Genomic DNA, 144,179 nt, shown 5'->3' with positions numbered 1-144,179 from the left:
AATGAATCCTGATCTGCCTCATGTAAAATTTGTTATAATGTATTCAAATAATATAATGACAAAACCTGTTGAAAATGTATCTTAAAATGGCTTCCTACACACAATTCCTACCTAGTTATTAATCTCAGGAAATAAAATCAAGAATTGAAATGATTCTCTTTTTCGACTTTCCAACCTGAATTGTCCTTATTTCTAAACATTGAAGTCTGGCCTAATGCTCCATATTAATACATTTGAGTATCTTCGGAGTAGTGTGCAACGTTACCCTGGGATCATTTTCAAGATGGCGGCGCCCATAGGGCGCGGCCATCTTGGATCAGTCACTTCCGGTCAGGGGAGATCACTCGGGTTCCGGTTCCGGTGCTTCCGGTTCCGGTGGGTGCGCACGCATCGCGATGACGTCACGTCCGGTTCCGGTGGTTGCGCGCGCATGACGATGACGTCACCTCCGGGCCAAGATGGTGGACGCGTTTCAAGATGGCGTCCCATCCGGTGGGATCGGGTGAGATCTCGCGAGATCTCGTGGATTCTCGCGGGATCTCGCGAGCGTAGACGCCTTTCAAGATGGCGGAACGGACGAGCGGCGGACGGGACGGGACGGAGAGGGAAGGGAAGGGAAGGAGAGGAAAAGGAGAGGGAAGGGAGGGAGAGAGGGGGGTGAGGCGGACACGATGGCGTGGCTAGACAAGTGTTAGTGTGTGTGTGTGTGGTTAAAACAACATTGGATGGAGCATTCTTTCGAGCCAGGTGGGTGGCCCTGAAAAGGGCCGTTATGATGGTATGGACGGGAAGGTGAGACCTCACTTTGTGGTGGCGATGGTACATAGACAGAGCAGGTCGAGGCCCCGGAAAATAAATTTCCCGGGGCAGACTTCGTCGTGGAGATGGTTAGCCCCTTTGCGGACGCCTCCCCCGCAGTAGGTACACACGTAGTACGGTGCACCTGGGGTGACATCGAATTGGTTGGACGGCAAGGCTTTCCAACACGTTTGGCATATAATGAACTTCCAATTGGGTGGTAGACATTGCCATGCCGGTGGCGGAGGTGGTACTGCCGTGGATGGTGGGGCTGCCGCTGCTTCTGTCTCTTCCCTTTTGATGTCAGCCTTCTCTTGTAAGGTAGGGCTGCATCGTAGGCATTGCCTCCTACCACAATTTTTCCTGTAAGGCGTCGGTCGCATGACTTCTACTTTTCTTGTATTCATGTTGCATGAAGATAGCTCTCACTGACCCATGCTGGAGTTTATATATGGGCGACCAGACAGCGATGACGTGGTATCGATGACGTCATGGTCGCGCGTGAGGGTAATGACGTGGTATCGATGACGTCATGGTCGCGCGTGAGGGTCATGACGTGGCACCGCTGACGTCATGATCGTGAGCTCTCACTATATAGGATGAGCGGAATGACCGAAGCAGTGTTACAATCAGCAATCATGGCTGAAGAAAACTGGGATTTAGAGTTAATACCCTTGGACACAACATCGCCACCCCCCTTGCCGGCATGGCAGTGTCAACAATGTCATGGCTGCCTGCCTGTTTACGCTAATGGGACTGATGACTATCGTGGTACCTTCCAATGTGTGTACTGTGGCACTGTCTTGAAGGACACGTACATCCGCCGATTGACCCATGGGAGCAAGTGCCCCGTCAAGACAAAGATGACCATCCATCCCTGCCAATGTATGACCCTACTGTGGTCCCTGGAGTGAAGTACACTCCGAAAAAACGGCCCTTTTCAGGGCCATCCATCTCTCTCAAAAGAAAGGTTCGCTTCAATGCCAGCAACAATAATAACAACACTAGGTTGACATTTTCAAACGTTTTATTTCCCCGCTAACAAGAACACTTTGACAAAAAGAGACAGGATTAGGGGCGTCCCTGATCTTTTTGTTTACAAACGGTATGAACTGTAACATTAGAACTGTAACATCAGAACTGTAACATCATCACATCAGAACGATAAGGTTGTGTCCTTTGGCAGGGTGTGGATCATGGTTAGCGTTGTTGTTGTTGTCTGTCAGGCGTCATGGGTTGAAACCAACGCCTTACACGTTCTTCATTGACGAGGGTATCGTGAGGGATCAAACTGTTCCATCACTTCGTCAAAAGACCATCCACGGGCACGATGAGCCAGTACATACAAACAGTACATTCCACAAGAGGCACTGAACCAGGGTTGAAGTGATTGGCCATTCCACTGTTGTTGGAGCCATCCGCCGAAGGTCATGACATTTCGAAAGTCTGGATGCTGTTGATAGGGATGAAGTCCATAACTGTCAAAGTAGTCCATGGCACCTGGTACTGGACGATACACGCTACACCCAGTGTTGTCCTGGGAGATGGCTGGGGTCCGTGTTGACAATGTAGGCTTTAGGATAATGTCCCTCCTGCTGTTCACACAGCACGGTGGTGGCAAAGTGATCTCGGCAAAGGTACCTTGGTAGAGGGGTCGCAGCAGGATCCTGTTGGTGCGTAGGCGTTCAAGTGCCTGGTCGTCAAGCCACTGTCGTCGTCGTCCCATCCTTAGACCATCAGAGCGCTATGAACCGATCAATTTCCAAAACGCTTCAGATTCCTCGTAGCAGACGAGCGTGGCGGGCGCGGTAGGGTTCTGCAAACTGAAGTTCAAGTCCCAACTTGCCCGTCTGTCGGTAGGTAGTTATACCCTTCATCTGCTTCAGATCCGCCGCCAGATCCACCACCCACACGGTGAATCCGCTCCTGAATTCGTCCAGGGTGAGGTTGCAGGGATGTTCTTGCCACAGGTGTCCCGTGTTTATGGAACAGGTTCATGTACAACTGTTTGAGCGAGGCACTGTTGTCCTGAAAGTCGCTTTTTGATTTCGGTGCCATGCACTTCTTGCCCATTGAGTTTCAGCTTGAGACTGGTCACGTTGTTGTGCTTGAAATGGTAGGGGTTCTTTCCTTGCTGCCGGCAAAGCATCATTGTCCACTAATCCCAACACTACTCGTTTGGGCAGTTGGCCTCCAATCAGTTGATCTTTGTGGAAATCGCCCTCCTCCTGAGATGTCGTGGGCTGTGACTTGGACTCGGGTCAAAGGATATTTGGCCGTGACTCCTGGTGACATGTGTTTCACGTGTTGTTCCCGTATGGCAGGATCAATGTTGACTTGGCGCACGTGAAACTTCGGCTTTGGTCAGTTCAAATCGGCACTCGCCGTCTCAGCACTCATCAGGTAGAAATCACTTTCGGGCTGCGAATCAGTTCTAGTTTCATGGGGACTCCATCCACCAGGCACCGGTCTTGGAGAAACAGGTCACAGTGGAGACGCCCTGTCAGTTCCATCGCCTCGGTGGGTAGAATGACCCTCGTCGTGCGACAAAGTCCGGCGTTGGCATTCTGGCCAGCATTAAAGCTGATCCATTTTTCCAGCTTCATCGGTTGTACCATCCTGGACACTGGAGATGGGTCCCTTTGGCTGCCTTCCCATAACTCAGCAACGTTTCCAACAGGCTCGGTAGGGATAGGTACCCATGGAAGGAGTAATTTCCAGTTGGTTGTGTCCCACTTGTACACGCACTTCACCTAAAGAGGGAATGCATCATGTTGTTCACCGTGGACACGGCGAGTGCCCCATCGCCCTCACGCGAACTGCATTCGTACCATCTGCATTCTTGATTTTGAGGCAGATGCGAGGTAACACTGGCTCAAATCGATGTAGGCATTGACAGGGTTAGCAATGTTAAATTGAGGGGCCCGCCGACGAAGGGGTGCCAGAGGGCTGTATCGAATCCACTGACCTTCTTGGACGGACGCCACCACAGGGGGCACAGAAAGAGATCCAGTTGGGCCTTGGAGCATTCACAGGCATCTCGGCGCATCATCTTGACAGCTGATCTGGACCACAGGTCTACAATAACAGGTCTTGACCCTACGGTGTCTGGTGTTGAACTGAACTCCTTTCCCATCGGGGTGGGTCTTTATCTCTTTCTCTCAAAACAAGGGTTTACGCTTGGTGGATCCCACAGGCTGCTTCCGTTTTTGCTTATGCGGCCGGTGATCCTGGTGGGGTGCTGTCGCTTAAGGTGGCGAGTAAGGCTTGTTTTCCATGATGTTTCAAACTGTCCCCACACTTCGGTGTCCTGAACGGATATCTTGCACCAATCCGGCAACATCTTGACGCTTGATTTGAGCCGGATTTTCCCACCGCCTTGAGGATGGAGAGCTGAACGTCCCAAGTTACCCAAGATGTTACGAAACCTCTCCCTCGTTGATGAATGCCCTCGGTACACTGGCTAAGCCGCCTCCTCCTCGCTGCTGTCCACCCAAGCGCTGCCGCTGCGGAGTCTGATACACTGATGTCCTACCATGCTGATTCTCAGTACGCACTCCAGACGACGAGGACGGAAATGAAGTGTCAATGATGGTCTTCCCAGTCTGGAATGGCACGAAGACGTCCTACGCCATCCGTTAAATAGATTCGAATGGCATCCGTGGTTCCTGGCGCAATCCCATGTAGCGTAGGGTGCTGAGGGTTTTGATCAATGACGCTGTCTTCCATCATCTGGCGCGACACGGGACATACATCAGTAAGGGGAGCCATGGTATCCCCACGCATTTGATCTTCCACTGCATCCGGAAAGTAGACGCATACGGTATCAAAACCAGCCAGATGGTGTGCTTCCTGTTCACCCACGACGAGAGGTCGGTCAAACGCAGCCACCTGCACAGGCTGAGCAGAGACTTGGCTTATTTCTTCTGCTTCGTCCACCATGGGGAGCTGTATGAATCCCAGCATACGTGATTCTAAAGGAGCAGGCAGCACCAATCGGGTGGTGTAGGCAGACCCTGGTGGCATCGTTGGCTAGGTTGACTTAGCGGTTCTGCAGGAGGAACCCGTGATGGCTCTGCACATGTCTTTTCGGGTGGGAGCATAAAAGTTGACATGCGTTTTGCCACGCATTTCAAATCGGAGGTCTTCTTTGGGGTAGTTCACGGTGACGGTGAAACGACCTTCTGGCATCCTGTTGGTAAACATCTTGGCGATGCTTGTCCAACAGCCGTGCACAGGTGTGTTGAAGCAGGATGTTCAGTCTCTGGACCAGTTGGCGACAGGAATACACTCCTTCTGGAATAATGACCTTTTTCGCTGACGGCTCTGATGAGGCCTGGGTTCTCTTCTATCACGATGCGCCATCGCTCTGCTGAACTGTAAGTCCGGTCATGCGTTCCAAGTTCACATGAAGGACAAACCAGTTGAAGGGGTATGACACATTGTACCATGTAATGGGGAAATGAAGTTCACTGACGCCGACTTCCCACTCCTGACGATTCACTTGAATGGGAAAGGGTAGTTTGACTTCGTAATGATTCACTCTGTTGTCGGGATGAACATCCATGGACGATCGCTGGGTAAGGTCACGCAAAAGTCCCGCTTGGAAAACACAGACACCGACATCTTTCTCTCTCTCTCTCTTAGGGAACCAGACTGGATACAGAGGGGGTTGGAGATGTAGCCGAGGAAGGTGGCAACGGATGATGATGACGACGACGCACGACACCAACGCGGGTTGTGGGAGCAAGTACCCCAAGCTACTGGCCAACAAAGCTGTCCACAACTGTTTCTCACCGTTGTCCAATGCCAACTGAACCATGCTCATGATGACCACGCCATATATCAGAAACACTTGGGAGAAAAACACCACTTCACTGCGGGCAAGTCCATGCCAAAGCAACACCAGCGTGGGGATGACTTGCCGCCTCTCCTCTACACCTTGAGATCGGTTCACTCTGCATGATGGTGGAGGCTCCACTGACGGTGGGAGACTGGAGGCCACGCTATTTAAAGACCAGATGAGCCGCAGGGATCCATGAATCAAAGCTGGCAGGGTATCCTGACCATCTCACCAACACTTCATCCTTTTTTTGATCGGCGCTCGCTGCGTTTCAGGACCTGATCCACTGTGTACACGCCATCCGCTTTTCTGAATGGGTTGCAGTTCTTGCGGGTAAAAGGTGCCTTGCAGCACTTCTCCATGATCATCTTTCACTTGGTAGACAGGAGGAACATCCTTTCACCACCGATCCACGGTGAACAGTTCGGTGGTCCAGTTGGGAAGGAGCCCTTTGTCAAACGTGCCCTTGGTCTTGTTCAAACGGACACGGGTCCGGGTAACAAGAGAGGGTACTTCTTCTTCTTCTTCTTCTTCTTTGTCTTGAGTTGGCGCTTGCTTCTGCTTCTTCTGCCGCTCCATGTGATCCAACACCGAATTTCATCAGTAGGGAGCGTTAGGACGCATCCACGGGCGTTGTCAATGGTATCGATGGACACGATGATTGTAGGAATGCATCAGCGGGGTAAGGCCTTCAGGTAGTGGCGTGTCCTTTGTTGGGTGAAGTAGCGCCACATACGGTTTTTCAACGTCCTTTGAAAACGCTCCACCACAGAGGCTTTGGTTTCTGGGTTTTGACTGGTGTAGAAATGAATACCCCGCTTTCTTGAGGAAGGCTTGAAAAGGAGCATTGACAAATTCAGTCCCTTTGTCTCTCTGTAACTGGGATGGCACACGTCCTTTGGCTTGTTTCAGGATCCGTTGAAAGGCCTCTATCAAAGTGGCACCGGGTCTTGGCTTTCATGGCCTGCACCCAAGCCATTTTGGAGAAAAACATCGATGACACACAGCAAATAACGGTTGCCTTGGTTCTCTTTCTGATAATGCTAGGAGATCGCCAGATCGCTTGCCACAATTCATCCACGCCACCCACACGGTAATGATCCCTGGGAAACGAGCGTCGGGCTGGTTTGTGCAAGGTGTACGCGGTCCTGGGTTTTCAACCATTGCACGCACCTGGCGCGGGCCTGGGCCTTTGGCTTCCCCCCTTCTTGGGTCCTGCTTTTTGACTTGATGTCTTGCTTTCTTGATGTCCTGCTGCTTACCACAAGGCAAGCCACCCTCCATAGCCTGCTGGGTGTTTGGGATCGTAATAGGTGTGGTGGAGCCATCGTGTCCATGCAGGTGACAAAGACGATGATGATGATGCTTTGCTGATGTTGTTTCTCTTTGACGTCTCATGATGACACTGTCGTTGACATCCCCTCTGCTCCCTTTTATTAAAAGTGAATCCACTGACGTACCCGGTTGAGAGGGAGGAGGGGTCTCTACAGCTTTTTTCTTCTTCTGGGGTTCCAGAGGAAGGTTGGATGCAGGGGTGTCAAAACAAGTCAGCGGGTGGAGGGTGTGGACGCTTCACGGGGTGTCAGGAGGAGGCTGGGTGGATGACCCTTGGTTTTCATCATCCAGGACCAACGTGAGGGTTACCAATCAGTTCATGGGGTACGCTGCTGGAAGCGCAGATACTGACCCAGAATATTCCAACCCCGCGGAGGGCCTAATTTGGCACGTTGTCGAACAAGATCATTGATGAGATCCACCATGTGCGCCCCAGGCATGGGTTCCCCTTCCACCACGAATTGACCCGCCTCATTCCAATCCAAGTCGGGATGAGCACCTAATACGGGCCATCAACTGCCTGGCCTTGGTCTGTAGCGCTTTGGGAACCGCTTGCACCCACTTCATTCAGAATGGCTTCGCATCATCGGGTTCTGAAACAAAAGGAACAAACAAACCATGAGCCACTGTTTCTCGACCGCTTTCGCGGACTCCTTCTTAGGAAGGCGACCTCTACGCGAGGACATGTAGATACACGACTCAGTAAGTCAACCGCATTTCTACGGTGAGGAGATCCAGTCCTGGGTGCCAACCCTGGGAGTGCCAACCCTGGGGTGCCGGTGGCCTCTAAAGGTCGTGGTTTGACAGCCGCTTGGTCTTGAAACGCCAAGGTGTGTTGCAACAAGGTGTTATACTGCTGCTCTCGGTCCCTAAAAGGAACCGTGTCATCACGGACGAGGGTATCCATATCGCGGAAGCGTGTGCACGCTTTCTGTTCCAACAGGTTGGACTTGAGCAAATGTCGCTGACGTTTTTCTTCCTTGCAGACTTTGCCATACCTCTTCTGGGACCATCACCATCTTCCGTGCATGCTTCATCTTGGTGGTAGGACGGTGCAGATGCAACTAACGTCAATCTAGGATGTGTCCTCATTTATGATCTTCCTTGAGGATCTTCCTTGAGGATCTTCCTTGAGGATCATCTACCCAACAGGCCAGACACCAGGGGACCCACCACCGAGGCCAAGGCAGACAAGAGGCCTAATCCTTCCTTTCTGCTGTAAAAGTTGACGCTTCTTGGACACAGACACCTTCTTTTTCATCAACGTATGCATCAGTGACCCATGCTTTTGTAAACGTTGACGTTGTTGTGCTGTCATAGGAATGTTGCCTCCATACAAATTCACCACGATTCACAGATGGCTTGAATCAGTTCCGATGGGGCCTGTTTCAAAATAGCCTGTCGCATGGCTGGTGTCGCAGAAGGACTACACACATGACAGAGCTTTTTTGACGCTTCAAACGTGCCGACATGATGATGATGGTGTCGTCCCTGCAGCTGCTACCATTGAACTGACCAGGATGGGGGTGGGAGGTCTCTATTTATGGTAATGTCGCTGGAGGGAGTGGGGTAATGCCGCTGTCGTGGTCTTCTTCTTCTTTTGACTTCAGAACACCATCCGGCCAAGGCTGCACCTGGGGCTGAGGGTGAAGTGACCCTTTTCTTCTTCTTCTTCTTGTTCTCTTTGTCGGTGGGTGACTTGCGACGCCCCTGGGGTTGCTTAGGGCACGGCGGCGACGGCGAGGTGCTGAGGGCTTCTGCTGTTTTTCCTGTAGGTAGGACTGCCAGTTCAGCAAGATACGGGTCAACACACCAGCCAACGTACCACTTCCACCGCGCTTTCATCAGGTAACTCGAGGCGTTCATCCAAAGGTAGTGCGTGGATTCGCAATCTTGGTCAGCATGTCTTGGTGTCTCAACAGCCAGGTCTTGTGCTGCGTCTTCAAAGGAACACGTCCTGCTCGCAGATTTCTCCGCGGCAATGACAAACCATTGCAACAGTCGATGACGTCCTTTGACAGCCACGCTCTCTGCCGAAGGGAGTCGCTTTCTTCCGCGATGATGGGTTTGACTTTTCTGCGGGCGGGCATGCTTCTGTGGCTTCGCTTTGGCGTGGGGTGCCCGGCCAGGCGTTTAGCACCGTGACGCTTGCCGGGTAGCTTTGGTGCTGGTGGTACGCCAAGTTGGGTCAATGGTTGAAAGGGTTGAATCATGGTGGGAGAGAGGGGAGACGATGGGAATGAAGGGGGAGAGGCCGGAAAAGAAGAAGGGGGAGAGAAGGCAGCAGGAGAGGCACGATACGTACTGACAGGGACAAACGTGTTGTTCATGGTGGGTGCTGTGGGGTACAACTGCTTTAAGGAACGTCTTTGTTTGGAGGAGGAGGAAGCAGAGGGAGGAGGAGCACTTAGACTTTCGTACAACCGTTGCACACCTGACCGATGTTGTTCGGTGGGATCACGACCCAAGGTGGTCAGGAGTGTTTTATGGATCGGTTTAAATAACCCTGTGGCAACAGCACGTTTGCGGGCTGGGTCTGTTTCCGTCTGTCTCCCATGGCAGCTCTGGGTCAACTGGCCGTAGGGTAGACGCTCATCTCTATTTATCACGACTTGGGAATGTAAAGGGTGGTGGGGTTACGAAAGAGATGGGACCGTACACGGTGCTCTTTGGCCGTGGTCGGTTTCAAGTCCAGAAACAAATAGGAATAAGGAGCCAAAGTGGCATCCTCATAGGCTTCCCGAAGGAAGGCCGTCTGTCCTGGAAAGATTTGTCTGGCCAAGTGATCCATTTGCGAGGCGTCCCTCGGGTTTTTAAACAGCACCATGTAGTGCATTTAAACTAATGGTGCGATGATGAGGCGATGAAGCAAAGAGGTTTTGCGTCAAGTACAACACGGACGTGTTGCGATGATGACTTTCTTGGTAAACCATCGCAGAACTTCGGCTTCTTCCTCTTTGGTATTGTCGCCCAGCAAATCATCAATGATCAACCAATGGGGCGTAGGCAAACCCTTCTCGGTCTTAGCCCCAGACCCTGCAGGTAACTGCGTGTTGGCTTCCCCCATCGTTTGCACAAACGTCAGGGGTATCCCTAACCTCGAAGTCAGAACTTCCAAGTCCTCATGCATGGGTTGCCATTCACTGTACACCCACACGATGCCCTGAGGTGGAAGATCAAGGATCCCCGGTTGAAACACATGTTCCATGAAGGCTTTGACAAACGATGTTTTACCTGACCCTGTAGGGCCTGCAATTAACATGGTAAAGGGATGACGTAACGTGAGTGGGGTGACCATGGCCTCCACCAGGTCTGAGTCTAACACTGTCCCTGATAGTGTCCCTGACATACTGACACATCGCCTTACCACCCTGCGGGTTGCACCGGAAATGACCTCTAAGAGCTAAGATCCCTGAAGATATAGAAGACACAACCCTTTGAAAATGGAATTCACATTTTATTGAGGAACAACATCAACATGGCAAACAGATCAACAATAATAATGATGCATTAACAGATCAACAACAACAGGTCATCCACAGATCACCACCAGTTCAGGTGATCATTGGGATTGCAAGTCGAACACCGTAAAAGTCCATTTGACCGGGATGAAAATGGTTTTCATCGTTAAACATGGGAATGTCGGCAAAGTCTCTGGCTCCTCCTCTGAGCCGCCACTGAAGCCATCACCAGATCCGTCTCTGGAGCCGCCACTGAAGTCATCACCAGATCTGTCTCTGGAGCCGTCACTGAAGTCGTCTCTGGAGCCCTCTCTGCTCTCACTCTCTGCTCTGCCCTTGTCTGCTCTGCTTCCATGGTGATAGCCATCGGGAGTAGATCATACAAGTCTTGCAGATCTGGAGGTAACTCTCCCCCTCTGATAGCCCCAGGACTGATCCCTTGACCTTCTCGCTCTCCCACAAGTCAGTCATCTCCAACTGTTTCTTCTGGAGTCTGGGGTGCTTTGAGACTCTTAGGCTTGGGGGTGCCTTCTTGTGAGTGTCTTGGGAGGGACGTCTTCTTGGTGACTGTCTTGGTGGGGCCTCCTCCTTCTTCTTCTGTTTCTTTGGAGAAGTCGTGGCCAGGGTCCCCTGGGGAGGTGACGTCATCTTGGTGGGTGCCTTGGGAAGGGCGGGTGGAGACCTTCTTCTTCTTCTTCTTTGGAGAAGTCTTGGCAGGCGTGGTCTTGGGAGGTATTCTTTTCGAGGCACGGGCTTGGCGTCCATGTCGGTGACCTCTGGATCATTGGAGAACAAAGGTAGAGTGCAGGTGGCATATCGAAGATCATAGCTGGGTGGGTGAGGCCAGAGTTTCACCTGGAGTTTGGCCAACAGCTTGCTGTACAGCACACCATGGTCATAGGTCATAGGACGTCCATTCCTCAACTTGAACACGATGTGGAACAGCTTGTTGAGGAAGGTTTCCCTGCATTTTCCTTGGCATAAGCATCGCTGATACCGATGAGGATCAAGCGAGGACACGATCTGTTGGCGCTGTCGGAGAGGATACGCAAGTGGTCTTGGTGATACGCCATCCAGTAATAGTCTTCCTCAGTCAACTCACAGAAGCGACCCATCATGCCATACAGTGTTTCTCTTTTCGCTGAATATCTGCCAGCTTGCGGATGATCGACGGCAACTTTTGTTCCATCACACGCAGCCGGTCCTGGAGATCCATGTAGTTGGTCTTGTATAACTGGCTTTGAGTCATCATGGTGTTGTGGAGATGGGCCATGTCAGAAGCGAGGTCCTTTGCCTCGCGGCCAAGTTGACGAAGGAAGAAGGAGGTTGCCTGGAGATGCCATCTTCAACGACTGAACTGATGCAACTGATGACCCGCCTCGATCGATCCTGCGTTTTTATAGGCAGCACCAGCAGCGCTGAGCTATGACGCCACTTCAAAATGACGCCACTTCAAATGGCGCCACGATCGTGTTGTTTCTGGATGGCCTCTTGCACGGCTTTTCTGAACTGTTCTATAAAGTGTCTCTCTTCTAGATAGGTGGCAAGCACAAAGAGCAGCGTGAACAGCATGATGACGAATCACGATGGGGTCAGAGTCTTTTTATAGAGATACACAGGATGACGTCACGTGGCGCGTGCATGGATGACGTCACGTGGCTCGTGCATGAATGACGTCATTGGAGTTGACCCATGGATGACGCCACTCACAACAACAACAGCGTGTCACGAAGATGCATGAGCTTTTTCCCAACTTGTTTTTCCCCGACCATGTCCAGGGTTTGTCAATATTCGGATGAGATACACCCATTCCTATTCCCCATCGTTGATCGTAGGGGCTAGCTTCAGCTAACGACTTTGGGTAGGATTGAATCAATCTCTGTTTCAAGTCCTTGTTCTGGGAAAATTTAGCCGTGATCGCCTTGGTCATCACTTCCAGACTGACCGTGTCCCACACTGTTTGAGTGAAACCTTTCACACATCGCCCCAGACGTTTTGCTTTGCTGGAACAGCCTCGCAGAATACGCGTCGCCGCACTGTCGCCATCTCCAAAGTACATGGCTCTAGAGTACATGTAACACTGTTCAACACAATTAAATGTAACACCATCCAAGGTAAACACAGCTGGATGAAAGTTGCTGAACGGTGACTGGATTCCATAGAAGAATAGCCAGGGGAGTGTCACTTGTGACTGTGCCTTGTCCGTGGGAGTCTTGAGACCCAGCAAGGTCATGGCTTCTGTTTCTCCACATTCCTCCAAAGCTTTGCAGAAGAGGGAGTAAGCTTGGGGTCCACGTCGGGGAAGCATGTCTAACAATTCTCTGACACGGTCAAAGGAGGTCCGAGGTTTTTCGATAATCTCTGCCTTCATGAGGATGGTCAGGACTTTAAACGCCATCAGTTTGTCGACTACTGCTTCGACTCTGCTTGATAGCGAGCACGAGACCACAACGATTCTCCCTAAGCCTATCGCAGTGAACGGATTCCATCCTTCTTTTTCTTAGACAACAGAATCTGTAATGACTCTGACAGAAACGTCTCTTTATATATACACACAGGGTCGTGATGACGTCATAGGGTGTGTGACGTCAACGTGACCGTGGTCTCCACCAGGTCTGAGTCTAAGAACAGGGTACAACAGGATTGAGGGTGACCATGGACTCCACCAGGTCTGGCCCTGAAGAGAGAGACGACATAACACAAGAGTACAATACAATTACAATTTATTGAATGATAGAACAACAAATGAACAAGGCAATCACATTTTATGGGTTAAACATCAATACATCAGAGCATGTCTACATCAAAGTCCATGGAGGGATGGGTTCACTCTTTATAGCCATAGGGGAGAGTTTCCCTGGGGACGCCTTTGGGGTCGTACTGCACTCGGCGTTTGGTGTAGACCAAGCGATAAGTTTTGGTGGTGTCCTTGGACAACAACACGTTGCCCTGACAAAGTCCTCCGCTGAATGATGCGTGTGGAGTAATGGACCGTGATGTTGGCTTGATCCTCTGACAGACGAGGTTCTTCATGCTGTCAAAGTGGACATGTTGATCTCGCCCTGTGATTTAAAAGTAAATCCCGGACCTTGCTGATGCCCACACTGCCGTCAGATTGAGGATGGCGCAGCTTGTAGCCATAATTTTGGGTCCTGCCGAGACAAAGGTTTGAATGCTGTTGCCCCTCCCAGTTCATCAGTCAGCTCTCCCAAGGTATCTCCCAGTGGTGGGTTGTAACTTCGTGGACGGTGAATGTAAAATGATACTGTCCGTGATCAAAATAGAGGACACGTCGATCCAACGGTTGCAAATAAGAATACAACTTGAGACGGCTTGTGCTGTCACCCAGGCTGCAATGGCCACATTGTGGGCTGGATGAGGGTCGTGAAAGTCTGCCTGAGGTTCATGAGTGACACAGATGAGGTCTTCATTGATGATGTTAATGTCTTCACCACACGGCCCATCCCCGAGGAGGGCAAAGTACCTCTCAGGGGAACTGATATATTCCGCCTTGCCAAATCCAACGCGTTGACCAAACTTGCCCCAGTGGTTGTTCAGGCAGGCCTTGGCTAAGGCACGTAGTCCTGGGTTTTTGTGAATGCGAGCAGGATCCAAGGTGACTCCCTCTTTCTGCTGTATCTCGTGGATGTAGGCATTTGGGTCTGGACAACCTTCGGGTAGCCACTGGCCTCTTGTTTGATCTTGAAGAAATTGTTGACATACTTGGCAAACAGTCCTCCCTCTTGGGTGTCAGGGTCGTAGGTGGCAAGCGTGTCAAAGTGCCAAGCCTCAAAGATGTGAAGCACTTGATAGCCGCACTTTTCAACAGCAAACTGAAGTTCTTTGCTGACGTAGGTACCGATCCATGCCCGGTCTTCATCCCCGTGGGGCAGGAGCATCCAACTGCTCTTCAGCACACGTGCGGCACAGCGAAAGAGCAGTTTGCCTTGACACTTGTAAGGAAGAACAGGATGATAGAGGTCGGTGGGTGGCAAGACTCGACACTGATCAGGCCGCGGAGCTCAAACAAGTCAGACACGGGAGGATGATCTTTGATCTCGGGTGTCCCACGGAAAAGTCCCATACTTGCAGATGTAAGGGTACAGCGAGCAAACGTCCACATATTTGATTTCTTCATCTTCTTTGCTTTCAGAGTACAGTTTGGTGGCGTTGGTACGACCTCCAAAGAAAGCATCTCTAGGATTCAACGGGTCAGGCATGTAGGCATGGGGTCCTTGCAGGGTAGTCAGGAAGGCTCTCAGATCACCGTTGTCTTTCTGTTGTTTCAGAAAATCACATTCCCAGAGGGTCACCACTTGGCCGATGTCGGATGTTGGCGTAACACACCCAGTCGGTACATGGTATGATGGTATCGTTCCCAAGGGTGGTACCCAAGCTAGTATGGCGTTCACATCGGTCCGTCTTGTAACAGCGAAAGTACAACCATGCCAGAAACAGCCCAAGTATTCGCATTACGGTGCGTGTCTTGGCGTCGTAGCCATCTGCCATGTAACGACTTCTGTCAGCACAGTCAAAGCCTACTTCTCCACCATTCCGAGCATGTTGGATGTGAACCCCAGGGTGTTGATGCATGACCCAGTTGAGCCAGTGGAGACACTGAAGCGAGTAGCGACGCTGGGGACGATAACCTTGAGTAGGTAGGATGGCGATGGTGCGGGTTCCAAAACTGTTTTCGAAGGTGAGCATGCAAGCCATGGGTAGCGTCACTGCTTCATAGAAAGGGTCCACGTTGTTCTGTTGGATGAATATGTTGCGGAATGCAGCACAACCTCGACGCAAAATGTCCACATCACTCTGACAGTAAGTCAACAATTCTTCATCCAGATCAAAGACAGTCCCTTCAGCCACTCGTGCATCGTACCAGGCCAAGAAAGCTTTGCGTTCGGCAGAAAACATGCTGTCAGGATCGTAAGTAGACACGGGAGGATAAGGACCCACATAGCCTTGGTGAGCTTCGTGTTGAAGAAGTGAGGAAAGTAGCCTTTCTTGAGTTCCGTCAAGGCAAACGTTTTTGGAAACTGCTTCAGAGCCATCGTGAGGAAGTTGAGGGAATCCTTGAAAACCAGACGTCCCACGGTCATCTGCAAGATGTGATTCCCACGAAGTGTGACCTGGGGTGCTTTCACGAGATGTTGATGGAAGTACTGTTGGAGCAAGTGTCCATCATACCCACGGTAGTTGTGAGCAATGACCAACACGCCAGCCATCATCGAGGGTAGGGAAATGTCATCTTCGTCATGCCTTGTTCTTTGTCGTCGTTGTCTTGTTCTACATCATCATCATCATCGGGTTCTGGTGATACCAGTTTGGGTTGTTTGGAGGCACGGCCTGACGACTGCTGCTGGGATGCCTTACGTTTCTTCTTCTGCTTCTCTTCTTTCCACCAGGGACATCAACCAGTCGCCCATGTCCTTCAAGGTCGTCGATCCTCGAAACACTTTGATGCGGCTAGGCCCTTCTCCTTCCTTACGCCAGGGCACTTGTCACACAACTGATCCGAAGCCTCGGAAATACATTTTCCACATCCTAGATGCACCACACACAAGTTGGGAACATGAGTCCCTTGATCTTGGGTACATTCAAAGTCGTAGAAGATGAACTGACGCTGTTGCCGTTCTTTGTCTTCATCCATTTTTTCACCGTCTTCATTTAGTTTTCGGTGGTTCGATGACGGACATGTAACACTGGTGGTTGGGTTTCAAGGGTTCTTTGCAGATCTTGCAGTCCCAATTCGTGCCACACTGGTGGTTGACCATGCCCTGGATTTTTCTCACGTTGACTTTGGCATAGCAACGATGACAGGTGTGGATGGTGGAGCAGGTGCTGGGATGCTTGGCGGAGGCCGATCCGATGGCTGAAAGCAGTATGAGTTTTGAACCATCCGCCACATTGGAGACAGGAGAGTCCTCCCCTGACCACGTCGCCACAGTATCCAAGACATTGGCACCAGTAACATCGAAAAGTCTCGGGTGCAGCGATGATCTTCAGCGTGGGCATAGCCTTGGTCACACGTTTCACAATAGTAGGGATACCCTGTGAAAGCAGGCATGGAGGTAATGACATCGTAATGGTGATGGTGATGATACAAGTGAAGGGATCTTGGTGGGTTGAGGCACTTCACTCTTGTACAGGAGGCGATTCATCACCTCTTGGGAGTAGACTTTGAGCTGATAGTAAGGGGCCAAACGTTGACTGAACAGTTCCCCGCGTCATGTCCTGTACAAGGACCTTCGGGGATCTTGAGTTGGCGACACAAGCCCTTGGCAGCCTTCAGTTGAACGGGGCTGCGACTATCATGTAGCCGCTTCCATTCCTTGGTCCATTCCTTGGTCACAGGTTCGCGTTGGTGGGCGTGGTGACTGGCCACGACCAGGGCACGGGCAAAGCAGAGCTGATCCTCATTCTTGATTTGAACGATGCATTGTTTCTTTTCCAGGAAAGCGCTTAAGCCAACGAGGTGTGTTGCCCGGCCGTTCCCTCACCGATACGATCAGGATCCTCTACATGTAATAAGAAAATGTCCATGGTGTCATCGATATGTAAGTCGTGGTTGCTTTGTTGTACTTTTTCCACTTCGCCCCATGATGTGTTCCCCTGGAGGTCACCCATCCGCCGAAACGTGATTCGAATGTCTGTATCCAGGGCGGGTGTTCCAGGGCCAATCCACGCGACACCATCCTGGCCACCCACATCGCTCTCTCAAATCTGCTAACACGGGCATCAAACTGTTCTCTGAGAACGACGGAAGGTCTTCAGGCTGTTGACGCTGCAGCCAAACAGGGTTGAACTTCAGGTGGTAGCGCTGGGTACCAGTCCGAATTTCTTGGTGGTTTTGAGGCTCGTCCGCTCCAACTGGTAGGGCACAGAAGCGCCTCTTCAAGTTCATCTTCGTTCATTCGTGGTGACGACATGGTGAGAACTGGTCAGAGCCACGCTGAGCCTGGTTTATATACATCACGCCACCCTATGACGTCACAATAGGTCGTGCCAGTGCGCACTATGAGCTCATGTGTTATTTATAGGAATGATGTCATACCCCATGACGTCACACTAGCCTGTTGAGTCAGGAGGAGAGTGGTGCGAACCGGATGCAGCCGTGCGAACCAGATGCGTCAAAGTGACGTCATCAACCCACAGCTATATAAATTCGAGGTTTTCCAGCTCTCCTCATCAGTTGCTCACTGAAACTGGAAGCATGCAGTCGTCTCCCGCCTCCGCCTCCGCCTCCTTCCGTTGCCGCCTGTGCGAAACAGATGACCACAGTTATCTACACTGTCCCAAGGTGACCTGTGCCGAGTGTGGTGCTCAAGGTCATCGCTATTACGTATGTCCCAAGAAGACCAAGGACAACAACAAGCACGAAAACAACACCTGCTACAACTGTGGAAAAAACGAAGGTCATCTCAGTTACGCCTGTCCACATCCCTGTCGTCACTGTGGTGAAGAGGACCATAAGAGTATGAACTGCTCTAACAAGGGCCAGAAACGTCCGGCATCCGCCCACCAGCCAAGTGAACCGCCAAAGAAAGTGAGTAAACGTGAAAGCCATCATTTACTGGCTCTACTCCATGACAAGGTCCTCCTCGTTCAAGATCGCATAGACACCATGTACTCTCTACTTCAACGCATCTTGGAGTTTGTCGAACCCATGGACGATTCCAGTAGCAGTGCCTCCAGTGCACCACCATCACCACGATAGATACCACGGTGATCTCTCACCCACTCATACCAACGGCCCTTTTTCAGGGCCACCCACCTGACTCGAAAGAATGCTACATCCAATGTTGTTTTAACCACACCACACACACACACACACACACTACCACTTGTCTAGCCACGCCATCGTGTCCGCCTCACCCCCTCTCTCCCTCCTTCCCTCTCCTTTTCCTCTCCTTCCCTTCCCTTCCCTCTCCGTCCCGTCCCGTCCGCCGCTCGTCCGTTCCGCCATCTTGAAAGGCGTCTACGCTCGCGAGATCCCGCGAGAGTCCACGAGATCCCGCGAGATCTCACGCGATCCCACCGGATGGGACGCCATCTTGAAACGCGTCCGCCATCTTGGCCCGGAGGTGACGTCATCGTCATGCGCACGCACCCACCGGAACCGGTCGTGACGTCATCGCGATGCGTGCGCACCCGCCGGAACCGGAAGCACCGGAACCGGAACACGAGTGATCTCCCCCTGATGGCGGCACATCCGGTCCCCGTGGGTCGCCATCTTGATCCAAGATGGCGGCGCCCATGGGGACCGGATGTGCCGCCATCTTGAAAATCCCGCCAGGGAGACGTTACACACTACTTGCGTAGTGTAAGTTCATCCCATGCATTGTGTTTAGGGGTGGTGATAAACAGAAATGGTGGTGCGTTCATACGATCTCTGTCTTTGAAACGTTTGTTAACGCTTATACTTCCTATCCAAAGTGAAAGTTCAGGTTCCCGTGTATATTTAAGAGTATATTATACTACCTCAAAACTAAACTGTTAACAAATGCAGTTTAGCGAACTTAACCCAGCATTTCCGATTGTAATACAAGGGAGATAACACTAGGTGGAGGTATATTATTAGGCTGGTTTGTCTGTCGTAGAGCGCATGCACCTTACCGCTGCTGGGACTTTAGGTCACACAACACCAAATGTTTTCCCATAGACTTCTATAGTAAAGTTATATATTTTTTTTTAAAAATCATCCAGGCTGTCAACAGCCATTCCATGTACGTATGTGTACAGTCTGGACTTTAAACTACAGTACAAAATCCACAAATCCCGGCTAACTTATCGTGCTAATTTTCCCAGCACAGGAAGCTGAACACATCAACCCCATTTCTGCACCAAATGTCGCCTACATGAAAATGTCTGTACACACAATAAACATAAGTCGTGATGACAAAAATGACAGTACTAAATACTTAATATTATTATCGGTTTCTGTTGCTGGATGTAAGTGCTTTTAAAAACCATAAAAAATCGTACACTATTTCATCCAACCACAGCTCTCACATGTCTCTATCTCTTCAAATGTTTACATACGGTACTCGCTCAGGGCGAATGTCCTTCTAATTTAGTGTAGTGGAACCTTTAAGGACAGGGTACAGGTCTAGCTATGTCGTCTGCTGTCAACATATCCGTGAAGTCTGCTGTGACTATATCCGTGAAACTGTTAGGGAACGATACTGAAGACAACATTATTTTCACGGACCACCCTGTATACATGTGACCGTGACCGCATGTCTGTTTGCACGGGTTAAACCTGAACTTCAGTCACTGTCTTCCACAGTACGTATACGTTACACACACATGCCCCATTCATTCTTAAAGAGAGACACTAAACTGAAGATGAAGAAAACATTGTAAGTCTTTAATGCTTCATTAGGCTAACACCTTCATAGTATATCGCATGTTTACACCTTGTCAAACGATGATCCGTGAAGCATGAGGCCATGTTTACAATTTACGGAACTGAAAGTCTCTGAATGGCTTTGACATTACTTTACATTATATGATAACAAACCTGTGACAAATACAAAAGTAGTCCCCTTTGTCGTTTTGAGTGTCTGAAGTGTGTTTGGGGATGTTCAATACGTTCAACTACAGCGTTCAGACAAACTCTCTGCAACCCCAGAATCCGGAAAGTGTGTCAATATTTGGAAAAAGGTCCACGGAACAGTCCACGGATCAGTAATAAATAGCATTACAATGTTAAGGTGTTTCTAGTTTCGTTTGCAAGTGATTATAACAATAGATCCGCCGATTCAACAATCCGTTCTACCCTACATAACGTAGAGATATATCAGAGTTTGCCAGTTTATCTATCGTTGTGGAAGAGAGCGCACTTCGAGGTGCTGTGCTCATGGCAGGTCGAAGATGGAACAAGTTGGCAACCTTCAGAGGAATATGTCACAGCATGAAGAAGAAGCTGTGCTGCTGTGCCTGGCCAGGTTATCAGGTAGGTGTCTCCAACTGCCGCTCATATATACTTAATCTACCATGGTCCTACTTGCTTCCTTCCTTCCTTTCTCCCTACTCTCCTCTCTCCTTAGGGGCGGTGGGATAGTCCAGTGGTTAAAGCGTTGGCTCGTTACGCCGAAGACCCGGGTTCGATTCCCCACATGGGCACAATGTGTTAAGCCCATTTCTGGTGTCCCCTTCCGTGATATTGCTGGAATATTGCTAAAGCGGCGTAAAACTAAACTCAGTCTGTCAGTCCTCTCTCCTTAAGTCCTCTATCACATTAGCATCCTCAAATTGAGTTGATTCATTCATAATATTCATAGTAAAGAGTTGATGAATATGAATATGATATATTTGCGTAAATTACACAATTCGTTGTACTCGTCGTGTCATATGTTGAAGATGCTGTTTTTCCCTGTCCTCAGTTGGTGCCACCAGACGAGGACTGGGAGGACGAAGACCGCCTGACAGAAGATGAAAGAAGGTCGTGTGTGTCAGAGAGGACCCTGTTCCTGGTGTCTCAACATGTGGGCGGGGGTTTCCAGATGCTGGGTCTGAGACTGGGGCTTCCGTACGTCAGTGTGGAGAGGTGCACGCTGTCACAGTCATCGCCCCAGATGCAGATATTCGCCATGCTGAACACGTGGAGACAGCGGACGGGAAGACGGGCAACTGTTGAAGTCCTGGTTCAGGCCCTGTCTGACAGCATGTTGGTCTGCACGGTGGACATGCCTCATGTTTACAGGGTGATCCGTGAAATGTAACATTGTGTGTCACCATATACATCCACGTACAGCAAGCAGCTCTCTGGTACTCATGACATACTTAAATTTATTTCAAGTTCACTGCAGTTTTGCGAGATGTTGTTGAGAAGTATCAGTAATATTTCAGTAATGTCGATGTGTCCCTCCCATGATGTCTTGGACTCCGTGTAAGCGTGGGATATGTTATGAAGGTGTTCACCTAATAAAGTCTTACAATGTTCTGTTTTGTGTCTATTCTTTAAGTGAGTGAGTGAGCATGGTTTTAGGTCGCATTTATCAACACTCCAGCAATATCACGGTGGAGGACACCAGAAATGGGCTTCACATATTGTACCCATGTGGGGAATCGAGCCCCGCATTTCGAGCCAACACTATAACCAGGAGGCTAAACCATCGCCCTTTCTCTTTAAGAATGAATAAAGCATGTGGGTTTAACGCACTGTTGAAGACAGTAAATAAAGTTTAGGTTTAACCCGTACAAACAGATATGCAGTCACATGCCGCATGTACACAGGTTGATCCGTGAAATGTAACATTACTAGAGACAGACACTACCACATATGACTTCCTGAATGTATAATTACATGTATGAACGACAAGTTTCCTTAATGTTGACCTCATTTGTACGTTACTTTGGTGAGAAAGATTACCCAAATCATTACTTTCTTCGATTGTAAACAGTGTTCATCTATCCCTGCTATGATTCAAAACCTTTACACTTTGGTTTTGTGTATCCACTGGATGTTTGTGAATATATTTCCTGATAAAACTTAAGACTCCTGCCAGATGCACTTTTTCTTCATTTTTGTGTAACCGTTGTGGAGAGAATGATCCGTGCAAGGTAACGCAGCTAAAGACAGTGAATAAGTGCGGGTTCCCGCCCTGTCTGATAGCATGGCTGTGTTCACTGTAGACTGGCCTCATGTATACAGGTATATCAGATACACAGGGCTACTGAGAATCTGGATACCTAGAACATGATGATGTAGTGAATATGCCGTCATACTTCACGACCGGTTGTAATTACTCCATTGTTGTCATTCAACTGTTACAAAAGGAGCTTACAGTTGTTTTTTAATTCTGTAGTTAAGTAAGTGTAAACTTTCTTGTTATACATATTTTTTAGTAACTCTACTTTGAAATTTCGAAATGCGGATAACAACACTGTTATGAACGTTTCATTTTGAAGCAGCAGTCGTGGGCTTCTGGTAGACATTACAGACACAGTTGTGGACAGACACACCCACAGACCCCCCACCCCTCCGAATATAGAAATCACACACACGCACACGCTCACGCACAGCGCAGAGACTGGAACGCCATGTTGTATGGCCTATTTACGTACCATGAACACTGTTCATTGCTATTTGGCGGAATGGGAGGCTATCCGTGAAATGTAGCACACGTAACCAGGAAGCTGTTTAAGTCACACCAGTTTTCATTGTGACTGTGTATTAGAGACCGTTCGTCATGGTGAACATTATGACTCATTTGTCTGGAAGTCTACCCGTGAAGATCCGGGTTAGAATTGTTCTGTAGTAACCCATACTTGTCGTAAGATGCGACTAACAGGATCGGGTGATCAGTCTCGCTGACTTGGTTGACACGCCATCGTATCCCAAAGGAGTAGATCGATTCTCATGCTATTGACCCCTATATGTCTTTCTCCCACTCTCTGTTGCATCTGGTGCATTTACTCTGATACTCTATTTCAAAATGCTCTCTTGAGTAAATACAAGATTTGGTTTGTTTTTTATTTAACGCTAGTCTCAGCAATATTCCAGCTGTAGTTAATAAAGTCTGGACCAGACAAACCAGTGTTCAACAGGATGAGAATAGATCTACGCAATTCGGATTCGACTTCAAGTATCAGCCAAATAAGTGAGCCTCACCACCCGATCCCGTTAGTTTCCTCTTACGACAAACATGGATTACTGAAGACCAATTCTAACCCTGATCTTCACGGGGGGACAAGCATGCGTTACTGAAGATCAATTCTGACCCGGATCCACGTCTCCGGTAAACTTCATGTATTCTTTTCTAGTCAGGCAATATGTAAGTTAAGAAATTTCTTTAAATTGTAACAACCATATACATATAGTAAACAGCGTTAATGTCATCACTGTCTAAATCGATCCATTCGCGGTTTAGAAAAGAAAACTGAAATTACAATTTGCGGATTACAAAGCACGGACCCATTCAGTGTCAACGATACGGCGGGTGTATTTTAATGCGAATTTACTTGCGTCATATCAGATCAATGAGCAGTCTACGAAAATGTATTGGCTGTTCAAGTCACGTGATCATTTCAGTGGCAGTATAGATAACGCCTTGAGCGCGCATCGAGCACACAAAGTGGAACGTAACGCACCTGTTCAAGTGAGTCCCGGAGTCTGATCATGAAGGTAGGTGACTTTAGGCATCGTTCCACATTGACGTTAGCGACGCGACTATCAACCTCTATGAAAAAGTTAATCGGCTTAAGGTCAATTGATGATAGCACTGTTGATTACTTCCTTGACAGTATTTGGAAATTGAAGCATTTGATTGTGAGATAAGTACGTCTGGTACTACTCTATTTACTCTGGTTATAAATGTGTTGGTGTCTAGTTAAAAGAGTTTCTAATCAATTCTTTTCTTCACTGCACCTCTACAAAAAAATATAAAGCATGACGGGGTCCTATTTATAGATGGGAATTTCCAAGCGCTTGATCAATGGATATTTTTAACACATGGGATTTCCGGGACATGTTTGTGTTGCTACAATGAGAAGACTAGCGTTAAACAACCAATTGCATTTGAATTGTCAAGATCCTCAGTACTGACGATGCCTGAACCTTTGGGAATATATACTTAATACTTCCTTTAGGACTTTAGCATTGGAGAAAGATTTGGTTTGGTTATTGTTTAACGCCGCACTCAGCGATAGTCCTGCTATGAGCATCGATCTACGCAACTGGGATACGATGACGTGTGAAGTCGGTGAGCCTGGCCTCTCGATCCAGTTAGTCGCCTCTGAATACCAATTCTAACCCTGATTTTCATGAGTATTTATGAAATAGCTGGGCGAAGAGAAACTGGACTTTGGGAGAAATTAAGCTACAAGCAATGAGTGGAAGGTTAGATCCAGTGTGTAACTCAATAGGGTAACCAAAGGTTCTAGTAATAAAACTACTATCACTGTTATGTATACCCAGACAGTATATTGTTTTGCTCATAACATCAACCACCAGTTTGCCTACTCCAGACTGGTTAGAATAAGTGTAGTATTGCTGTCTGTGGCGTTGAAATCAAACAAATCAAAGTTATATGAGAAATCCGTGAAATGTAATAAATCCTACTAAATTTGACCATGCAGGTTGACAAACTGTACTATTGTACAGTATTAGTAACCATGGTAACCCTCATCTAGCTTTCCTGTAAACAACTTTGTAACTATGGTCCTTGCCATCATAACAGAATCGCAAAACGATGAAATTAATAACTGACGAAGACAGCTGCATGTGACCCAATACTTCAACAGTGAAACAAGTTATTCCGGCAATGAATGTTACCTACAGCAGCCATTAAACGTGTGCAAAGTGTGCTTTACAGTAGAATTATCACTTTTAAAATCATTATTGAGTTCGACTCAGGTTGTTACATTGCGAGTATGGATTGACAGACTGGTGACTTGGAGTGCAGTAAGAAGTCGTGCGTTCATATCAAAGTAGGTCAATGGCGGTTTTAATTCTATGCCTTCTCGGATTTCTTTAAGTTTCGGTTCACGTTGGTAATTCGCATACCTTGTACGCATGCACAGCCATTCGCAGTCACATATCGTCACTGCCGATCCACACCCGACATTCACACTATGCTTTAAATAGCGCCGGAAAGGCTCGTTCAGACTGTACAATGTGAACAGGTTGACCTATGTACCAACTTCAACAACAAAGTCTTTCACAGGCACGGGTGCCACAGCTACGGAGGACTACCGTAAATACACAAATAAACACCACGCGTTAATCTATGTCCGAAGGTCCCCTGGGCAGTTGATATACATTTACAACGCAGGCGTTTTTCAAGGTAGAACGTCGTTGAACACGACGTATCTTTCGGAGCTCAGGGTAATCGCTGACATATGAAAGGATCATTCATGGGCGGATCTCGGGGTGGGGGAGAGAAGAGATAAGGGCGTCTGAGTGTTCAACCTTTGGAAATTCCTTGGATCTGCCCATGTCTTTTATATTGTAATAGGGTTGAGCCTATGTATCCAGCGTTTCTAACGGTATTTCTAAGCAAGACACGAACCTATGATTGCTGACATACTCATATAATGCCAGACCTCTGAAACACTTTCAGGAACCCATGCTTGTCCTAAGAGGCGACTAACGGGATCGGGTGGTCAGGCTCGCTGACTTGGTTGACACATGTCTTCGTATCCCAATTGCGTAGATCGATGCTGATGATATTGATTACTGGATTGTTTGGTCCAGACTCGATAATAAACAGACAACCTCCACATAGCTGTAATATATATGCCACACTTGTCTTTCAAACTGATTTTCATTTGCTGTTTACAGAACATTGTATGAAACTTGGCACGATGCCCTACCATTACAGCGTGACGTCCTTCACTTCTCGCGAGGTGCTCGACATACTCCAAAACCCTGACTGGTCGAGGGTGATCGAGAACCCCGCCAGACCGAGGGCGGGGAGGTGTTCTTTTCCACTACACGGATGACTGCAAGAAAGGTAAAACTTCAACTAATATAACTACCACTAAATGGCTTTCGAACAATGGTGTATTTAATTTAATAAATGGAGCCAGTAAGTAGTACATATATACAACTTTGCTAATCCGGGGACATCCATCCGCATAGAAATATCGTTTTACGGGTACATGTTAGTTTTAAGTCTAAATCTGTGATGGTCTTGTTATTTGACCGTCCCGACAGGTATTTATATTGCCTAACTTTGCTTTTATTAATATTCAACTCTCATAGTCATAATATGGCTGAAATACTGCCGAAGTAACTTTATTTTACCTGACTAACTCACTCTCACAACCGGTTTGAAGGCCTGCTTGTTTGAGCTGAGTGAGTCAGATTGCTGAATTGGAGTGCTGGCGATATGGTGCCTCTCAGCGTGAGTTGAAATCTCTGATGTACTAGAACATGTAATTTAATGAGCATGTGCAATCCGCAATCCGCATTGTAACGTTGGTACATTTGACACCTTTCTGACAAGCATTGTGAATTCATGCAGGGCAAAGCCAATCACAGTGAAAAGAGTCTCACATGAAAGTAATGTGACATAAAGCGTTCAGAGCTGAAATTGTATAACCACATTACTATGAATGTTTATTGAAGACAATATGGTCACATCCACATGTTAATGCACAGTTTGAGGACATGCTACAGGAATATTCACACATGTATTTCCCTCAGTTTTGATATGGCAGCGACCTTCCATTAATTGTGACATACAGCGATCTACCAGTGTTATATAATGCAGCCAGGTTTATACTGCAGTTATACTCTCTTTATGGATCATTGATTTAATGCTTTCATTAAGGTTTATGGAATCCTGGTTTTGTTTATATTTTTCTTTAATATATGAAGCTAGGGACAGTATTTCAAGCATGCTGATATTATGACATGGCGGGGTATTGGTGACAGTGCATGTGGCTTTGAAGTGTTTAGATTTCACAGAGTACCTTCTTTTATGATGTATTTCCTTTTTTCCAGATGACTGGAGATGTGATCAGTATCACTTTCAACACGACGGCCTACGTAAGCAGCCTAGAACTAATCCTAAATTTTACAAAAATTTCTTTGTGCTGAGAACCAGTCGAGGTAAAGACAAAAGATTCAAGAAACATGCTTACGTTTTGCTGGAAAATCATAACAACTTGGTCCTGTTTCAATATCTCGGGGATGAAAGTGTTGCTGTGGACCTTCCACATGGTAATGCAAAAGACACCTCCAAGTCTTATACACGCCTCTGTCCTTCGGTCATCCAGGCATTGAAGGACACGAGAATCAAACCTAGAGACATACAGCAACAGCTGCAGGAACAGGCACAGACATCTGCTGTTCCTGGGGTAATGATTCCTCGATCATTGTCTCATATCAGCAACACCAGGTGTCGAGAAAAGAGGATACACAAGAAAGTTAAGAAGAAAACAAGAAAGAGAAAGAAGAAGAGGGCTTGTCGACAGACTGAACACGAAATTCCTACTGATCTCGCTCAGGATCATCTAGTTCCTGCAAGTCATTGCACAGAAGATGACATTCCTCAGGCAACAGATACCACAGGCGTAATGTCACCACAAACAAGATTGAATAAACTTGCTGAACTGTGTGAAACTATTTACCAAGAAAACATGGCAGGGGTATCTCACAGGGAGGACGGTTGTGATAGTAGGATCAATGCCTCAGTTGTTGAGAATCTTTCAGATAATACTGTGCAGTCTGTGCAGTCAAACACAGACCGTATGTATCCTAGCAGCAGTCAACAGACATCTCCGGTGACAGCTACAAGTTCTGGAAATGCTGTAAACTTGAATATGTCAAGCCTTGGTCCTGTGTATGAACTGGGACCACCACAAACTATTTGTCTGATCATTCCAGATGATGGAGTGTCTTCAACTGGTGTTCAAGTCACGGATTCTGTTGTAACACTTGATAACAATGCTGAAACTGTGCCAAACCTGGACAGAGATGGGCATGCAACCAGTTCTCATTCTGATACTCTTCAACAACATAATGTTACATCTGAAACTGTAACAGCTCCTGGTGCTCTGGAATGCTTCTTTGAATCTCAAAACAGCTCAGGGCAGCTCACTTGTGTCATTGCACTGATGAAAGAAACCTTGAGGACAGAAGTTGAGCGCGAATCGAAGGAGTCAGATTCTTTGTTAACCTCAGGATCTGTCTGTTCTCAAACTTTACCTGTAAGGTGTATTGGGGAGTCAGCCTCAAACGACAAGCCACCTGTACCACAAACTGCTGTTTCTCTTGTTGCTCAAGTATCCAGACTGTGGGCAGGAGACTTCAGAAGGGCACAGCAGTTAATACTAAGGTCACATTTCGCAGGACAAGACATTCAGAATGATACTCCACTGTTGGAAGTGCTGTCAGCAGTTATTGTTGGAGCCTTTGAAGCTAAATTGGATTGTCTGGCATTTCTAGAAACCTTGAAGATTTACCCGCATCATTTACAGACAGCATGGAGTGAACAGAAAACGATAGCTGTTGATCCTGCCGCTTCATACCGGATTGGAACCTACACAGTCTCCGGAAGCGACATCCTCAGGTTAGAAGGCACATCCTGGCTGGATGACAGTGTGAGTATCATGGACACAAATACTGGCACAGGTACTGGATCACATGTTTTCATTCATTCATGTTTGCAGGTTGGTGACACTTATGGAATTTCGGAATAATGTCAGGATATTTTACAGATAACAGGAGCAATGTTTTCTTTAAATAGAGACTGAAATGCTCTGAATGTGCAGCCATAAATTAGAGGCTAATCCAACACCATTACCTGAGATGTCACTCATTTTTTCTTTTGAAATGTACTAGCAATTCGTAAGCAGGTAAATCACAGTCTTTGTTATACTTACAATTGGCAGTAGGAATCAGGTGTTACTAATGCTTCGTTAGTGTCACATTTAAGCCATAAGAGTTTCAGTGGGGGACTCTATTTACATTTTGAATGGCTTTTCCGTGCCAGTTTTATGGAAGATGAAAGGAATCCATTATGCATGTGTTACACCTTTACCGCTTTAGTGAAATAATAGGGCATGGATATGGTGCTGGCAAACGAAAAATCAATATCACTGTTTATCTTGGGTTTCAACGACAACTGGAACGCTACACAGAGAATTAAGACTTCTTAGAGAACAGGGTCTCCTGTGCCTCAGAATTAATATAATTTTATGCATAAACAGCCATGTTTCTGTTGATATTTTAATATCAAATTACATCACATATTGTAGTTTGTTGATTTCCATTTAGGATCAGTTCATTTCAAATGTTTTGTTTTACAAGGACTTGTGTTTTTTGCTGTTGCAGGTCGTCCATGCCTATCTGTCCCTGGTCCAGAAGCAACACACTGATGCCAGATCACAAGCTGTCTGGATAATGGAATGTTTCCAGTATAAACTGTGGGAAAAGCACAACTACTCTCAGTGGTTACATGAACAGGTATATATTATTAGACACAAAACAAAACATAGTGAAAAGAAATGCAGTAATCATGGGTTGATATCCGAACATAAATTATATCACTTTACATGGTAGTATCAACCTCATCATCACATTTGTCATCGTCATCGTCATCATCATCATCATTGTCATCAACATCAACATCATCATCATCATCATTATCGTCGTCATCATCATCATTGTCATCGTCGTCGTCTTCATCATCATCAGCATCATCATTGTCATCATCATCATCGTCATCATCGTCATCTTCATCATCATAATTGTCTTCATCATCATCATTATCGTCATCGTCGTCATCGTCATCATCATCATCATCATTGATATCGTCATCTATTATTGTGATTTAGATGTGTTAGATCAAATTCCTTCACAACACATTGTTAGATGTTGATTTCCAAATCGAAACATTAAGTTATCTGTAAAAAATCGAACACTAGACAGCAACGAAATGTGATACAATTAACAATTGTCAAAAAAACTTCACATGGTTCACAAATTATTACAAATCAGTACAAAGGAATTACTATGGCAGTACAAAATGAAGTAGCTGTACACATTCTGTGGAGGTATGTCTGTCACATATTAAAGCAGTGATTATAGGAGGAAAGACAGTGATGGTAATAACTTCACGTCACTGCAACAGTGGTCAAGTCTGCAGAATGGGCCAAAGCTGAGTAGCCAGGGAGAAAATTGATCTTCACACAACTGCTGGTCTTGTACTGTGAAATGACTGTAGCAAGATCATGCCCATCTTATATATGAATTAGCCTCCAGAACTTTCTCTAACTTTCTAGGTCAACCTCCACTAGAATATTACGTAATATTCCAAGACATTTCCACACCGGTCTTGCTCCACAGCACTTCCCTGAGCTGAATCTTAAATGAAACAATGCACTGTAAATACTGCACTGTTTTAAATACTTGTAAACACTATCACAACAGTTGACATAAACAATGTCTGCTCGTTACAGACTGAGTTCAAGAAGTACGACCTGCTGCTGATGCCCATCTGTGTCAACAGTCACTGGCTTCTGCTTGCAGCCAATGTCCGGGACAGAACAGTGTGTGTTATTAACTCTCGACCTTCAAAAGATCTGGAAACAGAAGTTTCCCAGCACTGGATGTAAGTTGATACATTATCGAATTTACCTGTGAAGGTCCGGGTTAGAATATTGATCTTCAGTAACCCATGCTTGTCGTAAGAGGCGACTAATGGGATTGGGTGGTCAGGCTCACTGACTTGGTTGACACATGTCATCGGTTCCCAATTGCGCAGATCAATGCTCATGCTGTCGATCACTGAATTGTCTGGTCTAGACTTGATTAGTTACAGACCGCCACCATATAGCTGGAATATTGCTGAGTGCGGCGTAAAATCAAACTCACTCACTCACTCATTATCTGGAATCTCCTCCTGGGGGTGGTCACTCACATGACATGTGTCGGTCACTCACATGAGAATCATGGTAACTTGTTTTCAACATCATCCTTGTTATCAGGTCAAATTTTGAAAAATACTAAATGTGTATGATGAAAGTTCATACATACTTTCCACACAAGAATTATATTGTGTATCTTAGAATGTTCGTGCTTGCAGGTATTACACTTCGAGGCAGACAGACTGACTGATAACATTTCCTTTTGCCTTTTATGCAGGAAGTATATGGAGTGCCGGAGCAGGGTCATGGAAGAAGAACTCAGGTCCTGGAGTCTGGTGCAGTGCCCAGTGTTCCCACAGACAGATGGCAGCAGCTGTGGAGTCTTCGTTCTCATGGTGAGAAGATCCTTATAAATCATGTAATTTCCTTTGGGACAGTATACACACCATGTCAGCGGGGACAGTATACTCACCATGTTAGTGATGAGAGTACACTCACCATGTCAGTGATGACAGTATACTCAATGTCAGTGGTGACAGTATACTCACAATGTCATTAATGAGAGTACACTCACTATGTCAGTGATGAGAGTATACTCACCATGTCAGTGATGACAGTAGACTCACTTTGTCAGTGATGACAGTATACTCACCATGTCAGTGATGAGCGAATACTCACCATGTCAGTGATGACAGTATACTCAATGTCAGTGGTGACAGTATACTCACAATGTCAATAATGAGAGTACACTCACTATGTCAGTGATGAGAGTATACTCACCATGTCAGTGATGATAGTATACTCACCATGTCAGTGTTGACAGTATACTCACTATGTCAGTAATGAGAGTACACTCACTATGTCAGTGTTGAGAGTACACTCACCATGTCAGTGATGACAGTATACTCACCATGTCAGTGATGACAGTATACTCACCATGTCAGTGATGACAGTATACTCACCATGTCAGTGATGAGTCTTTACTCAACCCTTGTCTCACCATTATCTGACTTCTATCAGGTAAATGTGTGGTAAGCAGACCAGTTGTGACGCCTGTGTAATCCTGAGTTATCTCCCTTCAATCAGATGAAGTCTATAATGTGTACTTTCAAAGTGTCTGTCAAAGCTGTAGCCAAGTAATCCTGTCTGTTGAGATATTTTCACTTGCTGGGAAATAATTTCTGTGTTCAGCTGCCATACACTTATATGACACAGTATCATTTTGAGATGAGTTAATTATAACAAGTGTTCACAGCTATTTGTTTCTGGTTTAGTTGTGGACAAATAGTAAATAGAAATGGCTGACCAACCCAAAACTGTCATTTTCCTGACCATGATTTCTGTGTACTTGTTATGCCCTTGTATTGAAAAGGGGGATAAAGAGATCAACATGTGCTTCCATCCATCTGCCCATCCCCGTTTTCGAGTAGAACTTCCAAACTGCAGAGTAAATTCATGATGACACTTATTATAATGAGGAGGCGATGAACCCCTAAGCCTTTTTTGATGATTTGGGATATTTTGTATTCTATAACATTTATGTTTTCACTATGACAAAAGGTATTTGTATTGTAAATAAGAGTAGAGCAGAACTCCTAATACTTTGAATATTTCAAGATGAAATTTTTAAATTCACTGATCGGTCTTGTGGTGAACAGGTGTCTTTTGATGCTTTGGGGTTTAGCAAATACTGAACATTGTTAATTGTGTACTCAAAAACTTGGAACTATCTAATTACAGACCGCTAAATGTGGGGCAGAAGCAGCCAAACTCCTTTAGTAACTTCTCTGCCTCATTCTCTGCCTCACCTATCAGTCTTTCTACAACTCAGGACCTTCCTACCTTCAAGACCTTCTGACACATTACTCTCCAGAAAGAACTCTGCGCTCATCACAACCACTGTTACTTGCTGTCCCGAACTACAATCTCAAATCATTTGGCTCAAGAACCTTTTCATAAGCAGCGGCTTCTCTCTGGAACTCTCTCCCTATCGAGTTAAAATCATCTCCTTCCCTAAGTAGATTCAAAACACGACTAAAGACTCATCTATTTCTCCGCTACAAGTGACTTCTAATCATCTGTACCTGCCATCTGTATATAGTTTTTACTTGAGCTCAGGAAGCGCTTTGAGCATATCCCAGTGACGTGGTAAGGTGCTACATAAATGTCCTATTATTATTTTTTACTGATTTAGATGTAAAATGCAGCAGAGAGGGTTCATTATTATTAACTTCACCAGATCGGGTGATGTGTCATCTCTTGATGACTCTTGTTTCAGGCTGCAGAAGCCCTTGCTGCAAGAGTCTCCCCATGCTTGATGAGGAACTGCCATGTGGCTGCGTATCGACAGTATGTGAAACAGAGGCTGATGTCCGCTGTGGTGCTGGCTGTTGATGAGCAAGCAGAAACTGTGATGTCAATGGAATTTGCCCAGGAAGAGATCCAAGTAACTGATGTGTCTGGCAGTGAATCGACACCTGACGTGTCGAACAGTAATCTGACACCTGGTGTTTCAGGCAGTGAACTGACACCTGATGTGTCAGGCTGTAGGCCGACACCTATGGATTGTGAAATGAATGAAACTGAAAATGTAAACGTTTCAGCGAAAACTCTATTATCCAAGGAGGAGAGTACAGGTTCTTCCATGGCTGAAATAGATCATGTTCATTCAGATGCCACTTCCCTTGGCCATGTAGAGACAACTAGAGACAGAAACTACAGTGTTAGAAGTAGCATCCCATATGAATGTAATGGGTCTCAGACAAACGAGGAAGATATGAAGATTGAAGTTGCAAAGGATTCTGTACAGGATCACTCAGGGCAGATGGAATCAGGGTCTTGTGTAAACACTCTTGGTAAGCTCTTTTTTAGTAAAGTATTTTTAGTACACAGAATACATCTTTTCAATCAGACATAAGTTTGATTGTTTGAAAGAGTGGTATGGTGGGTGCTACAGGTAGGGCAGGAAATGCTTACCACTGACCACTGAACACCTGGTGTCAACACTGAGTTTTAGTGATCCATTCAGAACAAATTTCAGAGGACAGTCAAGACTGGATACACTATACTATTGTCCTTGAGTTTCATATAAATACTTCATAACGATAAGTGACTAACTTCACTTTTTAACAAAGTTCATGACCAACCTCAATGAAACTGATTGCCATCCCAACTGAACATGTTCTGATACCATTTGTTCCAGATAAATCCCCTTATTACCTCATTCTGGTACAAAACGGGGGTACTGGCCTGTTCCTTTTGACACTGTCTTACTCCAATTATGTACCCAATTTCATAAAACGGGGTTGTTTTTAAACATGCTCTGTCATAAGTAACCCTTTCTCAGAAAAAAGGTCAACTCTGGTCAATCAGAAAGCAGCTTTCACATGTAAGCATTATGGATCTTGTTACAAACAGCAACTTTCATTCCAGACTATACTTTGAAAAGTACTTGACAAATGTCTCGTTTCAAAAGTAAAAACCTGGACGAAAGAAGATTCTCGAATGTCTAATACTTTACGATAATTTTCAGGGACTATTGAAAGAATATGTTGTGTCAATTGAATTTGGACAGAATCAGTGGTAACCCTTTTGTAGATCTATGATTAGAAATACATTCCAAATGTCACTTTACAGATCTGGTAAGCAACACTCTGATTGGTCTGAGGTAACTTGTTCTGACAATAACCCGAATACGATATCCTCCATCATGATTCATCATGTTTAGTGGTAGCAAGAACTGGGATAGTATTTTAACGAGATTGTTCATGATCTACCAACATGATCTAAAAGGTTGCCTAATAAGATAAAATATATGTCTGTTGAAAAGAAATTACAAATACCAGTAGCTTCTATGAATTCAATTTTTGACATTTCTTTAGAACCCTCAGTTTGTAGTTTGCGACTACCTATTTTCAAACAGGATATGAAAATCTATTTCCTGCTCGGTCCTAAAACTAAATTACCCCAATATTGATGTATTGTCGCGGTAATATGATTCACGTTTTTTTTAACCATCGTCTCTTGCAGATCATGTTTCAACACGGTCACAGTGTGAGGCTTTATTTGAAAGCCAGAAGCCAAACTTTTCAGCTCTGATGCTACTTTGTTTGGAGAAAGGAAAACTGATGACTTCAAACCCGGATGATGCAGCAGAAGAGTGCCCTCTACAGGGGCACATGAGGTGGTCCTGTCAATTGACCAGAATTGACGAAATGAGTAAAGATCAGTTTAGACAGTGCTTACATGGCCTGACTGGGTCATTGCTCACATCACAGGATACAGTAGTACAGTTCAGGTATAAAGATACACAATTTCATGTAGAAGCAATCATCAAGGCTGCTGCTGTTGAATATATCTGTGAACTAGATCCTTTGTTTATATACAGACACGTGAAGGTGCTCTGGGCGTCTTTGAAGAATGACCCAGGATTTACCATTTACTTGGATAAGAGCAGACAGAAGGATTTGGCATTACACTTTGCAACAGAGATAGAAAAACACAACTTTGCTTTTACTTTGACTCATCAAGCTTGTGGAAAGCATACTTTTGCTTCAACATTAGTACGATCCATTGGAATGGGTACCTCAGTACACAGAAATGTAAGAGAACTTTTTAAAACATGTGATAAAACTCATGGTGGTACCTTCCTGAACTGGATATGTTTTGGAAGAAATGCTGAATTATACAAAGTGCTTTCAAGTTACATGACTGAAGAGGAGAGGAAGGAATGTGTCATACCGTGTTGTGTGAGTGGCAATTCAGAAATACTGCATCTACTTCTAGAAGATATGGAACTGGATGTAATTCTATCCTTGTCACCCGGCTTACAAGTAGTCTATGGCATTGACATTTGTAAGGGGCAAACTGAATGTCTCCAAACTCATCATCTTCCCCACTACATCTCTGCCTCCTATTACGGACATGCAGACATCGTTCAGCTGCTGCTTCAGTATGGATGTGATGTAAATGCCCAGCTGGAGCCCCAGCTGGTGAGGCAGGACACGTCGCTGCCAGATCAACACCAGCTGCTGTAGCAGCACCGCGGAGACATACAGAAGTATTAACGTGTCTGATGGAAAGCAGGCTGATCTCAGTCTGGTGGAGCTGCAACTTTAACACTCCCCTCCACTTAGCTTGTAAAGCCGGCCATAAAAGGAGTGTTTTGATAGTAGCAAAAATGTGTAAGATCTCTCCCAGGAATAAAGATGGAAACACACCTGTTCATCTAGCCTGCCAAGAGGGAAGAATAGATGTTGTTGATATTCTGCTTAAAAGAAATGCAGATCTCACCATACTAAACTTTGACAACTGTTCACCATTACATGTTGTATGTAGTAAAGGTTATTCCAATGTTTTACAGCTATTGCTGGATAGAATAGCATATCCATTGCCAGTTGATGGCTCACAAACTCCCTTGCATGTAGCATGTCAGAATGGACACTCAGAGATTGTGAGGACACTTTTACAACACAACGCTGGTAGGTCCGTTTCAGCTGGTAAAACCACACCTCTTGGAATAGGTGTGAGAGAAAGACATACTGGTGTTGCCAAACTCTTTATAGAAAAAAGGGCTAATGTATCTGCTGCTGGTTGTTATGGTGACACACCTCTGTCATGTGCCTGTAAGAATGGTCATATTGATACAGTCAAACTGTTGATAGAGAAAGGGGCTGATGTATCTGCTGCTGATGGTGGTGGTGACACACCTCTGTCATGTGCCTGTAAGAATGTTCATATTGATATTGTCAAACTGTTGATAGAGAAAGAGGCTGATGTATCTGCTGCTGATGGTGATGGTTACACACCTCTGTCATGGGCCTGTAAGAATGGTCATATTGATACAGTCAAACTGTTGATAGAGAAAGGAGCTGATGTATCTGCTGCTGATGGTCATGGTAACACACCTCTGTCATGGGTCTGTGTGACTGGTCATATTGATATTGTCAAACTGTTGATAGAGAAAGGGGCTGATGTATCTACTGCTCGTGGTTATCGTTACACACCTCTGTCATGGGCCTGTAAGAATGGTCATATTGATATAGTCAAACTGTTGATAGAGAAAGGGGCTGATGTATCTGCTGCTGATGGTAATGGTGACACACCTCTGTCATGGGCCTGTGAGAATGGTCATATTGATATTGTCAAACTGTTGATAGAGAAAGGGGCTGATGTATCTACTGCTCGTGGTTATCGTGACACACCTCTGTCATGGGCCTGTGAGAATGGTCATATTGATATTGTCAAACTGTTGATAGAGAAAGGGGCTGATGTATCTACTGCTCGTGGTTATCGTGACACACCTCTGTCATGGGCCTGTAAGAATGGTCGTATTGATATTGTCAAACTGTTGATAGAGAAAGGGGCTGATGTATCTGCTGCTCGTGGTTATGGTTACACACCTCTGTCATGGGCCTGTGAGAATGGTCATATTGATATAGTCAAACTGTTGATAGAGAAAGGGGCTGATGTATCTGCTGCTGGTGTTTATGGCTACACACCTCTGTCATGGGCCTGTGAGAATGGTCATATTGATATAGTCAAACTGTTGATAGAGAAAGGGGCTGATGTATCTGCTGCTGATGGTTATCGTTACACACCTCTGTCATGGGCCTGTAAGAATGGTCACATTGATATTGTCAAACTGTTGATAGAGAAAGGGGCTGATGTATCTGCTGCTGATGGTAATCGTTACACACCTCTGTCATGGGCCTGTGGGAATTGTCATATTGATATTGTCAAACTGTTGATAGAGAAAGGGGCTGATGTATCTGCTTCTGATGGTGATGGTTACACACCTCTGTCATTGACCTGTGAGAACGGTCATATTGATACAGTCAAACTGTTGATAGAGAAAGGGGCTGATGTATCTGCTGCTGATGGTGGTGGTGACACACCTCTGTCATGTGCCTGTAAGAATGTTCATATTGATATTGTCAAACTGTTGATAGAGAAAGAGGCTGATGTATCTGCTGCTGATGGTGATGGTTACACACCTCTGTCATGGGCCTGTAAGAATGGTCATATTGATACATTCAAACTGTTGATAGAGAAAGGGGCTGATGTATCTGCTGCTGATTGTAATGGTGACACACCTCTGTCATGGGCCTGTAAGAATGGTCATATTGATACAGTCAAACTGTTGATAGAGAAAGGAGCTGATGTATCTGCTGCTGATGGTCATGGTAACACACCTCTGTCATGGGTCTGTGTGACTGGTCATATTGATATAGTCAAACTGTTGATAGAGAAAGGGGCTGATGTATCTGCTGCTGCTGGTGTCACACCTCTGTCATGGGCCTGTGAGAATGGTCATATTGATACAGTCAAACTGTTGATAGAGAAAGGGGCTGATGTATCTGCTGCTGATTGTGATGGTGACACACCTCTGTCATGGGCCTGTAAGAATGGTCATATTGATACAGTCAAACTGTTGATAGAGAAAGGAGCTGATGTATCTGCTGCTGATGGTCATGGTAACACACCTCTGTCATGGGTCTGTGTGACTGGTCATATTGATATTGTCAAACTGTTGATAGAGAAAGGGGCTGATGTATCTGCTGCTAATGGTCATGGTAACACACCTCTGTCATGTGCCTGTAAGAATGGTCATATTGATATAGTCAAACTGTTGATAGAGAAAGGGGCTGATGTATCTGCTGCTGATGGTCATGGTAACACACCTCTGTCATGGGCCTGTAAGAATGGTCATATTGATACAGTCAAACTGTTGATAGAGAAAGGGACTGATGTATCTGCTGCTGCTGGTGACACACCTCTGTCATGGGCCTGTAAGAATGGTCATATTGATATAGTCAAGCTGTTGATAGAGAAAGGGGTGGATGTATCTGCTTTAGGATATAATATGAACATATCGGCAGGTTGGTTTACCAAAGGAGAAAGAGAAGTTGTCTCTTTGTTGCTGAAAGAAGTGTTACCTAAACATGTAACATCGTTGTCCGACTATTGTCACAGATCATTGATTGATTGGGTCTTTTCTTCTGAAAGTCAAGATATAGTAAAACATGTTTGTGATAGATCTGATCAGAAATCTTTCCCAGGCAGGCTATGTCAGTCTTCACTGGAGAAAGCTGTTGTGAAGGGTGATGCATATGGCGTTTGGTTGATCACAGAATACGCGACGCCAGTGTTCTCCAATGATCTTCTCTTGAGTCTCATGTCAGCAGCTATAGAGAAGCGTCACATTGCAGTTTTTCAAATGCTGCACTGCATCCCGCATGTTCATGATTCCAGTGACACATTAGTTCAGAAAGCATGTCATTATGGATTGGTAGAAGTCTGTAATGTCCTGCTAAGATGTGGATCTAATCACTCTGGAGTATGTTTCACGAAGCACTCAAAGTGAAAAATGTTGTTCTTGCCGAGCTGCTACTTAGCCATGGTGTGGATGTCAATGCACGCATGATTATGATGACAACACTTCACTGCACTTAGCATGTGAAGTAGGGGAATGTAGTTTAGTGGAGGTCATTGCCAAAAACATTGGTGTGTCACAAACCAACAAGCGATCGAAACACCTTTGTTTGTTGCATGTAAATTCTACGGATATGTCAATGTTGCCAAACTGTTGTTAAGCTTAGGTGCAGACATAACAACAAAGGATGTCAATGGAAAAACACCTTTGTTTGTTGCATGTATAGATTCTGAGGATATGTCAATGTTGCCAAACTGTTGTTAAGCTTAGGTGCAGACATAACAACAAAGGATGTCAATGGAAATACAGTTCTGCACTCTGTGTGTCAGTCTGATCAAGAGAAATTACTTCAGCTGTTTCTTCATTATATTTGGGTGGAAACAGACAATGGATATCATGATCAAGCACAGGAACACTTTTGTAATCGTAGGTATGCTGGTGATGTTCTTCATCTTCTTAACAATGATGTGAAACACCCCTTCATGTTGCATGTAGAAATAAACGTGCAGAAGTTGTTAAATTACTGCTTCAGTACAAGGCTTCTGTATTCATGACTGATAAAAATGGACACACACCTCTCTATCATGCAGTGAAACTAAAAACATTATTCAGTGTTCTTTGTTCAGTGACATGGGACATAAATGGGATGGATTCTGACGGAAATACCATTCTGCATATGGCATGCATGAAAGGCTGTTTGGAAAGTGTTGGTGTACTTTGTAGCAGAGGAGCAAGTGTGGTTGTTTGCAACAAGAACCACGAATATGCACTTCATAAGTCAGCAGAGAATGGAAATGCAGAAATTATGAACATTCTTTTAGCTCACCAAGCTGATGTAAATGTGACTGACAGGGACAAGCAGACCCCACTACATATTGCATGTGCTGAGGGCCATTTGAAAATAGTTGAAGTCTTGATTAAAAGTGAAGTCAATGTAAATGTGCCTGATACACATTTACTCGTTCCACTGCATCTCGCATGTAGAGACGGACACAGAGATATTGCTGATGCTTTGATGAAGTCATCAGCGGACATTGAACCATTTTCTGGGGAAGCGATACACACCGCTAATCTATGCTTCTGAAGCCGGGCATTTTGACTGTGTTGCACTCTTGCTAGAGAATGGTGCTTGTGTCAATGTTGCAGGATTTCGGGGCAATACTCCTTTACACCGAGCATCTGCTGGGGGTCATGTGAAGGTTGTGAAGTTGTTGCTTTCTTGTGGAGCTGACCCAATACGGAGAAATGACAATGGAAGCTTCCATTACACCATGCAGTTCTGTGGGGCCACCTTGCTATTGTTAACATGTTATTAGACAAAACAAGATCGTTCCTTCATGAAATGGAAAAACGTCATGTCATTGCTTGAAAGGGCATGTTCAAGGGACATGCTGAGATAGTGAAGAGGTTGATCCGATTTCATTCCAGGCAGTTCTATGTCATCCCTTCCACGTGACTTCTCTTGTCGCAAGTGTCATCAGCGCCAAACCACATTAAACTTTTACCTGTACTTTCGGATACAGGGCTGGACATCAAACTGCAAGATGAATTTGGAAGGAGCATTGCAAATGTTATGTGAAATGGAAGACTGTGAAATAGACACGTTAGAGAAAGTTTTAGAGTTAGGATTTGATTTATCAAAGACAACTGGACTAGGGGAATCAATGCTTCATGTTGTCTGCAAAGTAGGAAATATTGAACTGATGAATAACTTGATTGGTAAAGGAATAGATATCCAGACAAAAGACACCAATGGAAATACAGCTCTCCATGCAGCATGTGCTCGTGGTCAGTTTGAAATAGCTAAAGTCCTGATTGAGAAGGGACTTAGTTTGAATGAAAAGAACACAAGAGCAATGAGTCCACTTGATCTTGCAATCATCAATACGCACTATGGAGTAACATGTGTATATGACCACTGGTGTGCTGTGTCAAAGTGTCGTCCACGAATAAGCATGACATCTCTCCATCACATTTGCCGGGACAACAAAATACAGTTACTTTACAATTCGGAGATTGTTTTTGCTGAAAAAGACAGTGATGGAAATTCTGCTCTTCATATTGCCTGTATGGAAGGATCGGAAGAGATAGTACAGTTATTGATAATAGCTGAAGCCTGGTTGCATGTATTAAATAATCATGGAGAGGCACCAGTGCATATTGCTTGCCATGGATCATGTCTTAAAGCTATGATGGATGCAATTCACAACAAGGACAAGGTCAAGGTTTTGTCACTGCGTGACAAAAATGGAAATACTCCACTTCACCTTGTAACATGTGAACGGAATCTAGGAAACTTGTGCATTCTTTTGGATAACGATGTTGATGTTGAAATGGTAAACAGCTTTCATCAAACTGCTCTGCACATTGCATGCTATGGTGGGAATGTGAACGTAGTTGAAAAACTCTTAGGAGCTGGAGCTAGTGCTTTAGCTGTTGACAAAAGTGGTAATACTCCTCTTCATATAGTATGCAAGGAGGGGAATCTACCATTGTTAAAGCTAATAAACAACACAGATGATGTGATTACTTCAAAGAATTATGAAGGAAGAACACCTTTCCACGAAGCAGTCAGCCATGAAAACTATGACATGATCCATTACATAATGACAGAATACTGTTACTTTTCTGCCATGGATCTGTCCGTGCCGCATCTACAGCAGTTTATCAGACAAGCAGGCAGAGAAGACTTCATGAGACTGATGATGGCTGAAGAGATTGATATTGGCTCCCATGGTAACACACCCTTACACATTGCAGCAGAAACCGAGACCCTTGAAATGGTGAGAACTTTGATCAGACGAGGATACAGCTGCGATGCTAGAAATAAGCAAGGAAAGACACCCTTGTATAATGCATGTTCAAGTGGAAGTGCAAACATAGTCAAACTGATTTTGCAAGAATCGTCATCATCTACTGTCAGTGATTCTAACAATATGACACCTTTGCATGTAGCCAGTTGGAAGGGCCACGTGGATGTTGTGAAGCTTCTGCTGGAATCTGACCCTGATCTCCAGGCAAAAACCAATGACGGACAAACAGCACTTCATTTGTCTTGTCTGGAAGGACACAGGGATGTTGCTGAAGTTTTATTGAAGGCTGGATCAGATATCAATGCATTAGACAGTGCTCTTGATACACCTCTGCATGTAGCTGCCAGAGCTGGTGTGTGTGATGTGGTGGTTCTCCAGGCTAAGTGGGGAGCGAGGGACACACAGTGTAACAAGCACGGTGATACTGCTCTTCATGTAGCATGTCATGAAGGACATGCTGATGCTGTCAAAGCACTTCTCAACATGGGGAGTGATATTCTAGCAGCAAACAATTCAGAAAAGACCCCTCTGATGTTAGCCTGTGATCGACAACATGAGTCCATTGTGGAGTTGTTGCTTCATCGGTCATGGCTGCAAATACAAGTTCAGTGTTCACAGAACCAAAATCAGGGCTTCTTACGGAAGAAAACATTCATGAACAATCTAAACTACTGCCTCCTTGTGGCTTGTACGTACAATTACATTAACACAGTGAAACTGTTACTTAAGTATGATGTTGATATTAATCACAGACGTAGTGATTCCGATATAGGAAACATACGTAGAGACAGGACTGAGGGCAGTTGTGCAAGTGACATGGACAAGGACAAGATGGAGGGTGGTTGTACAAGTCATGAGAACAGAGTTCAGATGGACAGTGGGGCCGAACTTGAGACCCCGTTACATAGCTGCTGCTATGAAGGACATTCTGAATGTGTTGAGCTTCTCATACAAGCTGGGGCACTGCTGGAACCAAGAACTGCTTTCGTAGGGGACGCCACTTCATGTGGCTTGCAAACAAGGACATCTTGGCGTATTGTTGGATCTGCTGATAGCACATGGGGTCTCGCTATCGCCTGTGAATTCTGATAATAGTACTCCGCTACACTATGCCAGTGAAGGAGGATATGAAGGCCTTGTGTCGAGACTGTTGGAAGCAGGTGCAGATGCTGACGTCAGAGACGTTTACGGGAAATCCCCACTTGAAGTATGCAGCAGCCGAGGGGTGAAAAACATCCTCCATAAAAGGTAAGTTGGTTGTTGTTTAATGCCGCTCTCGGCAATATTCCAGCTATATTGCAGCGGTCTGTAAATGATCGGGTCTCAGCAGCATGATCATCGTTCTACCTTAAAAGGTAAGAGTGAGTGAGTGAGTTGAGTTTTACGCCGCACTCGGCAATATTCCAGCTATATGGCAGCGGTCTGTAAATGATCGGGTCTCAACAGCATGATCATCGATCTACCTTAAAAGGTAAGAAGACAATGATGCAAAAAAATGCTACTGTTAGTAATAATATTCATTATTCAAATTCTTTAAACTCTCTTCATGATCACCTTGATGCCAGAAATATTATGAGTCTTTTAGTAGCAGAATCCTGTTTAAATGATTCACAATAACCAGCTCTAGAATTCTTCAATATGTGTTATGGGGAGAGGATATGATGTTATGAAAAGTATTTTCTGAAACTGCCATAACGCTAGGATGCGCAGAGCATTATGTGAAACAGCACTGCAAATACCTCATTCCTGTTTAAACGTTCAGCCATAACTGGTCACCAGTACTTTCTGTGATCATCAGTAAGAGGTGAATTGATGGATCCAGTGGTCAGACTTGGTGACGTGGTTGTTTGTTGATTGTTGCTCATGATATCAATCACTAGATTACCTTGTCCAGATAATATATTTACAGGCTGAATATCTAATTCTCTCTCTGTCTCTCTATCTATATCTAACTCTATCAATCTATCTAACTCTCTCTCTATCTGTCTATATCTGTCTCTATCTAACTCTCTCTAATCTACCTACCTACCTATCTATATATCTATATCTGTATCTATCTATTTATGTATATCCAACTCTCTCTCTATATATATATATCTAACTATATATCTATCTATCTAACTATCTATCTATCTCTATCGATCTATCTCTCTCTCTCTCTCTATCTATATCTCTCTATCTCTAGCTATCTAACTCTATCTATCTAATCTACCTACCTATCTTATCTATCTAATCTACCTACCTAATCTATCTACCTACCTATCTATATATCTCTATCGACCTAACTCTCTCTCTATCTATATCTCTCTCTGTAGCTATCTAACTCTAGCTATCTAATCTACCTACCTATCTTATCTATCTAATCTACATACCTAATCTATCTACCTACCTATCTATATATCTCTCTCGACCTAACTCTCTATCTATATCTCTCTCTCTAGCTATCTAACTCTATCTATATATCTATATAATCTACCTACCTATCTTATTTATCTTATCTACCTACCTACCTAATCTATCTACCTACCTATCTATATATCTGTATCGACCTATCTATCTAACTATCTTTCTATATCTCTCTATCTAACTCTATCTATCTACCTACTTACCTACATATCTAGCTGTATATATATATATCTATCGATCTATATGTCTAACTCTCTATCTCTATCTATCTGTCTATCTATCTAATCTACCTACCTACCTTATCTATCTATCTGATCTACCTACCTACCTTATCTATCTATCTATCTCCAAACAACTCCAAACAAGGAGTCATTCAATGTGTATGATGTCTTCAAGTGTCTACGTTATGCTTATACAACATGTTATTTCCACAGGTATGGAAGAAAAAGAATTCAGGAAAGTTCACAGGAAGTTGAGGCTACCCCCCTCAAAGTACCACGACACCAATGAAGGATCTGACTGGATTATGAGTAACCTATGAAAAAGATGAGGCGGTTTCGTCTCTGCTGACACACACACACCTGGTAGAGAGTGAGTTAAATCTCAACTGGGTGGATCCTGGATGCCTGACACTCCTGGTACATCATCTGTTAATTATGCAGCTAAATGGATTATTCACATCATTTGACAACTTACTGCATGTATATATTCAGTGTACATATCTAAACAGTGGGCACTAGTGGGACGTTAGTTTTGTGATACAGTTGTACAGTGCTGATAAACTGAAATGTACATAGACTTTACACCATATCTGTCAACTCAGGAATGATAGTAGCACCTGTACTGAGACCTGAAGTCTGCATGACAATCCATATTTCAATGTGTATTTCAATGGTGTTCAAATACAGAAAACAGCATTGTAGAAGGTGTATATACTTGTCTAGTAACTATCACAATGAAATCGGTCCACCAAGTTATATATTACATTGACATCCTGCACCCCATGAGTGACATCATTTTGAACTATACTGAGGGAAACAAATAAGGGAACACTACGTCATGGTAGTGTTCCTTTATATATTTCTCAGATTTCCTCCCACAGCGCTGGTGATGAAAACTGGAAAATATTAAAGGAACACTTGAATTTTCCTGCGTTTCTTTATTTGTTTCTCTCAGTATATAAACTTCACCATTTGAGATTAGTTGTTCACATTTTTATCCATTTTTCAACAGTTTAAATGATCATTGTGTCAAATGTGTTTTATTTCTATTGTAGTTTGCCAATGGCTCTCTTTGATACTGATATTTTGGGAGCGATCATTTGAGTATTAGGGAGCTAGGGCTTTATAAAAAGGAAGTAAAATTTTCACAGAAAGTGTTTGAAATAATAATTATTGTTCACAATATGGACTAAAATAACATCATATCTGCCACAAAAATTACATTTTTGCAAGGCTGTTATTTTTTCATAAAAAGTCCAACAACATGAAGGCTTGTAGTTTCAATTGGAAATACAAGTAGGTTCAAACTATCCAGTTTGAATAAAAACTTCAATCCTAGCCATTCCTGAATATATTTGATTAAAATATCTGAGCAATTGCTGTATATATTTGATAAAACTATCTGAACCATTTCTGTATATATATTTGATGAGACCATCTGCACCATTACTGCATATATTTGACAAGACTATCTGAACCATTACTGCATATATTTGATAAGACTATCTGAACCATTACTGCATATATTTGACAAGACTATCTGAACCATTACTGCATATATTTGACAAGACTATCTCAACCAGTAATGAATAAACTTGATAAGACCATCTGAACCATTACTGCATATATTTGACAAGACTGTGTGAACAATTTCTGCATATATTCAGTAAGATCATCTGAACCATTACTGTACATATTTGAGAAAACTATCTGAACCATTACTGTATATATTTGATAAGACTATCTGAACCATTACTGCATATATTTGACAAGACTGTGTGAACCATTACTGCATATATTTGACAAAACTATCTGAACCATTACTGTAAATATTTGACAAGATTATTATGTATTTGATAAGACTATCTGAACCATCACTGCATATATTTGACAAGACTGTGTGAACCATTACTGCATATATTCAATAAGACCATCTGAACCATTACTGCATATATTTGATGAGACTATCTGAACCATTACTGTATATATTTGACAAGACTATCTGAACCATTACTGTATATATTTGACAAGACTATCTGAACCATTACTGTATATATTTGATAAGACCATCTGAACCATTACTGCATATATTTGATAAGACTAACTGAACGATCACTGTATATATTTGATAAGACCATCTAAACCATCACCGTATATGTTTGACAAGACTGTGTGAACCACTACCTTAGATATTTGATAACACTGTCTGAACCATTACTGCATATATTTCACAGACTATCTGAACCATTACTGCATATATTTGACAAGACTATCTGAACCATTACTGCATATATTTGATAAACTATCTGAACCATTACTGTATATATTTGATAAGACCATCTGAAGCATTACTGTATATATTTGATAAACTATCTGAACCATTACTGCATATATTTGACAAAACTGCCTGAACCGTTACAGTACATATTTGATAAGACTATCTGAACCATTACTGCATATATTTGATAAGACCATCTGAACCATTACTGTATATTATTTGACAAGACCATCTGAACCATTACTGTATATATTTGATAAGACCATCTGAACCATTATTGCATCTATTTGACAAGACCATCTGAACCATTACTGCATATAATTGATAAACTATCTGAACCATTACTGCATATATTTGACAAGACTATCTGAACCATTACTGCATATATTTGATAAACTATCTGAACCATTACTGCATATATTTGACAAAACTGCCTGAACCGTTACAGTACATATTTGATAAGACTATCTGAACCATTACTGCATATATTTGATAAGACCATCTGAACCATTACTGTATATTATTTGACAAGACCATCTGAACCATTACTGTATATATTTGATAAGACCATCTGAACCATTATTGCATCTATTTGACAAGACCATCTGAACCATTACTGCATATAATTGATAAACTATCTGAACCATTACTGCATATATTTGACAAAACTGTCTGAACCATTACTGCATATATTTCATAAGACTATCTGAACCATTACTGCATATATTTGATAACACTATCTGAACCATTACTGCATATATTTGATAAACTATCTGAACCATTACTGTATATATTTGATAAGACCATCTGAACCATTACTGCATATATTTGATAAACTATCTGAACCATTACAGCATATATTTGACAAAATTGCCTGAACCATTACTGTATATATTTGATAAGACTATCTGAACCATTACTGTATATATTTGATAAGACTATCTGAACCATTACTGCATATATTTGATAAGACTAACTGAACCATTACTGTATATATTTGATAAGACTATCTGAACCATTACTGCATATATTTGATAAGACCATCTGAACCATTACTGTATATATTTGATAAGACTATCTGAACCATTACTGCATATATTTGATAAGACTAACTGAACCATTACTGTATATATTTCATAAGACTATCTGAACCATTACTGCATATATTTGATAAGACTATCTGAATCATTAGTGCATATATTTGATAAGACCATCTGAACCATTACTGTATATATTTGATAAGACTATCTGAACCATTACTGCATATATTTGATAAGACTAACTGAACCATTACTGTATATATTTCATAAGACTATCTGAACCATTACTGCATATATTTGATAAGACTAACTGAACCATTACTGCATATATTTGATAAGACCATCTGAACCATTACTGCATATATTTAATAAGACTATCTGAATCATTAGTGCATATATTTGATAAGACCATCGGAATCATTACTGCATATATTTGATAAACTGTCTGAACCATTACTGTATATATTTGACAAATCTATCTGAACCATTACTGTATATATTTGATAAGACCATCTGAACCATTACTGTATATATTTTATAAACTATCTCAACCATTACTGCATATATTTGATAAACTATCTCAACCTTTACTGCATATATTTGATAAGAACATCTGAACCATTACTGTATATATTTGATAAGAACATCTGAACCATTACTGTATATATTTGATAAACTATCTGAACCATTACTGTATATATTTGATGAACTATCTGAACCATTACTGTATATATTTGATAAACTATCTGAACCATTACTGTATATATTTGATAAGAATATCTGAACCATTACTGCACATATTTGATAAACTATCTGAACCATTACTGCATATATTTGACAAAACTGCCTGAATCATTACTGCATATATTTGATAAGACTAACTGAACGATCACCGTATATGTTTGATAAGACCATCTAAACCATCACTGTATATGTTTGACAAGACTGTGTGAACCATTACTTTAGATATTTGATAACACTGTCTGATCCATTACTGTATATATTTGACAAAACTATCTGAACCATTACTGCATATATTTGATAAGACCATCTGAACCATTACTGCATATATTTGATATGACTATCTGAATCATTAGTGCATATATTTGACACGACCATTTGAACCATTACTGTACATATTTGACAAGACTAACTGAACGATCACCTTATATATTTGATGGGACCATCTGAACCATTACTGTATATATTTGATAAGAACATCTGAACCATTACTGAATATATTTGATAAAACTGTCTGAACCATTACTGTATATATTTGATAAACTATCTGAATCATTAGTGCTTATATTTGACAAAACTGCCTGAAGCATTACTGTATATATTTGATAAGACTATCTGAACCATTACTGTATATATTTTATAAGACTATCTGAACCATTACTGCATATATTTGATAAGACTATCTGAATCATTAGTGCATATATTTGACAAGACCATCTGAACAATTACTGCATATATTTGATAAGACTAACTGAACGATCACTGTATATATTTGATGAGATCATCTGAACCATTACTGTATAAATTGATAAGAACATCTGAACCATTACTGAATATATTTGGTAAACTATCTGAACCATTACTGCATATATTTGATAAGCTATCTGAATCATTAGTGCATATATTTGTTAAACTATCTGAACCATTACTGGATATATTTGATAAACTATCTGAATCATTAGTGCATATATTTGATAAAACTGTCTGAGCCATTACTGCATATATTTGATAAACTATCTGAACCATTACTGTATATATTTGATAAGACTATCTGAACCATTACTGCATATATTTGATAACACTATCTGAGCCATTACTGCATATATTTGATAAACTATCTGAATCATTAGTGTATATATTTGATAAAACTATCTGAACCATTACTGAATATATTTGATAAACTATCTGAACCATTACTGCATATATTTGATAAGCTATCTGAATCATTAGTGCATATATTTGTTAAACTATCTGAACCATTACTGCATATATTTGATAAACTATCTGAATCATTAGTGCATATATTTGATAAAACTGTCTGAGCCATTACTGCATATATTGATAAACTATCTGAATCATTAGTGCATATATTTGATAAAACTGTCTGAGCCATTACTGCATATATTGATAAACTATCTGAATCATTAGTGCATATATTTGATAAAACTGTCTGAGCCATTACTGCATATATTGATAAACTATCTGAATCATTAGTGTATATATTTGATAAAACTGTCTGAGCCATTACTCATATTTTTGATGAGAACATCTGAACCATTACTGTATATATTTGATTAGATTATCTAAGCCATTACTGTATACATATACATATACATATATACATATATATATATATATATATAATACAAAGAAAGTGATGAGAATACCGAGCGTACAGTAGCACATATATAAGAAGTTTCTGAAATAATCATACGACCGCGGATCTTCTCCAACATGTTTCACTTTTATCTTCAGGAGAAGATCCGTGTCGTGTGTGATTATTTCAGAAACTTCTTTTTATATATATATATATATATATATATACATATATATATATATACAATATATATAACTGTCTTATCTATTATTGAATACCAGTGTTTGAGAGGAAAGTACGAATGATAACTGCATATATTTTATGTACCTATTTAGTCCATTATTGTTTACCAGTATTTGAGAGGAAAATAGGTGCCATTACTGAGTATATTTTATGTAACTATCAAATTTCTTGTTGTTTACCAGTATTTGAGAGGAAAATAGGTGCCATTACTGTGTATATTTTATGTAACTATCAAATTTCTTGTTGTATACCAGTATTTGAGAGGAAAATAGGTGCCATCACTGAGTATATTTTATGTGACTATCAAATTTCTTGTTGTATACAGGTATTTGAGAGGTAAATAGGTGCCATCACTGAGTATATTTCATGTAACTATCAAATTTCTTGTTGTATGCCTGTATTTGAGAGGAAAATAGGTGCCATTACTGTGTATATTTTATGTAACTATCAAATTTCTTGTTGTATACAGGTATTTGAGAGGTAAATAGGTGCCATTACTGAGTATGTTTTATGTAACTATCAAATTTCTTGTTGTTTACCAGTATTTGAGAGGAAAATAGGACTCACTACTGTTTATGTTTTATGTAACTATCAAATTTCTTGTTGTTTACCAGTATTTGAGAGGAAAATAGGTGCCATTACTGAGTATGTTTTATGTAACTATCAAATTTCTTGTTGTTTACCAGTATTTGAGAGGTAAATAGGTGCCATTACTGAGTATGTTTTATGTAACTATCAAATTTCTTGTTGTTTACCAGTATTTGAGAGGTAAATAGGTGCCATCACTGAGTATGTTTTATGTAACTATCAAATTTCTTGTTGTTTACCCATATTTGAGAGGAAAATAGGACTCACTACTGTTTATGCTTTATGTAACTATCAAATTTCTTGTTGTTTACCCGTATTTGAGAGGAAAATAGGTGCCATTACTGAGTATGTTTTATGTAACTATCAAATTTCTTGTTGTTTACCCATATTTGAGAGGAAAATAGGTGCCATCACTGAGTATATTTTATGTAACTATCAAATTTCTTGTTGTTTACCAGTATTTGAGAGGTAAATAGGTGCTATCACTGAGTATATTTTATGTAACTATCAAATTTCTTGTTGTATACCCGTATTTGAGAGGAAAATAGGTGCCATTACTGAGTATGTTTTATGTAACTATCAAATTTCTTGTTGTATACCCGTATTTGAGAGGAAAATAGGTGCCATTACTGAGTATGTTTTATGTAACTATCAAATTTCTTGTTGTTTACCCATATTTGAGAGGAAAATAGGACTCACTACTGTTTATGTTTTATGTAACTATCAAATTTCTTGTTGTTTACCAGTATTTGAGAGGAAAATAGGTGCCATTACTGAGTATGTTTTATGTAACTATCAAATTTCTTGTTGTTTACCCATATTTGAGAGGAAAATAGGACTCACTACTGTTTATGTTTTATGTAACTATCAAATTTCTTGTTGTTTACCAGTATTTGAGAGGAAAATAGGTGCCATTACTGAGTATGTTTTATGTAACTATCAAATTTCTTGTTGTTTACCAGTATTTGAGAGGAAAATAGGACTCACTACTGTTTATGTTTTATGTAACTATCAAATTTCTTGTTGTTTACCAGTATTTGAGAGGAAAATAGGTGCCATTACTGAGTATGTTTTATGTAACTATCAAATTTCTTGTTGTTTACCCATATTTGAGAGGAAAATAGGACTCACTACTGTTTATGTTTTATGTAACTATCAAATTTCTTGTTGTTTACCAGTATTTGAGAGAGGAAAATAGGTGCCATTACTGAGTATGTTTTATGTAACTATCAAATTTCTTGTTGTTTACCCATATTTGAGAGGAAAATAGGACTCACTACTGTTTATGTTTTATGTAACTATCAAATTTCTTGTTGTTTACCAGTATTTGAGAGGAAAATAGGTGCCATTACTGAGTATGTTTTATGTAACTATCAAATTTCTTGTTGTTTACCAGTATTTGAGAGGTAAATAGGTGCCATCACTGAGTATGTTTTATGTAACTATCAAATTTCTTGTTGTATACCAGTATTTGAGAGGTAAATAGGTGCCATTACTGAGTATGTTTTATGTAACTATCAAATTTCTTGTTGTATACCCGTATTTGAGAGGAAAATAGGTGCCATTACTGAGTATGTTTTATGTAACTATCAAATTTCTTGTTGTTTACCCGTATTTGAGAGGAAAATAGGACTCACTACTGTTTATGTTTTATGTAACTATCAAATTTCTTGTTGTTTACCAGTATTTGAGAGGAAAATAGGTGCCATTACTGAGTATGTTTTATGTAACTATCAAATTTCTTGTTGTATACCCGTATTTGAGAGGAAAATAGGTGCCATTACTGAGTATGTTTTATGTAACTATCAAATTTCTTGTTGTTTACCCATATTTGAGAGGAAAATAGGACTCACTACTGTTTATGTTTTATGTAACTATCAAATTTCTTGTTGTTTACCCGTATTTGAGAGGAAAATAGGTGCCATTACTGAGTATGTTTTATGTAACTATCAAATTTCTGGTTGTATACCCGTATTTGAGAGGAAAATAGGTGCCATTACTGAGTATGTTTTATGTAACTATCAAATTTCTTGTTGTTTACCCATATTTGAGAGGAAAATAGGACTCACTACTGTTTATGTTTTATGTAACTATCAAATTTCTTGTTGTATACCCGTATTTGAGAGGAAAATAGGTGCCATTACAGAGTATGTTTTATGTAACTATCAAATTTCTTGTTGTATACCCGTATTTGAGAGGAAAATAGGTGCGATTACTGTTTATGTTTTATGTAACTATCAAACTTCTTGTTGTTTACCAGTATTTGAGAGGAAAATAGGTGCCATTACTGAGTATGTTTTATGTAACTATCAAATTTCTTGTTGTTTACCCATATTTGAGAGGAAAATAGGACTCACTACTGTTTATGTTTTATGTAACTATCAAACTTCTAGTCGCCAGTCAACAAGGTTATATACCGTTATCATATAGCTGGGTGATGGCTGGGGGAAGGACTGACCAGTAATGTACAACATGTTTGTCTCTATTATCTCTGATATAATGTACCTACTCACAGGGACAGAACATATTGTTTGTCAGCTGAGACAAGAGACACACATAAACATGTGTACATGTTCCCTATCTGAATAAGTGTCTACTACACACACATTAGATCTTTCTTCTAGCTGGTTATTTAGAAAGTTGGCCCCTTTGAGTATAACATCTTCTAGGATCTGAATCCCCAGGTTTATTCTGTGATCATACAGTGTAATGTTTAACTGCTCCTGACAATTTCTTTCACAAATGTTACCAAAAGTTCATTTTTTGTTGTCAGATGGCCAAGTCAGGTAATGATGTTGAGTCTAATGTCTCAAATCCCATATGAGTCAAAATGTTGTAGTTAATACCCAGGATTAAATGACAGCAGGTTTCAGATGCTGATAAATTGGTTTGAAAGTGAAATAAGAACTGCACCTTGAGCATGTACTAGTGGATATGAGTACTATATAAATATCCTATAATATGATTATTATTACAGTTATTTACAGTTGGTATATATGTACACCTATGACACTTACGATTGTTTCTATATTCAGTGTAATGTAAAACTGGCAATATGCTCCCAGTTACCCCCATTCGCCTGATGAAGGAGTTAGAATATACTCCGAAACTTTGTGTTCCTCAAATAAAGAAACTGACATCCGTGTATCACTTCTAAATGCCTTTCAAAGAGTGTGTGAGTGAGTTTAGTTTAACGCCACCCTCAGCAATAATCCACATGTAAATAATTGAGTCTGGACCAGACAATCCAGTGATCAACAGCATGAGCATCGATCTGTGCAATAGGGATACAATGACATGTCTCAACTAAGTCAGCGAGTCTGACTACCAGATCGCCTCTTATGACAAGCATGGGTTACTGAAGATCAATTCTAACCCGAATCTACATGGGTATCGTTAGATGTACTTTGTCGCGCCGTTAATGTTACTGTCCGAAATATCCATCTGGTTGGATCGACATCTGTAAATATGGCTAGCTAGTACCAAGTGAGAAAATTAAACAATACCTGTTATCTACTACTGAAAGAAGTTAAGGATAACCCAACTATCCTTATCCATATCTCTCATCACCATAGTCAATCTTCACCTGTTATCTACTACTGAAAAGAAGTTAAGGATAACCCAACTATCCTCATCCATATCTCTCATCACCATAGTCAATCTTCACCTGTTATCTACTACTAAAGAAGAAGTTAAGGATAACCCAACTATCCTTATCCATATCTCTCATCACCATAGTCAATCTTCACCTGTTATCTACTACTGAAGAAGAAGTTAAGGATAACCCAACTATCCTTATCCATATCTCTCATCACCATAGTCAATCTTCACCTGTTATCTAACTATCTATCTATCTCTCATCACCATAGTCAATCTTCACCTGTTATCTACTACTGAAAAGAAGTTAAGGATAACCCAACTATCCTTATCCATATCTCTCATCACCATAGTCAATCTTCACCTCTTATCTACTACTGAAAAGAAGTTAAGGATAACCCAACTATCCTCATCCATATCTCTCATCACCATAGTCAATCTTCACCTGTTATCTACTACTGAAGAAGAAGTTAAGGATAACCCAACTATCCTCATCCATATCTCTCATCACCATAGTCAATCTTCACCTCTTATCTACTACTGAAAAGAAGTTAAGGATAACCCAACTATCCTTATCCATATCTCTCATCACCATAGTCAATCTTAACAACACAGACCACAATAAGAATCCCTAAATCCCCTAAAGCAGTCTGGTCATCCAGAGAATCCCAACAACACAAGACAACAATAAGAGTTCCTAAATCCCCTCAAAGCAGTCTGGTCATCCAGAGAATCCCAACAACACAAGACAACAATAAGAATCCCTAAATCCCCCTAAAGCAGTCTTGTCATCCAGAGAATCCCAACAACACAAGACTACAACAAGTGTTTGCCACTGATATGGTAATGTCCCCTGCCACTATAGACTGGAATATCTATATTTACTACTTTTTTTTGTTGTTGTCACATACAAGATGCCTGAAATGACTGGTGTCTGCATAATCACCCAATGTTGGCTGTCGACATAATTGAAAACATTGGGTGCAATGTTTTATGAGATATCGAGTTTAAAATTAAGTTTGAAAAGTGGTCAAAGTGTCATAAGGTGACCTTGAAGATAAGGCCAAGGTCACCCAAATAAACTGGTGTCTGCAAAATCCCCAATGTGTAGGCTGTCACCAAATTTGAAGACATTGGGTACAACAGTCCAGAGATGTCGCATTAACAAGATTGACTGACTGAGTATGGTTTGTGCCGTTTTTGAAGCAATATTCCAGTAATATCATGGCGGGGACACTAGAAATGGGCTTCACAAGTTGTACCCAAGTGGGGAATCAACTGAGACCTTGCAAGGCTTGAGCAGCTTTAACCACCAGGCTACCCACAATATCGCGATTAACAAGAGCTTGAAAAGTGTTCAAAGTGTCATGGTGACCTTGAAGACAAGGTCAAGGTCACCCAAATCAACTGGTGTCTGCATAATCCCCTAAAGTAGGTTGTCACCAAATTTGAAGACATTGGGTGCAACAGTTCATGAGATATCATGCTAACAAGAGTTTGAAAAGTGGTCAAAGTGTCGGGTGACCTTGAAAATAAGGCCAAGGTCACCCAAATCGACAGTGGGCTACTCTGCATAATCCCCAATGTAGGTGGTCACCAAATTTGAAGACATTAGGTACAACAGTTCATTAGATATCTCATTAACAAGAATGCAGACGATCGTGGGACATACATCTGAGGACATTGTTGAATGCATAGGACAATAAGAATCCCTGAATCCCAACAAAGAAGTCCACAAAATCCCAGCAATACAACACAAGTGTACAATAAGAGCTCCTAATCCCCACCGGGCAGTCTTGTCACCCAGAGAATCCCAACAACACAAGACTACAATAAGAGTTCCTGCATCCCAACCGGGCAGTCTTGTCATCCAGAGAATCCTAACAACAAAAGACTACAATGAGAGTTCCTACATCCCCACCGGGCAGTCTTGTCATCCAGAGAATCCCAACAACACAAGACTACAATAAGAGCTCCTACATCCCCACCGGGCAGTCTTGTCATCCAGAGAATCCCAACAACACAAGACTACAATAAGAGTTCCTACATCCCACCGGGCAGTCTTGTCATCCCCCAGATAATCCCAACAACACAAGACTACAATAAGAGTTCCTACATCCCCACCGGGCAGTCTTGTCATCCAGAGAATCCCAACAACACAAGACTACAGTAAGAGTTCCTACATCCCCACAGGGGCAGTCTTGTCAACCAGAGAATCCCAACAACACAAGACTACAATAAGAGCTCCTACATCCCCACCGGGCAGTCTTGTCAACCAGAGAATCCCAACAACACAAGACTACAATAAGAGCTCCTACATCCCCACCAGGCAGTCTTGTCAACCAGAGAATCCCAACAACACAAGACTACAATAAGAGCTCCTACATCCCCACCGGGCAGTCTTGTCATCCAGAGAATCCCAACAACACAAGACTACAATAAGAGTTCCTACATCCCCACCGGGCAGTCTTGTCATCCAGAGAATCCCAACAACACAAGACTACAATAAGAGCTCCTACATCCCCACCGGGCAGTCTTGTCATCCAGAGAATCCCAACAACACAAGACTACAATAAGAGTTCCTACATCCCCACCGGGCAGTCTTGTCAACCAGAGAATCCCAACAACACAAGACTACAATAAGAGCTCCTACATCCCCACCGGGCAGTCTTGTCAACCAGAGAATCCCAACAACACAAGACTACAATAAGAGCTCCTACATCCCAACCGGGCAGTCTTGTCAACCAGAGAATCCCAACAACACAAGACTACAATAAGAGCTCCTACATCCCCATCGGGCAGTCTTGTCATCCAGAGAATCCCAACAACACAAGACTACAATAAGAGTTCCTACATCCCCATCGGGCAGTCTTGTCATCTAGAGAATCCCAACAACACAAGACTACAATAAGAGCTCCTACATCCCCACCGGGCAGTCTTGTCATCCAGAGAATCCCAACAACACAAGACTACAATAAGAGTTCCTTCATCCCCACCGGGCAGTCTTGTCATCCAGAGAATCCCAACAACACAAGACTACAATAAGAGCTCCTACATCCCCATCGGGCAGTCTTGTCAACCAGAGAATCCCAACAACACAAGACTACAATAAGAGCTCCTACATCCCCATCGGGCAGTCTTGTCATCCAGAGAATCCCAACAACACAAGACTACAATAAGAGTTCCTACATCCCCACCGGGCAGTCTTGTCATCCAGAGAATCCCAACAACACAAGACTACAATAAGAGCTCCTACATCCCCACCGGGCAGTCTTGTCAACCAGAGAATCCCAACAACACAAGACTACAATAAGAGTTCCTACATCCCCATCGGGCAGTCTTGTCAACCAGAGAATCCCAACAACACAAGACTACAATAAGAGCTCCTACATCCCCACCGGGCAGTCTTGTCATCCAGAGAATCCCAACAACACAAGACTACAATAAGAGTTCCTTCATCCCCACCGGGCAGTCTTGTCAACCAGAGAATCCCAACAACACAAGACTACAATAAGAGTTCCTACATCCCCATCGGGCAGTCTTGTCAACCAGAGAATCCCAACAACACAAGACTACAATAAGAGTTCCTACATCCCCACCGGGCAGTCTTGTCATCCAGAGAATCCCAACAACACAAGACTACAATAAGAGCTCCTACATCCCCATCGGGCAGTCTTGTCAACCAGAGAATCCCAACAACACAAGACTACAATAAGAGTTCCTACATCCCCACCGGGCAGTCTTGTCAACCAGAGAATCCCAACAACACAAGACTACAATAAGAGTTCCTACATCCCCATCCCCACCGGGCAGTCTTGTCAACCAGAGAATCCCAACAACACAAGACTACAATAAGAGCTCCTACATCCCCACCGGGCAGTCTTGTCATCCAGAGAATCCCAACAACACAAGACTACAATAAGAGTTCCTACATCCCCATCGGGCAGTCTTGTCATCCAGAGAATCCCAACAACACAAGACTACAATAAGAGCTCCTACATCCCCACCGGGCAGTCTTGTCATCCAGAGAATCCCAACAACACAAGACTACAATAAGAGTTCCTACATCCCCATCGGGCAGTCTTGTCAACCAGAGAATCCCAACAACACAAGACTACAATAAGAGTTCCTACATCCCCATCGGGCAGTCTTGTCAACCAGAGAATCCCAACAACACAAGACTACAATAAGAGTTCCTACATCCCCATCAAGGCAGTCTTGTCATCCAGAGAATCCCAACAACACAAGACTACAATAAGAGCTCCTACATCCCCACCGGGCAGTCTTGTCAACCAGAGAATCCCAACAACACAAGACTACAATAAGAGCTCCTACATCCCCATCGGGCAGTCTTGTCATCCAGAGAATCCCAACAACACAAGACTACAATAAGAGTTCCTTCATCCCCACCGGGCAGTCTTGTCAACCAGAGAATCCCAACAACACAAGACTACAATAAGAGCTCCCTACAACCCCACCGGGCAGTCTTGTCATCCAGAGAATCCCAACAACAGAAAGACTACAATAAGAGCTCCTACATCCCCATCGAGGCAGTCTTGTCATCCAGAGAATCCCAACAACACAAGACTACAATAAGAGTTCCTACATCCCCACCGGGCAGTCTTGTCAACCAGAGAATCCCAACAACACAAGACTACAATAAGAGTTCCTACATCCCCACCGGGCAGTCTTGTCAACCAGAGAATCCCAACAACACAAGACTACAATAAGAGCTCCTACATCCCCACTGGGCAGTCTTGTCATCCAGAGAATCCCAACAACACAAGACTACAATAAGAGCTCCTCCTACATCCCTTGTCATCCAGAGAATCCCAACAATACAAGACTACAATAAGAGCTCCTACATCCCCACCGGGCAGTCTTGTCATCCAGAGAATCCCAACAACACAAGACTACAATAAGAGTTCCTACATCCCCACCGGGCAGTCTTGTCATCCAGAGAATCCCAACAACACAAGACTACAATAAATCTCTTTACTGTGGCATCATATGACCATGTGACATTTCTACAATAAACAGAAGTAAACTGTTGCAAAATATAAAGTAAACAGCACAGCCTGGTCCATGATTCAAAAACACCAAGCTTACAGGGGAAAAGACATAGCACAATTTATATTCACATTTGTCCAGTTCATGTTGTGTTGACACAAAAAAACATACAGTGAAGACACGATTTCCGATTTTGGAAAATAATCACACTTCCCATGAGCACTCAAACACACATTCATGCTGACATCCCTCACAGAAATATGGCTACAAGACAAGACCGACACAAATGTATATAGTAGCACTCTGAAATAGAACGAACACATCAGTAGTACTTTGGATGGTTACACAATTTCATTTTTGTTTCTTTTTCGACCTGATAAGAGGTATCTTTCCCTTCCTTTAGGTCCATGACCTTCCCCTTTGTTCTGTGGACCAGACATGACGAGTCCTTTCTCCATATTTTCAGGGTTTCAGAGGACCAAAGTCTTTCATTTCTCATTGGTGTGTGTTTCGGACACTAGGTATCCTTTCATTAAGTTTTGTGTTCCATGTATGAGAAAGAGTTTCCCATGGTGTCTTCTGGACATGAGAAAGCTTTCCCTTACTTTGATGTTAACATAACATTGAGGATTTTCCTCAGGTTTTGCTTATATAATTTTACATTGTCAACATGAGGAGGCCTTTCCCTTTTCGTAGTATTGTGCTCCAGACAACAGAAAGCCTTTCATTTGGCTTCATGTTCCAAACAAAAGAAGGCCGATTCCTTCCCCAAGCATCGTTTTCTGTGCATGTTTGTTTCTTTTGTACAGGTCTTGTACTTTCTCAGTCATATGAACTGTCACCTTGTCGCTTGCTCTGTTTTCGTTTCCGTTTGTATGCGTGTCTGCAGGTAACGTTTCTGATGAGCCAATATAGGGAACAATTCTGTAAAACAAAAAGGGATTTACAAAGATTTACAAGGCTAAGAATCTGCGATCAATGCAGGCAAGATTTTTGGGATTTACCACAGGAACCATTTCAATATTTTGCACGTATGTTCAACATATTACACAATACTATCAGAATATGGTAACACACAAATACTGGCTTGGATATGATGAATAAAGTTACAGGGCTTCAGTATAGATTTATAGACATTATCCACTTACGTATATGTAACAGGTGGTGTCATGAAAATCTCAACCATCGTTCAATTATATTCAGAGCTGTCTCCAATACTTGCTAATTTCACAATAGGTTCACACACACAGATGATGTGGGATGAACTTGAGGATGCTAAATGGGACTAAGCCTGCCTAGTTCTCAACCTGAGCAAGTTTGATTCCAGTCATTTAAAACCCACCCAAACATACAATGTATATCAATCTAGGAGTGAATGATTACCATGTCACAAATGCATATCTATATTTCTTGTCTCCAAATTGAGAACCATATCATCCTGGACTGAGAAAACGTGGGACTAGCATCATGAGCAATGACCCACACTGCCAGACAGGTCACACAACCACAGGTCACACAGGTCAGACAGGTCACATCACAGACTGGTCACACAACCAGACAGGTCACATTGTCAGACAGGTCACATTGTCAGACTGGTCACACAACCAGACAGGTCACACTAGTCACACAACCAGACAGGTCACATTGTCAGACAGGTCACATTGTCAGACAGGTCACACAACCAGACAGGTCACATTGTCAGACAGGTCACACAACCAGACAGGTCACACAACCAGACAGGTCACACAACCAGACAGGTCACATTGTCAGACAGGTCACACAACCAGACAGGTCACATTGTCAGACAGGTCACACAACCAGACAGGTCACATTGTCAGACTGGTCACACAACCAGACAGGTCACACTAGTCACACATCAGACAGGTCACACCCAGACAGGTCACACCAGACCAGACAGGTCACACAACCAGACAGGTCAGACAGGTCACATGCCAGACAGGTCACACAACCAGACAGGTCACATTGTCAGACAGGTCACACAACCAGACAGGTCACACAACCAGACAGGTCACACAACCAGACAGGTCACATTGTCAGACAGGTCACACAACCAGACAGGTCACATTGTCAGACAGGTCACACAACCAGACAGGTCACACAACCAGACAGGTCACATTGTCAGGCTGGTCACTGGTCACACCAGACAGGTCACATTGTCAGACAGGTCACACAACCAGACAGGTCACATTGTCAGACTGGTCACACAACCAGACAGGTCACACAGACAGGTCACACAACCAGTCAGGTCACACTGCCAGACAGGTCACATTGTCAGACAGGTCACACTGCCAGACAGGTCACACAACCAGACAGGTCACACAACCAGACAGGTCACACAACCAGACAGGTCACACACAACCAGACAGGTCACACAACCAGACTGGTCACACAGACTGGTCAGACAGGTCACACAACCAGACTGGTCACACAACCAGACAGGTCACACAAGTCAGACAGGTCACACAACCAGACAGGTCACACAACCAGACAGGTCAGACTGGTCACACAACCAGACAGGTCACACAGACAGGTCCAGACAGGTCACACTGTCAGACTGGTCACACAACCAGACAGGTCACATTGTCAGACTGGTCACACAACCAGACAGGTCACACTGTCAGACTGGTCACACAACCAGACAGGTCACATTGTCAGACTGGTCACACAACCAGACAGGTCACACAACCAGACAGGTCACACAACCAGACAGGTCACACAACACAACCAGACAGGTCACATTGTCAGACAGGTCACACAACCAGACAGGTCACACTGGTCACACAACCAGACAGGTCACACAGGTCACACTGGTCACACAACCAGACAGGTCACATTGTCAGACTGGTCACACAACCAGACAGGTCACAGACTGGTCACATACCAAGACAGGTCACACAACCAGACAGGTCACACTTGTCAGACTGGTCACACAACCAGACAGGTCACATTGTCAGACTGGTCACACAACCAGACAGGTCACATTGTCAAGTCAGGTCCCACACCCAGACATGTCACACAACCAGACAGGTCACATTGTCAGACTGGTCACACAACCAGACAGGTCACATTGTCAGACTGGTCACACAACCAGACAGGTCACACTGGTCACACAACCAGACAGGTCACACTGTCAGACTGGTCACACAACTAGACCAAGTCAGGTCACACTGTCAGACTGGTCACACAACCAGACAGGTCACACACATACAACCAGACTGGTCACACTGTCAGACTGGTCACACAACCACACAACCAGACTGGTCACACTGTCAGACTGGTCACAAAGTCAGACAGGTCACATACCAAGTCAGGTCACACAACCAGACATGTCACACAACCAGACAGGTCACATACCAAGTCAGGTCACACAACCAGACAGGTCACACTGTTAGACTGCTCACACAACCAGACAGGTCACACAAGCAGACAGGTTACACTGTCAGACTGGTCACACAAGTGTCAGACAATTCACACACTGTCAGATTGGTCACACAACCAGACAGGTCACACAACTAGACAGGTCACACTACTACAGGTCACAACTGACAGGTCACACTTTCAGACAGGTCACACACACAACCAGACAGGTCACACACCCAGTCAGGTCACACTGTCAGACTGGTCATACAACCAGACAGGTCACACTGTCAGGCACACACTGGCAGGCCATCCTTGGGGGAACACAGGGACGACAGAGAAAACACAGCTTTCATTACCTGCTCTGTTCTGTAAAGCATTAGTGGCAGCCTTCATCTCTGCCCGCTGTATGCTGTGCCCCATGCCAGTGGCTAGCCGCTCACCCCGGAAGTACACTGCCACCACGTACTGCCTTGTGTTGGTCGGACCACGGGACTCTATGACCCTGTGGAAGAAATGTGATAATTATGATACATGGTCCAATTTCTACCTGATCACTTTCCTGATTCTAGGAGGGGTTGATTATGCACAATACCATAGATATCACTTGCAAAGAATTCCTCGTCATTCGGGCATACGCACTGAATGAAGAGTTCTCTGGAGCCTGCCAAAGCTTAGAGATCAGGCAACACTTGGCTACTTAAGTATGGCTAGCTCTCTTATTCATTTAACACTTACTGATAGGGTTAGACAACACTTACTTGTAGAGAGGAATGTCTGGCTCTCCACCATCCAGCTCTCTCAGGGTTAGACAACACTCACTTGTAGACAGGAATGTCTGGCTCTCCACCATCCAGCTCTCTCAGGGTTAGACAACACTTACTTGTAGACAGGAATGTCTGGCTCTCCACCATCCAGCTCTCTCAGGGTTAGACAACACTTACTTGTAGACAGGAATGTCTGGCTCTCCACCATCCAGCTCTCTCAGGGTAAGACAACACTTACTTGTAGACAGGAATGTCTGGCTCTCCACCATCCAGCTCTCTCAGGGTTAGACAACACTTACTTGTAGACAGGAATGTCTGGCTCTCCACCATCCAGCTCTCTCAGGGTTAGACAACACTTACTTGTAGACAGGAATGTCTGGCTCTCCACCATCCAGCTCTCTCAGGGTTAGACAACACTTACTTGTAGACAGGAATGTCTGGCTCTCCACCATCCAGCTCTCTCAGGGTTAGACAACACTTACTTGTAGACAGGAATGTCTGGCTCTCCACCATCCAGCTCTCTCAGGGTTAGACAACACTTACTTGTAGACAGGAATGTCTGGCTCTCCACCATCCAGCTCTCTCAGGGTTAGACAACACTTACTTGTAGACAGGAATGTCTGGCTCTCCACCATCCAGCTCTCTCAGGGTTAGACAACACTTACTTGTAGACAGGAATGTCTGGCTCTCCACCATCCAGCTCTCTCAGGGTTAGACAACACTTACTTGTAGACAGGAATGTCTGGCTCTCCACCATCCAGCTCTCTCAGGGTTAGACAACACTTACTTGTAGACAGGAATGTCTGGCTCTCCACCATCCAGCTCTCTCAGGGTTAGACAACACTTACTTGTAGACAGGAATGTCTGGCTCTCCACCATCCAGCTCTCTCAGGGTTAGACAACACTTACTTGTAGACAGGAATGTCTGGCTCTCCACCATCCAGCTCTCTCAGGGTTAGACAACACTTACTTGTAGACAGGCATGTCTGGCTCTCCACCATCCAGCTCTCTCAGGGTTAGACAACACTTGCTTGTAGACAGGAATGTCTGGCTCTCCACCATCCAGCTCTCTCAGGGGTTAGACAACACTTACTTGTAGACAGGAATGTCTGGCTCTCCACCATCCAGCTCTCAGGGTTAGACAACACTTACTTGTAGACAGGAATGTCTGGCTCTCCACCATCCAGCTCTCTCAGGGTTAGACAACACTTACTTGTAGACAGGAATGTCTGGCTCTCCACCATCCAGCTCTCTCAGGGTTAGACAACACTTACTTGTAGACAGGAATGTCTGGCTCTCCACCATCCAGCTCTCTCAGGGTTAGACAACACTTACTTGTAGACAGGAATGTCTGGCTCTCCACCATCCAACTCTCTCAGGGTTAGACAACACTTACTTGTAGACAGGAATGTCTGGCCCTCCACCATCCAGCTCTCTCAGGGTTAGACAACACTTACTTGTAGACAGGAATGTCTGGCTCTCCACCATCCAGCTCTCTCAGGGTTAGACAACACTTACTTGTAGACAGGAATGTCTGGCTCTCCACCATCCAGCTCTCTCAGGGTTAGACAACACTTACTTGTAGACAGGAATGTCTGGCTCTCCACCATCCAGCTCTCTCAGGGTTAGACAACACTTACTTGTAGACAGGAATGTCTGGCTCTCCACCATCCAGCTCTCTCAGGGTTAGACAACACTGTTGTAACTGAGACTTGGGGTCATTCCAGTCCTGATTCATGATGAACATCTGGAAGAGACATTTGTGTTGGTTTACATCATATCTCATTTACAACCTCTGGATGAGACATATCTCATTTGCAACCTCTGGATGAGACAAATCTTACTTACAAGCTCTGGATGAGACATATCTCATGTACAACCTCTCGATGAAATATGTCTCACTTACAACCTCTGGATGAGACATATCTCACTTACAACCTCTGGATGAGACATATCTCACTTACAACCTCTGGATGAGACATATCTCACTTACAACCTCTGGATGAGATATATCTCACTTACAACCTCCTGGATGAGACATATCTCACTTACAACCCCTGGATGAGACATATTTTACTAACAACCTCTGGATGAGACATATCTCACACACAACCTCTGGATGAGACATATCTCACTTATAACCGCTGGATGAGATATATCTCACTTACATCCCCTGGATGAGACATATGTCACAAACTCTGGATGAGATATATCTCACTTAGAACCCCTGGATTGTGATTTATCTCACCTATAGCCTCTGCATTGAGATATATCTCATTGATAACCTCTGGATGAGACATATCTCACTTACATCCCCTGCATGAGATATACGTCACAACCTGTTGATGAGATATATCTCACTTACAACCTCTAGAGGAGACATATCTCACATAGAACATCTGGTTGACACATATATCTCACTTACAACCCCTTGATGAGACATATCTCACCGACAACCTCTGAATGAGACATATGTCATAACCTCTGGATGAGGTATGTCTTACTTACAACCTCTGAATGAGACATATTTCACTTACAACCCTGGATGAGACATATCTCATGTACATTTCCTAGATGAGACATATCTCACTTACAACCCCTGGATGACACATATTTCACTTACATTTCCTGGATGAGACATATCTCACTTATAACCCCTGGATGACACATATCTCACGTACATTTCCTGGATGAGACATATCTCACTTACAACCCCTTGATGGAGACATATCTCACTTACAACCCCTTGATGAGAGACATATCTCACACACAACCTCTGGATGACATTTTACAACTGGATGAGACATATCTCACTTACAACCCTCTGATGAGACATATCTCATCCCTTACATTTCTCTGGATGAGACATATCTCACTTACAATTGTGATTTATCTCACCTGCCTCTGCATTGAGATATATCTCATTGATAACCTCTGGATGGACATATCTCCTGGATGAGACATATCTCACTTTGATAGATATCTCACCACAACCTCTGGATGAGACATATCTCACTTACATCCCCTGCATGAGACATACGTCACAACCTGTTGATGAGACATATCTCACTTACAACCCCTTGATGAGACATATCTCACATTTCCTGGATGAGACATATCTCACTTACATTTTCTGGATGAGACATATCTCACTTACATTTTCTGGATGAGACATATCTCACTTACAATCCCTTGATGAGACATATCTCACATTTCCTGGATGAGACATATCTCACTTATAACCACTGGATGAGACATATCTCAATTACATTTCCTGGATGAGACATATCTCACTTACAACCCCTGGATGAGACATATCTCACTTACAACCCCTGGATGAGACATATCTCACTTACAACCCCTGGATGAGACATATCTCACAACCCCTGGATGAGACATATCTCACTTACAACCCCTGGATGAGACATATCTCACTTACAACCCCTGGATGAGACATATCTCACAACACCTGGATGAGACATATCTCACTTTCAACCAGATGTAATTGGGTTGAATGCTGCCACAACTAACAGCTGAAAAGGGTTATTTCAGTTCAACAGAGCAAGCTGTGCCCGAGCTGGAGGCAGAGGTTACTTAAGTTTAACTGACCTTTAGCCGGGGGAAGAAACAGACGTTGCAGAACACCTCACAATACTTCAGGTCTTTGTCCACAAACAGGGCACCCAGCAAAGCTGAACAGCAAATCAAAATACATGCAATGTGTAACTGTCCAAATAAAAATTCCTAAACGTTATGCTTGAAAACATATAAATAAAACTGAATAAAAATTCAGCATATTTGTAGTGTAAGAATATTGCTGACTGTTCATACAAAATCTTGAAGGATCTTTTAGTTTAAAATTAGCAGAAAATAAGAAAATGCTAATGAATCTCAACCTTCAGCATCATTCCATGCAATACTTCTCACTGAGATGTGTACTTTACAAATGTTATGTGTATATAACTGAAGTTTCAATGATACAAAACATATTTCATTCTATTTTGGTTTGATTTAAACATATTCTATTCAGATGTGAAAGGGACTGGGGACAAGTTATCCACTACCTAATAATTATATACATGCATTTACAATATCATACATCTAAGGAAGATATAGAGAGAAAGTATATAGGAAAGTTAAAGAGAGAAGCGAGGATGGGACTCAACTTATGTGAGCACTCAAAAATGTTTTGATTGATAAAAAAGTTGGTACACATTTGAAAACATTTTCATTCTATTTTGGTACCTTGACCATTAACCTGTGACCCTGGCCTTTACATGACACATCAGAAGACATTACAATTTTTCCAGGGGAATATGGTGAATTCATTAAAAACCTTAAATGACTTGTGTTCTCAGGGATGTTTACTGTTATGAAAAAAGAGAACCTGACTTCACAGACTGACAAGTATTTTGGGTGTTCACACGGCAAACTCTAATATGAGAGTAAAGGAGTTTAGTTTTACGCTGCACTCAGCAATATTCCAGCTAAATGGCGGTTGTCTGTAAATAATCAAGTCTGGACCAGACAATCCAGTGATCAACAGCATGCGCATCAATCTATGCAATTGGGATACAATGACATGTGTCAGCCAAGTCAGCGAGTCTGACCATCCGATCCCGTTAACGGCCTCTTACGACAAGCATGGGTTACAGAAGATTAATTGTAACCTGGATCTTCAAACTATAAGAGGTACACTGAAGCGAAAATCAACTATAAGGTTTCTGTCCCTTTGCAAACTGCGTACATAATGAATGGCAAAATAACGTGAAAGTTTACCAAAAAGACCAAACAGAGGTCCGTAACTACATACCTTCCAAGAGATCGGCTTTTTCCTTAGTTTTCATTTCGATTTTCTCACGACCCTGTTTGTCATAGATGACGTACGCAGACATGCCAAGGTCGTCACACACAATAGACTGAGTGCGGTTGTTTACCAGTGAGCTCCTAAGCAGCTGCGGAAGACGAAAAGTGGTTTATTCAACATTGCATTAAGTTGAGGTTCAGGGAAACAATCCACGATGAGTACAGTTCTACTAGAAACATTCCACAAAGTAGTGAGATGTTCACCAGGGTGAGACAGTACAGTTCTACTGGAAACATTCCACAATGAGTAGTGAGATGTTCACCAGGGTGAGGCAGTACAGTTCTACTAGAAACATTCCACAATGAGTAGTGAGATGTTCACCAGGGTGAGACAGTACAGTTCTACTAGAAACATTCCACGATGAGTAGTGAGATGTTCGCCAGGGTGAGACAGTACAGTTCTACTAGAAACATTCCACAATGAGTAGTGAGATTTTCACCAGGGTGAGACAGTACAGTTCTACTAGAAACATTCCACGATGAGTAGTGAGATTTTCACCAGGGCAAGGCAGTACAGTTCTACTGCAAACATTCCACAATGAGTAGTGAGATGTTCACCAGGGTGAGACAGTACAGTTCTACTAGAAACATTCCACAATGAGTAGTGAGATGCTCGCCAGGGTGAGAACGTACAGTTCTACTTGAAACATTCCACAATGAGTAGTGAGATTTTCACCAGGGTGAGACAGTACAGTTCTACTAGAAACATTCCACGATGAGTAGTGAGATTTTCACCAGGGTGAGACAGTACAGTTCTACTAGAAACATTCCACGATGAGTAGTGAGATGTTCACCAAGGTGAGACAGTACAGTTCTACTAGAAACATTCCACGATGAGTAGTGAGATTTTCACCAGGGTGAGACAGTACACAGCTGAAAGTGGTGTAATGCAGCATAAAACAGAAATGTATCCTCAGAATACAGAAATTCAAAGGACAATTTCAAATAACAACTACATCCAAAACATAACAAATATTCCTGTAGAATACAAGAGCACTTAAGCTAATCAGAGCAGCATTGTCATTAAGTACTAGGGCTCTTACGATTCACTTCATTTTCGGTGAATCAAACCTTAATGCTTCATGAATTCAATTACTTACTCGCAATCACTAGAATCAAATATTTATGAACATTTTAGAAAGGAGTGTTTTTACTTGAATAACTTTGGGTGTTATTTCTCAAAGCGAGATATGCAAAATGCAATATATCTAAGCCAAGCAGAATAATGTAATTAGGGCTCCTTTGCCTTTAGGCAGGAGACCTATTGTAATCGTTAATGTTTTTATTATTATTATTATTTATTCTTCCGCCGTATTTTGTTCCAGCCCTACAAAGAGCACTGCTGGACAGATTCGCTTGAAAAAATTCACCCAGATGCCCACCAAGGTGTAGATATTCCCCATTAAAATCTCTAGGCTGTAGGCTCAATAGCAAAGGGCAGATAATTCAAAATTAATTCAAAAATTTCAAATGCAAATGCAAATATCTCCAAAACTAATGCTCCCATGTTTGCCAAAGTTCTGGAGCAGATGCTCAATCAAAATGCCTACAATTTCGCCTGGATCTGACTCAAGTCGCTAAAATGCAATGCACCGTTTGGACGCTATTTGGGATTGAAGTTTTTGGTGATGTTTTTCAAGCAAAATCCTGACTGCATACCTCCCAAAATGTGCTGCACTAAAACTACAAGACTACGACTTTCAAGCGCTGCATACTTTGTGTCTATGCATGTTTCTACACAGTAGCATCGTCAAATGTGCCTATGTTTATATGATGGCGCCATATTGGGCTACTTTTGGGCAAAAGTTGTCTTCAAAAACTTTCACGGGCTTCTTTGCCATTGTGTGCCAAACTAAACTTAGCACATACAACAGTTTAAGCGCTTGTTCTGAAGTGGCTTTGGTTGTTAAAGCATTTTTCTGTTCTTGGTCCTATGTCAAAGTCACGCATTGATCGCGGCTGCCATATTGGATTGAAGATGTTTCGAGGAAATGTGCAGAGTTTGTTGGGTAGGCATTTTCGCAAGCCATAACTCTGAATGTATGAACTGCAGAGCGCTGTAAATGTGCAGATATACAACATATACCTCAAATATTAATGCCCATAAGCTATGTTGCGATATCTTGATTAGCTACGGATATCTAGATGTTTGCTTCTGTTGTTTATTTTGTACTAAAATGTATTTTCAAAAAATCGCGCAGCATCATTACTTTCGCAACTATGCAGCTAGAATCTGGCAGTCGCGTAGTAACTAAGTGTGTTGAACATTTTTGTTCTTGGGTGCATGTCAAAATGTGCATTGCTTGGCGCCATATTGGATTTCGATCAGATTCTGATGATACTACATTCTAAACATAGCTGCTCAAGTTCTGCACAGAAGGCAGTAAACTTGGCAGTATGCATCAACAGAAGATGCTTAACATTTCGTGTTCTTACATGCATATCAAAAGTTTGATCGTTTTATTACGGCCATATGGCATTGAAAATTGCACAAATGCAGGGAAAAGGGAAAAAACTGTTTGAGATCGTGCCCCAAATGAAAGAAAAAGAGTACCAAACAAACTCACCCACAACTCCAGGCTGAACACGCTAAATATGACGCAAACAGACTTTCAGCAGCGTACCAGTCATCATAAATAATGCTTACATTCAAAACCCAAAGCTTTGGGGCAGATTTAGCGAAATAGGGACTTCTTTATATCACCGGCTGACCCAGGGGATACATTGCGAATGTATCATAAGTTTCATCGACATTTACAGCCACCGAAACACGGCAGATTACCGTGCAAAACATCACGACAGTCTGAAGGAAAGTGCAGGGACGATATCTGCTATAAAGAGACTACCACTGCAAAGCGTGGTCCGCGATGCAGATATGGGCGATGATGTCGATTTCAGTTGACAATGACGAGAGCTAACGCTGCACAAAATTAAACTACACTGCAGTGGAGGTCTTTAGGCAGTTTTTAAAGATTGTCAGTGATTGAACGTTCCGGGTCAGGGTAAAAGTTCTAGCTGTGGTCTAAGGGGGGTAACTCTGGTCTAGCTGAAGTAAGCGCTAGTAAAATCGGCTCCTGAAGTATTTCTCATTACTGACAATGATACGATCCATATCAGCTATAACCTTTACTGCTTTCGACATCAGGTACCAAATGTTTAGAAATGATCCAAGCCAAGGAGCCGTCAATGTTGCCTGCAACTTTAATTTTCTGACTAAAATTGATATTTTATACTTATCCTGACTCATGCCTAATTGTTAGCCTTCTTCTTCTTGCGAACTATAGTGGAACACTTGGATCCCCTTTTGAAGCTCCCTTCAAAAAAGTGGACATAAAATCACTCACCCCAGTTGTCTCCCTTTTGCCCATCTTTTGGCGCGAAACTGGTCACATGATCGGCCATGCTTGTCACTCTCTCTGTTAGTTTGATCCCGACACTTGGGTTTGCAGGGAAATCCAGAGTGCCATGAGGGGAGGTTGGGAGGGCTAACCTCATGAGTCAGAATAAGTGTAAAATATCAATTTTAGTCAGAAAATTACATATTTTTCCTTATCCTGACTCATGCTTAATTGCTTGTAGAATCCGACTGAAACGGTGGTGGGTCAAGCCACTCTGGATTCTCTGCTGATTTACATCCTTATACCCCCTTGGGAACTTCTAATGTCATTTGTGCTTTCTTCCAGCTTCCTCTGATGAGTGGGGGGACCACAACTTGTCAGATTTATCCTGGAAATCTTCTCCTGACATCTTGTGTGGATTTTATACGACTCCATCTCTTGATGCATGCATCAAGTGGATAAGTGACCCTACATCGTGTACAAGTAAGTCCTTACAAGTACCGGGTCTATCACTCATGCTAGCCTGTCCTAGACGTGCGCATGGACTCTAAAACCGTACTCTGTTGAGTGTTGGCTTTTACAAGTCACGTGACAAAAGGGTGAGATTTATCTCAGCGCCTTTGAGGTACCGTCAATTGTTGTGCTACAACAAGCGGCCCAAACTGGTGTATGCCCGAGACGTCCTCTGTAGCCATGTCTCTGAGGTAGTGGTTGGCAAACACCGTCTCCGACCTCCAGAAGCAACCCTCCATTGTTGTTGATATGGAGCAGTTTCCGTGGATGCCAGTGTGGATGCCAGAGCTCTAACTTCATGAGGATTGGAGGCTCGTGGAGGATCAAGTCCTGCTGCTTTATAGGCTCTCAATATGACAAATCTCATCCATATTGATATGGTCGTACGTGAGACCTCTGTAGGTGTCTCCGTAGATAGAGGGATGAAAAGGCGCTTGAATTTTCGTCTCCTTTATTTAGACCTCTGTAGATATATTTTCAATGCTCTGACTGGACATAAGGATCAGCCTTGTGTATCCTGTGGTCCTAATATCTATGATAGTGCTGGGATATGGAATTGTCTGTCTGGTTGACCGGGCAGTTGATTCTTTGCTATAAAATCCCATCTTAGTTCCAGATGCACTGTGTCACGATGCGTGTCAAATCTTGTTCGTTCGCAGTCTAGAGCATGAATTTCTGACATCCTTGCCGCTGTAGCTAAGGCTATGAGGAACAGTGTTTTATGAGTTAATTTCTCATATGATGTCCTTTCTAGTGGTTCGTAATCTTCGCTGGTAAGATGTTGTAGAACCACGTTGAGATCTAAGCGGTAGCCTTGAATTTTCTTTGTTGGTCTTCCAACTTGAATGAGCATAGTAGTGCCAGTATCTCTGGTACTTTTGTCAGTTTTATACCCGTCTTCATCGTGATAACTGAGCTCAAGGCCACTAGGTATGTAGAGAGTGTAGATCCCTTCAATCGTTTTGTCTGTCTAAGATGACAAAGGTATTCCGCCACTTGAGGATGTGTTGCTTCTATTGCAGTGAAGCCTTTATTCCGGCGTATTTCTCAAAACTTTGCCACTTGCCATCATACAAGTTACAGGTTGATCTTAAGTAAGGCTTTAAGTTACTGCTTTGGCAGCTCTGGTGGAATATCCTCTTTTCCTCAAGCACATCGCGTCGTGATAGTTGAAACATTGTTGGGTTTCTGTGTGCTTGCTTGGTGTGTGGGTGAATCAGTAGATTTGGCCACTTTGGAAGTTGTAGGATTGGATTTCCTATATCTTGTATGAGGTTGGGGAACCACTCTTTCACTGGCCAGTAAGTGACCAAAATCAGTTGTAACTTGTTCATCATCTTGATTTTCTGTAATACCTTCGGTATTAGTGCCGGTGGAGGTAACAACGTCACGGCGTTTAGTCCTTCCCACGATATGCTCAAAGGCGTCCATTGCCCATGCTTGAGGATCTGGGACGGAGGAGAGACGAATGTTGATAGTTGTTTGTTGAACTTGGTTGAAAATAAATCTACCAGTGGGGATCTTATTGTCGAATGATGTCCTTGAATGCCTCTGGGTGTAGCATCCATTCCGCCGGTGACAGATTCATAGGAAGGATAGGACATCTGCTATCACATTTCTGGCTCGGAATGTGTGGCTTTATGTCGATGTTCGGGTTGTCTACTATGCTGAATAGTTGAAAGCTGAGGTCCAACATGCTTCTTGACCTTGTTGACCCTTGTTTGTTGATGAAGAAGCGCCACTGTGGAGTTGTCCATTATGGATCATCAGTTGGCGTTCCTTAGTATGCTGGACCAGTGTAGTAAGGCGTTTATAACTGCTTTCAACTCTAGCATGTTGATGTGTAGCTTTTGCTCCTGATTCGACCACTTTCCCGATGCCACTTTGTTGTTTAAGTGAGCTCCCCATCCTTGGTGGGACGCATCTGCGTAGAGATGAGTGTTGGATCTCGGCTCTGCTAAGTAGGTTCCTGCACAGACATTCGACTTCTGTGTCCACCATAATAGGTATGGTTTCAGTTCGTTCGGTAGGACGAATGGATCCAGACTGCCTCTGCGTGTCTTGCGCCGATGTGAAGAGATCGAGTAGACTCTGCCACTCTCGTAGTGGTAACGGAGAGAGAAGTGCTTGAGATACCATGGCTTGTATCTAGACCCAGCTATTCTTTGAGACGACAATGCGATTCTGCGGTAAGATGAACATCTTCCCAAAAATTTCCTCATATCCTACGTTGTAGGTACCCTTGCCATGTCCGTAATGGCAGCAGAGCAACATGTCCGGTTCTGTCAACATGACTTTCTTCAATCTTCCGATAATATGTTAAAAGGGCTTGTCATCAGAATCGCCACAAGTGCAGTGATGATGCATAATTCGTCGTCTCTAGATGTACTGGAATTGCCATCGCTGTGAAGTCTAATTATAGTAGACTGACTGCCTCGAGCAGAAATCGTCAACGTATGTCGCTGCAATTCGTCAGATTACCAATCTTCAAACTGCTGACAGGGAAGGTCCTTATGACCCGTGAAGACGGTCAAATCACGCTAACTGGACTGTAAATGGAGCCTTCCTCCCACGTTGAAATGTTGTTTACGATTGTAGTTAACTTCCTGACACGTGAGCTGTGCCTGACTTCTGCACAGGACGTTGTCTCTCATGGACCAATCAGATTGCAGCATTTGATTTATCTCAGATTCCCGCGATGTGACGTCAGCGGTGTTGCAGGAATAAGATCCTTGTAAAATCTTGGTGCAGTCGTTGATTTCTCTCATCAACACTTTCGGCCTTGTCCGTAACTTGCCAGAATACCCTAGTGAACCGCATGTATAGCAGGCTGAGTGGAAAGCGAAAAGATTTAAGCGTAATACCGATGTAGGTAGACTGTTTCCCTGGCTGTTGTGACTTTTCTCTTCTTCACTGAAGATAATGCAGTGCGTCATTTTATACAGATGATCAGCTGAAGGTTTCATACTTGCTTAACGTTGATACTTGTAGACTGTGATCAGTCTCAATGAAGCGCCTAAAATTGATTGTGTTGAATACACAAAAGTTATTGTAGAGTTGCCATATTTCTTGTCTCTAGCTCTCTGAATCCTTGCAAAGTTAGATTTGCCAGAGTTGCGCTGTGATGTCTGTCTGATAACGCTGGCCAGTGTATCGATGGACTTGATCATCATGACTTCTCTGGACTCCTTCGTAACTTCTTTAGCTACGTCCACAATTTCTCCTGCAAAGATATTCTTTGCTGCTCATGGAGCTCTGCATAGTGGTTTGGTAAACTTCTCACTCCATTTACAAGATGATAGTAGACCTTGTCTTCGTAGCAATGTTAATCCCGCCGATGTAGACGCTAGGTGTTCTGACATGAACTGTTGGTCTTTCCTTTGGGTAAGTAAGGCTGAGTAGATCATCCGATCTTCTTCAGATGTAGAGTTTGCAAACTTCGCAATTAGGGTTTCGTTGATGGCCCTTGATCTGGCTAGTCCAAAGAAGGTACGTCTAGTGGTTGTGTCTGGTTTAGCTAGCTTCTTGTCCTCCACTTTATAAGTCCTGATCACGGCGTCATTGATGAGTTTATAGTTTTCATCTACTTCTGGGGCATTCATGAATGGTTCCACATGATGTAAGTGAAAATCTCTTAGCATTAAGCGGTGGAATGCTCTGACTCTGATACTTCGTTGCCTTCTTGAAGTCTGAGCTGAGGTTGTCTGGGACGTCCAGTACCGGATAATTGGGTGGCAGCGTTAGCGTGTCAAAATCGTCGTTAGACATCATGTATGTGTAAGCTTCATTATTCTCCTTAGATGGTGATGCAAGCTCCAGACCATTAGCCATCCATGATTTGATCTGTGTATCGGAGAAGATGACTCCTCCATCATCTTCCGGTTTTGACGTGTCTCGTTCCGAAGATCGTTGCCGTTGGTCCTGATCTCTAGGTGAAGATCTATGTGTAAGCCTGCGCGAAGGCACTCGTGAGTGCCTTATTGGAGATGTACTAGGTGATCTGTATCTGCGTGGTGACGACCATGAAGACCTGTTGGTGTGCGCGTAGACCTCTGGTGATTGTCTGAGTCCGAGGATGAAGATGATCTGCGATGCCTCGCGAATGCTCCTTCTCTGTAGCAGGAGTTCCTTCATAATTGTTGCTTCCTTCGTGAATGCCTTCGCAGGTGTTGTCTCGGTTGTTGTTTCCATGAGTGTCTTCACCAGTGGTCCTTCTGCGAATGCCTTCGCGAGATTCGTCAGAAGCGTTGCTGTCATCCTGGGCGTTCCCTTCACGAACATTTCCTTCACGCAGGTTGCGTTCTTCATCCCAATGAGGTGTAGACAATGTTCGTCCTTCTTGCAGACTCGTCTGCTTCTCTGCAGTCTTTTCCTGAGCGAACCTACGTTCCATCAGGTCCATCATCTGCTGGGTAAACTGCTGCATAAAGATGCCCGGGTTGAAGGTCTGCGCTGATAACTGCTGTTGTTGTACAGATGACGCTGCATCTGACAGTGCTGAAGTGTCATCTAAGGACTGCCTGTCCTCTATGGTAGTTGCAGTCTGCGCAGCTAGGCCGTCTGTCTGCGTTGTTATAGTTGCAGACGTCAGTGTAGAAGAAGACCTCGTCTTCTTTCTCGACGGTACTTCTGGGATGAGGAGCGGCGGCTCATTGTAGACGTCTCCTTCTTCCGATGGGTTGATATCTGCGGCGAAGGACCTCGACTTCTTCCATAGACGACTTGACTGTAGACTTGTCTGAAGGGCGACTTTGTCTTCGCAGCAGACGGCGTCCTGGTCTTCTTGGACTGCGACGAGGATTGTTGAGTCGAAGATGATCTTTTCCTAAGGCCGGAATCCTCATTTCTCTGCTCTGCAGACATCACCGGCAGCACACTGGAATGATGTACCTCGACAGACAACAACCCACGGTTATTAACGCATTCACCCTGTTGAGACATGACTTGTAATTGACGTCTCAATTTGTCCTTGGCACGTCTATGAACAGAATATAAATAATTACAAAATTCAATTTGAGATAAATGCTGACAAAGATTACAGCGGAGGCTGGAAGAACATATAGAAGTGCAGTTAGGACATAGTAAATGCGGATCAGCAGCCGACAATCGAAACCTGGAAGAAATGCAAGTCTTCATGAAATGTAAACAAGTTGAGACATGGACAAACGGACAAATTTAGAATAAATTTCAAACCATATTGTTGGTAAATCCTTGATAAAGCCCTTATACAGCCTAATTTAGTATAAAAGCCTAAAATTCATAGGATATATAGGGGACCAGGCGCTCTCACAACCGTCCAGTAGGGTGAAGAAGGAGAGAGTGACAAGCATGGCCGATCATGTGACCACTTTCGCGCCAAAAGATGGGCAAAAAGGGAGACAACTGGGGTGAGTGATTTTACGTCCACTTTTTGAAGGGAGCTTCAAAAGGGTATTCAAGTGTTCCTCTATAGTTCGCAAGAAGAAGAAGACAAGCAATTAAGCATGTCAGGATAAGTATAAAATATAGTCAACATGTTTAATTATTAAGCAGTAATCTGATCACTGGTCATTGTCACAATAACACTGTCAGCATGTTCAAAACATGTCAGAGAATTTATTTTGTTATTATTTCATTGAATATAATGAGTAAAACATCAACTTCATACTTATTAATCTATTTGTTACCTTATATTCATCATATGTATTACCCCACATTTGCTCAATGCATCGCATTCCCATCATAACAGACTCCTTGTGGCCCTATTATAGTCCGTTTGGGTTCAAATGAGAACAATGAATGATTAAATAACTCAAAATAGCAATAAGTGCACAATACATAAATAAGACACATGGTCCCTGAAACCTCTGTACCCAACAGGATCTGAAATCTGACGTTTTTTTATCGATCGCAGAAAAAGTTGTTTAAGAAACCATCATGTAATATTGTGCTATTTTCACGCATCACACCAAGGGGTGACAAACGGCTGGTGGAACAGTGCTGGGGTCATTTGAACTTGGCTGTGCTGAGTTGCACCTGAATGTTTTCTGGTGCTGTTCCACCACCCGTTTGTCACCCCAAGTGTGAAGGGTGAAAATAGCACAATATTACATGATGGTTTCTTAAAACAACTTTTTCCGCGATTGATAAAAAAAATGTCAGATTTCAGATCTTGTTGGGTACAGAGGTTTCAGGACCATGTGTATAGACCAACCCCCAAAATGAAAATGACAAACGTGAAGCACTCGGTCATTCAATATCTTGTGTACCCTCCTCGCACGTCCAAGACACAGGTGCACCTTGTTCTCATGCTTCTTATCGAGTTCATACAGAGAGCTTACAGAATCACATATCATTTCTCTACTAGAGCTTTGTAGAGTCCTGGTATATCCACTGGTGCTGGGTGACGTGTATACACAAGTCGACCGAGTTCATCCCAGGAATGCTTATTTGGGTTGAGGTCTGGCGAGAATGCTGGCCACTCCATCCGCCTAGACCCTGCCGCCTAAGGAATTCCATGATAATCCTGGCCCTGTGAGGCCTAGCGTTGTCGTTTTGCTGTTATGGGTCAACCATCAAAGCCATGCATAGTTTGCAGGAATGGTACTGCTACAGGAGTGGGACACTCGCCCCAATAACGCTGTCCGGTAAGATTACCTTCGACCATGTGCAGTGGAGTACGTCAAGTTGGAGTTATCCCTGCCTAAACCATCCGGCTGCCGTTACATGTCATTGAACGATGCTCCTGGATATCCTTACATTGTTAACACTGAAGTGTTCTGTCTGAAGATCTGCTGCGTTAAAGAATCTGTTACGTAACGCAGTCTTAATCATGTGCCTATCATCTCGGACTGTTGTGACTCTGGGGTGACCTGGTCAATGTGCATATTCCACGGACCCATTGGCTTGACCAGATAAAAAAAAGCCTACAGCCTGACACGTAATGACATTTCAACGGCCTGATGTGTTTTTCCATACTGTTAAGAAAGTTTGTAAAACATTCAGGTGTATATATTTCAAACAGGAACGAAAATTGTACAACTTTTAAGAAAAAGTGTTAACAATAGCTTTATGACGCTGAATATACTATGGTTGGTTAACAAGACAAACCATGTAGTGAGCAGCGACTAACAGGGTGATACATGTCACTGTATCCCTTATGTCAGATCGATGCTCGTGATGTCAATCACTGGATTGTCTGGTCAAGATGCGATTATTTACAGACAACCATCATATAGTTGGAATATTACAGTGAGCGGTGATAACAAACAAACAAATCATGCACAGTGATTCAACATTTCACGCTGTTGGTGTACCCGCCATGTTTAGGAACCAACTCACCGACAGATGACCTTCATGATGTTCGGGGAAGTGTCGGAACAGGTACTCTGACGCCACCAGTTGCAGAACTGTATCTCCTAGAAACTCAAGTCTCTGATTGTGACCACTGTCAGAGAAAAAACATTTCAGTTACCATGGTTCCAGGCTCCAAGTAGAATTAAAATATGAACTAAAGATTCTCCTCTTCTTTCTGATATAACCTCTCAAATAACTGCATTAACACACAACACCTTCATTTGGTAATTCATGAAGTCCTCCCAAAGGAGTGGTTATCTGTTATAGGGGTGGGTGGGATGGTGAACTTACAGTGTGAGAAGGTTGTAGCCCACGTTCCTCAGAGTGAAAGCCTTGGCCAGGAGACGGATGTGGGTGTAATTTACTCCAATGGACTCTTCAAATTTCAAGAGTTTCTGAAAAAGAAAAAGACATGTCTGGTCAGTGTGTGTTGCAGTGTGTGTGTTAGACTTGCAGTGCAGCGATGTCACAGTCATCTGAATTAGGGCAGTAAGAATGAAGACAGTCCTGGGATTCAAACCAGTGATCAGCAGATCCATGCACAGACAAGGGACATAACACAGTTTATGATGAAAGGTACTGAAGTCAGTGTGCCTAACAACCTGATCCAATGTGCTGGTCACCAATCCTCGTCCTGAATCCACACAGGAAAAGCAACACTCACCTGTAAGACAAAGCTGGATTCTATCCAGTGCCTGTCACCATTCGGCTCCTCTTCCTGCAGTGGATGCAAGGGGAGATCATTCCAAACACTCAACAAGTGCTCCTCCTCAAACAGGGTGCGTGCAAAGATCTCGTCCGCAAGTTCGATGCCTCCATCAATGAACAGCGCCCCTGCCAATGGAACATCAGGGAACATCAGTGAACATCAGTGAAAATCAGTGAAAACCAGTGAACACTACTGAACATCGGTGAACACTACTGAACATCGGTGAACACTACTGAACATCGGTGAACACTACTGGACATCGGTGAACACTACTGAACATCGGTGAACACTACTGAACATCGGTGAACACTACTGGACATCGGTGAACACTACTGAACATCGGTGAACACTACGAACATTGGTGAACAATACTGAACATGGGTGAACACTACTGAACACTACTGAACACCGGTGAACACTACTGAACATTGGTGAACAATACTGAACATCGGTGAACACTACTGGACATCGGTGAACACTACTGAGCATCGGTGAACACTACTGGACATCGATGAACACTACTGGACATCGATGAACACTACTGGACATCGGTGAACAATACTGAACATTGGTGAACAATACTGAACATCAGTGAACACTACTGAACATCGGTGAACAATACTGAACATTGGTGAACACTACTGGACATCGGTGAACACTATTGAACATCGGTGAACACTACTGAACATCGGTGAACAATACTGAACATAGGTGAACACTACTGGACATCGGTGAACACTACTGGACATTGGTGAACATTACTGAACATCAGTGAACAATTCTGGATATCGGTGAACACTACTGGACATCGGTGAACACTACTGGACATCGGTGAACACTACTGAACATCGGTGAACAATACTGGACATCGGTGAACACTACTGAACATCGGTGAACACTACTGAACATCGGTGAACACTACTGAACATCGGTGAACATTACTGGACATCGGTGAACACAACTGAACATAGGTGAACACTACTGAACATCGGTGAACACTACTGGACATCGGTGAACATTACTGAACATCGGTGAACACTACTGAACATAGGTGAACACTACTGAACATCGGTGAACACTACTGGACATCGGTGAACAATACTGAACATCGGTGAACACTACTGGACATCGGTGAACATTACTGAACATCAGTGAAAATTACTGAACATCGGTGAGCACTACTGGACATCAGTGAACACTACTGGACATCGGTGAACAATACTGAACATCGGTGAACACTACTGAACATTGGTGAGCACTACTGGACATCGGTGAACACTACTAAACATTAGTTAACAGTTGGTGAACATAAGTGCATCTTCGGCATGATGTGGGAATGCTTTAACCACTAACCTTCCCCAGCTTTCAAAAACTGAGAACAAATTAATTTGTTCAAAAACATTTCTTCTGCATCTGGAGAAGATGGCCTGCAACCCTTGTATAAGTAATTGATACACGTACCCATGACAGCCTCGAAGCAGTTGGCCATTGCATGGCGGAGATCGGACTCATGGCACAGGTCAGGTCCGTGTGCATACAGCATGAAGTCTTGCAGGTGGAGTTTCTGTCAACACAAGATTGTATCTACACTGATTGATAAACATTACACTTTGTTCATTGCTCAATGCCACACTCGACAGTATACTCGCTATATTAATAATAAATGCTGATATGACAAACAAGTTATGGCTTGCCCTACCACAAGCTGGGGACATAGATTTGATATATCTCACATCACCCAATAAAAACACACACTTTGTGTAACACCATGTGTGATACCATCTGCTGAATTTCTTTAACATTGGGATTTGATCATTCTACAAAGTTGTTACCTTTGCTAGAACAGCCAGATGTTGATTCTGAACAATGGCTGTTCTATAAGTTGACAAGCCTCCCTCTTCCAGCCATGGAAACATGTAGAACAGATGAACACTGAAACATGTAGAACAGATGAACACTGAACCATGTAGAACAGGTGAACATTGGAACATGTAGAACAGGTGAACACTGGAACATGTAGAACAGATGGACACTGAAACATGTAGAACAGGTGAACACTGGAACATGTAGAACAGGTGAACACTGTAACATGTAGGACAGGTGAACACTGGAACATGTAGAACAGGTGAACACTGGAACATGTAGAACAGGTGAACACTGGAACATGTAGGGCAGGTGAACACTGGAACATGTAGGACAGGTGAACACTGAAACATGTAGAACAGATGAACACTGGAACATGTAGAACAGGTGAACACTGAAACATGTAGGACAGGTGAACACTGGAACGTGTAGAACAGGTGAACACTGGAACATGTAGGACAGGTGAACACTGGCACATGTAGAACAGGTGAACACTGGAACATGTAGGACAGGTGAACACTGGAACATGTAGAACAGGTGAACACTGGAACCTGTAGGACAGGTGAACACTGGAACATGTAGAACAGGTGAACACTGGAACATGTAGGACAGGTGAACATTGGAACATGTAGGACAGGTGAACACTGAAACATGTAGAACAGATGAACACTGGAACATGTTGGACAGGTGAACCCTGAAACATGTAGAACAGGTGAACACTGGAACATGTAGAACAGGTGAACACTGGAACATGTAGGACAGGTGAACACTGGAACATGTAGGACAGGTGAACATTGGAACATGTAGAACAGGTGAACACTGGAACATGTAGAACAGGTGAACACTGGAACATGTAGGACAGGTGAACACTGGAACATGTTGGACAGGTGAACACTGGAACATGTAGGACAGGTGAACACTGGAACATGTAGGACAGGTGAACACTGGAACATGTAGAACAGGTGAACACTGGAACATGTAGAACAGGTGAACATTGGAACATGTAGGACAGGTGAACACTGGAACATGTAGGACAGGTGAACACTGGGACATGTAGAACAGGTGAACACTGGAACATGTAGAACAGGTGAACACTGGAACATGTAGGACAGGTGAACATTGGAACATGTAGGACAGGTGAACACTGAAACATGTAGAACAGATGAACACTGGAACATGTTGGACAGGTGAACCCTGAAACATGTAGAACAGGTGAACACTGGAACATGTAGAACAGGTGAACACTGGAACATGTAGGACAGGTGAACACTGGAACATGTAGGACAGGTGAACATTGGAACATGTAGAACAGGTGAACACTGGAACATGTAGAACAGGTGAACACTGGAACATGTTGGACAGGTGAACACTGGAACATGTAGGACAGGTGAACACTGGAACATGTAGAACAGGTGAACACTGGAACATGTAGAACAGGTGAACATTGGAACATGTAGGACAGGTGAACACTGGAACATGTAGGACAGGTGAACACTGGGACATGTAGAACAGGTGAACACTGGAACAGGTAGGACAGGTGAACACTGGAACATGTAGAACAGGTGAACACTGGAACATGTAGAACAGGTGAACATTGGAACATGTAGGACAGGTGAACACTGGAACATGTAGGACAGGTGAACACTGGGACATGTAGAACAGGTGAACACTGGAACATGTAGAACAGGTGAACACTGGAACATGTAGGACAGGTGAACACTGGAACATGTAGGACAGGTGAACACTGGAACATGTAGGACAGGTGAACACTGGGACATGTAGGACAGGTAAACATTGGAACATGTAGGACAGGCGATAGCAGTGTCATAATAAAGTCTTCTATTATGGATAGACAGGAGTAGTGTCTGCAGACTGACCTGGACAGGAACTCTACGACGGCATCTCCAAGGAACTCTAGCCTCTCGTTGTGTGGTATCATTGACATGGACTCCTGCTTGTTGCCCATGCGGGACATGATGTCAATTAATATGTTGATTCCTGGACACAGAACATGGAGTAAACAACCTGGGTGCTCCTCACTGTAAGCTCAGTGGTCAGATGAAATAGGGTGGACTGTGGCTTTAAAGCTGGAGGTCCCTCCCTCCCTCTCCCTCTCTCTCAGGGTAATGACAACTACCATCTCCTACATAATTTGGCATGACAGAGGATTGAACCCTATTTTTAATATTTGACAGGATCAAACTCTCTGTACGGTATCGAGTTCTGCCCTACAAAGAATGAGTATGGTTTTACGCCGCTTTTAGCAATATTCTGGCAATATCATGGCAGGCGACACCAGAAATTGGCTTCACACATTTTCACGGATGTGGGGAATCGAACCCGCGTGCCCTCGGCTACCCGATGCCCCTGTGCTACAAAGACATCACCTCTCTTCCTGGTGTGGACATAGTGTATCTTCCTGTCTCCGTACTCCACCTGCCTCATCCCGCAGTTGGCCAGCGAGTTACGGGCGTGGTCGGGGTTCGTCCCATAGTTGACACGGTATGATGTGTGGGTCAGTGCAAGCTGCAGGGGAGAAATAGTCTGTTTCAAGCATGTTTTCATTTGGTAATAATCTTAAGATTAAAACTGTGCTATACAAGACTATGTATTAGTGAGTGAGTGAGTTCAGTTTTACGCATCACTCAGCAATATTCCATTCTTTTCCAGAGAGATCGTCCTTGGGGTACATATTATGCATTTTCCGGCTGAAAAATGTCCTGTGACAGTTGTATCAATGTTTTTTGAATAAAAAGATTGTACAATAAATAAACTCTTTTATTTATTATACGGACCCTACCTCACGGAGTTACCTCCCTTAGCGCATGCGCACCAACTGGGTAGGCTCCTAGACCCGTATCATCATTCCTTCTGCTGTCACGGCCGTGAACAGACGTGTTTTGAGTAACCCATTCATGAGCCGTGCGGCTGTTAAAGAGACTATGTCTGAGACACCACCTGTATGTATGGTCTTTATTTGTCTAAAAACAAGAACAGTAAAGCTTTACAGTTGGTTGTTTCATAATTGTGACTTTGTATTAATACAAATTACGCCGTGAACTTTCCGTGGTTACGCGCGTGTTGCTCTGCCATGGCGGGAAGTTTAGCGTGCCATGTGAGTCGTAATATTGCATTATTAAAACCAACTATTACTTTCCGGTAACCTTCAATGAAGTTTTTCAATGTTTTCTACGTGTTTATATGCTGCTGGCCGCCGTTAACTAACATATTTCGCGTGTTTGTTTCAGGCCTTTTCATGCTGTTCGGTCTGTGAGGGGAGTATCCCCGGGCGACAGTCATACCTGTTGCGCGGCCTGTCTGGAGAAGACAGGCCATGAGGCTGACTCCTGCCCTATTTGTCTGGCCTTTTCCCGGGCCCAGAAGAGGCGGGCTGCCGACACCTTGTTCTATCGCTCGAAATGCGTGAGGCGGAGAGGGACCTGACGCCCAGGTTCCCCGTCTAAGTCCAAGCGTGTGTCAAAAGGGAAAAAATCCGCGGCCCTTCCCCTCTCCTGCCACTTCGAGTGGTTTTGACATGTCACTGATGGAGTCTATGTTTCAGCAGCAGATGGACTTCGATGAAGTCCTTCGTTAAGTGGAGTCGGTTGGAGGTCTCCGGCAGGAGTTCCTCACCCACTCGGACGGGGGCGGAGAGTCGAGGGGTGGGATCGCCGGGCTCGGCTCGATCCCTGGCCTTGAGGCGTCTGTAGATCCGTTGCCTCTGGCTTCTGATCCGGGCGCCTGGCTGCCTCGGGAGAGGAGGTGCTCCCAGTCCCCTCTCGGGCTCAGCGAGGGCCGTTGAGTATTCCTGGTATTCCGGTCCTGCGCACACCCGCCCCATGAGAGCGGAGGCACCAGTTCTGCCTGGCCTGCCTCCAGCGTCTCGGGACCGGGGTCCACGCACGCCGGCTGGCGCTGACGTGGAGCAGTCTGTCTGTTCTTCCCTTCCTGTGGTTCCTAGCGTTAGGCAGTCCACGGTGGGGTTAGGGTCCTCTTCACGGAGGGAGACCCAGCCTCTGACTTCGGGCTCGGGCCGAGGCAATGGAGCTTGGGGAGGTCGAGGAGCATGGCGGCGGCTTCGTTTTGCTTCGACTCTAGGGAGGTCCGGCGAGAGAATTGCCGAGGGCCTACCCCAGGCAGCGGTGCCTGCTGGTTGCGTGGACTTCGACTGAGTTCCGCTTGCCTGGCGAGGCGTTTGCCCCTAGGCAACCCTCACAGACGCAGCTCCGCATTCTGCCATCGTTGGTCTCGGACGTGGTCGATCCCCTCTTGTCTGGTGCCCGAGTAAGGTTTGACTTACCTGAACTTCGCGGCGCGGCTACCAGCTTGGGGGAGGATTCCCTGTTCGTTGTACCGATTGTTGGCGAATGTGTTTTCACTTCCGTCGCCCTGGGGAGGCTCGCTTCCTCGGAGCAGCTCCGGCTGCTTCGGCAAGGCGCCTCACTCCACCTTTTGCCCTCGGCGGCGCCCTCGCGCAGCGCATACCGACCTGAGGAGGTCTACCGGAACGCGATGCAGCAGGTGCGGGTGGTGGTCCATGAGGCCTACCTCTTCTACGGTTCAGAGGTCGGCCCTGGAGGCGGAGGGCATGCTGGCGGCGTGTCGCCGCATGTCGATGCTGCTCCGTCAGCTTTACGGAAGTGCAGGCTCACCTGCCAGCGACTCTCTTTGGCGTCTGCTGCGTCGGCGGTGATGTGCGCAGTCATGGGGATCGCGCCCGGCTGTGGCTGTCGACGTCTAGGTACTTCGGCAGCAACACAGCAGACCTTGCTGGCCCTCCTTTCCGTCTGGGGCGACCCTCTTTCCAGGGACCCAGCAGGTCATCACGGAGGCTGCCGCTGCAGCTACCTCCTTTCAAGGACTCTAAGGCCTTGTTGGAGCACCAGCGGCGTCTCACCAGCCCAGCTCCGATGCCACCTTCCTCCGGCGGGGTGCAGCCTACACCGAGTCTGCCGGCTGGCCGGCCGCTTGGTAGGTAGGCGGAGGAACAGGTCCGCCAAGGGTAGGGGCAAGGAGCAGTCCTCGACTAGCTCCCAGCCTTTTAGCGGCGCGGGAGGTCTGCCCGACCTCCCGTTAACCCATCAGGCTGCCGCTCAAGCCGTGTGTGTCACGCCCAGTCAGCTCCGCTGCTTCGGGTCTACACAGCGCTCCTACCCCATATCCCAGTGGGAGGCCGCCTCTCTCTATTCCTGCGGAATGGGAGAAGGCTACCAACAACAGCTGGTGCTGGCCACGGTCAGCATAGGCCATCTCCCACTGTGGAAGCGAGGAATCCGCCCGGCTTCACCGGGCATACGTGGCACTCGGTGCCGTCATGTCAAGCCAGGGCGGACATATTGCGCCGACGAAGTTCAGGCTCTGCTGGACAAGTCCGCAATCGGCGCATTCCACCGGAAAGGAACAGGCGGGATTTTATTCCACGTGCTTCCTCGTCGAAGAAAAAGACAGCGGGTTCCGTCCGATTCTCAACCTCAAGGGGTTGAATCGCGTGCTCGAAGTACCATCCTTCAAGATGGAACACTGCGCTTCGGTGATCTCATCTGTTCAGCCCGGCGATTGGCTCCGCGTCAATCGACCTAAAGGATCGCGATATCTGCATGTACCCATACATCCATCGTTCAAGCAGTACCTTCCGGTTCTCTTCACGGCGGGGATGTATTACCAATTCAGGGTGCTCCCCTTCGGCATATCGACTGCCCCAAGGGTGTTCACCAAGCTCATGTTAGTCCCAGCTACCCTAGCTCGCTTTCGCAAGGAAGCGTTGTTGCCCTTACCTAGACGACTGGTTGCTCGGAGCACTAACACAGCCAGCGAGTCAAGATGCTACTCACAGTGATAGACATTCTAACTTCGACTGGGGTGGATCATCAACCTCAAGAAATCCGACCTGGTACCCACCCAGGACTTGGTTTTTCTTGGGCGATTCCAAGCGAACAAGGATCTCGTTTCCTTGTCGCCCGACCGGGTCACCAGAGTTCGGAGATGGTCTCTTCATTCCTCTCCCAGCCCCAGGCACCAGCACGGACTTGGCTCCGTCTACTGGGCCATATGGCGGCTGACGATCTCTGTAGTGTGGCGGGCGCTGCTTGAGGATCGTCCCATACAGCAAGCTTTGGCTCGGCTGTGGACTCACACGGAGGATCTGGGCGCGCAGTCTCACAGTCCCAGTGGTTGACACCTCACCTTCAGTGGTGGACAAATGTCGGGAATCTCACCAGGGGTTCCCCTTGAAATCGGCGCCAGCTCTCACAGTTCAGACAGATCGTCCCTCTCACGGGCTGGGGCGTTCTGGAGCAGTCTGTCGGCTTCCGGACTCTGGTCGAAGCGAAGCTCACCTTCACATCAACGTGTTGGAACTGAGAGCTGTGCGGTTGGTATTCGAGCGCTTCAGAGAGCATGTCCGTGGCAAGGTAGTCCGTCTTCAGTTAGACAACCAGACGGCCATGTCGTACATCCTGAAGCAGGGAGGCACCGGTGTCCCCAGCTCCTCCGGAAGCGTGGGACTTTCTCCTCTGGAGCCGACCAGTGCGATTGTCAGGTACTCCCTGTTTATCTCCGGGCTGGAGAGCGTCGCGAGCAGATGCGCTCTCTGCGCGGATCCTGGCCCGCCGACGAGTGGATGCTTTCGACAGGCAGATATTCACAGTAATCTCCCAGTTATACGGGTCGCTTCGAGGTGGATCTGTTTTGCGTCGGAGGGGCGAGATCAGACACCCGTGTTCTGCTCTCGGATACGGACCCAGGGCGTTGGCTGCCCGGCGCTTCCTGCTGGATTGGTCGGGCAAAGTGCTCTGGGCGTTCCGCCATTACCACTCATTCCCCGTGTCCTTTCACAGCTGTCCACCCAGCCAGCTCGGCTACTTGTGCTACTGGCACCGCTTTGGCCCGTCACAGAGCTGGTTTCCGTAATTCTCAGGTTTCTGGCTCAGCCTCCTGTTCTATTACCTTTGGCGACCGGACATTCTCACTCAGAACGGAGCTTCACCCAAATCCACGTTCAGTGGGTGGCTTGGCCTCTGTCAGGTCTAACCTCGAGGCGCAGCGAATTCCTGCAGCAGTTGCAGACACAATTCTGGCCGCGGGATTCGACAAGCGTTCAGTATGCGAGGATAGGTGGTCCCGCTATGCTGGTGTTCAGATAAGGGGATTGCAGATCCCTTTTCTCGCGGATTTAGTCCGAGTATTGGAGTTTTTGCAAGCTCGTTTGGAAGAAGGCCTGGCGGAAGCCGACCATTAAACGGCTACTCCACCGCTATTTCCACTTTTCACCCCTGTCGATGGTGCTCTTCTGGGGCAGCACCCTCTCGTCTAGCTGGCTTTCGCTGGCTGGCGGAGCCAGTTGACCTGCTCTCAGGCCGAACCAGTCCACCTTGGGATTTGTCGATCGTGCTCGATTGGCTGTCGGGTCCCACTTTCTCACACCTATCGGCTATTTCCATTCAGTTGTTGACCTGGAAAGCTGTTTTTCTGGTGGCGGTAACATCTGGTGAAGAAAGTCCGGCGATTTACATGCTATGTCGTCCGACCGGCGCTGACTTATGTTTCACGGATCGTGTCAGTATTCGCCTCCCAGATACTTCTACCTGACCGAAGGTCGATCCACGCTTTCCATGTGACAGCTCCTATCGAACTTCCTACTCTTACCCAGCCTTCCACCGGGGACCACTCCTCTGAAGCACTCACCGTTGGATGTCCGTGAAGAGCGCTCAAAGTCTATCTCAAGCGAGCGCAGGGGGATCCGTCACGGGTACCCAGCTGTTCTGTTGTTATTGCGATGGCGGGAAGGCTGGTCTGCCAGCGAAGCAAGCAGACTTTGTCTGGCTGGCTAGTATCGTATGTATTTGTGCCGCTTATCAGGCTAAGGGCAAGCCTCCCCTGAGGGGTTGAAGGCTCGCTCGGTCAGGGCAGTAGCGCATCAAAAGCTTTGCATCGGCACTCCCATTGAAGAGATCTGCTCCGCGCAGCTATTTGGAGCCGCCAAGCACGCGTTATATACCATTATCAGCTCGATCGCATTCCCGTAATCGTTGCAAACTTTGGCCGTACTGTTCTCTCCAGTGGACAGTGTCCTGCCACCCTGACCGAGTGAGTCTTGGTTTATTGGTTTTGTTTTGGCTACTGTACAATAAGATTCCATTATTGACATGTCTGCTAATGTGAGCTCACTCAGAGAACCTGTACCCCTTCGATTCTCTGGAGTTACTGTATCGTTAGTGAGTGGTATTTTGTTTTCCCCTCGGTGCTCTCATGAAAGAAGCCACTTAGTGGAGTCGGATTGATTGATATTAAGCACTTCACGTGCAATGTCTCATTATGCTAGAGGTCGTCTTTGAGCACAAATCCTCCCTGTCAGTTCCCTCCCATAATGCCTCTCGCGAGGCTAAACTGGGTCGAGTGACAGGTGAGTGTTATGAAAGCGTCTGTTCAATTTTTTCCATGATACGATCGCTATATTTTGAGGTGTGCTTGGACAGAATTCCCTCCTCCCTGGCCTCCGGTCTTTGGGAGTCTGTGTTTATGCATAATATGTACCCCAGGGCGATCTCTCTGAAGAATTAACCAAACCTGCAGAGGTTTTCAATTCTTTGAAGAGATCCGCCCTGAGGGTAGGGCCTCCCACCTCCCATAATTCTGTTCACTGATAAGAATTCAGCAGAAGGAATGATGATAACGGGTCTAGGAGCCTACCCAGTTGGATGCGCATGCTAAGGGAGGTAACTCCGTGAGGTAGGGTCCGTATAATAAATAAAAGAGTTTATTTATTGTACAATCTTTTTATTCAAAAAACATTGATACAACTGTCACAGGACATTTTTCAGCCGGAAAATGCATAATATGTACCCCAAGGACGACTCTCTTCAAAGAATTGAAAACCTCTGCAGGTTTGGTTAAGTTATATGGCGGCAGTCTGTAAATAATTGAGTCTGGACCAGACAATCCAGTGCTCAACAGCATGAGCATCGATCTACGCAATTGGGTTCGGGTGAGGTGAAATTGGATTTTGCTCATATGACGACGTGCATGCGTGTGTGTGTGTAAGTGCGGCTGCTTGTACTAGCCCAGACTGAAGCTGGTTTTATAGTGCTAGCCCACTGAGATACCATGTCGCAGTGAAGTATGGATACCCCACTCAGACACATTATACTGACTCCGAGCCAACCAGTCCTTGTTGTACCCATTAATGCCGAGCGCCAGGCAGGGACCAACAAGTACCATATTTTAACGTCTTTTGGTATGACACGATCGGGGATCGAACCTGCGGCCTTCTGCTCTCTGGGCGGACGCTCTAACCACTACACCATGGAAGCGGTCTTGCATAATGCACTGGGGAACCGATGACATGTGTCAACCAAGTCAGCGAACCTGACAACCCTCGATCACGTTAATTAGCTTCTTATGACAAGCATGGGTTACTGAAAGATCAACTCTAACCGGATCTTCATGGGTCACTATGTCTTAGTAAGAAGGATATGATTTAGTTTCTGATATATCACCACGATTACCATCTTAAATAGGCAAACATGATGTCATCAGTCCCTGTTGATTGAGCACTATGTCACAGGTGGTTTTATGTGGTATCATTCTATGCATCAATTCACTGAGGTGATATCTCTTATTATGTTGGAAAAAATACTTTCCTACATTTTCTCACAAAAAAGATAATGATTATCGTTCATGACATTATGTTTAATGTCCTTCCAGGACTCAAACTCCAAACATACTTAGTGAGTACAGATAACATCTATTTCCTCAATGTTGGCGACCAGTGAAGATACAGGTTGGAATTGGTGCTTATCGTAAGAGGTGACTTACAGGATCGGGTGATCAGGCTCACTGACTTGGTTGACATATGTCATCATATCCCAATTGCATATCCCATCGTGTCGATCGATGCTCATGCTGTTGAGCACAGGATTGTCTAGTCCAGGCCTGATTATTTACAGACCCGCCATATGGCTGGAATATTGCTGAGTGCGGCATTAAACAACAAACCAACCAATCAATCAATGTTGGGCTACAAAGTCCCACCTGTAGGAGTCCCCTGTCTTTGAATCTATATGCAGATGATCCTCCAAGGCGCCCAGGCATCGGTGGAACCTCAGGTGACAGAACAGGACCGATAGCAACATGGCGTGCTGAAACAGCATGGGGAAACAGCAATACATTAAGCACGGTCAGCAGGAATATGGAATTAGTAATCCTGTTTCTTGTGGATTGGTTTTCTTATTTCATCTATTCGTAGAAGAATAACAGTCACAAAATTACTAAAACCAAAGAATCGAGGCTTCATATGGGAGGAATCCCAAAACTGATGCATGTCTCATTAACAACTTACTTGCCAGATGTTGGATCTGATGCCAACCTGTTAACAACTTACTTGCCAGATGTTGGATCTGATGCCAAGCTGTTAACAACTTACTTGCCAGATGTTGGATCTGATGCCAACCTGTTAAAGGTCACATAAACCCTAGGGGTTAAAAATACATAAATCACTAACTGGCATCGTTATAAATGAAACCCCGTCATTAAAACTACTCATTTCGACCTTTAATTGACTTAAATCGACCTTTTTGACAACAGTGCACAATTCTCACCCGCGAACGAAATTTCAACCAATCAGATCGGCGCGCCTCTGTGACGTCATATGAGGAATAGCTTTGAGAGCCGATGCAGAATTCATCTACATTTTAGGGGGTAAATGATCGTGTTTACAGGCTTGTATAAACCTGAAATCGTGACAATTGTTGTTGAAAATGAAAGCTATATGTTCTCACAATCTACTGTCATTTAATTTTGTCTCCTGCTTTGCCTAGTTTCCGAGTTACAACTTGTTGTCATAGACGATTCTGTCAAAATCGATTGGTGTCGTTAGGCCCTATTTGTATAATGACTGATCCAAATTGATCCCATTTCTGTGTTGTTTTACCTCGATATTTAATCATGTCATGTAAAAATTTGTTTGTTTTCTCAAAACAGTGTCATTATAAGTTTTCACATGCAATACAGCAATTAATACTCCCTCTTTGTAACCCGTGTTAGGTGGTACAAACCTACACATGTTATTTGTCATCATTCACTTGATGGTCAGTTAATGAATTTATAACAGGTATAATTAGTGGTAACACACTTAGATTACCCGACAAAGGTTCCCATTTGGCATTTCTTATGTCTGGAGTAAATATTCAACATTATAAACATCGATCAAAGGATTAACCGATAACACGCTGATTGATTAATTACTTTTATCTTACACAGCGGAATTGTCAAAAGGTAGTGTTTATGTATGTAGATTTACTAATGTATACTGATTTACCCCCTCTGTAATTAAGCCGTTGTCTCGCGTAAAACAACGTCCTTCTTTCAAAGGATTAACCGCCAATACATTGATTGATTGCCCATTATTGGCTAACTAAATTACTGTTTTAAAGAAAGGCGGACATTATGCAATTAGTTGCCAGGTGTGCTATCTTGGGTGACCAATGAGACTATACACCAATACCTGAAAAGATTTATCACTTTTTCGTATATTAAACTGTTAAAAGACACATCATTTGGAACAGTTTTGTGGATATTGATGGATACATTCCTCGAACAAGGTAATGGCCTGATATCGTTCCTATAACTTTAATCTGTTTTAATTTTAATATTTGCATTTTGTTTTTATTCATTTGTCGTAGCATTCAACAGAATCATTGTTTTCGCCGCGGAAGTGTAATGAGACAGACAACATGCACTAGGGTGTGTGATGCGAATTATGATTCACATTGGCAAACTATAAAATGTCTAGATACTACAGTTCTGTTATAAATTCACTATAAGTATCAGCAGATCGTCTTTTTTATTTAGTTTCAAAATGCATACAAGTGTGATAATAAACTAATTAGGATTATAAGACCAAATATAAAGACGCATTACTGACTAGTATCTACATACTGGTGAGTGGACATTAACCATGTGAATGTAGCAAGAAATTTATCGCCAAGCAGTATTGTGACTTCGACCCCACCTCGCTTCGTGGAAGAAATCGTTATGTTATAAGTTGTGTCATGCAAAATCCGTTTGGTTATGATTCCAATACATATTTAACAACGAGTAGAAAGTAGTCTTGATTTTCTAACTTGATGAAAACAAACTATAATCTCATTAATTCTAACAGATTTTTTTTTTTTTTAAAATGATGCCACTGTCATGAACATCCGCCAGTCTGAGGATAAATGGTATTTGGGTTTGTTTTCACCGAAGTTACAAAATCACAACTACTTTCTACTGGTAGTAAAATATGTATTTTATTGATGGCCAATAGGATTTTGCATGACATAGCTTATATCATAACAATTTCTCTCGTGGCAGCTTAGGTGGGTGTCAATATAATACTACTTACAATATTATTGTTACCGACCACAACCTCACTTCCGAGGAAGAAATCGTTATGTTACAAGTTGTGTCATAGAAAATCTTTATGGTCATCAATCATATGCATATTTTACTACAACTAGTAAGTAGTTTTGATTCTTTAACTTCCGTGAAGCGATCTGAACACAAGTAAGATATCGCTTCAGGCTTCCACAACGCCAAGACTCACAAACATAACCCATTTAGCACGGAACTGTGGGTCCTGTGGAAATCTGTGCATGGGGACACCATCATCCGACCCTAGGAGCAATTGACTACAAAGCAACGATTCGGCATGTCGTGGTTGATGTCGAAATCATCAAAATGATGAGCGTGCTACACATTTTCTATACAACTAACTGAAAATCGTTCCTCATATGACGTCACTGCAGTGCTCTGGCGACAGAGTTACGTAACCTGTCTGTGGTTTCGTTGGCGGGCGAGAGGGAAGCAGGCGACTTTTTGGCCACTTTTAATCGCTCGGTATTAATTAACCACAAGTTTTTAAAGAATAAATTTGGTGTTCCGCATAAGACTAACCACAAATCTTTCATATGTAATGGTTAAAAGAGTAACAAAAAACAAAGTTTAGTGGTTCTTTAACAACTTACTTGCCAGATGTTGGATCTGATGCCAACCTGTTAACAACTTACTTGCCAGATATTGGATCTGATGCCAACCTGTTAACAACTTACTTGCCAGATGTTGGATCTGATTCCAACCTGTTAACAACTTACTTGACAGATATTGGATCTGATGCCAAGTTGTTAACAACTTACTTGACAGATATTGGATCTGATGCCAAGCTGTTAACAACTTACTTGCCAGATGTTGGATCTGATGCCAACATGTTAACAACTTACTTGACAGATGTTGGATCTGATGCCAACCTGTTAACAACTTACTTGACAGATGTTGGATCTGATGCCAACCTGTTAACAACTTACTTGACAGATATTGGATCTGATGCCAACCTGTTAACAACTTACTTGACAGATGTTGGATCTGATGCCAACCTGTTAACAACTTACTTGACAGATGTTGGATCTGATGCCAACCTGTTAACAACTTACTTGACAGATATTGGATCTGATGCCAACCTGTTAACAACTTACTTGATATTGTTGATCTGATGCCAACCTGTTAACAACTTACTTGACAGATGTTGGATCTGATGCCAACCTGTTAACAACTTACTTGACAGATATTGGATCTGATGCCAACCTGTTAACAACTTACTTGCCAGATGTTGGATCTGATGCCAAACTGTTAACAACTTACTTGCCAGATGTTGGATCTGATGCCAACCTGTTAACAACTTACTTGACAGATGTTGGATCTGATGCCAACCTGTTAACAACTTACTTGACAGATGTTGGATCTGATGCCAACCTGTTAACAACTTACTTGACAGATGTTGGATCTGATGCCAACCTGTTAACAACTTACTTGACAGATGTTGGATCTGATGCCAACCTGTTAACAACTTTATTTGCCAGATGTTGGATCTGATGCCAACCTGTTAACAACTTACTTGACAGATATTGGATCTGATGCCAACCTGTTAACAACTTACTTGCCAGATGTTGGATCTGATTCCAACATGTTAACAACTTACTTGACAGATATTGGATCTGATGCCAACCTGTTAACAACTTACTTGACAGATGTTGGATCTGATGCCAACCTGTTAACAACTTACTTGACAGATGTTGGATCTGATGCCAACCTGTTAACAACTTACTTGCCAGATGTTGGATCTGATGCCAACCTGTTAACAACTTACTTGCCAGATGTTGGATCTGATGCCAACCTGTTAACAACTTACTTGCCAACCTGTTAGATATTGTGTGATTGATGCCAACAACTGTTAACAACTTACTTGCCAGATGTTGGATCTGATGCCAACCTGTTAACAACTTACTTGCCAGATGTTGGATCTGATGCCAACCTGTTAACAACTTACTTGCCAGATGTTGGATCTGATGCCAATCCATTAACAACTTACTTGACAGATATTGGATCTGATGCCAAGCTGTTAACAACTTACTTGCCAGATGTTGGATCTGATTCCAACACGTTAACAATTTACTTGACAGATGTTGGATCTGATTCCTTCCTGTCAACAACATACCTGACAGACGTCAGATCGAACCCCTGTCCTGATGAACCCCTCACTGCTGATCTCGACTGTCACTTCACGCTTCATTGTGCTGGACAACATATATTGTTAATAAAAAACATGATCCTCATATTTCAAAGTGCTTCTTATTTCGATTGTCTGTTGTTTGAGTGAGTGAGTGAGTTTAGTTTTACGCCACACTCCGGCTCCGGCTGTAGAACTCTGTCTAACACAAAGTTCATTTCAGATTTAGAGTGAGTGAGTGAGCTTAGTTTTACTGCACTCAAATATTCCAAATATGACGGTGGTCTGTAATTAAATAATCGTCTGGACCAGACAATCGTGATCATCCAGCATGAGCATGATCTGCTAATCAGGAATCGATGACATGTCAACCAAGTCAGCCCTGACCACATGATCCACAAGCCTCTTATGAAGCACATGCCAATTCTAACCCGGATCTCCACGGTCTGTTGTTTAAGACCAACTCTCAGCAATATTTCACTGCATGACTGCAGCTACTGTAAACATGGTAAATCCAGTCAATGATATTGTGAGCTAGGATCAACACAGTTGGGGGATTTCTAGTGATCATCAAGGCTACTGGGTCATTATCCAATTACATGCGTTTTTAGTGATTCTCAAATCTGATTGGTCAGTTGAAACAACGACAACCTACTTGAGGACGTCGGCATGGATGACTCACCTCTTCATCCTCAGCTCCTGCAGCTGCTGCACCTTCAGCTCCAGCTTCAGTTTGTCGTTGGCTGTCACCTTCGGCTTTGAGTTGAGCAGGTGCTTGTACTTCACATACTGCTTCCATGCCTTCTGGTAGCTGCAGAGAGGGAGTCAATGGAGTAGAGAGTCGCATTTGGCAAATACAAACAGCACTGTGTCAAGATAAACTTATGTTGCCTCAAAGTTTTAGCGTGATCCCTGGTAAAATATATTAAGTCATAGCATATCTCCATTCTACCTGATAATTACCACAGGACTCATTTGCTGCCCTAGCTTTGGTTATATGTCATCAGCATCTTCCTTGTTGTTGTACCAATAACTTAATACAGAATTTCTCTCATCGTCTTGTAATTGATAAGCAATCAAACTGTCTCCTTGAATGAGATTCTGGAATAATTTACAAGTTTTTTAAATACAAACAAGGACTGCTGTCATCCAAGACCCTGAGTCAGATCCATTATTGCCTTCTATGACAAGCAAAGGTTTCTGGGAACCAGTTGAACCCTAGAGGTCCCAAGCTAAGGTTTCTGGCAACAGGTTAACCCAGGAGCTACCAATCAAAGGTTTCTGGAAACTAATTGAACCCAGGAGCTCCCAAGCTAAGGTTTCTGGGAACAGGTTAACCCAGGAGCTACCAATCAAAGGTTTCTGGAAACTAATTGAACCCAGGAGCTCCCAAGCTAAGGTTTCTGGGAACAGGTTAACCCAGGAGCTACAGGTTAACCCAGGAGCTACCAATCAAAGGTTTCTGGAAACTAATTGAACCCAGGAGCTCCCAAGCTAAGGTTTCTGAGAACAGGTTAACACACGAGACCCCAATCAAAGGTTTCTGAGAACAGGTTAACCCAGGAGCTCCCAATCAAAGATTTCTGGGAACAGGTTAACCCAGGAGCTACCAGTCAAAGGTTTCTGGGAACAGGTTAACCCAGGAGCTCCCAATCAAAGGTTTCTGGGAACAGGTTAACCCAGGAGCTACCAATTAAAGGTTTCTGATAATAGGATAACCCAGGAGCTACCAGTCAAAGGTTTCTGATAATAGGATAACCCAGGAGCTACTAGTCAAAGGTTTCTGGGAACAGGTTAACCCAGGAGCTACCAATGAAAGGTTTCTGGGAACAGGTTAACCCAGGAGCTACCAGTCAAAGGTTTCTGATAATAGGTTAACCCAGGAGCTACCAATCAAAGGTTTCTGGGAACAGTTTAACCTGGTGAAGGGACATCTCCCTTTGATTACAGTGGGAAAAGCCAGGCTACTTACGCTGGGTCTCCAGCGTAGCTGAGCTGTGCAGGTCTCACCCCGAAGTGGATGATGAGAGGGTACTTGATGACATCATTCTCCTGCTGCTGACGATCCAGCTGGTCGATACGTATTGAGCTTGGCTTCTGTGAACACCATGAGAGAACCATTGGTTCAGACAATGAATAGCATCACTGGTTGTGCTGCAGAGATGCCAACCCTGAATCAGGTAAAAGTGGAGTCATGCCTTGCTTAAAGCAATTCCGAGCCGGAGTTGGGGTGGCGTGAGGAGAGAGGCTCGGGCCTTTGGCGTTGGGGGACTATGAAAATCTTTAGAGTTAACCTGTAAATATGCAATTTCTGGCCATACTTAACCAGATAGTACTTAATTCAAATGGACATATTTAGATGGCTATTTACTAAACTTTTTTCAAACATTCTAAATTTATAAACATATTTGTATTTTCTAAAAAATCAGAGTTTTTTATGGACAAATCGGAGAGTGGATTTGTATTTGAAAATCGGAGTAACTCCTTCAAATCCTTCACTTTGCCATGATATGTCACAATCACTCACCTTGCCATGATATGTTACAATCACTCACCTTGCCAGGATATGTCACAATCACCCACCTTGCCAGGATATGTCACAATCACTCACCTTGCCATGATATGTCACAATCATTCACCTTGCCAGGATATGTCACAATCACTCACCTTGCCAGGATATGTCACAATCACTCACCTTGCCAGGATATGTCACAATCACTCACCTTGCCAGGATATGTCACAATCACTCACCTTGCCAGGATATGTCACAATCACTTACCTTGCCAGGATATGTCACAATCACTTACCTTGCCAGGATATACAATGTCACAATCATCCCCACAATCACTTGCTTTCCAGACTTCATCCACCATATTCTGCCACTCGTGGTTGGAGAACTTGAGGATGTGGGCAAGTTCTGTCTCCTCCAGCAGAGGTTTGGAGCTCTGCAGCAAGAACCCAAGCACCTCGTTCATCGACAGCAGCTCCTTGCCATTATCTGGGGACAGAACAGGGGTCTTCACGTGTCTATGTGTCTATATCAGTGAGGCAAATGTGATTTTAAACATAAATTCTTAAAAACTCCTTCTAGAAATATTTTAATGTTTGAGTGAGTGAATTTAGTTTTACGGTGGGGATTTAATATTTGAATACATAAGAACGTCACTGTACATTACAAACTTCATCTAGCACTGAGCTCCAATTGCCATGATACTTTTTAAACCATTTGTAGATTCTGGTTTAGAATTGGTCTATGCTTGTCCTGAGGAGTGAGTGAGTGAGTGAGTTTAGTTTTATGCCGCTGTTAGCAATATTCCAACAATATCACGTTGGGGAACACCAGAAATGGGCTTCACACATTGTACCCATGTGGTGAATCGAACCCGGGTTTTCGGCAAGACGATCGTACACTTTAACCACTAGGCTACCCCTCCTGTCCTGAGGAGCCAAATGTGGATGAGGTGGTCAGCCTCTATGACTTTGGTAATTAGCTGTCACTGTTGACTTGTTGGAAGTTGACCATGACATCAACCAGTAGTACTGGTATGTTTGGTCAAGTTGTCAAGACTCTGTGATAGAGATGGAGCATTGCTGAGTGTTGCATAAAACAACATTCACGTAGATAAACAGTGAACCAATAACAAACCAAATATTTGTGATGCTACGGTGAAAGATCAAAGGCACCGACAGTACTTTATCAGACGATAATGTGCATTTTTTGTATTATGTCACAATGTATTGGCGTCACTGCGCCATTCTAGTCTGCCTCCTTGTAATTGAACACTTTTGTATTATGTCATAATGTGACTGATGTCACGATGCATGTCAGTTGTCATCGCCTTGTACAACCTCCTACAGTAAACTACTCCGCTGCATCCCGTTACTTGGTTTGCAGTTGCTTCACGCAGTTAACATCACTGGTCTCAGCCCTGAACTATTTTAACGTTAAATCACTCGGACTCAAGCGTCCTCGTGGTAGAGCGAACTGTATTTCTTAAATACTGTCTGTTCTTGTCAACAGGAGTCGGTGCTGCCTGCTGACTTCCAGTTGATGTCGACAGTAAGAACTCACCTGGCAGAGATCTGGCGAATCTGGGCATGAGATGAAAGATGTTGCAGGAGTCGGTGCTGCCTGCCGACTTCCAGTTGATGTCGACAGAAAGAACTCACCTGGCAGAGATCTCGTGAATCTGGGCATGAGATGAAAGATGTTGCAGGAGTCGGTGCTGCCTGCTGACCTCCAGTCGATGTCGACAGAAAGAACTCACCTGGCAGAGATCTGGCGAATCTGGGCATGAGATGAAAGATGTTGCAGGAGTTGGTGCTGCCTGCCGACTTCCAGTTGATGTCGACAGTAAGAACTCACCTGGCAGAGATCTGGCGAATCTGGGCATGAGATGAAAGATGTAACAGGAGTCAGTGCTGCCTGCTGACTTCCAGTCGATGTCGACAGTAAGAACTCACCTGGTAGAGATCTCGTGAATCTGGGCATGAGATGAAAGATGTTGCAGGAGTCGGTGCTGCCTGCCGACTTCCAGTTGATGTCGACAGTAAGGACTCACCTGGCAGAGATCTCGTGAATCTGGGCATGAGATGAAAGATGTTGCAGGAGTCGGTGCTGCCTGCCGACTTCCAGTTGATGTCGACAGTAAGGACTCACCTGGCAGAGATCTCGTGAATCTGGGCATGAGATGAAAGATGTTGCAGGAGTCGGTGCTGCCTGCCCATCGACTTCCAGTTGATAATGCGACAGTAAAGAACTCACCTGGCAGAGATCTCCGTGAATCTGGGCATAAGATGAAAGATGTTGCAGGAGTCGGTGCTGCCTGCCGACTTCCAGTTGATGTCGACAGTAAGAACTCACCTGGCAGAGATCTGGCGAATCTGGGCATGAGATGAAAGATGTTGCAGGAGTCGGTGCTGCCTGCTGACTTCCAGTTGATGTCGACAGTAAGAACTCACCTGGCAGAGATCTGGCGAATCTGGGCATGAGATGAAAGATGTTGCAGGAGTCGGGTGCTGCCTGCCGACTTCCAGTTGATGTGCGACAGTAAGAACTCACCTGGCAGAGATCTGGCCAGTAATCTGGGCATGAGATGAAAGATGTTGACAGGAAGTCGGTGCTGCCTGCGGAGCTTACAGTCGATGTCAACAGTAAGAACTCACCTGGCAGAGATCTGGCGAATCTGGGCATGAGATGAAAGATGTTGCAGGAGTCAGTGCTGCCTGCTGACTTCCAGTGGATGTCGACAGTAAGAACTCACCTGGCAGAGATCTGGCGAATCTGGGCATGAGATGAAAGATGTTGCAGGAGTCGGTGCTGCCTGCCGACTTACAGTCGATGTCGACAGTAACAACTCACCTGGCAGAGATCTGGCGAATCTGGGCATGAGATGAAAGATGTTGCAGGAGTCGGTGCTGCCTGCCGACTTCCAGTCGATGTCCACCAGCTCCAGCAGCTCAGAGAACAGGAAGTCATTGAACAAGTCGAGGCTGCGGACCGTGAAATTCTGAAAAGAATGAAGTATTGCTCTTAGATTCCAGAGCTGATTCTAAAACCAAGAATGAACATAGGTAGAGTTTTTTAGTGAGTAGTAGCTTCTGTTTCATTATTTTCTGGATTTGAGTGAGTGAGTGAGTGAGTGCGCGAGTATGGTTTTAAGCTGTTTTTAGAAAGATTTCAGCAATATCACAGCGTAAAACTCAACTCACTCACTCACTCGAGAAAAAAGACATAGGCCACTGATTTGGTTCAGTTTGGAAACCAGAAAGACATATTTATTTTCGGAGTTGATAATTAGTCCAATGGTGACACATCCATGTGTACTCCTCACCTCCGGTATCTGTTCCTCGAAGAAGTGTATAGTGTACTCTATGTTGAACCGAATCACTTTACAAGGAGGAATCTGTAACAACATGCATACAATATGAACATATTGATAAGAGCTAACGACCCACAAGGAAGTGCAGGTTATCTGACAGGAGGAAGCCCAGCGTTTGGCAAGGGACACATCCATACTTCTCATTTTCAAACAGATAATTCCTAATATCATTGTCCATCATCGTGGTGGGGGAAAGAGAAATGAGCATGTCATGAATCACAAGGATAATGTGATATTGTGGCGGTCAGGTGTTAGTTTTATATCATCAGCTGTGAGGTCGAACTTCATTGTACTAAAGATAACCAAACTTGGGTTGGGTTTTCACAAGGCTCCAGATAATTTTTCAAAGTCAGGAGTATGTACTCCTTATTTGTTCAATATAGGAGTACCGGAAAACCTTAAAGAGAACATTTAGAGTACTGAATGGAAATTAATGGAGTATTAGTAACCTTGTGTTTCGTTTCATATATGCACCACAACATTGCTACTCTTGTGTAAACAGGTCAATGAACAATAAAACAATACCTTTTCAGATAAATCGTCTGTTAGTGATTCTAAGACCGTACACCATTGCTATGGTCGCATTATCTGCTGCGTTTTCTAAAAATTCCTACCGTATCGTGCATTTGTTTTATACATACATACGCCAATACGGCCCTTGTCTGGAGCCCTGGTTTTCAGTATTAAAGATTGCTTGCAATAACAAGGCCTAATGTTCTCTTAATTTTGCCACACTCCAGGGTTGGTGCTGGACTCCTTACTGTTGGAGTCACCTAGACTCACTGGCTGCCTTACAGGGAGTCATCTTGACTCACTCTCTGCCTTACAGGGAGTCATCTTGACTCACTCGGTGCCTTACAGGGAGTCACCTTGACTCACTCTCTGCCTTACAGGGAGTCATCTTGACTCACTCTCTGGCTTACAGGGAGTCACCTTGACTCACTCTCTGCCTTACAGGGAGTCACCTTGACTCACTCTCTGGCTTACAGGGAGTCACCTTGACTCACTCTCTGCCTAACAGGGAGTCATCTTGACTCACTCTCTGCCTTACAGGGAGTCACCTTGACACACTCTCTGCTTTACAGGGTGTCACCTTGACTCACTCTCTGCTTTACAGGGTGTCACCTTTACTCACTCTCTGCATTACAGGAAGTCACCTTGACACACTCTCTGCCTTACAGGGCATCACCTTGACTCACTCTCTGCCTTACAGGGTGTCACCTTGACTCACTCGGTGCCTTACAGGGAGTCACCTTCACTTACTGGGTGCCTTACAGGGAGTCACCTTGACTCACTCTCTGCCTTACAGGAAGTCACCTTGACACACTCTGCCTTACAGGGCATCACCTTGACTCACTCTCTGCCTTACAGGAAGTCACCTTGACTCACTGGGTGCCTTACAGGGAGTCACCTTCACTTACTGGGTGCCTTACAGGGAGTCACCTTGACTCACTCCCTGCCTTACAGGAAGTCACCTTGACTCACTCTCTGCCTTACAGGGTTTCACCTTGACTCACTCCCTGCCTAACAAGGAGTCACCTTGACTCATTCTCTGCTTTACAAGGAGTCATATACATATAATTGAGGGTCATTTTGAAAATAGAAAAGAATTTATGTTAGAAAATTAATTCACTGATTCAGGAGCCATTAACGATCGATCATGCCATGCCAATATTAGGCCGTCGGCTGTGGCTGGAAAAGTGGCTAGAAATTTACTTTCGTTCCCGCCCCCATGGAAGTACTTTTATAAAGTTGAAATATGTTCTTGAAACTGTATTTAGCTATGAGCCAAAAAGTTCCCTAGTCAATTCCTGGAGAATCAAAAGTTATGGCCCCTCAAAGATGACCCCCTTTATCGCACAAGTTGTAGTCTTTTAGCGCTATCACATAGTACATCTGAGGCTCCAACACACCAATCCATGATTTGTTCTTTCAAATATGTGGGAGCTGGGGGATTTGTCATCTTCTAATGACTCTTGTTAAATATTGAATACGATTCGGAATCCTTTATAGATTCATCGAGATCATTCCATTCTACAATAGCAGACGGCAAGAAAGATTGTTTATATAATTCTGTATGGAAATGAGGAACTTGAATATTGTCAGAGTGATGGCCCGTACGAGGTATGAGCTCCAATAAATATTCGGGCGTCAAATTTGAATTCAGTTTATAAAACAAGTTCATTTTATGATTGTACCGTCTTATGGCTAATGCAGTGAACCAAGTTTCACTATATATTTTGTTGATGAACTGTACCTTTACAGCTGCACAAATAGTTCTCAGCGCTTCTAAATGAAGTTTTTCAAGAAGGTACTCCTGTGATTTGGAACAACCATTCCAAATGTGATCGTAGTAATCAAAGATTGGAAGAATAAAGGAACTATACAAAGTCTTTAGACTTTTACATGTTAATCGGTATTCAAGACTATTTAGGCAGTTGATCATCGGACTGACTGTTCTGAAATGCCACCAACTATCCTTTTGAAAAGTTAAACCAAGATGTATGTGATTTTCGACTTCTGCAATGATTTGACTATTCATGGTTAAATTTGGTAGTAAGGTTCAGTTCGTTTCCTTGTAAACAGGATGGTTTCAGATTTTTCAGAAAAAATTATCTCAAGATCATTATTTAACATGTTGTAGGCTTCGTTAAGATTGTCTTTAATTGCATATAATGAAGTATCGCCAACAAATGATTTTATGTTGCATTCTATATCATTAACAATATCATTGATAAATACTAAAATCAAGAGAGGTCCCAGGGCTCGATTTAGTGCTTTGTTACTTGCACTGGTGAGACCCAATATTACAAAATACAACCTAGCTATGAGTCTATCTTGCACAAGGTGTAAGTGAATTGTTGAGAAATAAATCAACAATAAATCTAACATATGCATAAATATGCCAGCCCATGTTTCTTCTAAACTTTGAATAGCTATGGCAATGAAACATTGCTATTCATAAACACGTCTCGGCTATGACAGCTCTTGTAAACAGGGATCAGCTGTGTCTCAGTGTTGCTATGGTTTCATGGATACTACATCACTGATTAAGGTTTATGTGCACCGAAACATTTTAACACCCTACGTTGCAACTGGAATTTGGCAGGTGCAACTAGGTCTTTATCTTAGGTTGCACCTGGTGCAAGTAGGTTAACATCTCTTAAATCTTGCCCTGGGTCCTAATACAGATCCCTGTGGAACTCCGGCTAACACAAAGTTCATTTCAGATTTAGAGTGAGTGAGTTTAGTTTTACGATGCACTCAGCAATCTTCCAGCTATATGGCGGTGGTCTGTAAATAATCGAGTGATCAACATCATAAGCATCGATCTGCGCAATTGTGAACCGATGACATGTGTCAAAGAAGCCAGCGACCACCTGATCCCGTTAGTCGCTCTTACGACAAACATGGGTTACTGAAGGTTCATTCTAACTCGGACCTTCACAGGTTTTCAGATTTAGAACCATTTATAACTGTATATTCTGCTTCCATTGTGGATGGTTCTGGCTCACCTTTTCTCATTAAATTAACCCTTGAAATTCGTGGTCTGTCCGTGAATTGCCTGTAACATGTCTCATGATATCCTGTATTCATTGAAAAATCTTTAATGTTTTTACTTAGATAGCCCGAACTTTCACACACGTTGGCTACAGACCGTTGGAATTTGTTACTCGTTTTCTGCCACTCAGTGCAACATTGTTTAAATTTCTCCTACCTCGTGCTTGTTAAATTATTTTCTGCCTCCTTTGCTACATTTTCTAAGCACATGAAACTCTATGATGACTATATTTGCCATGATCGTTCACTGTCAACATGTTGTTACTGGACGCAGCCATCTTGAACAGTATCGGTTAAAATGGATTTCAAGCATTCTGATTGGTTGAAATCACGACTGATATATATACCTTTTATTCTTAGTTTTAGTACTACTTTCTGAGTGTTAAAGCTTAGGGAACTTTTTTTGAGACCATGTTTAGGGATGACTTTCATCTGTAAATGATCAAAAAACTTCCATGATAGCAGGAATGGGAATGAAACAATCTGAGACCACAGCCGACAGCCTAAATGTGATCTAGCATTATGACTAAAAATTAAATGTCTGTTTGAATCCATATATTCAAGTATTATGATGGCTTAAAGTATGGACTTGAAAAGATAGAGCTTACTGGATGTAAATTACAGAATATATTAATGTCAAATTTTTATTTTCAACTATTTGTATCAATATCCAAGAGTCAGAGCGTTTCTATACTTTTAAAAAAGTAGAGGAATCTGACGTTTCAATTTGGATAGAAAGTATTAGCGTTAACAAACTTTTCATAGACAGACATCTTATGAACGCATACCACCATTTCTCTTTATGACCACCTCAAAACACAACACATGTGATGCACGTGTGCACAACGCATAGTAAACCCTGGCATACATGCATGGGATGTCATGCGATTTGGCGGTTTTCAAGAAGGTTGATAAATCACTGTAGACCATTAATTTTGACAATCATCTTGCATCCCACAGTTGTAAATGTTAGTTTCTAGACGTATTTTTGTCTGAAAATAAAAATTGTACACGTTCAAATTTCACCAATCATCTTTCAAGAGCGATCACTGTACAAACAACTATGGTCATAAGGAAGTGCAAGTGGTGATGCACTCTCAAAACATTCATTATTATCATATCAACATTGATTGACTCTGATAGAGCTCCCAATTTTTTCAATCGTATATTAAAAATGAAGTTCCCCTACTTAAGATCATGAAAATGTAATTTTTAGAGTAAAATTGATATTTTATACTTATCCTGACTCATGCTCTTTTTGCTTGTCTTCTTCTTCTTGCGAACATAGTGGAACACTTGTATCTCCCTAATTGAAGCTCCCTTCAATGTAAAATCACTAATTAGTACTCAGCACGAGTTACCTCCCTTCCACAAGCTCGGGAACGAGGGCGCCACCTCCACCCATGTGCCTCACTCTCTCCTCATATACTGAGCCCAACATTTGAATTTACAGGGAAATCCAAAGTGTTATGTGGGGAGGATGGGAGGGCTTACCTCATGAGTCAGGATAAGTATAAAATATCAATTTTACTCTAAAAATTACATATTTTTCCTTATCCTGACTCATGCTCTTTTTGCTTGTAGACTCCGACGGAAAGGGAGGTGGGAAAAATATAATACTTTGGATTTTAATAATTAGTGATTTGAACTGTGATGATTGTAATAACTGAACTGATGAATTCCTGCTGCTAACTTATCAGCTGCCATATAAAGGTTATTACAAAGTACTTATTATGATAAAGTATATATAACATTAATACAATGCTTAAGACTAATAGACTTAAGCTTGTTAATATGCTAGTATAAACTCCTTAGAGTTTGTTAGCTAAAATACTTTAAGATATAAACATAGTACTAAGCTTAAGATATGATTAAACTTAAGCTAATTATATAATAGCAAAACTCTTTAGAGTTTGTTAGTTAATATACTTATATGATATATATATAATGCTGAGCTTTAGATATGAATAAGCTTTAGCTACATATATAATAGCAAAACTCTGTAGAGTTTGTTAGCTAATATATTTTTACAATATGAGTATAGTACTGTGCTTAAGATATAATTAACTTAAGCTACATATATAATAGCCAAAACTCTGTAGAGTTTATTAGCTTATAGATTAATAATGTAACCATAGTACTAAGCTTAAGATAAGATTAGACTTAAGCTAAATGTATATAGCAAAAAAACTCCTTAGAGTTTATTAACTAATATACTTTTATGTTATAACCATAGTACTGAGCTTAAGATATAATTAAACTTAAGCTATATATATAATAGCAAAACTCCGTGGAGTTTTGTTAGCTAATACATTTTATAATGTAACCATACTGCTTAAGATATGATGAAACTTAAGCTAATTGTAAAATAGCAAAAACCCTTTAGAGTTTGTTAGCTAAAATACTTATATGATATAAACCTAGTATTGAGTTTATGAAGGAAAACTTAAGCTACATATATAATAGCAAAAACTCCGTGAGAGTTTGTTAGCTAATATACTTATATGATAAAAACATAGTATTGAGCTTAAGATTTGAAGGAAACTTAAGCTACATATATAATAGCAAAAAAAAAACTCCGTAGAGTTTGTTAGCTAATACAAGTTATAATGTAACCATAAAGCTTAAATTATGATGAAACTTAAGCCAAATATATAATAGCAAAAACTCTTTAGAGTTTTGATAGCTAAAATACCTATATGATATAAACATAGTACTGCTTAAGATATGAATAAGCTTAAGTTACATATAGCAAAAAACTCCGTAGAGTTTGTTAGCTAATACATGTTATAATGTAAACCATATTGCTTAAGATATGATGAGACTTCTAAAGCCAAATAGCAAAACTCTTTAGAGTTTGTTAGCTAATATACTTATATGATATAAACATAGTACTGAGCTTAAGATATGAATAAGCTTAAGCTACCTATATAAAAGCCCAAACTCTGTAGAGTTTGTTAGCTTATATATTTTACAATCTGAGTATAGTACTATGCTTAAGATATAATTAAGTTAAGGTAAATATATAATAACCAACTCTGTAGAGTTGTTAACTTATATATTGTATGATGTAATAATCATAGTACTGTGATGATAAAAAGAACTTAAGCAAATTATATATAGCATGTAGCTATTTAGTACTGTTATAAGATAAGTAGAAATCTGTGAGATTGACTTATCTTCTCCGAGGGAACTGTCAACTGTAGTGCGAGGGACCATGGGATCGAATTGGTGGATACCTGAGGCGTCCTCGGTGATGATATCTCTCAGATAATGGTTGGCAACCACCATATCGGATCTCCAGAAAATAAACCCTCCATTATTTCAAATAACATTGTGTAGATCAATGCAGAAGTTAGCAGCTCTAATATCATGAGCATTAAAAAGCTCATGGAGGTAGTCAGTTAGGTCCATCCGTCTTGTATGCACGTAGTATGACAGTTCTGATCCAAGCGGAGATATAGTATCATGCGAGATTTCATTCTGCGTAAGTTGATGATAGAAAGGAAATAATCTGTTGTATTATTCCCTTCTGTTTGGTTCGGTGGAGATAAATTTACAGTGCTCTTGCTGGCCATCGTGATAGAATCATCATATCATAAAGTCCAAGTATGCCATCCAGGCGTGTTCATAAACCTCACTTGTGAGGTGTTGGAGCACTATATTCAGATCCTCAAGTTGGAGGGTGAAACTTCCGTTTTAATTCTTCAATCAGAAAGTTTAAGTAGGTTTACTAACCATCTAGTTGTGTTAGTAGCTTGATTATGAAATTCAGCTGTAGTCTGAGGCAGCTGTGGATTTAGATCCACTTGTATCCCGTCGTCTAGGTTATTAGCTCGGAAGTCCTTGACGATGTAGGTGCACAACCAGGTGTGTCTGTCCTCGTTGAAGTTTATGTAAAATTGCCTGACTGCCGTGCCCTCGTCCTAACTTGACAGGGAGGTCTCTAACCTGAAGAAAGCAGCCCAATCATGAAGGTTCAGATTAACTGGACTGTAAGGAGGCTTGCTCGTTCACTGAAATATAGTTGTCACTTGTAACGTAAGTGTTGACCTGTGAAGAAAGATCGACCTCTCGCGAGTCGCGTCCAACGCGTCCAATCAGAACAAAGGCATTTTGATTCTGTAGAATACCCGCGCTGTGATGTCACGGTGTAGCAGGAAAACCTTGTATAAAATGTTGCCGCCGTTGATATTAGCATAATCGCCGGTCTTCACCGTAAGCTTCCCCGGCTACCCGAGTGACCACGTGTTTTCGAGGGTTAAAGGTAAACGCTACGAAACCTCGGCGCCAAATACCTCGCTTCTGTAATATTAATGCTGGGTAGGTTATTTTCCTGGCTGTCGTGAAAGTAACTTCAGTTTTGAATATAATTCACTTTCTTATATAAAGGTACAATAAACTTGGTAAGTTGTCAGCTTGTAGACTGTATACATGAATGTATCGGGCCATAATTGTAGAATTAAAGCTGAACTTGTTGTACATATTCTTCCTCAGAAACTTTGACGATTATGAGTTATACTTTTCGCTGTAACAAGGCTGCTGTTCAATTTCGATATTGAATTGTCTGCAGATCTCGCGTAATGGTCACGCGATGTAGATACTTTCAGATCAGAAGTCCGGGATTGCATATTCTAGCAATCTATAATGGAAAGGTTGATTTCTGTGAAGATCTATGCAACGCCGTTGATTAATTAATATAGCGACGCTTTGTGTTGTAAATAGCCTGTGCAATTGTCTTCGCGTAGGCTTATAGATCGCATATGGCATACAGTTGATAGACAACTTATGCGATGTCTTGAACGGACTGACGAAAGTAGCTATATATGACGAAAGTGGCTAATATATGGAGACCTTGGAGGAGAATTCCTCGGTGGGCGCCGTGAGATTTCGCGAAGCTCTCGAAGTATCCAATCTAGATTTCCTGTGTGAGGTAGACTTGGAGTTACTTAGCCTTCAGCGACCTTCGAAAGCATTGAGTCAGAGCCCGATCAGTATATATATAATATATGAGCTTGCTTCTCACGAAATCCACCTCTGTGTTCAACAGGAGTGAGTGAGTGTATTGTTTTCACCGCTGGTGAGCCGTGAACTGGTGAGGCTCTAGCTCCTTCGAGGTGGCCTGGGACTTCCTAGGCTAAGTGTCGAAATCGATCAATATATGAGCCGCTAGCTTCATACAGGGTGTGGTTCTTGCTGGTTCTGCATAAGTAGAGCCGAGTAGATCATCCTATCATCTTCAGAAGTCGTGTCACGAAATCTGGTGATAAGAATCTCATTGATCGCTCTAGATCTATTAATGCCAACAACATACCTCTGGCGCTTGAACTGTTATGGCTTTATGGTAGGCTGTGTCCACATACTGTGGCACCTTGCAATCGAAGTCGATTGGAGGTAAGGTGATGGCGTCTGCCTCGCCTTCCTTTATCAGGTATGTCTGCCGAGTTGCCACTCTTGAAGGTGAAGAGAGATCTAGGTTGTTTACCATCCAATATCGTATCTCAGCGTCTGAGAAAATGATGCCTCCATCATTTTTCATCCCAGCATCACTGATGAGAGGTTGATGCTCTTCTGATGGTGGACTGTGTATTTCTATCTCTATGTCGGGTGACGCCGGGGAGACCTGACTGTAGACTTGTGTGCAGACTTGTGTGGTGACCTGTGAGACGATCGGCGTGGTGATGTACGCGAGGAGATCGGCACGGTTAACGGGCGCTGGAGATCGTGTTGGTGAACTGCGCCTATGCGTTGACCTTCTCGAGACCTGTGAGGAGAATGTTGATAGCTTCGCCGAAGCTCTCGTAGTCAGGTGTCCTTCGCTGGCTTTTAGCGAAGCGCCTTCGCTGGCTTCCTCTGCGTCCGGTCCTGGGGAACGGCGATTTGACCTTCGAAGGCTTCCGTGAGGTCTGGCGGTCTGAGTCCGCATCTAGGGATGAAGCCGAGGAATGATGATCTATCCACGCCGGCGAAGGCCTTCCGCGAGGCTGCCATCTGGGTCCTTCCGTGGAGGTGGTCTGGCGACTTCCGCTGGCGAAAGGTGGTTTCTGTCGTGGCTGCTACGCTGATGGGGTGCCTCTGGGGTGTCGTCTGCGTTGGAACCTTCAGCGGCAGGCTTTCGGCCTTGGGCTGGCTGCTTCCCAGTCTGTGGTGGCCCTCCATCATGATCATGATTTGCCGCAACAGTTCATCTGGGATGGTCATGCATCGGATTAGTCGGTGCCCTCTCTGGCGATGTTAGCGGCGGGACCCTCAGGGAAGTCGTCTGGCGCCAGTGTAGAGACATCAGGCTGCATGGCGATCTCTGCTGATGTCACTGTAGCTGCCTCCGGTTAAGCTTCTTGTGGCGTCATCCGGAATGATGATCAGCTGATCATCGTAGAGGCGCCCAGTTCAGCGGCTGGAACAATCTCGGTTGAGAAAGTCCTAGTAGACTTCGTTGATTTCCCCTCAGAGGTCGACTGCCCTGGGGGTGCGGAAGTCTGCGCTGAGTGTTGGTAGCGGCGGGACCCTCAGGAAGATCATAGAATATCAGCGTTGGTACATCAGGCTGCATGTTGATCTGCGCTGACATCACTGTTGCCGACGATCGGTCATTCTTTTGATGTACATCAGGTATGATGATCGGCTGATCATCATACAGGCCCAAATCTGCGACGGAACAATCTCGCTGAGAAAGTTCAAGTAGACTTTTCGTTGATTTCCCCTCAGAAGGTCGCGTTGAGATGCAGTAGAAAACTCTAGTCTTCGGCTGCGGCGATGGGATGTCTGGGGAAGCAGGACACTTCTTGAGGCGGCGGACTACGTCCCACTTCTCCACCACTCTAGCGGAACACCAGACGGAGGCCGGGTCGACCAACAGCAGTAGACTGGCGAGGGTTCAGGTGTCTCAGTCATGGCTAGACTCTGCATACGCCGACCTATCTGCTGCGGCGTCTCAAACGCATAAAAAGCAATTATTTATTAAAGGCAGAAATGGATAAATTAGTACCGCAACTGCAACGTGAATAAAATGAACATGGCGCAGTACAACTAGGGCATATTAAATGCGGATCAGCAGCAGAATAAAAAGCGTAATCTGCAACAGAACAGAATTTTTATCAACGTAATCCACTGAAACAAACACGGCGTCCATTGAATAAACAGTAGAAACACGACTAAATATCAATATATAATTGTTGAAGGATACTAGCTAAACCTCTATAGATGTCTATACGAGGTAACTAACTAAATATAATCAAAGGATATAGTGTGTCGGGAGACACAGGTGCTCTCACGTCCAGCTCACTGGGCGAAGAAGGAGAGAGTGAGGCACATGGGTGGAGGTGGCGCCCTCGTTCCCACGCTTGTGGAAGGGAGGTAACTCGTGCTGAGTACTAATTAGTGATTTTACATTGAAGGGAGCTTCAATTAGGGAGATACAAGTGTTCCACTATGTTCGCAAGAAGAAGAAGACAAGCAAAAAGAGCATGAGTCAGGATAAGGAAAAATAATGGTGTTGCTTTGCTAATGGCCCAGGTTTAATTCCCCACGTGTGTGAAGCCCATTTCTGGTGTTAACCACAATGATCTTGCTTGAATATTGCTCCCCAGGGAGTTGAGACTGACAGTACGATGTGCCATTGAGATTGATGGGAAAAACAAAGCGCCTATGAGCAGCTGAGCTGGATATTGGCGCTATACAAATATTAGCATAATAATAAAACATGACTTGCTGGTGCATGAAAACGACCCAAGAGCAAAGTTAACCTGAGTGTTTTCAAAACCAACGTCGTCTAATATACATATTCAAGGAAATCCCTGCACTGGGAACCAAATACATTTCCATCCATGCATGTATTGCTCACATTCTCTAGCTTGTGGTGCGAAAACAGCGAGAATCCCTCAAAGATGTATTCATGGTTGTCGTACTCTATCACAGTCAGGCATTTGGTCTGGAACAAAACATGAAGAGAATTAGGTGCTGGAATACATCAGTCATGAAGCTAGCTTGTTTTAGCATTGTCATTGATACATTGTTATTCAACTAAAACATTACCTTAGTCAAGTATTTGTATTTTTGTTTACCCAGGAAGATCCGGGTTAGAATTCGTCTTCTGGGTGTGGCGTTAAATAACAACCACACAATGTCTTATTTATTCATAATCAATGTAAGCATCTTATTCCCATTGCATGCGATCAATGCTCGTTCAGACATTTAATCATTACAGCGTAAGCAGGGTGCTGGGTGTGGCGTTAAATAACAACCACACAATGTGCGTCAATGCGCGTCGAGTGCGTCGCGTCGCATAATCAAGCGTAAGCTGGGAGTGCGTGCGTCGTGGCGACCCTAGTGGTTCAAGCGCTTGTTTGTTATGCTGAAGGCCCAGGTTTGATTCCCCACGCGAGTACAATGTGTGCAGCCCATTTCTGGTGTTGACCACAATGATATTGCTGGAATATTGCTCCCCAGGGAGTTGAGACTGACAGTACGATGTGCCGTTGAGATTGACATCCAGCGATTGAGGGAAAAACAAAGCGCCTATGAGCAGCCGAGCTGGATATTGGCGCCATACAATTATTAGCATAATAATAAAACATGACTCCAAGGTTTTGGTTCGAAGTGTAAAACCTTGAAAGATGAGTGAGTGAGTATGGTTTTACATCACTTTTAGCAATATTCCAGCAATATTCCAGCAATATTCCAACAATATTCCAGCAATATCACAGCAAGGGACACCAGAAATGGGCTTCACACATTGTACCCATGTGGGAAATCACACCTGGGTCCCTGGTGTGACGAACGAAAGCTTTAACCACTAGGCTACCCAACTGCACCCCTAGAAGGATGAAACTCCCCAGTCAGGAAGTCATTCTTACCAGGAAGTTTGTAGCGGGAGACATCGTGATCCTGTAATGATGCAGCATGTTGAGGCTGTTGCTCTCCATGTCGCATTTCTTCAGCATCTGAAACGGCAACACATCATTTAGCATGTCTGCATCCTTAATACAATGCTGCCTTGCCACTGGTCAGAAATATTTTAAGATCACAATATACTGGAAAACAGATATACATGACAAAGAACAAAGTTTTCATAAAATAAAGCTTTTTTTGTTGAGTATAAATGAAGTGAAATATATTTCAAGATTTCTTTTCAGATTTTTTGTGAGAAAAATTCTGTTTGGTAGGCTGGGAGAAAGGGGGAGAGAAAAAGAAGGAAGGGAAGACGGGAAGAAAGAAACGAAGGGAAGAAGAAAGAAACAAAGGAGGGAAGAAAAGAAAGAAAGAAAGGGAAAAAGAAGAAAGAAAGAAATGGCAGAAAGGTAGATGGGAAGAAGGGAAAAAAGAAGAAAGAAAGAATTGGAAAAAAGAAAGAAAGAAGGGAAGAAGGGAAGAAAAGAAGAAAGAAAATAAGAAGGGAAAACACTCAGTCAGTTTGTTTGTAAATGATTGCTGAGTTGCTATGGTAACTAACCTCCTCTCCGGGGAAGATGTTGTGTCTGATGCCGGTTTTCCTGGACTTAATGCTGCACTGGCAGAGGGGTCCGTCATTCATCTGTATACAGACATGTAGTACACTCCAACATGTATAATAATAATAATTAAGAACAATTTGAAATTTTAATATAAATTGTATATTTATATACTTATCCTATCTCACGATTTGCACTTCTCTCTCTTGCTTCGACGCTGAGTGGAACAAATGAGAACTTTTCCTGTAGGCCTCTCTTGTCCATACGCCCGTGTTCCCCAGGCTGCTCTCTTTATAGGACAGGTCCCTAGTCCCTGGCTAAGCGTGCAGCACGTTCCCCTGTCTACCCACCTGACTACCTCAGAGTGATCATTCTCTTCTTGGAGCCAATAACAGTTATACGCAACTGTTGTAATCTGAGTAGAGGGGAGGCTGGATGAGCATCCATCGCGTGAGATAGGATAAGTATATAAATATACAATTTATATTAAAATTTCTAAATTTTTAAACTTATCCTATCTCACGATTTGCACTTATCCCACGGTTGGACGGTGGGTCGCAGATTACCCTAAGTCAAAAGGCACTGACAGTATATACTGTATAGGCTAATGACAACCGTAGATAGCAATGAACAAGGGAGGCCGGATCTGACTAGCATAGTACCTCTACTAGTGACGGGTTCTCCTGAACCCCTTGGCTTACTAGGCATCATCGCTCCTAAGGAGTGGGTGCTCCTGAGCAATGTGGTGTTCGGCCGCAGGATCCGACTAGCATAGTACCTATACTAGTGATGGGTTCTCCTGAACCTCTTGGCATACTAGGCATCATCGCTCCCAAGAGTGGGTGCTCCTGAGCGATGTGGTTTTCGGCTGCAGGATCCGACTAGCATAGTACCTATACTAGTGATGGGTTCTCCTGAACCCCTTGGCTTACTAGGCACCATCGCTCCCATGGAGTGGGTGCTCCTGAGCAATGTGGTGGTCAGCAGCAACCCTTGAATATGCAAGAAAACGCAACTAGGCAAGTCACCTTGCCTCGCCACGATTTATCAGAGTACCCCCGTAATTACGACTAGTAATCGGGCCCGCACCTGCTTCAAGACAGCCCCCCAGACCCCATCACGAAGAGGGGAAAAGGTGACTGAATCGGAAAACTCACAAGTTAAAGGTACTTAGGAGCTTGAACGCTACAAATCCATAAGGAAATCGGGAAGGACTCACTACACTGACGTGATTGCTCCATGGAGTAGAGGTCAGCAAGCGAGATTGTTGAACACTTCTACATCCGTAGGGAGCAACGACAAGGGAGGCCCATAACTACCAAGGTCACTACGTGCGATGGTTAGTTCGAACCCAATGACTTACTAAGCACAATTGCTCCCAGGGACCGGGACTCCCGAGCAATGTGGTGTTCAGTCACTACCTTCACGAAAGTGAAAGGACGCAGCTTAGCGAGTGTAATCAGTCGCATTACCATGATTTCCAAGGTACCCCTGTAATAAAAGTCTAATGACTAGTATCGGGCCAGCCCCTGCTTCGAAACAACCCCCACAGACACCGTCCCAAGGAGGGTGAAAGGGTAATTGAATCGGAAACTCACAATTTTAACGTTCAGTACCACAACATCATCTTATGACTTCCACTACTTACCACAGTAAGATCACATAGATGTGTATAGGTACTTAGGAGCAAGAACGCTACAAAGTGTAACACTTTGGGAATGACTCACTTCACTGATGTAAGTACTCCACAGAGCAGACGACAGTAAGTGAGGTGGCGACCCTCCAGAGTCTCAAATTAAATTGAGAGGAGAAATCGAAGTCCCAGAAGAAACGAAGACACAAATCAAAATAAAATTCAGAATTTTATTCAGATTGTACACAAAGCAGCAACGATCGCAACTGGTGATCATCTACGCTGAAGCTGATGGTTGTACAGAGTGGCGAACAGGTCTACATCTGGTCGTGATAACAGGTAGATATTCGACTGGAATATCAGAGGCAGTTGTTTCCACTACGTGAGTGACAGGTGTTTGGGACGTGACAGGGCATCGGCAATGACATTGCTCATCCCGGGAATGTGTCAGGCTCTGGCCACTGTGTTGAGTGAATCGATCAGATGATAAATTCGAAACATCCACTGAAGCAGAACCTCTGATCCTGTCGACCCCTGATGGTTTATGTATCAAACTACCATCGAAATGTCTGATTGAATCAGTATATGAGAGGACTGTAGTTCAACTGCCCAATGCCGAACGGCGAAAATGACAGTGCTGAATTCCAATTCGTTGATATGAAGGGCCCTTTCTCCTGATGACCACTGCTAGGCCACTTGATGGAGAAAGTGAGCGCCCCAGCTTGAGAGATGCATCAACGAACAGGGGTTGAGTCGGTATGAAGGGCACCATAGAGACTCCAAAGCAAACATTCCACTTGTTGAACCACCAATGAAAGACTGAATGTAGTTGTGCGGGAAGACGAATCAACTCCCCACTTTTGCCACTGACGAAAAGTTGTGGGTTGGACCAGCACCAGTGGTACGTTGCACTGAATCTTGTCCCACCCCTCCTGGGGCACAAACGTCATGACCTATCGTGTTGAAAATTGTCCCAATAAAAAGTAATCACCAGGTCGTTGTTACCTCTGATTTCTCCTAATTCAGCAGCCATCCTTATAGCGCGAGCAGCTTGATGATGAACTGCCTGTGGAGATGAAGGACGACTGGATCCTGCCGGGCTTGAACACAGTCGTCGATATTGTTCTTGAATGTCACGTCTCGACAATGCAGGTAGCTTGTTATCGGATTGGGTACCTGAGTAAAATGCCACGAGGCCGTACAAATGCCAAACAGCAGGACCCTCCATTGGTATCAATTGATGCCCCTTGAAAGTAAATTGAAGATATTTCCGATTACATTGTAAACGAAGTGAAGAAATTTGTATGATCGGCGACCTCAGGAACGTTTTGGTTAGCCGAACAATGTGATGGTTCGCAAGGTGGAGTGATAAAGGTAGTAGATCGCTGCCTGGTGACAGCCTGGGCATAACTGCAGTGACCTCTGAACTCAGTACTTGAGCTAGTGTAGTAAACCGCGTAACCCCAGCCAAAGTCAAACCGTTCATGGGCGTTTCTGTCTGTCACCCTCGATAAGCAGTCTCTCTCGACTGGCTGACGAAATCCCGACACAATCATTCTTACCGGGAATGGCACCGTTCATTGTTACTAGCCTTTGGAAGCTGGACCTGATATCCGACTCGTGGGACTAAGACAAGTCTGCCAGGGCAATTCAACGTCACTCTAAACATCAAAATTTCGGTAAACAAACAGTAGTCCACCATTTGCAAACGTTACCCACGATGCGACAAAAATCCAGACAACACAGTCTTCGGTTAACCGGGCGAGTCACAACCCATAAATTCTGGGCTGCGCTATGCTGACTACTTGACAAGACATCGATGCTGGTACCATGCACAAAAACTTGACCCATCTGACATCTGTCCAGAAACTTGCTGATGATGTAAAACGCAAGGTGCTGAAGATGACGAACCATCTGCAATGATTGCACCCAGCGATACACAGAAACGCTGTTATGAGTAGTCTGTAGTAACAAGACTCAGTGAAGCGTCGTAAGTATTCCTGGCTAGCAAGCTTATCTAGTAATGCCCTATCGGGTGGTCGTAGTGCTGAATTCTACGCCGAAGATAGATTCTTTAAACTGAATCGTTCATCAAAGGTGAAGATCGGATGGTAGATTAAATCTGGAATGAGATCAGTCCGGGTCACAGAGCAATCTTGAAAACTGGGACCGTCAGACCGTCGAGTGCCGAGCGTAATATGTCTAGATGACTGCGCTACTGACATCAAATGTGAATCGATTCGGCATGGTGAAGCACATAGCTACTACCTCTGTTCAACAAGCAGAAAAAGGGTACCAGGTGGGATAAGTTATGTGACTAAAAACTTTAAACGCCTCACAAGCCGTGAAGGTAAACCAGATAAACAAATCAGTTTGTCGTGCTTAGAGCTTGCCACTCCGTGGTGAGGAATTCAGCGCCTCACAGATGCCCTGAAAACTAGGATCGTGTTGAAAACTAGCAGAGTTCGACAAATTTGGCCGTATCTAGATGCAAGTTCACGATCCTCGTTGAGGATGTTAAAAACCAGTGTTGATAAGTCCCGATCCTTCATGTTGAATGTAATAAATACTAGTAAAACATCTGGTATTTTCCTCTAGGTAGCCGTAGGTGGTTGGCGAACCAAGCGAGTATGTGTGTCAAATCAACCAAAACAATTCCTGCATCTTAAAAGCGACTGGCGAGGCTCGAACCATGAAAACAAAGACGAAGTTCGATTTGGGTTAAGTGGCTTGGGAGGCATCCCAGACACAATTTGCATAGGCTCTGACGAACCAGTAGGCTGGTAAGATGCGCCGTGTTGGAAATAACACGAGTGGTGAATCGCCGAATTTGGTGAATCAACTCAATTGGTAGGCAAGGTCCGAGGAACGGATTATTGACGAATGCTGACAGTTCGATGAATGCTGACGATTCAGTGATCTTGAATGGCCAGGTGAACTGGTTCGGCGATATGAAGCGGTTCGGCCTGGTGAAACGGGACGAGTTGGGCTAGTAAATTGGTTCAGTTTAGTTTAGAATGGTGAACCGGAACGTTGCTGTGATCTGGATTGGCGTTGTGATCTGGATCGTGACTGTGATCTGGATCAGTTTGGTATCTAAAACGTTTAAATGATCTCAGCTGATGGAGAGATCTAGAAAGATCAGATGAACCAGTGAGGTGAAATGTTCCGGCCGAGGTGAATTGGTTCAACGAGGTGAATCGTTTCGGTGAAGAAAGCCGTTATGGCGAGGCGAACCATTTCGGTGCGATGAATCGAACCGATGATGTGAACCGTTTCGGAGATAAGAAACAGTCTTATATATGGCGAATTGAGTCGATGTCGTGATCCAATACGCCTTGGCGAAACGGTTCGGCCTGGTGAATCCATTCGGTGTGGTGAACCGATTCAGTGTGGTGAATCGGTTTGGCGATTTGACGATGTAGATCGGCTGTGTGAGTCGGCTGGGAACACAGAGCGGTTCGATGAGGCGGAACGACGAGTAGACATCTGATGATGCGCCAATAAAATCATCACCTTCCGACATGGGAATCTCCAAATGACGAGCAGTTAATACTGGTCGTTGAAGCGGGCCTTTTGTCGGGTGATCAACTGTTGAAGTGTAACAAGCTCTGTCTGCCAGCCAACGGGAGCAAGCATGTCAAAATGCTCTAAAATGTCCTTGATAAGGGAGCACATTCCCGACTACGCTTGCTTCAGGAACACAGGTCAATACAACCCACACATGACGAGTGGGGATCCGAGGAAGAAAATAGTGTTACAGTGTGCGCAAAATTATGCTACTTTGGGTTAACTACCCATGATATATTTCTCATGTTAACTTTTAAGGAAAACTGAGAACTCGCACACTATACGTCCACACAGTGGTGCGACAAGAAGAAGAATGATCACTCTGAGGTAGTCACGTGGGTAGACAGGGGAACGTGCTGCACGCTTAGCCAGGGACTAGGGACCTGTCCTATAAAGAGAGCAGCCTGGGGAACACGGGCGTATGGACAAGAGAGGCCTACAGGAAAAGTTCTCATTCGTTCCACTCAGCGTCGAAGCAAGAGAGAGAAGTGCAAATCGTGAGATAGGATAAGTTTACAAATTAATAATAATTAGTCCATTTAAATTGTCCTAAATCCACACAGACAACATGCTCATAGCACAGACAATCAATACCCCATATAACCCAAGCTGCCTGTGAGGCACTAGAAGGTTGTATATATCACATGACTTATCCCACCGGGTACCCATTTTCTGCTAGGTGAACAGAGGCAATTTTGATGAAACTCGCTTGCCTCAGGTGAGACCACATGTATCACATGTGCTTTGTTGTTGGGCAGGACTGAAGTCCTAGAAGTGTATAACATCAAAGACATTTGGGTTGGGGAAGTATGGGTTGATGTGTTACATTCTTAACTTGGGTACAATGTATGAAGCCCATTTCTGGTGTTGGTTGTCAAAAAATTGCTTGAATATTGCTAAAGGTGATGTAGAATCTGAATCATTCACTCAAACAAAACCTATTACAATGTTGAACAAATTTAAAAAGGTTGTTGTTTGTTTAGTTACCTCTCCAGTTCCTTTGTGACTAATGACAACCTACCTCTCTAATGTCGGTGTGCACTGTGACAACCTACCTTTTAAGTGTCAAGACTGGCAACCTACCTCTCCAGTGTCGTTAAACCACAGCTCCTCGTGGAGTCGATGGGGATGCTTCTTCTTCCTGTTCAGTTCCTCCAGCCACAGAGTGGTGTCATCATCAGAATCATCCGACTCCAAACCAGATCCACAGCTGCTACCACTGCTGCTACTGCTGCTCTCTGAGTCTACAACACAGAGGAATACTACCATCAGCTTTATCAGGGCCCATATTGATGTGCTTCAAGCATAGAGGAATACTACAATCAGCTTTATCAGGGCCCATAGTGATGTGCTTCAAGCATAGAGGGAATACTACAATCAGCTTTATCAGGGCCCATAAGCAATATCAGGGACTTCATATCGATGTGCTTCAAGCATAGAGGAATACTACCATCAGCAATATCAGGGCCCATAGCGATGTGCTTCAAGCATAGAGGAATACTACCATCAGCAATATCAGGGCCCATAGCGATGTGCTTCAAGCATAGAGGAATACTACCATCAGCAATATCAGGACCCATAGCGATGTGCTTCAAGCATAGAGGAATACTACCATCAGCAATATCAGGCAATATCAGGACCCATATGTGATGTGCTTCAAGCATAGAGGCCCATAATACTACAATCAGCAATATCAGGGACCATATTGATGTGCTTCAAGCATAGAGGAATACTACCATCCAATATCAGGACCCATAGCGATAGCTTTATCAGATGTGCTTCAAGCATAGAGGAATACTACCATCAGCAATATCAGGACCCATAGCGATGTGCTTCAAGCATAGAGGAATACTACCATCAGCAATATCAGGACCCATATCGATGTGCTTCAAGCATAGAGGAATACTACCATCAGCAATATCAGGACCCATATCGATGTGCTTCAAGCATAGAGGAATACTACCATCAGCTTTATCAGGACCCATATGGATGTGCTTCAAGCATAGAGGAATACTACCATCAGCAATATCAGGACCCATATTGATGTGCTTCAAGGATAGAGGAATACTACCATTAGCTTTATCAGGACCCATTGTGATGTGCTACACACACAGGGAAGCATCACTTGAATGTTTTTAAGACCTTGTACCACAACATTTCCTGAACCCTCTTACTTACCAGAATCGGAGTGCCCATGATGATGATGATGATGGTGATGGTGATGGGTGAGTCTGGGCTCTGGACGAGGAGGCTCTTCCACCACAGGTCGTGCTGCGATAACCTCTCTGGCCCTGGTAAGCAGCTCCTTCTCAAACTTGTCTTCCAAGTCAATCATCTTCTTCGTGGCCACAAGGCACCCAGACTGTAACCATGGTAACAGGTAACCAAAGTTCAGGAATATTGGTCCTCAAGGTAGGCTCATTTAGAGTAGGAATCTAGGAACCTGATGTTTTTACCATTAACATGGTCATGACAAGACTCCCTTGGCTTTCCTTCCTAATTCCAACAATAAAACTGCACCAACTGACTATATAAGGCATTTTGATTATTGTAATATTTAAAACATCAACATTGGTGTGAGTGAGTGAGTAACTTGACGCGTTTGTGGGTGGGTGAGTGAGTGGTTTGGTGGGTGGGTGGCTGAGTGAGTGGTTTGGTGAGTGAGTGATTGAGTGAGTGAGTGGTTGCGAGGGTGGGTGAGTGGTTGGGTGAGTGAGTGAGTGAGTGAGTGAGTGACAGTCAGAGGGTGGTGAGTGAGTGAGAGTCTAACCTCAGTGAACTGGGAACCTAGATAAAGTGTTTAGGGAAGATTTAGGGAAGGAACCTAATCATTACCTTCGTTTCCCGCGTGAAGTAGAGATCTGCAGGGGAACATCTGACCCAGGCCGGAGTGTCATCCTCCCGAACCCCGGGGTCAGGCCTGTCTGGGACCTCATCCCGGCTGCTGCTTGTACATGGGAGGGCAAGATCCTCCTCCTCATCATCATCGGGTGGAGGTCGGTGGTCCCTCCTTCGCCCGGAGCGTTCACCTCCGTCATGCCTTGACCTCTTGTGGTCCCTGCTGTAACAGGTTGGATCAGTCTCTGTCTTTCCTTAATGTACATGGACCAGAGTCCGCAATAGATGACTGACTGCTATTCCATGGCAAGTAAGATTTCTGTTGGGATCGGCCAGTATGTTTTGCGATTGCTTGATTATGTTGATGAACAATTACTGGCAGGGCTACAGATAAGGGGCGTACAGGCATAATGTACGCCTCAAAATCAATTAAGTACGACATAATATAAGATTTCAAGCATATCGTGTACGCACATAAATACCTTCGTACGTCTAGCATTTAATTTCCGTGCGTATCGTGCCAATCTATTTCGGATAAATACTTGTTGTTAAGTTTCTTTTGCGAAACACGATTTGACACATAAGGAAACCCCGACAGTAGAGATCCCTTGCGTTGCCATGCAACGATATGCGTCACTATTTTTCGATTGGCTAAAAACTACACTGTTCCTATTTATATCCAGTCGGACCTGACATTTCGCGCATCACACAGTCGCTCAGTTATTTCTCACGCGTCTTCAAATACAAATACATGGTTGGAAATAGTGATCGATGAATCATCCAGACAAACCACATCAACTCGCTCACACAAAAACATGTCAGTACTCCTTCAAAATTCTCAGTACACCTCAACATGCAATATGATGTGTAAGTACACTATTACCCCAAAAAGTTATCTGAAGCCCTGTACTGGTACTTCACAAAAAGTGCTGCATCATGTTCATGATACTGACCAAGCACTTAAACCAATCACTGGTTCATGACCAAACACAGTGTATTACCATATCAATTATCATCATGTTCATCAAACTGAACAACCACTTAAAGACCAATCACTGGTTCATGACCAAACACAGTGTAATTACCATATCAATTATCATCATGTTCATCATACTGAACAACCACTTAAAGGCCAATCACTGGTTCATGACCAAACACAGTGTAATTACCATATCAATTATCATCATGTTCATCATACTGAACAACCACTTAAAGACAAAGAATCACTGGTTCATGACCAAACACAGTGTAATTACCATATCAATTATCATCATGTTCATCAAACTGAACAACCACTTAAAGACCAATCACTGGTTCATGACCAAACACAGTGTATTACCATATCAATTATCATCATGTTCATCAAACTGAACAACCACTTAAAGGCCAATCACTGGTTCATGACCAAACACAGTATAATTACCATATCAATTATCATCATGTTCATCATACTGAACCACTTAAAGGCCAATCACTGGTTCATGACCAAACACAGTGTATTACCATATCAATTATCATCATGTTCATCAAACTGAACAACCACTTAAAGGCCAATCACTGGTTCATGACCAAACACAGTGTATTACCATATCAATTATCATCATGTTCATCAAACTGAACAACCACTTAAAGGCCAATCACTGGTTCATGACCAAACACAGTATAATTACCATATCAATTATCATCATGTTCATCAAACTGAACAACCACTTAAAGGCCAATCACTGGTTCATGACCAAACACAGTATAATTACCATATCAATTATCATCATGTTCATCATAACTGAACAACCACTTAAAGACCAATCACTGGTTCATGACCAAACACAGTGTAATTACCATATCAATTATCATCATGTTCATCATACTGTACAACCACTTAAAGACCAATCACTGGTGCATGACCAAACACAGTGTAATTACCATATCAATTATCATCATGTTCAACAGCTGTATGCCAGAAAGTGTGAGTGAGTGAGTTAAAATTTATCATCACCTTGGCAATATTTCTGCCATATCGTGATGAGAGAACCTTATACATCAATAACAAATGTATGAAATATACCTAAACGGTATAAAATCCTGTCGTCAAAGAACAGTACAACTACTACATCATATTTTATTTAAAACTAGTTTGGGAGCATATAAAATAGTAAACTGTTAATTGACAACACAATAAAAAAATGGGCTATCGATCACCAGCAACTGAAGGTAGATCACCATGGGGACTTACAGTACCTTTGCTACCTGCATGGACCCTAGTTGGATTTACACCATCCCATCAGCCACTGGTACACCACACAGCAGCATCATCTAAAGCATTCTGCGGTAAACATCCTCACCACCAAAGAGAACTCACATTTGTTAGCTCGATAGAACTAATGGGATCCAACTGCCAAGAATGCAGACCAAGACAAACACTGCTTCACCATCCTACTTGTTTTACTTAAACAAACTAAAGACATACTTTCATTCCAATATATATTCTTTACACTAGTACTGGCTCTTGCTCACAATATCCTGATTGTATAATTAGAGCTCAGTAATTGATCAGTAATTAATTGTAATCGTAACCCCACCACAAACCCTCATGCGGGCAATATTGGGACACAATCATAAAATTGTGCAAACGAAATAGGCATTGATTAATATCACGATCAACACAAACAAAGATGTTTCCTGTTGAGACATACTAGCGAGCATGTTGTATACATTGGATTTTTATTACTCAGGAAATTTTATCAGTTGTTTATGTCTTAATATATAATAAACACTAGGGCTCACAACGAATACACTATGTGGCGAACATGATACATATCATGAATATTGGGTAACGAATACGAATAATTATTCACGAATACAGTATTGTACTTAAGTGATTGATGTACAATATGGAACGCCCATGTTGACAGTACTGATTTGTCACAGCAATAACCAGTGATCTCATAACACTCAAATTTGGTATTTAATAGTTATAATCGACAGTACCATGTGCAGTCTTGGCAAACTAACATGACTTGAGCTACTGCAAGGCTAGTACATATTCAATCCTTGCATATCTCACTTTCCAAAAGTACACAAGGGTTCAAGTAAATATTCATTAATATTCGGTTCTGGTGACCACAAATAACGAATTGAATTCATGAAGGGCTACGGTTCGATTCACCAAATTATGCGAGTGAATCGTTACAGCCTTAATAAACACACTTCTAAAGTTTAATTTGATGTTTCATGTTATATTAATATCAATTAGTCGCTCATTGATAATCACTCATGTAAGCGAGATTGATCAACTGACAAATTATTCACAACACTTCTTTACACAGTCAATGATTCCAAACTTCAACTTTCCCGGTCGAACAATAATGATATATTTCCAGTTGTTTATGTGTATAGTTCACAGCTTTTGAGGTCAGCAATCATGCCTTTATATAAAGATTTCAAAGAGCACCATAGGACTCTTGCTCAAAAGTTGTTTAATCAGGGTTACATCTGAAAATATGTTAAAGGTCAGAAAGAAAGGCTTTCACAAATATTCATTTTTTTCTACATTAATGAGTGAGTGAGTTTAGTTTTATGCCATGCACAACAATAGTCAAGTTTGGGTCAGACAATCCAGTGATCAATAGCATGAGCATGGATCTATGTCATTGGGAACCGATGACATATGTCAACCAAGTCAGCGAGCCTGACCACCCGATCCCATTAGTCACCTCTCTACGACAAGCATGGGTTACCTGGATCTTCACAGGTTTTTACTACATTAAATCAAGGGTTCCTATTAACCTCCTGTCACGTTCTCTCTCTCGATCATCCTGCCACCGGGGTCGCTTGTAGGACTGGGACCTCCCCGAGCGGCTGCTGTCAGATGCAGGACTTGTACCATCATCACGTCGCCTCCTGTCCAATTTGAAAAATTATCTATATAACATCACGTCACCTCCTATTCAACATAGTATAACACAGTATAACTCAATGTACCATCATGTCACTTTCTATTCAATACAGTAAAACATTACGCCACTTCCTATTCAACACAGTAAATCTCACTATAACATCATGTCATCTTCTATTTACAAAGTAAATCTCACTATAACATCATGTCATCTTCTATTTACAAAGTAAATCTCACTATAACATCATGTCATCTTCTATTTACACAGTAAATCTCACTATAACATCATGTCATCTTCTATTTACACAGTAAATCTCACTATAACATCATGTCATCTTCTATTTACACAGTAAATCTCACTATAACATCATGTCATCTTCTATTTACACAGTAAATCTCACTATAACATCACCACTGATCTTATTTAGATTTTTCAAGAATATGTTTGTGGAATTGAGCAAACAAACAGTGAGTGAGAATGATTTTTCAACTCTTTTAGCAATATTCCAGCAATATCAGTGTTATCACAGTGAGGGTACCTACCAAAAATAGGTTCATACAATGTACCCATGTGGGCAATTGAACCAGCATCTTTAGCGTGATGACGCTTTAACCACTAGGCTACCCCATGGATCCAACAAACAATACAATGATGTCAATGCTTATGATGACTAGTGGTGGTCCGATTAATTGAAATGATCGAAGATTGGTCGCAGTGACTAAACGACCAAGCAATCGATCATGTTTTGTCATAATCGAACACAAACAATTCTGGAACACTTGTTTTCATTAACAATGATTTTCACAAGGTTGGTTTTGTCAGTTACATTTCATAAGCACTACAAGCTCGGTTCAAGTCATGATTGAATTTATCTTAAAGACTCCAAGAAATTTATGTTCCTAACATACTAGTCATCCTTTAAAGATGTGACATTTTGCCAAAAATATCCAAAAGAACTACATAGTTTTTCCTTATTTTTATGTGCATTAACAACTTCATTAATGACTCTAACCAATTTTTTTGGATCGGTTGTAATGAACCAATTATCAATTATGAGATTTTAACCAATTGCCAAAACTAATGATGACTGACCTGTCTGAACTCTCATTTCTCCTCCTATCCCCGGCGTCTCTGCTGTGGCTACTCTCTCTGCTCTCTCTATTCTTTCTGCTCTCTCTGCCATGATTACTGTCTCGGCTGTGAGTGCTCTCTCTGCTTGATGACCTCAAATGGGTAAATCTGCCCCTCTCCATGTCACGGCTCCGACTAGAGTTATCTCCCCTGTTCCGTCTATGTCGGTCATGATCTCGGTCCCTGTGGCGGGAGGGCTTGGACCTGTCTCTATCTGACTCGGACACATGACTGCTGGTGCATGAATTGCCATCGTTATCCGAGGAAGATATGGCAGTGCTGCTACTATCAGCCCTTCGTTCATTTTTGCTACGACTCCATCGCTGGTTGTTTCCTGCATTTTTAACAAGTTGGTTCAGAGCCTGGGTCATGCCTTGGTTAGCACTCTGACCTTGCATCTGAGATCCTACAGTTTGGGGTGGCATCTGACGAGGAACTGAACCCTGTCCATGGTTCATGTTGGGTACTGATGGGGGAACATTGGGAAAAGGTCCAGGGACCCTGATTGACTGAGATAGGGAGCCTGACCCCCAGGGGATCATGTTTGGGTTGATAAACGGAGCACGGGGTGGCATTATCCCCATTTGGGGCACAACAGGAAAGCCTATACTGACTGGATTCTGGGCTCCTTGACCAAGCATCTGATGGCCAAGCTGTCTTTGCGACATGAAAGGATGGTTTGGGAAGGGTCGTAATTGAGCAGCAGCCTGGGCCTGCTGAAACTGGGGTGGGTGGAGCGGTCGGCCAGCCATCACTTGGTTAGGCATACCAGGGGGTGGGGAAAAAGGCATCATTCCTGGCGGCTGCAAAATAAAACAAAAAACATTTGCTGAAAATTACATTCCAAAGCAGTCTGTCAGGTGTTACATTGTTCATCAGAAACGGTAGAACAATACAAACACATCCTCGATAATCTCCAGGGTATACGTTACGATCACTGTCCACTACACCCTGGATGCTCTAATGGCTTGACCCGAAGGTTTAATTACCTCCCTCGGCTGGCTTTGTATCCAATCAGGTGTCGACGCTGGGAAGTTGAGCGAACCAATCACAACTCACTTTCGCTTCATAAATTATCTAACCGTTTAAACTTGGCAACACCATTGATGCAGAGGGTACTCTGAAACATGTGGAAGGAGTTCTTTTATATATTTTTTTAAAGTTTCAGATCTGTCAATTTGTCTGTATTATTTCTCCAAAAATCTGAGTGGTACTGCGAACAAACCTTCACGACTGCAACCGCTATCTTTGTTGACACTGGCAAGGTCGGATGTAACGGTGGCTTAGCTGATTGGCTACTGTGAGAATGCGGAGCCAGCCAAGGGAGGAAATAAAATCATCGGGCCAAGCCGTGAATGCATCCAGAGTATAGTGGAGAGTGATCGTAACGCATACCCTGGAGATTATCGAGGATGTACAAACAAAGCATCATGGTTTTCTGTCCTACAGGCTTATGGTGCCCCTGCTTAATAAAAAAATATTTGTACCTCACATATGAAAAATACATTTTTCTATTTTAAATGAAAATTTTGAACATGCAGGAAAAGCTTGCCTGATGCATTCCTATTATACACTTTTCTTGACATTGAGCACTGACATGACATTGTTGCAAATAAAAAAATATTGTGATTATTATAGTGTAAAAATTAAAATCATATTATAAGTAGATAAAAGGTCTCAGGTTTGGGACAGTCATTATTGAAATAATTAAAGTTAAACATTTGTTAGATCCCTTGAACTGTATTAATGATAATACTTCAGTTAATGTCTATGTGTGCAAGTTATGATAATACTTCAGTTAATGTCTATGTCCGCAAGTTATGATAACACTTCAGTTAATGTCTATGTGTGCAAGTTATGATAACACTTCAGTTAATGTCTATGTGTGCAAGTTATGATAATACTTCAGTTAATGTCTATGTGTGCAAGTTATGATAATACTTCAGTTAATGTCTATGTGTGCAAGTTATGATAATACTTCAGTTAATGTCTATGTGTGCAAGTTATGATAATACTTCAGTTAATGTCTATGTGTGCAAGTTATGATAATACTTCAGTTAATGTCTATGTGTGCAAGTTATGATAACACTTCAGTTAATGTCTATGTGTGCATGATCAGATTGTTTCATTGTCTCTGAATTGTTGTTGACATGGTCATCCAAAACTGGACATTTTGAGGAACAACCTTTGAGACCCACAACAGGGTCGGGTTGAACTTATATGCACCTGTGAAGATCTGTTTTAGAACATATCTTTAGTAATTTAGGATAGTTGCTGAGTTGGTTGACACCTGTTCTGGGATCACATTTACATGCTGATCAATGCTTATAATGTCCGACACGACTATTTACAGACTGGGGAATACTACACTTTACTGGGTGCACTTTTTCAGATGAAATAATGCTGCTGGGGCTCAAACTTGCTTCGACGGATTACTGACTCTGTTAATTAGTGATGTTAATAAGTGCTGTCATGAAGATTGCCCAGAGTGCCTTTAAAAGAGTAAGAAACAGACTACATAGGACTTGGGGACGGGAATATCATGTCAGTAAAACCATATTAGACTTGGTATGGTGCAGAGTCGTCTAGTTATATGCTGGACTAGAAGTATGGGGAAAAATACGCTAATCCTGACACAACTGGTGTAATAAGTTAGGCTGAAGGGGTCGTTGTCGGCACGGGGGGGTACTATAGATGTGTACCCCAGGTACGTTTCTGTATACAGAAATGTACCCTCGCCAAACTCAGAATACAGAAACGTACCCTTGGCTGATTCCATTCTGCATTGTGGAGTTTTCTTGATTGGAACTGTCATACTGCTGTATTAGATGCATTTGATTGCGTTATATAAGAGCATACACAGTAATGAATATTTCACGGTGCACAACGTACACCACTCGCAATCAGTTGAACGGGAACAATAAGATCTACATACGGTTTCGGTTTTTGGTTGCGGAATATGGATTCGTCCGTCGTTTAGGGTACCGAGTACGTTTCTGTAGTTTGTCTTTGTTTAGGGTACATGTCTGTATACAGAAACGTACCTGGGGTACATAACTGTGGTACCTGTGCCGACAACGACCCCTTCAGCATAAGTTAGTTTATTTTTAGCAAAATCAGGCACTGCAGATCAGTTAAGCAAGAGACACATGCATCCGGACACTATCAACTGTATAAGGTTTCTCGCCAAAGATAAAGACCGCAAAAGACGAGAATGTTATTTTTAGAAGCAGAATCTACCACAACGAAACATTAATACATATTTACCCTTGGGCCTCGCTGCACTACTGCTGGCCTTTGAAAATGTGTGTTGTTATTTGATGCCATCTTGCGCTAAAATAGGTGTAGAGTATTCAGAAAGGAGAGAGATGTTATCTGCATGTTGATTACAGCCCAAAATCCAGTCTGTAAGTCGCCATTTTGAGGGACCAGTCATTGTTGAATTAATCACTTCCGGGGAGCATTGGGAACTGCCGCTTGACAAGACTTATAGGTTTTAAACATACAATATAGTTACTGGGGAAAAAAACTAACTTAATTTAAAGAATGCTCTTAAGAATGCAAAAATGTGGATCTAATTATGTGAATGAAATGTAAAAAAACTGGTTGTGCTTCCATGTATGTATGTATGTATGTATGTATGTATCCCGGTGTCTGGGGTTTTCGACGATGTAAGACAAAAACGTAATTTTTATCTGTAATATCATTTAAAGTTTTTTATTTTACTAACCTCGAGTAATAAAGGATATATTCATCTATTTCACACAAAAATATCAGGTGTTTCCTACAAAAATAGCGTTGATGACATCGTATCGGCGAAACAGTAGCCGCTCGTAACATCCGGGTATTTTGGATGGGTTTTCGACGATGAGCCATACTTTTTGAGTGTTGTAATCACGTGGCTTCCTATTTATATATTGCCAGCAGACGACCGATCTTACAAATTTTCGCTTGCTATTTTTTGTTATAAAGGCAACTGATTTTGCATCTGAAGTGGTATTAACGATCTCGGGTAAATAATATTGATGTTTGTTTGCTTTTAATGTAACTTTACTTCCGGATTTCCATTGTCAATAAAACTTCTCACGACAGCGACGGGGCATCCGCCCTACCAGTGAAACTGTTTGTGCACTCCGATCTCACACGTACTCCCCCGATATAGCGCGAGCAATGCAATCGTCGAAATCACCAAAACGTCGAATTCAGCTCGTGTTGGGATATGTATATATATATATATGTGTGTGTGTGTGTGTGTGTGTGTGTGTGGGCGGATCCAGTGGGGGGCCTTTTGTCTTGGAAGTTTATTAAGTGAGCATTGAAACTCTCGTGAAAACCGGTGAAAATAAACTGTGCACCCCACCCCACCCCCTTCTCAAAAAGCTGTATCCGCCCCCGGTATGTTTGTCTGTCTGTTGCGACTTCGTGTGTATAAATGTGTTTATATAAAATAAAAAGTCTTACGATCAGGGTTAGGGTTATTATATTTGTTTGTTGCTTAACGCCGCACTCTGCAACCAGCTGTACAGTGTGGTGACGGTATCTAAATAAATCGAGTCTGGACCAGACAATCCAGTAATCAACAGCGTGAGCATCGATCTACGCAGTTAGGATACGATGGCATGTGTCAAGTGAGTCAGCGGGCGTTGTCAAAGCATCGCCTCGTACGACCATCATAGGTGCTAAAGACCGGATATTCATGGGAATATTATAGAATGCAAATCTAGATTCACCGGATGACATACATGGTAACCTACCTCGGCTTGGGAACATTCAATACTTGCATGTAACCCTAGCTAACGTTATCGTTAATTATAACAGATATTTAATTAAGATCTTTTAGTTGACCTCGTGTAGACTATCGATTTTGAGCTACGCAAGGTGGTAATATTTTTGACCGATGATAAAATGTACACAAACCATGACGGGCACTCTCCAGATATGTAGCGGCAAAAACATTTTTTTTAGTATTTGTACATAAAGCCAGCCATGAAAACGCTGCATGTGCAGCGCGAACTAGAGGCAAGGGCAGTTAACTCTAAAGCAACGGATATGGGTTTTCTCCCTTACACAGTGACGATTTCTAGTAAACACCAACGTCGGAGAGGCATAATGGCACAACCCCCACCCTCCATCAAGACTCTAGTAGTGAGTGAGTTTAGTTTTACGTCGCACTCACAAATATGCCAGCTATATGGCTGCGGTCTGTAAATAATCGAGTCTGGACCAGACAATCCAGGGATCTAAAGCATGAACATCGATCTACGCAATTGGGATACGAACAGTGTCAACCCAGTCAGCGAGCCTGACCACCCGAACCCGTTATAGTATGACTCTAGTAACTACTGTTTTCATGGGTACCATATGTACCCTGTCGTTCCACGTGTACACTAGCTTAGTGCTAACTTTTTATAAGCAGGGGCGGATCCAGAGAGAAATTTCCCTGAGTAGCACTTCCCCCCAGACCTTTGGACTTCATAATTTATGTGCACCCCACTTCCCTGTATATGTATCCAAGGTAGCCCGAGAACATAAATTACTTTAGTAAAACGACGGTTCTATCGTCTTATATCTCCGACGCCTCCCCTAAGTGTGTGGTTGAGTATTGTTTTACGCCGCTTTTAGGAACATCACGGCTTCCCACATTGTATCCATGTGGGAAATAGAAAATGGGTGTGACGAGCGAACACTTTAACCACCTTAGTACCGATCGTTACATTGTTAAATTTATGCATGTATGTATATATCGTATATATATTGTGTGAACAGTGTTTTAAATCACCTTCTAATACAGATAATTTAGATTTAACAGCATTTAAATGTGGCGGTAATTTTTGTGAGACATGAGGCCATGTGAAATAAGTAAGTAGGTGTATGCAATTCACTATTTTGATATTTAACAAAGTACTATACCTGCCTCTGTAGCGTGACCTAGGATGATCAGAGGAGGGTGCTAACCCCTGCCCACGTGGCATCCAGCATGGCATCCAACAAAATTTGTCTTGGCATCAAATTAGAACGTCGTGGGTCATATCACTGTACCCGGATAGTACAGGCAAATAAAATGGAATTTTCACATAGAATTTAAGACCCTGCGAGCTATATATTTTGCATGAAAGAGGAACAGAAATTTCAACACTGAAATATTGCCATCCCCTTTATGGATAAAACCATCTATGGCAACCGGGGTACTGCAAGGGAACATCTAGACTCACATCACTTCTCTGAAATTATATATTTTACTAAAAAAATAGAAAATAAATAAATGAACAGTTCCTCCAGGAACATTATTTGTTTCAGGATCTGTATGACAGGCTAGGTTGCATCGGGAATACCAAGAGCTCCAAAAGAGATTCCAAGGCAACTTGAGTACTGCGCGATGGCATCTAGATTATCAACTAAAAACCACCGAAATAAACAGTTCCTCCAGGCATACATGTATTCGTTTCATCCGGCTTTCCAAGATGGATGTGTCACACCCTCATAAGGTGCTACCACCAGATGCTGACAACACATTTGGTTCGTTTGCATTGTTTCGAGTGCCTATTGTCATTGTAAAAGTTAGAAGCCATGTGGCAGAACTATTGCTCCCGTTAGTCTTCTCTTACGACAAGCATAGTTGCCTTTTTGTGGGAAGCATGGGTTGCTGAAGACCTATTCTACCCCGGATCTTCACGGGTCGTTGACATGTGAAGCACGACTAGAGGCAGACACTGGTCCAGTATGTTGACATGTGAAGCATGAGAGGAGACACATACTGGTCATATATGTTGACATGTGAAGCACGAGTGAAGGCAGACACTGGTCCTGTATGTTAACACGTAAAGCACGAGAGGAGGCAGAGAGTGGTCCTCTATGTTGACATGTGAAGCACGAGTAGAGGCAGACACTGGTCCTGTATGTTGACATGTGAAGCACGAGTTTTAGGCACATACTGGTCCTATATGTTGACATGTGAAGCACGAGTGGAGGCCCACACTGGTCCTATATGTTGACATGTGAAGCACGAGTGGAGGCCAACACTGGTCCTGTATGTTGACATGTGAAGCACGAACGGATTCAGATACTGATCACATGTTTTTCACATGTGAAGCAAGAGTGGATTCAGATACTGGCCCTGTATGTTTGACACGAAACATGGATGAAGACACATAACTAGTGGTCATGTAACACGTAACTGAATAGTACCTGCCTCCCATGTTAAAATGGGTTTTGCGACGAGCGAACGCTTTAACCACTAGGCTACCCCACCGCTACATCGCTGAAAGTACACAGTGTCATGTGGAATTGGGTCATGTCCCTGGTGTGAGTAGCTGTACCATTACGTACACCCATCATCCCAGCTGTAAATTATTTCAGGACACGTGTTTTAGCAAATGCCGTGACATGAAAACAACACGGCATGAACCCCAGAATGTGCATGGATCACACTCTTGAATTATTCATGTTCAAATGAGAAGAATGAAGACAAACTGCTATGCGCATGTTCGCATGTAGGTGCTATACAGATATAGATAAGGGCAAACTTTATGGTTTAACAACTTTATGGTTGAACAAATTTATGGATGAACAACTAGATGGTTGAACAACTTTATGGATGAACAACTTGATGGTTGAACAACTTTATGGATGAACAACTTTATGGATGAACAACTTTATGGATGAACAACTTGATGGTTGAACAACTTTATGGATGAACAACTGTATGGATGAACAAATTTATGGATGAACAAATTTATGGTTGAACATCTTTATGGTTGAACAACTTTATGGTTGAACAACGTTATGGATGAACAACCTTATGGCTCAACAACTTTACGGCTGAACAACTTTATGGTTGAACAACTTGATGGTTGAACAACTTGATGGTTGAACAACTTGATGGATGAACACCTTGATGGATGAACAACTTGATGGTTGAACAACTTGATGGTTGAACAACTTGGTGGATGAACAACTTTATGGATGAACAACTTGATGGATGAATAACTTTATGGATGAACAACTTGATGGTTGAACAACTTGATGGCTCAACAACTTGATGATTGAACAACTTGATGGATGAACAACTTGATGATTGAACAACTTGATGGTTGAACAACTTGATGGACGAACAACTTTATGGATGAACAACTTGATGGATGAACAACTTGATGGATGAACAACTTTATGGTTGAACAACTTTATGGATGAACACCTTTATGGTTGAACAACTTTATGGATGAACAACTTGATGGTTGATCAACTTGATGGATGAACAACTTGATGGTTGAACAACTTTATGGTTGAACAACTTGATGGTTGAACAACTTTATGGTTGAACAACTTGATGGATGAACAACTTTATGGATGAACAACTTTATGGATGAACAACTTTATGGTTGAACAACTTTATGGATGAACACCTTTATGGTTGAACAACTTTATGGTTGAACAACCTTATGGTTGAGCAAGTTTATGGTTGAACAACTTGATGGTTTAACAACTTTATGGATGAACAACTTGATGGTTGAACAACTTTATGGTTGAACAACTTGATGGATAAACAACTTGATGGTTGAACATCTTTATGGTTGAACAACTTGATGGTTGAACAACCTTATGGATGAACAACTTGATGGTTGAACACCTTTATGGTTGAACAACTTGATGGATGAACAACTTGATGGTTGAACAACTTTATGGTTGAGCAAGTTTATGGATGAACAACTTGATGGTTGAACAACGTTATGGTTGAACAACTTTATGGATGAACAACTTTATGGATGAACAACTTGATGGATGAACAACTTTATGGATGAACAACTTTATGGTTGAACAACCACTCTATGGATGAACACCTTTATGGTTGAACAACTTGATGGTTGAACAACTTTATGGTTGAACAACTTTATGGATGAACAACTTTACGGTTGAACAACTTTATAGATGAACACCTTTATGGTTGAACAACTTGGAACAACTTGATGGTTGAACAACTTTGATGGGATTGAACAACTTTATGGATGAACAACTTTATGGTTGAACAACTTTATGGTTGAACAACTTTATAGGTTGAACAACTTTATGGATTGAAACAACTTGATGGTTGAACAACTTTATAGATGAACACCTTTATGGTTGAACAACTTGGTGGTTGAACAACTTGATGGTTGAACAACTTATGGTTGAACAACTTTATGGTTGAACAACTTTATGGATGAACAACTTTATGGTTGAACAACTTTATGGATGAACAACTTTATGGTTGAACAACTTTATGGATGAACAACTTATGGTTGAACAACTTTATGGTTGAACAACTTTATGGATGAACAACTTTACGGTTGAACAACTTTATAGATGAACACCTTTATGGTTGAACAACTTGGTGGTTGAACAACTTGATGGTTGAACAACTTATGGTTGAACAACTTTATGGTTGAACAACTTTATGGATGAACAACTTGATGGTTGAACAACTTTATGGTTGAACAACTTATGGTTGAACAACTTTATGGTTGAACAACTTTATGGATGAACAACTTTATGGTTGAACAACTTGACGGATGAACAACTGTATGGATGAACAACTTTATGGTTGAACAACTTTATGGCTGAAGAACTTAATGGTTGAACAACTTGATAGATGAACAACTTTATGGATGCAGATGTACCTGCTTGATAACGACACAAGAATCCGTATCACCTGAATAAAGAAGGTGTCACTATAGGATCTTTAGATAGCGCACATATCCACGTAACTAGTGCATTCTCAAGGCGCTAGTATTTCATCCATAAAGTCCTTATCTGACTCTCCAACCATATAAAGTCCTTATCTGACTCTCCAACCATATAAAGTCCTTATCTGACTCTCCAACGTCTAAAAATGCCCCTCAGAGATGTTATACAAATTATTGAAAACATAAACTTCCCTTATTTAGAGTTGATGAGACCAAAGGTGATCTGATGGACAATCTTGCAGGGGCGGTTGGGTAGCCTAGTGGTTAAGGCGTTCGCTCGTCACGCCGAAGACCCTGGTTCGATTCCCCACAATGTCTAAAGCCCATTTCTGGTGTCGTGATGTTGCTGGAATATTGCAAAAAGCGAAGTAAAACTATGAATCCCAATTGCGTAGATCGATGCTCATGCTGTTGATCACTGGATTGTCAGGTCCAGACTCGATTATTTACAAACCGTCGCCATATAGTAAGAAAATTTCTGAATGCGGCGCAAAACTTAACTCACTCACACGTAATGTTGTTACAGGTAGAATTTACAAGCTGAAATAGCGGACACAGAATTGGCATGAACCCTTTCTGTCCCAACACCGAAGTAAGCGTTCTCTTCGTAAAATGTCTGTTGTGGTCTGTGTTACATGCTTGATAGAAATTGACATATGTTGTATATGGAATGGCGCCTTATACATGTACAAGGACCGGTATGTGTGCTGAGGAAGAAATCAGTCCAAAGTTGCATAAGAGAGGTAAGCTTTATTATAGGCTTTTTTTTACTGGATTCCAAAGCTCCACAAAGTCAAATTAAATGTAAGTTATCAGGCCAAGAAGCTTATCATAATCTCTAGGGCCCTGTTCATCAAAGCGATCGTAGCGCTACGACAGTCGTAAGTCTATGTTAAAGTATGGGAGTTACGATCACCTTTGCGCTACGATCGCTTCCTGGAACGGGGCCCAGGCATATCGATTATCTAATATCGTTCAATAACTATTAATCGAAATACGGAGACAAATGAAACAACCTCATGCGGATTATATTTCAATCTGTGCACAGACATTGAGAGGATAACAGATGATCCACAAGGGTGTATGACAACAGAAGATCCACAAGGGTGTATGACAACAGATGATCCACAAGGGTGTATGACAACAGATGATCCACAAGGGTGTGTGCACAGACATGACAACAGAAGATCCACAAGGGTGTATGACAACAGATGATCCACAAGGGTGTATGACAACAGAAGATCCACAAGGGTGTATGACAACAGATGATCCACAAGGGTGTATGATAACAGATGATCCACAAGGGTGTATGACAACAGAAGATCCACAAGGGTGTATGACAACAGATGATCCACAAGGGTGTATGACAAATGGGATGATTTCTTGCTGATCTTAGTTGACACGCCAATCGTTTGACTGCTTTAAACTGACACAGCGTCGTCTCGGGTTGTTTACCGGTAGGGCAGGATATGCTTATCCTTTTTGCGAACACCTGGTGTCATCGCTGATGTTCAGCTGTCCCTTCATACACGTTGGCAGCTTTATTACCCACAACACCAGTTGCTAAGGTGTTTCATATTATAGTGAAGGTTCGTTTGTTGTTTAACTCCGCACTCAGCAATATTCCAGCTATATGGCGGCGGTCTGTAAATAAACGTGTATTGGCCAGACAATCCAGTGATCAACATCATGAGCATCGACCTACGTAATTGGGATACGATGGCTCGTGTCAACCAAGTCAGCGAGCCTGACCACCCGATCCCGTTAGTCGCCTCTTACGACAAGCATTGGTTGCTGAAGATCAGTTCTAACCCGGATCTTCACGGATTGCGTATAATCAAGACAAGTTATTCTATTGCATTTACGTTAGAAGGAAAAATATATATCTTTTCTTACACTTCCTAAACTCTACGGATTACCCCTCATGCATGTTGGAGTGAAATTTGTTATAGCATTCACGATGTTGTAGAGATAGATTTCTGTAAACTACGATTCATTCAAAGGGGGATGAAAATCAACCACAGGACACTCTTCAAAGACAGAACGGAGATATTTTCTTTAAATGTCAGCTAGTGTTGCCGTGATAGTGCCATGTGATCACATAAGATCCACCCTACGTACAGAGCACACTGTGAGCGAGTAAAAACTATTTGTCTGTTGTAGAGCAAGCTGTTGATTTAAGGGTTTCATAAACGCAACCAAAGTACAAGGTCTCTCAAACTGAAACCAACATAACCACCTTGTACTTGTTAACTGAAATGGATATGGTGTTTATTTACACTTTGTAGCCATCAGTCACGTGGTTGCTTAGTTACTAAATGTACTTGGAGCGAGGGTACACAGGAAATGGGGTATTGCACAAGTGGCTGTCATTTACACAAGGCACTATACCCAGCACTGAAACACTATGATTAGTTTTGATCATGTCCTTGGGGCATATTAGGTTGATGTCATGTCATTATACTGACTGACTGACTGAGTTTAGTTTTACGCCGCTTTTAGCAATATTCCAGCAATATCACGGCGGGGGACACCAGAAATGGGCTTAACACATTGTGCCCATGTGGGGAATCGAACCCGGGTCTTCGGCGTGACGAGCCAACGCTTTAACCACTAGGGCTACCCCACCGCCCCCATGTCATTATATAGTAACCCGGTTATTTATGATTAGCTACACCTTACCAAGAATATGTTCTCTGCATTAACACCAAACAAGACTAGGATTGAATAACGACTTATATAGATGCACTATGTCAATGAATGTGGAACGTGCGACTCCATTGCAGCATGTAAATATGTAAAATTTTAATTTCATGGATAGATCAAGCTTGAAATCATGTTGTCCATAGGTGTTCTGGGCATGATAACGTTTATTACCCCAAGAGCACAGCAAACTCGTGTGGACCTGTGGTGCATTGGTGAAGTGTGGATAAGTTCGGTGCAATGGTAAAAACTGGATCAGTTGAGTGCGATGATATAGAGTGGATCAGTTGAGAGCAATGATAAATAGTGGATCAGTTGAGAGCAGTGATAAAGAATTTATCAGTTAAATGCAATGAATAAGTTTTGATGAGTTGAGTGCAGTGATAAAGAGTTGGTCAGTTGAGTGCAATAATAAAGAGTAGATCAGTTGAGTGCAATAATAAAGAGTGGATCAGTTGAGTGCGATGATAAAGAGCGGATCAGCTGAGAGCAATGATTAAGAGTGGATCAGTTGAGAGCAATGATAAAGAGTGGATCAGTTGAGAGCAATGATAAAGAGTGGATCAGCTCAGAGCGATGATTAAGAGTGGACCAGATGAGAGCAATGATAAAGAATTTATCAGTTAAATGCAATGAATAAGTTTTGATGAGTTGAGTGCAATGATAAAGAGTGGATCAGTTGAGTGCAATAGTAAAGAGTGGATCAGTTGAGTGCAATGATAAAGAGTGGATCAGTTGAGAGCAATTATAAAGAGTGGATCAGCTGTGAGCAATGATAAAGAGTGGACCAGATGAGAGCAATGATAAAGTATTTATCAGTTTAATGCAATGAATAAGTTTTGATGAGTTGAGTGCAATGATAAAGAGTGGATCAGTTGATTTCGATGATAAAGAGCGGATCAGTTGAGAGCAATGATAAAGAGTGGATCAGTTGAGAGCAATTATAAAGAGTGGATCAGCTGTGAGCAATGATAAAGAGTGGACCAGATGAGAGCAATGATAAAGTATTTATCAGTTTAATGCAATGAATAAGTTTTGATGAGTTGAGTGCAATGATAAAGAGCGGATCAGATAAGAGCAATGATAAAGAGTGGATCAGATAAGAGCAATGATAAAGAGTGGTTCAGGTGAGAGCAATGCTAAAGAGTGGATCAGCTGAGCAATAATAAAGAGTGGATCAGCTGAGAGCAATGATAAAGAGTGGATCATTTGAGTGCAATCATAAAGAGTGGATCAGGTGAGTGCAATGATAAAGAGTGGATCAGTTGATTTCGATGATAAAGAGTGGATCAGCTGAGAGCAATGATAAAGAGTGGATCAGTTGAGAGCAATCATAAAGAGTGGATCAGGTGAGAGCAATGATAGAGTGGATCAGTTGATTTCGATGATAAAGAGCGGATCAGTTGAGTGCAATAATAAAGAGTGAATCAGTTGAGTGCAATAATAAAGAGTGGATCAGTTGAGTGCAACAATAAAGAGTGGATCAGTTGAGTGCAATAATAAAGAGTGGATCAGTTGAGTGCAGTCATAAAGAGTGGATCAGTTGAGTTTAATCATATAGAATGCATCAGTTGAGTGCAGTCATAAAGAGTGGATCAGTTGAGTGCATTGATAAAGAGTGGATCAGTTGAGTGCAATGATAAAGAGTGGATCAGTTGAGTGCAATAATAAAGAGTGGATCATTTGGGTAAAATGGTGAATAGGTGATCAGTTGAGTGCAATGATAAAGAGTGGATCAGTTGAGTGCAATGATAAAGAGTGGATCAGCTGAGTGCAATATAAAGAGTGGACCAGTTGAGTGCAATAAAAAAGAGTGGATCAGTTGAGTGCAATAATAAAGAGTGGATCATTTGGGTAAAATGGTGAATAGGTGATCAGTTGAGTGCAATGATAAAGAGTGGATCTGTTGAGAGCAATAATAAAGAGTGGATCAGTTGAGTGCAATGATAAAGAGTGGATCAGCTGAGTGCAATATTAAAGAGTGGATCAGTTGAGTGAAATAAAAAAGAGTGGATCAGTTGAGTTTAGTCATATAGAGTGCATCAGTTGAGTGCAGTCATAAAGAGTGGATCAGTTGAGTGCATTGATAAAGAGCGGATCAGTTGAGTGCAATGATTAAGAGCGTATCAGTTGAATGCAATAATAAAGATAGGGTCAGTTGAGTGCAGTCATATAGTCATATAGAGCGTATCAGTTGATCGCAATAATAAAGAGTGCATCAGTTGAGTGCAATGAAAAAAAATGGATCAGTTGTGCATAAGGGTAAAATGTGGTAAAACCACATTAGGATGTAATTCCAGGTTAAATTAGGATTGGATGAGAGTTGCCATTAAGAAAAGAGCATCTAAGACGATTTCATGTACTACATAAATTATCATTACATGAACAAATGTTTAATCATGCAGATACTAGTATACTAGCAGCTGGGCCCATGTACCTAACGCCGAAGGAGACATGCTCCCAATTCGTTCTGGTATCTTTACACCCACGTTCATCTAAATGCATGTTGCTTGACTGAAGAGAGTCGTCCCGACATCAAGAATCCGTATAGTGGCATTTTGATTTGTCCCCTCGTGACAAACTTTTGAAATATCGAACATTTTGCATACAGAAATACCAGTCTGTCTCACAGTCCCCTGATCACAATACTTAAAAGCCGTTTGATGCAAAACGAACGCATGGAATTTCTATTTCACATCAGCCATGTGGTTGCTTGGTCACGGCACGTAATGGAGTGATGATGCCCAGGAAGCATG

The 144,179-nt window shown here is 43.2% G+C and overlaps 4 protein-coding genes across 4 annotated transcripts; 3 read left to right on the top strand and 1 right to left on the bottom strand.

The window, feature by feature from the left end:
• Positions 1-25,841: 25,841 nt before the first annotated feature.
• Positions 25,842-39,139, top strand: LOC124268339. The gene is made up of 9 exons (XM_046703311.1): positions 25,842-25,901; positions 26,897-28,497; positions 29,231-29,362; positions 30,358-30,509; positions 31,043-31,160; positions 33,044-33,620; positions 34,795-35,797; positions 35,965-36,094; positions 36,581-39,139. The coding sequence occupies exons 2-9, from the start codon at positions 27,256-27,258 to the stop codon at positions 39,128-39,130; spliced, it is 5,904 nt and encodes a 1,967-aa protein (XP_046559267.1). The 5' UTR covers positions 25,842-25,901; positions 26,897-27,255; the 3' UTR covers positions 39,131-39,139.
• Positions 39,140-39,438: 299 nt separating this feature from the next.
• Positions 39,439-44,894, top strand: LOC124268338 (serine/threonine-protein phosphatase 6 regulatory ankyrin repeat subunit C-like). The gene is made up of 3 exons (XM_046703310.1): positions 39,439-40,253; positions 40,672-42,999; positions 44,853-44,894. The coding sequence occupies exons 1-3, from the start codon at positions 39,750-39,752 to the stop codon at positions 44,892-44,894; spliced, it is 2,874 nt and encodes a 957-aa protein (XP_046559266.1). The 5' UTR covers positions 39,439-39,749.
• Positions 44,895-49,822: 4,928 nt separating this feature from the next.
• LOC124268337 lies at positions 49,823-54,270 on the top strand. Its single transcript, XM_046703309.1, has 7 exons — positions 49,823-50,300; positions 50,524-50,666; positions 51,027-51,234; positions 51,379-51,594; positions 51,811-52,261; positions 52,315-52,532; positions 52,749-54,270. The coding sequence occupies exons 2-7, from the start codon at positions 50,597-50,599 to the stop codon at positions 53,554-53,556; spliced, it is 1,971 nt and encodes a 656-aa protein (XP_046559265.1). The 5' UTR covers positions 49,823-50,300; positions 50,524-50,596; the 3' UTR covers positions 53,557-54,270.
• Positions 54,271-60,119: 5,849 nt separating this feature from the next.
• Positions 60,120-132,421, bottom strand: LOC124268336 (ribonuclease 3-like). The gene is given in 30 exon segments (XM_046703308.1): positions 60,120-60,612; positions 60,614-60,657; positions 63,471-63,616; positions 65,519-65,625; positions 67,488-67,570; positions 68,692-68,833; positions 79,916-80,021; positions 80,222-80,325; positions 80,595-80,764; positions 82,101-82,203; positions 82,472-82,571; positions 84,380-84,500; positions 84,890-85,028; positions 92,532-92,563; positions 92,566-92,638; positions 97,030-97,108; positions 97,724-97,852; positions 99,014-99,138; positions 99,849-100,039; positions 102,404-102,551; positions 102,876-102,947; positions 114,328-114,414; positions 115,340-115,426; positions 115,936-116,016; positions 122,220-122,380; positions 123,315-123,498; positions 123,972-124,197; positions 127,761-127,874; positions 128,963-129,804; positions 132,269-132,421. Coding segments are annotated over 30 exon segments (4,113 nt in total). The 5' UTR covers positions 132,329-132,421; the 3' UTR covers positions 60,120-60,555.
• Between the last annotated feature and the right edge of the window lie 11,758 nt (positions 132,422-144,179).

The sequence above is a fragment of the Haliotis rubra genome, unplaced genomic scaffold, assembly GCF_003918875.1.
Source record: "Haliotis rubra isolate DU_JTF1 unplaced genomic scaffold, ASM391887v1 Scf1370, whole genome shotgun sequence".
NCBI lineage: Eukaryota > Metazoa > Mollusca > Gastropoda > Lepetellida > Haliotidae > Haliotis > Haliotis rubra.
Note: the sequence above shows the minus strand (reverse complement) of the source record. Positions and strands in the feature narration are given on the sequence as shown.

Excerpts from the sequence above, each read along its gene's own strand:
- LOC124268338 (XM_046703310.1), top strand. The coding sequence starts at position 39,750 with ATGACTGATAAAAATGGACACACACCTCTCTATCATGCAGTGAAACTA. Across the intron at positions 40,254-40,671 it reads TTGAACCATTTTCTGGGGAA|TGTCATCAGCGCCAAACCAC; the intron begins GCGATACACACC and ends TCTTGTCGCAAG. Across the intron at positions 43,000-44,852 it reads TGGAACCAAGAACTGCTTTC|GTATGGAAGAAAAAGAATTC; the intron begins GTAGGGGACGCC and ends TTATTTCCACAG.
- LOC124268339 (XM_046703311.1), top strand. The coding sequence starts at position 27,256 with ATGATTCCTCGATCATTGTCTCATATCAGCAACACCAGGTGTCGAGAA. Across the intron at positions 35,798-35,964 it reads CCAGATCAACACCAGCTGCT|GAATAAAGATGGAAACACAC; the intron begins GTAGCAGCACCG and ends GATCTCTCCCAG. Across the intron at positions 36,095-36,580 it reads ACTGTTCACCATTACATGTT|TGGGCCTGTAAGAATGGTCA; the intron begins GTATGTAGTAAA and ends ACACCTCTGTCA.
- LOC124268337 (XM_046703309.1), top strand. The coding sequence starts at position 50,597 with ATGATAACTGCATATATTTTATGTACCTATTTAGTCCATTATTGTTTA. Across the intron at positions 50,667-51,026 it reads AGTATTTGAGAGGAAAATAG|GTGCCATTACTGAGTATGTT; the intron begins GTGCCATTACTG and ends AGAGGTAAATAG. Across the intron at positions 51,235-51,378 it reads TGTTTACCAGTATTTGAGAG|GAAAATAGGACTCACTACTG; the intron begins GTAAATAGGTGC and ends CATATTTGAGAG.